Source organism: Pantherophis guttatus, chromosome 5, assembly GCF_059756535.1.
Source record: "Pantherophis guttatus breed Tessera chromosome 5, ASM5975653v1, whole genome shotgun sequence".
In the NCBI taxonomy this organism is placed as follows: Eukaryota; Metazoa; Chordata; class Lepidosauria; order Squamata; family Colubridae; genus Pantherophis; species Pantherophis guttatus.
In genome coordinates this window covers 77,568,870-77,691,778 of record NC_142067.1, presented here as the reverse complement: position 1 = coordinate 77,691,778, position 122,909 = coordinate 77,568,870, and the positions used below count along the sequence as shown (strand labels likewise).

At 40.1% G+C, this 122,909-nt stretch overlaps 1 protein-coding gene and 1 pseudogene across 3 annotated transcripts; both read right to left on the bottom strand.

The window, feature by feature from the left end:
• Positions 1-14,395: 14,395 nt before the first annotated feature.
• Positions 14,396-83,748, bottom strand: MBTPS2 (membrane bound transcription factor peptidase, site 2). 2 transcript variants are annotated; one of them, XM_034433882.3, is made up of 11 exons: positions 83,272-83,510; positions 80,899-81,044; positions 80,495-80,633; positions 79,219-79,322; positions 70,583-70,710; positions 68,236-68,354; positions 58,014-58,194; positions 50,267-50,361; positions 23,419-23,620; positions 17,754-17,829; positions 14,396-15,783 (listed from the first exon to the last, which is right to left on the bottom strand). In XM_034433882.3, exons 1-11 carry the CDS (start codon positions 83,344-83,346, stop codon positions 15,561-15,563), a joined length of 1,488 nt encoding a protein of 495 aa, XP_034289773.1. In that variant the 5' UTR covers positions 83,347-83,510; the 3' UTR covers positions 14,396-15,560. The 2 variants fall into 2 exon arrangements, with proteins under 2 accessions (XP_034289773.1, XP_034289795.1); XM_034433904.2 differs by lacking the exon at positions 80,899-81,044 and having other exon boundaries at positions 83,272-83,748.
• Positions 44,717-48,838, bottom strand: LOC148113474 (E3 SUMO-protein ligase KIAA1586 pseudogene; annotated as a pseudogene). Its single transcript, XR_015728250.1, has 2 exons — positions 48,698-48,838; positions 44,717-46,753 (listed from the first exon to the last, which is right to left on the bottom strand). The product of XR_015728250.1 is annotated as an E3 SUMO-protein ligase KIAA1586 pseudogene (transcript).
• Positions 83,749-122,909: the final 39,161 nt, after the last annotated feature.

The following is a 122,909-nucleotide window of genomic DNA, read 5'->3' as shown; positions in this document are numbered from 1 at the left end:
AGTAGCACACATAAGCCTATGTTGGACCTAATGGAGACATGTGGTGGTATTAAGAAGTGACCTTCTGTTGAAATAAATAGTGGGCATAAGGAGAAATGCCACTAGTTAGTTAAGTGTCATTCTAGGGTCAAAGTGTATTTCTGATGGACATTGTTCTCCCTTCAGGAATCCTACAGGAATACCTGATTCCTGATGTCGCTTTACACACAAGGAGGGTGATCCTAGGATTTCCACACCAACGGCTATAGGGCCAACAAGGAAAACAGTTCATCCCCAGCCTTTTGAAGGCGTTATAAAAGTTTCCTTGCAATTTGGCTACTGCTATTTTGGTTCTCTATCTAATATCTTTCTCAAGGGCTATTGTGGCCCTGGTCCTGACCCAAAGATCTGGCTCAACTGGAACAGCATTGTAAGATGAAGGACCAGCAGACAAACACAACCAGCATTTTTGACCTAGGTTAGGGTCAGACTGATTAACTAGGCTTTGACTCAAATCCAATATTCTTAACATGTATGTTATGTATGTATCCATTTTGTGCGGGAGATTTGAATGGTAGAATGTTTGTGATTGGTTAATGGTTATTTCAGAACTGTATATAAGGAGGACTGTTGCCTGTGTTCTTCGCTGAAGTCTCACCCTGAATTAAAGAGCTATTGTCACTAGCTTGCTTGTGCCTCTCGTTATTCCCGCGCTACAACATTGGCGACAAAGGTGGGATTGAGGCCACAAGAAGCAAAGCAAAAAGACCTTTGAGTTTCAGCCAGGGTGACGAGTGAACTGCGGAGACATACTGCGATGTCTGCCTACGTTCCGCCAAAACCCTTTGACCAGACCCGAGAGAAATGGGGGTTGTATCTAACCAGGTTCGAGTCTTCCTTGGAAGCAAGTGAGATGCAAGGTCTCTCGGCAAATTGGAAAAGAGCTCTCTTCCTGAGCCACTGAGGGCCAGACGTTTTCGAGATGGCCGAATCTCTCTGCGAACCTACACCGGTTCAGACGGTCCCCTGGGACGTCCTGCAAAATCTGAGAGCCCACTACGTTCCCGTTCCTTCGAAGTTTGTACAAAGCTATGAGCTCCGGCAATGAGTACAAAAAGAAGGAGAACCGGTCAGCGCATACGTGGCTGCCCTTTGAAAAGCCGCAACGCATTGCGACTACCGGGATCTTGAAGACGCACTCCTTGAACAGTTGATTTGTGATGTTAGAGACACTCATTTACAGAGACGTCTACTCGCAAAGCCAGACTTGACATTAGCCAGCGCGCTTGATGAAGCAAGAGCGCACGAAGCGTCCACCAAGGCTTCTGAAGTGCTACAAGGTCCACAGGCGGGTAAAGATGGCCCAAAGTCAACACCTGTTAATTGAGAGGAGACGCGGACCAGTACGGAAGAAGAGTCAGACGAGGACGTTTTCCACACTGACAAAAAGAAAGGCGAGCAAAATCGTCGCCGAGAAAACTGCTCGACTTGCGGTGGAGCTCACGAGAGACAGTCCTGTAAATATCGAGACGCCGTTTGCAGGTGATGTGAAAAAAAAGGCCATTTGGCTAGGGTCTGTAGAGCTCAATTTCCTAGAAATAACAAGTCACGTGACCACAACGACCAATTGGAAACACCACGTTCAAATCAGCCAACCAAAGATGGCAGTGCGAGAAAACAGCACGAGAATCAAAAGCGAGACACCCAGAGCACGAGAATCGGCCAAGCCAGCACGTCTGTAGAGGAAAAGGTCTACACTAGAGTAGAGATTGAAGGGAGACCATGCGACATGGAGATCGATACTGGGTCTGGCCTGTCAATCATGTCCTGGGCAACACTTAAATCACTTCTACCGAAGTTCCAGAGAAACCAGCTTTCACGGCAACGAGTTCGCCTCCTCGATTACCAAGGGAACCGAGTTCCTGTGGAAGGCGTGGGCATTTTCCAGGTCACCTACGGCGATTTCCAAAAGGAGCTTCCCCTGACGATCATCAGCAAGTCGCTACCAAGCCTCCTGGGCCTAGGTTGGTTTCAGGCCCTTGGCATGGGTTTTACGGGTGTCCACAGCCTCGGCGGACCGTCTCTAAAGGACAGCCTCCTGCACGAGTTCCAGGACGTTTTTGAAGAGACGCTAGGCAAGTACGTGGGGACCCCTATTTCTTTTAACCTAGACCTTAACGTAGCCCAGATTAGGTTAAAGGCAAGATGAGTACCATTTGCCTTAAAACCAAAAATAGATGCAGAGCTTGACAAACTGATTAAGCAAGGGGTGCTGGTCCCTGTAGATCACACTAAGTGGGAAACCCAAAAGTCACACCAGTCAAGTCAGACAGATCGATCAGAATCTGCGCTGATTATAAATGCACGATCAATAAGGCGCTCCAACAGAGCGCGTACCCAGTCCCGATTGTCCATCATTTGCTTCATTCCCTGGGCCCTGGCAAGATATTCGCTAAGTTAGACCTTGCGCAGGCATACCAGCAGCTGCCGGTAGATGACGCTACGGCAGAATCGCAGACTATAGTAACACACAGCGGTGCTTTAAATGCACTAGACTACAGTTTGGGGTTAGCATTGCCCCAGGGCTTTTTCAAAGCACCATGGAGTGCCTACTTAAAGGACTTCCGGGGGTTGTACCCTATTTTGACGATGTCCTCATTAGTGCCCAGAATGAGGTGCAGCTTGGAGAGAGAGTTAGGCAAGTGCTCACCAGATTTAGAGAAGCGGGACTAAAACTCAAAAAGACTAAATGTAAAATTGCAGTACCGTGTGTAGAATTTCTGGGCTACCGAATTGATGGAATGGGCATACACCCCACTAAGAGCAAAGTAAGGGCCATCCAAAATGCACCCACACCGAAGTCGAAGGCCGAATTACAGGCATTTCTGGGACTTCTGAACTTTTATACTATGTTCCTTAAGGGTAAGGCGACCATTGCGGAACTGTTACACAGATTGTTAGGAAAAAACATTCCTTGGGTTTGGGGCAAGACAGAAGCGGCCGCGTTTAAGGCTGTCAAAAAACTTTTGTCAGAAGACAGTTTTCTAATTCAATACAATTCAGAATTGCCGCTTGTTCTTGTATGTGATGCGTCCCCTTTTGGAGTGGGCGCTGTATTGAGCCATAGACTACCGAATGGGTTAGAGGCGCCCATTGCATATTACTCTCGCACCCTGTCCAGTGCAGAACGAAATTACAGCCAGCTGGACAGGGAAGCCTTAGCGGCTGTGGCGGGGGTCAAAAAAATTCACGAATATTTGTTTGGCCGGACTTTTGAACTAGTAAAGGACCATCAGCCATTGTTGGGACTTTTGGCTGGTGACAAACCAACCCCGACCGCTCTTTCCCCCCCCCGGATGACCAGGTGGTCTATTTTCCTGGCTGCTTATTCGTATCAACTAATCCACCGACCGGGCCGGACTCTGGGCTATGCTGATGCCCTCAGCCGATGCCCCTTGCCTGATTTGTTGGAAAACCCAATGCCGGAAGCCCCTGTCTTGTTGCTCGATGTTGTATCCCTGGGGCCTATCTCGTCTGGCGAGGTGGCAAGGGCACCAAAGACACTGTTATTCGGACTGTTATGGGCTGGGTCATGAGAGGGTGGCCAACTAAAGTGGACAGTGGGGAATTTCAAGTGTTTTTTGCCAAAAAGAACGAATTGTCTATGCTGGGCGGCTGTTTATTGTGGGGCAATAGGATGGTCATTCCCTCATGGTTAAGGCATCGGGTTTTAGAACTGCTACATGAGGGGCACCCTGGTATAGTCAAAATGAAGGGTCTGGCTTGGAGTTATGTGTGGTGGCCACAATTTGATCAGGACGTCACAGAATGGGTTGGGAAATGCAGGCCTTGCCAGGAGTCCCGACCGGATCCCCCGGTAGTTCCCGTTAGAGAGTGGGAGAAGCCTAAGGGACCATGGAGGAGGATTCATATTGATTTGGCAGGGCCATTCCATGGGCAGAATTTTCTAATAATTGTTGACGCCTTTTCCAAAGGGTTGGAAATAGCCCTAATGCCGTCAACCACTTCTGAGGCAGTAATCAAGGTTCTCAGGAAGCTGTTTGCAACCCACGGGTTACCAGACACCCTGGTATCAGATAACAGGCCCCAATTCACGGTGACACAATTTGAAAGCTATCTGGCCAAGTTAGGAATAAGACACGCATTGTCAGCCCCATTTCATCCGGCTTCTAATGGCCTTGCAGAGAGATTCATAAGAACAACCAAAGAAGCTCTCTCCCGACTCGATGCGGGGGACTGACAAGGTCGAATCGATCAATTCTTAACCATACAACATGCCACCCCATGCCCCGCCACAGGGCGCAGTCCAGCAGAACTTTTAATAGGTCGGAAACTTAGATGTACTCTCGACTGTCTACATCCCAACTATTCCCAAGATAACTTCAAGGAGGAAGAAATTGGATTAAGGCAATTTCAAATAGGGACCCCAGTATTCGCAAGGAATTATGCTAGCGGTCCACTATGGATAGGGGGAACCATTGTAGGAATCACCGGCCCAAAATCATACACGGTAGACGTTGGGCAAGGTAAAATTTGGAGAAGGCACATAGATCAATTGCGTAAACGTTTAAATTGTGAAGCCTTTGCAAATCCAAATACTGTTGAACCTGACTTCCAAAGTTTCCCCAAAACAGCTATCTCAAGCCCGAGTAAACCAGATTACTTATTGGGTAAGCCTGGGCTCCAGCACCGCCCCGACGAGTCGACACTCACAGCTGGGGATGACCACGCCTCTGGAGAAATCCAGGGGGTTCTATTGGTGGAGCCAGGAGAGACGGGAGGTCTTTCTGACTGGCTTGACGCCTCACCAACAACTGAACTGCGCAGGTCAACCAGAGTGAAGTCATGCCTTGGTCACCTGCGTGATTTTGTATGTAAATATGTAAATAGATAAAATAAGTGTCTTCTGGGAATGGAGGGGTGTTATGTATGTATCCATTTTGTGCAGGAGATTTATATGGTAGAATGTTTGTGACTGGTTAACGGTTATTTCAGAACTGTATATAAGGGGGGCTGTTGCCTGTGTTCTTCGCTGAAGTCTCACCCTGAATTAAAGAGCTGTTGTCACTAGCTTGCTTGTGCCTCTCGTTATTCCCGCGCTACAACAATGTAGTTCCCTTTTCTCAATTGTTATAGGCGCCCGTTCTCCCTTTGTTCTATCCCATTCTGTTCTGGGATTGTCAGATGCTTGTCTTTAGGTTTTGGGGTTGGCTTAGGTTCAGGGTACCGACCCCACCTATTGATGATACGTTGTTGGGTGGGAGTGGACCTGTTCCAAGTGTTCACACCTTGTGACCCGTTCTTGCCTTGTTCTTTGGGGTTTTTCAACTTCCCCAGATCCTTCCTTAAGGGCAAGGGGGGTCACTCGGGCATTCTCACAACACTGGGAACTACTGTTCAGGGTGTTATTACTCATTAGGCCCTTTGCCATTAATAGCCAAAGCAACAGAAAATTCATAATTGTCCTCTACACAGAACCTATCCAATCACAATTCCCTTAATCTACAAAGTCATCACGTCAGGAAGAAGGTTAAGGTTATATGTGACTTGGGAAAGGGCAATATCAGTCTTAGGTATCTCAGAGAACCACCCCTTATTTGTTAAATACAATATCCACATTTCCAGAGCTAGAGCACCCCACAGAAAGCCCACTCCCTGACTTCTTCAACATAAATATCTACAGGAGTTTCGTACTGCTCTCTGTCGCAGTCAATGATTTTAGGTTCAGCACCTGTCTTTTTGGGGAATACTATATACGGCAAATCACATTAAGGGCAAGTACGCTCACTAAAGCAAGAGATAGTTTAGCTATGGCTATATATGTTTGACTTCCCATTCCAAATCTTCAGCCATACGTGGAGGGTCAGCTTCCGGTGTGACACCAGTAAGGCCTCTTCTGCCCCATATGTTGCCTGCCTGTTGCCGGTAGGACAGTTATAGGGGGCGCTTTATTTTTTATTATTATTTTAAAAGTTTTACAAATACATTTTCCCCTCGGTTTCCCCCCCCAAACCCTCCCTAACCCTCCCCTCCCCCCATGAGTTCCTCAAGATGAAATCCAAATCAAGATCACATTTTATAATACTATAACCCCTAACTATTCCACCCCGTGTACTATTCCTTTCTTCATATATAACATTCAATTATTCTATCCCTATATAATACATTCAGCTAAAAGCTATCTGATATTTCCTAGTTTGATATTTATTCTGTACATATCTATCCACTTCTTCCACTCCCATACATAAGTCTCTTGAGTCCGATCTTTTAGATATGCTGAAATCTTCGCCATCTCTGCAAAACTGGCCATCTTCAAAGTCCATTCTTCAACAGTGGGCGTAGCATCATTTTTCCAATATTGACCTATCAATAATGTAGTTGCTGTCACCATATACAATATCAGCTTTGTTTCACCCAGTGTAAAACCCTTAACTATACCCAATAAGAACAATTGTGGAGAGAATTGGAGTTTTTTCTTCAGAACATTTTGCATAACCCACCAAATTTTTATCCAAAAAGCCTTCACTTTCTTGCAAGTCCACCATATATGATAATACGTAGCATCTAAACAATCACATCTCCAACATTTTGGTTGAACATTAGGATACATGCACGACAATTTCTTAGGATCTAAATGCCACCTATAAAACATTTTATAAAAATTTTCCCTCAAATTCTGCGACTCTGTAAATTTAACATTCTGGACCCATATTTTTTCCCATGTTTCCAACATAACTGGTTCTGCAAAATTTTGCGCCCACTTTATCATACAATCTTTAACCAATTCATTCCGAATCTCTTTCTAACAAAACATTATAAACCCTCTTAATATGCATTGGGCCTTTCTCTTTTATATGTCTAACCAATTCTTCTTCATGCATCATTATACCAGTTTTTTGATCTTCTTTCCATCTCAATTGAAGTTGATTATACTGTAACCAAGTTAAATTAATCCCTTCTTCCAACAGTGTATTTAATGTCTTTAGTTGCCATCTGCCCCCATCCATAAAAAGAACTTCTTTATATAACGCCCCCCCCCCGAGTGACATTATATTTATATTCCACATGATATGACCAAGATCCAACCACAACGGTATTTTGTAATCCCATTTGAATCGGTGCTTCTTCCATACTCTCATCAAGGAATTCCTAAGTATGTGGCTATTAAATACTTTATCCACTTTGTTTTCATAAAATAAGTATGCATGCCAACCAAATTTGAGGTCATAACTTTCTATATTCAATATTCCAGTCTTTGTCCTTCCAAACCAATCACTTGCTTGCATCAAAGCTGCTGCTTCATAATACAATTGTAGGTTTGGAAGTTTAAGGCCACCCCTTTCTGGAACATCTTGCATAATCAGTACTCCTCTCATATATGCCTTACTCGCATCCCAAACAGTTTCAATAGGGGTACCCTTATTTAAATTCATTTCAAAAAATTCTTTTTTTGAGTCTGAGCTTGTTTCTCCCCATCCAGATCCGCACGGCCTCCAGGCAACGGGACATCACAGCAAGGGCATCATTGGGGTGGTCTGGGGTGGAGATGTATAGCTGTGTGTCATCAGCATACTGATGAACACTCACCCCGAAACCACGGATGATCTCGCCTAGCGGTTTTACATAAATGTTGAACAGAAGGGGTGAGAGGACTGACTCGTGCGGCACTCCACAAACAAGGTGCCTCGAGGTCGACCTCTGCCCCCCTACCAACACAAACTGCGAACGGTCAGAGAGGAAGGAGGAGAACCACCGAAGCATGGTGCCCCCTATTCCTAACCCCTCCAGCCGGTGCAGTAAGATACCATGGTCAATGGTATCAAAAGCCGCTGAGAGATCTAATAGGATCAGGATAGAGGAGCAACCTCTGTCCCGAGCCCTCCAGAGATCATCCACCAACGCGACCAATGCTGTTTCAGTGCTGTATTGTGACCTGAAGCCCGACTGGAACGGATCCAGATAGACAACTTCATTCAGGTATCGGGGTAGTTGTCGTGCCACCACACTCTCAACAACCTTCGCAACAAAGCGAAGATTGGAGACTGGACGATAATTTGATAATATAGCCGGGTCCAGGGAAGGCTTCTTGAAGAGGAGCTTCACAACCGCCTCTTTTAAGGCAGCGGGAAAGACACCCTCACTCAGAGAAGCGTTTATAATCCCCTGGAGCCAGCCTCGTGTAACCTCCCGGGAGGCCAGTACCAACCAGGAGGGACACGGGTCCAATAAACATGTGGCAGCGTTAAGCTTGCCCAGAATCCTGTCCACATCCTCAGGAGTCACAGAGTCAAACTCTTCCCAGATAACGCTCTCAAGACCTGCCCCTGTCTCCTCCCCTGGATCTACCCAATCGGAGTTCAGGCCTTCCCGAATCTGAGCGACTTTATCATGCAGGAATTGTACAAAATCCTCAGCTCGACCCTTTAAGGGATCTTCCCGTACCCCTACCTGAAGTAGGGAGCGGGTCACCCTAAACAGCGCAGCTGGGCGGTTCTCTGCAGATGCAATAAGAGCGGAGAAGTAGCTAGACTTCGCCGCTTTTATCGCCACTAGGTAGGTCTTAATATAAGATCTCACCTGTGTTCGGTCAGATTCAGATCGGCTTGTCCTCCAATCGCTCTCCAGGCGTCTTTTCTGACGTTTCATCTCTCTCAGCTCCTCGGAAAACCAAGGAGCTAGATGAGATCGGCATCGGGTCAGAGGCCGCAAAGGCACGACGCGATCCAAGGCCGCAGTAGCCGCCCTGTCCCAGGCGACCACCAGGTCCTCAATCGAGTCGTGAGCCAGAGTCTCAGGAAATGGCCCAAGCTCCATCAGGAACCTTTCGGGGTCCATCAGGCACCTAGGACGGAACCATTTGGTTGGTTCCGTCTCCCTGCGGTGGGTAGAAGTGACTTGAAAGTCCATGTGAAGGAGAGAATGATCAGACCATGACAAGGGCTTGATGTCTATATCCCCTATTCTTAGATCATTCAGCCACTGATCAGAGACAAAAATCAAGTCCAGAGTGTGATTCCCCAAGTGGGTGGGGCCTTGAACTACCTGTGTCAGGTCCATGGCCGTCATGGAAGCCATGAACTCCCGAGCCATCTCCGACATCTCACCAGCGGATGGCAGGTTAAAATCCCCCATAACAATAAGTCTGGGGGTTTCCACCGCCACCCCGGCTATAATGTCGAGCAGCTCAGGTAGGACCACTGTTACGTGGCAGGGAGCCAGGTACGCAATCAGTAGGCCCATCTGAATCCCCTGACCCCACTTCACAAGGAGGGACTCACATCCAGCTATCTGAGGAACAGTGGCCTCCCTCGGGCAAAGACTTTCTCTAATGATTGCTGCCACTCCCCCACCCCTTCCCTGAGTCCTTGGCTGATGGAATGCACGGAAACCTGGCGGGCACATTTCCACAAGGGGAACTCCTCCCTCCTGGCCTAACCAGGTCTCCGTAATCCCTGCCAGGTCAGCACCCCCCTCTGAAATAAGATCATGAATGAGGGGGGCTTTATTTACCACTGATCTGGCATTACATAACATCAGCCGTAGACCCAGGGTCTGAGACTCTGAACAACCCGGGAAATGAGCAGTGCTCGTCGGAGCAACCCAGGGGTCAGAGTGGGCAATCGCTTGTAAACAACGAGTGCGGACTCCCGAAACATAATATGGCCCCCTGCAGCTGTCATATCTGCCCCTCCCACTTACTATACTAATGCCCATCGCTTCATCCCCCTGCATCCTTGTCAGATTTCTGTCCCCATCCTCCCCACCATGATCATCAGACCCATTACCCCTTTCAGTGGATTTATGGATCCCCCCCAGATCCATTCCCATAATCCCTCCCAGAACCCCTTAAAATAGAACTTAAAGATTTATCTAAAAAACCCCAAAGCCGTCGGTTTTTTGCAAACCACCTCTCGGGGTTCCAAAACCCGTCCTCAAGGGCGGCCCTTGATAACTGAGAGGGCCAGACATGCGAGAGGGGGGAATCTCGCAGTGCAAGGAGCTCCGCAGTTGAATACATCAAAGATAGGAGCGAGTTGAAGGAGATGAAGGATCATTTTCTTCTAAGAGTGTTAGAGATGGTTAAGACAGGTAATTTAAAATAAGGGAGGAAATAGATGTTAAAGGAAGACCAGTATGTTACAAATGTCAATACATCGGAACATCATCGCCCTCTCATGACGATGGGAAGTCTTGTGGTTGTAGTAAGTCCATCCAAAGGAGGTGGGGGTAGAGGTCTCAAAGGGTCGTCCTCTCACAGCGACCAAACCATTTGAAACAAACAAAGAGAAGGTGGTCTATCACCCCATAATCCAAGACTCTCGATGTCTGTATCTCCTCCAGTCCTGATACCAGCGATGGCCGAGGATTAGATCAAAAAAGTAAGGCAGAGCCACTGGACAAAGTATTTAGGGTTAAATAATCAGGGTAATCTTGGGGAATAGGTGGTAAATAAAGCTGCAGATCAATCTAAGATTGCAAGTTAACGCTGAGTGGTCGTAATAGACCTAGATCTGATAAAGGGACAGAGAGGGACAGTTGAGGGGGAGAGTAAGTCATCATCTCCAGTTTGTAATCCTCAGTCCCTATCCATCACCTTGCTCAGGTTACTTAGTTCAATTAGTTTAATAAGTCCTCAGAGTTTCAAGAAAGAGGAATGCAACAGATCCCTAGAGGTTGAAGGGATCCAAACATTTATAGCCTTTGCAGCATTGCCCTCTCCTCTATTAACAACGAGGGCTTCCTTGCAGCCTCCTGGTGTTGCCGTCACTGCCATGAGTATATGAGTATAAATTTAATGAGTATATCATATCAGCACAGCGTCAATGGAAAACCAAATCTAAATCTTTCCTGCAGTTTCAGTATAATTAAACTAGGAAATAACCACATCCCCAAGTGTCACAGGTCACATTGGCCAATTGGGTTAATTGGCTGGCTCTTCAGGCACTCCTTCAACCTTATCTGTTGCCACTAGAGACAACCTTGGTTCTCAGGAGAAAGCTCTTTGTTGTGTTTAGTAATGCATTTCAACCTCCTTCTCCCCTTCCCCCTTTGTGTGGCAACTGAGGAACAGAAAGATGGCTGTGACCATGTTCAGTTCAAAGTTGACTGTTGGCTCTCCCCCCCTCCAGTTTGTGAGAAGTATCTAAAAAAACACCAAATTCAGACAGGTTAATTTTGTCTTAGGCACTCCTGCCACCACCCAGCTATCCTTTTGGCTTCTGAGGATTTTTTTCATGGAATTTTCTGACCAATCTGTCTGCTCTTACGTTCTGAAAGAGGGTAGCCTTTCTATTGTACTAAATACTGTAACCTTCCCTTGTACAGTCTAGAATCCAGAATTCTTTTTACTTTGTAATGGCTCTCTACCTGCACTGCGATGGGACCTGGGGCTTCCCGTGCTACTGGCCTTAGCTCCAAGCCTATTGCTGGCTTCAATAGACTGCTATGGAAAACCAGGTGTATTTTCCCCAATAGGCTTGGGAGTTTCAGTTCTACCATGACTGGATTGATGATTTTTATGATGGGAAAAGGTCCTATAAACTTAGAACCCAGTTTTCTACATAGCAGCTTTAGTTTCAAGTATTTGGTGGAGAGGTAAACTTTCTCTACTATGTGAAACGGCTTCTGGGGGGAATCACCTTTTGTCTGCCTGCTCTTTCTGCATCTCTGTAGCTTTGGCGAGTGCTGCTTTACATTCCCCCAAGCCTCCTGCAGGAAGTCTACCCATTCAGTGAGGCTTACTGAGGAAGGGGGCTCCTAAGGGAACTCAGGCATTGGGACAAAGTCCACCCCTGTGGTCACCTTGAAAAGCGGGAAGCCCGTGCTGCTATGTATGGCATTGTTGTATGCCACCTCAGCGAAAGGTAGCAGATCAGCTCAGTTGGTTTGTTGTTAGTTTACCTAGTACCTCAGGTACTGCTTTATCATTGTGTTTGCGTGTTCCGCCATCCCATTAGTACTCGGATGAAAAGCTTAGCTAAGCACCTGGGAAGACCCAATTGACTTTACAAACTTCCTCCAGAATTTGGCTGTAAACTGAATTGGGGGATCAGATATGATCCTCTTTGGGACTCCATGCAGTTGGTAAATGTACTTCAGGAACAGCTTAGCCAGTTTATGTGCTGAAGGGAGGCCGGAGCAGGTGATGAAATGAGCCTGTTTGGAAAAAGGTAATTCACTTTCCAAATTATGGTGTTTTCTCCACTTACTGGGAGTTCCACAATAAAGTCCATTGCTATTTCCTCTCAGGGTTGTGACAGTTCAGCTACTTGTAACAATCCTGGGGATTTCCCAGGTTTTTTTTCATTACCATGCATGTCGCACAGCTTTTTACATAGCTTTCAATGTCCTTTTTCATTGCTGGCCATCAAAATTGTCTTCCCACCAGATGCCATGATTTTAGGAATCCAAAGTGGCCAGCTTGCTTGGAGTCATGGTTTCTTTGCAGGACTTGGACATAGACCCAGAGGGTGCTTGGGACATACAATTTTGGAACTTTCCATCCCAATTTGTCTCAGGGGGATAGAAATTGTTGGTTGTCCCTGAACCAGGGGTCAGTTTGCAGCTTGGCTCTGAGCTTTCGAGTTAGCTCTTCCCCCAGTTCACGAAATCACCTCCGAATCTGTTGCCTCGTGGTGACTTGTGTTGCCTTCTGGGGGATGAGAATGATGGCATTGACCACCTCTTCATGCTTACACTTATACTAGGGCATTCGGGACAAGGCGTCCACTAGGAAGTTTTTCCCTCCTGGGATATATTTCAGCATGAAGTCAAATTGCTTAAAATACTGCACCCACTGAACCTGTTTGGAAGAGAGCTTCCAAGGAGTCCTATGGGCTTCCAGATTTTTGTGATTAGTCCATACTTCAAACGGCACTTGGCTCCCTTCTAGGAAGTGCCGCCAAGTTAATAGTGCCCAACAAACTACGAAAGCCTCTTTCTCCCACACTGCTCACCTTTGTTCAGTGTCAGTGAGTTTTCTGAGGTGTAGGCGCATGGTTGAAGGTTCCCCTCCTTGTTCTTCTGGAGGACTGCCCCTACGGTTACATTGCTGGTGTCTGCCTGAATGACGAATGGTTCCTCAGGGTTTGCGTGCTTTAGGATTGGTTCCTCCACGAATAGCCTTTGAATTTTTTTTAAAAAATATATTTTTATTCAACATTTTTAACATTTAAAATCACAATTACACTTTTACAGCTTTCAGATATCAGAACTTTTTCTTAATTTCAATTTATCCATGGGCCTGTTGTTTTATACATATATTATTTCCTCATTGCTTGTTAGTATAATATATACAATATTTACATACTGTATCTACTATACTCTAAATATGTATTTTTTTCCGTTTTATTATCTTTCCTATATAATCACTATACATTAATTTTACACTTCTTTTCGAGCCAATTATACCACCTGTTCCATGTCTCATAATATACTGTTTCCTCTCTGTCTCTTAATTCCATCGTTAATTTGTCCATTTCTGCGTATTCTAGCACCTCATTTATGATCATTGCGTTTGATCGAGTGTTTTCTTGCTTCCAATTTTGGGCAAATATAATTCTGGTTGTGGTGATTATATGGATCATGAGGTATTGAATTTCTTTACTAATATTTCCTTTTATTATACCCAGAAGAAATAGCTCTGGCTTCATATTAATTTTCTGTCCAACAATTTCCTTCAGCCATTTTTTGATTTTTGTCCAATATTCCCTAGCTCTGGGACATGTCCACCACATGTGGTAGTATGTCCCTTGTTGGTGGTTACATTTCCAGCAATTTGATGGTCTATTGGGAAACATTTTGGCCAATCTCGCCGGGGGTAAGTGCTATCTATAAAACATTTTGTAAATATTTTCCTTGTATGCGGCCGACATTTTGTAATTTCCCCCCCACAATTTTTCCCAATGCCCCAATTCGATGTTGTATCCAAAATTTTTAGCCTAAATTACCATTGTTTCTTTTACAGTTTCCTCTTCCATTTTGAATTTAAGAAGGCAGTTGTATGTTTTGGTGATCATTTTTTCATCGGTCCCTGTTAATATTTTGTCCAGTTCTTGTTGCTTATTTTGAAACCCATATTGTTCTGTATCTTTTTAATATCTTGTTTGATTTAATCCCAGAATCAATGCCTCTGTCATCTTCGGGACTATTACAAACCGGATGATCTCCCAATGTTGACCTATCTCCAGCCAAAGCAGCTCAGTGACATGCGTTGCAGGGGACCCTCCTATCAATGATCCATCAACTTGCTCAAACCTCATGGCTCAGGGCAGTCTCCTCGCTCTGATCCCTAGCTTCAGCACTTTTAGAATATGTTATTTGTCTAACCACAAAATGGTCAATAGCTAAAGTAACAGTTCTGCAAACAAGCAAATAAGCTTTGGAGAAACATAGCTTTAAATAAATAAAAACTGTATTTTATAATCTAGTACAGGAGATATACATACAGTTACAAAAATCATAATTAGATTCTTCAGTAGAAATAAATATGTCATAACTACACAAACCCAGAGGCTTCACAAAAAGTCATTATTATAATTGTGCAGCACAATCGTATGTCAAGGCTCCGACTAACTAACCCAAGCAAATCAGAACTCTGAGACTTGGCTCTTTCTCAATGGGTTTCTTTAATGAGTACATCATACCAGCACAGTTTCAATGGAAAAACAAATCTAAATCTTTCCTGTGGTTTCAGTATAATTAAACTAGGAAAAAAACGCCTCCCCTAGAGTCAGAGGTCCCGTTGGCCAATTGGGTTAATTGGCAGGCTCTTTGGGCACTCCTTCTCCAATCTTATCTGTTACCAGTAGAGATGACCTTGGTTCCCATTGCTTTACCCAATCAAGAATAACATTCTATGTATGATTCACTGAATCTAGCGAACAAATCAGAATGTTTAAGACCAGCTGCCTGCAATTACTGCAGGTTCGAATCTCGCCAGGCTCAAGGTTGACTCAGCCTTCCATCCTTTCTAAGGTAGGTAAATTGAAGACCCAGTTGTGGGGGCAATAAGCTGACTTTGTAGAAAATATACAAAAGGATGAAGGCTATTGCTTAGCACACTGTAAGCCGCCCTGAGTCTCCGGAGAAGGGCGGCATATAAATCAAATAAAAAAAAAATGTTTAAGACTAAAGCCACTTTTCTAATGACTCTTCGAATTATAAAGGTGCAGCCTGGCTTTCACCGTTTCTATCTTTGCAAATGTGATTTGATCAGAGAAAGTCTTATTGGGGGGAGGGGAGGCTGGATTTCATCTATTTCTCAGTGTGGGAACAACGTTTAGATGATTTAGGGAGACTAATGCCAAACCAAAACTAGGGATATGTCACACATAAGCCATAGGGGCCTCTATAAATAAATGCTGAGTATGGTCAAGTGGCAGGGTCAGAGGACTTCAAAGATATGTTTGAAGGAATCCAAGGACACATTCTTAAAAGAGTAAAGCTATTTTTCTTTCCAGTTAGGTGTTCAAATGACACCTAATTGTCATTTTGGAAAGTGATATATTTCAATGTTTTCTGTACCAGCATAATAAATGATATCAAAATGTGCTATTGTGTTATCGTGCTGTCACAACCCATAATCCTAGAGCCACATTAGCAGCCAAGAGTGCACTGCCAGCAAGTAAAATTAAGAAGCCAAGAAGCTCCCTGTTTTGCTTTTCAACAATAAATTTGCTAGCAGTAGCTTCTAAGAAAGAATTCAATATCCATTGGCCATCCAAAGCAAAACAGGGAATTGCATTAACAACAGCCAGTGCTCCAGAGAGTGAAATCAGATATCTGTTTAAGCTTGTTAAGGTGCATGATCATAGTCATTTTTTAAAAACACATATAAATGTTATGGTTTCAGCACTTTGGGAACATAGCAATTTAACTGAACTAATATTATTTTTATTCATTCTTTATAATTCTTTATTGATAGCAAAAACTAAAATAAGTAAGATCCTAGTTGTAAAATGTATTTTTATACAAGATAAGGGGAGAGACTTTACATAAGGAAAAAAACATGTTGAGAAAGGATATAAAGTGGTCATAAAAAACTAGTTTGCTTTTATACCAGACCTGTTGGCAGTCTACATATTTAATAAATAAATAATTTTTAAAAATGCCTGCATATTCTAATATTTAAAAAAGAAATAAAGATATTCCAGCTTGGAAATGGATAATCTAAAACACTATATTCATTTTTATAATTCTCAGTAATAGCTACATGCTATTGCAACATATTAGAATATACAGTATATTATTCACATTATCATACAAATGATGAAACATATTGCTCAACAGTCATGAAATGAGGCAGTCATTAAACAACTACCTGTATTTGTAATGACCATGTTCCTATAGGCCTGTGATGGCTAATCTTTTTGCCATCGCGTGCCGAAAGTGGAGGGAGCGTGGGGGGTCGCGGGTACAGGTGCCCACATCCATAATTCGATGTGCCCCATCCTCATGCACATGCGCACATGACCCCCCCACACTTCCCCCCGCTTTTGGCACGTGATGGCATGGTGGGTCCGGTAGGCCCGTTCCCCCCCCAGGCTCCAGAGGCTTTCTAGGAGCCTGGGGAGGGCAAAAACAGCCTTCCCCTTCCCCCACGGAGGCCTTCTGGAGGCCGTAAGCAGCCAGTTTCCTGACTTCCGGTGAGACCAGAAGGCCTGAAAATCAGTTGATTGGTGCCCGCATGCACGCTGGAGCTGAGCTAGGGCAACACTCACGTGCCCACCAATATGGCTCCGCGTGCCATCTGTGGCACCCGTGCCATAGGTTCACCATCACGGCTATAGTCTTACAGCCAGTTTTACAGTTATAGTCTTACAAGATGTGAAAATTCTAATATTATAAGAAGCCAAACAGAATGGGGCAAGGAGTCCTTTATGAGTCCCAACTTGTTCTGGTACTTGATGCAGGAGTAGTGCAGATCTAATTACCCAGGTTATAATCTACATGGTTTCGATCTCCTTTCCAGATTTTTACTGAAAGAAATGTATCTTGTTTTAAATGACTGAAGTGAAGATCATGCTTCCATAGCTATATTGACTATCCCACTACCAATGGAATCCTTGATTCAATGGACTCAAGCGGTCCTGGACACGCTATAAGAAACTCCAAAGTGCTTGGTATGTGGAGATCTCAACACTCAACTTGACAAGTGCAGCTCATTTCCATATTTTTATCCAGAATGTTTTGAAATCTAGTCATGAGACGAGCCATATACTTAATCTGTTTCTTGTCATAAAAGGAAGTCAGCAAATTGTTTTTTCCAACAGAAAATAATTAGGCTGCTTTGCCCACTTCCCATGGACAAGGCCATCAAGAGTTGTTATCAAGTTAGCAGCCTTATAAATTTAATAAATAAACAAATTCATTTAGTCAGGCTTTTCAAAAAAAAATTCTAACATTTTAATTTGTAACTATTTGTTTATGCTTTTACTGATGTTTCTACTGTATCTTTGTAAACCATTAAGAAAATGGACAGTGTATACTATTAAATATATACATAAAATATGTAAACAGAAAATGTTAGGTATATTTTTAATTTTACCATTTTCTGCAACTGGTTTATTTAAATCAAAATCTTACATCATAGCCAATAGCTTCCACCCCCTTAAATAGGCAAAATACGCAAAATAAGTTAGAAGAGGCTGTTCAAAAGGTAAAAATCAAATGGCTGTGGTCCTTGGATATTTTATATGCATGATACTAGCAGTGTCTTCTCTCAAAAAGCCCATACAAATATGAAAGGATACTTACAAAATGTTTCCATTATTAAAGGAAGGTCCAAAGTTAGAAAGGTGTATCGAGGTACAAAGCTGCTGAGGCTCACTTAAACAAAGAAAAATTTTTCTAAGTCTGTTACAAAATCAAGGAGCATTTCAACACAAATCATATCTAACTCTCTGTTCACAACAAATACAACTTTTTGTTTCACTCCCCATGATGTATGGTATCATCACTTCTATAACTATGTTATATTCATATTTGATCTATATTTTGTGAAAACAGCAGGTCTAACACATAATACACTTACTGTTGTTTTATAATCAAGTGTCTATAGAAGGATGATAGACATGCAACTGATCTTTGCATCTGAACATCACATATGTATTTTAATAGAAGAAAGGCAAAGACAAAAACAGGAAATACATTCCATATCAACAACCTATAGCATTAAGGTCCCTAGGTATGTGGTGCTTACATAAAGTATAGGTAGTCCTCGATTTACAATAGTTCATTTAGTGACCATTCAAAGTTACAACAGCACTTTAAAAAGTGACTTATGACCATTTTTCACACTTATGACCATTGCAGGATCCCAGGGTCATATGATTTACATTCGGATGCTTGACAACAGGTTCATAGTTATGACGATTGCAGTGTCCTGGGGTCATAAGATCACCTTTTGTGTCCTTCTGACAAGCAAAGTCAATGGGAAAGCCAGATTCACTTAATAATGGTGTTACTAATTTAACAACTGCAGTGATTCACTTAACAAATATGGCAAGAAAAGTCATAAAATGGGGCAAAACTCACTTAACAAATTTCTCATTTAGCAACATAAATTTTGGGCTCAGCTGTAGTTGTAAGTAGAGGACTACCTTTAGTGAACATATACAGGTAGTTTTTGAGTTATGACTGTATTGGAGCCTTCCCATCATGACTGTAAGTCATGATGGTCATAAAATGGAACATCGCTTGACTGGACCCATTGTATGATCTTTTTTGTGGCAGTCATTAAGTGAACTTCATGGTCATTAAGCAAAACAATAGTTCATTTAAAGGGCATTTTTGCCAAAAACCAGAAGTAAATGCCAGGTTTGGCAAAAATGTTGTAAAACACAGTCACGTCACTGCAGGACACTTGAAATGGTCATAAATGCAGGCACTGGAAATGCAGTCATGTAAATGTGGGCATAGGGGCTGGCCATTGGAACCAGATCGTAAGTACCCCATGGAGGTGCATCATAATTTCAAATAGTTGCTAAGCAACCAGATGTAAATCAAGGATTATCTATAAAAAGAGTCCATTCTATTTATGGCTAAATATTGAAAAGTATTATCTATGTTGAGATTTGTTTTTAATGTCAGTGGTTTAAAGCTGAAAATATAAACTTTATGAAGTTCAAGAAAGTCTATATACATGCAGATTAAGAAACCAATGATCAACATACATACACCTGTATAAAATAGATTATTTTTTAGAGTTTATGAAATGTATGCCTACAGAATAAGCTCCTGTCTCAGTGTGAGTGGGGTACCTTGCCTGCCGGAGAGGAGGGGGGCCACTGAGGTGGGGAGGGGATCTCTGGGGTATTAGAGAGCCGGAACATTGCGGTTATGACTGGGAGAGGTAGATATGGCGGGAGCCGAGGGGTAGGCCGCTCTCGGGAAACTAGGACTCGCTGTCTCAAAGCGATTACTTGTTCCGGCCCCTCTGGTTCTGGTTCACCGGGCTCGCCTCGTATACCTGGTGACTTGGGATGTCAGGACCCTGGCCTCAGGCTGCTGCTGTTTAATACCAGGTCAGTTGTCAACAAGGCCCCCCTCGTTCGGGACTTAATCCTGGAGGAGGGGGCTGACCTGGCATGCATAACTGAGACCTGGCTGGGCCAGGAGGGGGGTTGCCCCTCTCAGAGATGTGCCCAGACGGGTTCCAGATATTGCATCAGCCGTGACTCCAAGGAAGGGGTGGAGGAGTGGCAGCTATTGTCCGGAAGAGTCTTTGCCCTCGCAGGATCCCTGCCCCTGAGATTGTTGGGTGTGAGTCTCTCCTCTTGAGGTTGGACTCAGGGGTTCAGTTGGGCTTGTTGCTGACGTACCTGCCTCCCAGCTGTGTTACAACAGCCCCGCCTGTGTTGCTAGAGGCGGTAGCTGGGCTGGCGGTGGAGTTCCCCAGGCTTATGGTACTGGGGGACTTTAATTTGCCGTCACTTGGCGAATCCTCAGATGTGGCTCAGGAGTTCATGGCTTCCATGACAACCATGGACCTGACCCAAGTAGTTCAGGGTCCGACTCATGGGGGGGGGCACACACTTGACCTGGTGTTTCTCTCGGGGCAGTGGAGATATGATTTGGAATTAAGGGGTATAGATGTTTCTCCCTTGTCGTGGTCAGATCATTTCCTGCTGAGGGTAGACTTCAGGACGCTACTCCTCCATCGCAGGGAGGCAGAGCCGATTAAGTGGTTCTGCCCCAGGCGCCTAATGGACCCTGAAGGGTTCCAGAAGGAGCTTGGGAAGATATCTGACTCCCTTGTCCACAGTCCGGCTAAGTCCCTGGCAGCTGCCTGGAATAGGGCGGCATCTGGGGCACTGGACCGGATTGCGCCTTTGCAATCTCTCCATGGCGGTGGATCCAGGAAAGCTCCCTGGTTTACCGAGGAGCTCCAGGAGATGAAGTGCCAGAAGAGACGTCTAGAGCGACGCTGGAGAACCAGTAACTCTGAATCTGACCGAACACTCTTAAGAGCCTTTATTAGGACTTATTTAGTGGTGATACGGGCGGCAAAATGTTCCATTTTTCCGCACTTATTGCATCTGCTGATTCGCGCCCAGCCACCCTATTTAGGGTGACTCACTCCCTCCTTAATGCAGGGGGAGTGGAGGAGCCCTTGCAGGGTAGAGCTGAGGAGTTTCTGCAGTTTCTGTTGGATAAAGTCGCTCAGATTCGGATGGACCTGGATTCTGATTGGGCAATTACGACCTAGATGACGGGGGCAGGTCTTAGTCCTATTGTGTGGGATGAATTTGAGCCTGTGACTCCTGAAGAAGTGGACAAGGCTGTAGGAGCGATGAATTCCTCCACTTGTTTGTTGGACCCGTGCCCCTCCTGGCTGGTTTTGGCCAGCAGGGAGGTGACACGAGGCTGGCTCCAGGCTTTAGTTAATGCGTCCTTGAGGTAAGGGGCCTTCCCACAACTATTAAAGGAAGCGGTTGTAAGGCCCCTCCTCAAAAAGCCTTCCCTGGATCCAGCAGAATTAAAGAACTTTTGTCCAGACTCCAACCTACCCTTTGTGGGAAAGGTTGTAAAGAAAGTGGTGGCACTTCAGCTCCTACGGTCATTGGAGGAAACGGATTATCTAGACCCTTTTCAGTCTGGCTTCAGGCCTGGCTACAGCACGGAAACTGCCTTGGTCATGCTGATGGATGATCTCTGGCGAACTCGAGATGGGGGTCATTCCTCCATCTTGGTGCTACTTGACCTCTCAGCAGCTTTCGATACCATTGACCATGGTATCCTTCTGGGATGACTAAGGGAGTTGGGAGTGGGAGGAACCGTGTTACGGTGGTTCTCCTCCTATCTCTCTGGTCGGTCACAGTCGGTGTTGGTAGGAGGACAGAGGTCGACCCCTAGGCCCCTCGTTTGCGGGGTGTCTCAGGGCTCGGTCCTCTCTCCTCTCCTATTTAACATCTACATGAAGCCACTGGGTGAGATCATCCAACGATATGGGGTGAGGTATCAGCAATACGCTGATGATACTCAGCTGTATATCTCTACCCCGTGTCAATTCAGTGAGGCAGGGGATGTGATGTGCCGGTGCCTGGAGGCCGTGAGGGTCTGGATGGGAGTCAACAGACTCAGACTTAACCCAGACAAGACCGAGTGGCTGTGGGTATTGCCTCCTAAAGACTATGTTGATTGTCCATCCTTGGTTTTGAGGGGGGGAGAAATTGTCCCACTCAGAATGGGCTCGCAATTTGGGTGTCCTCCTAGACTCACAGCTAAGATTAGAGCAACATCTGTCAGATGTGGCTAGGGGGACCTTTTGCCTGGTGTACCAATTGTGACCCTACTTGGATCAGGAAGCTCTCCTCACAGTCACTTATGCCCTTGTCACCTCACATTTAGATTATTGCAACGTGCTCTACATGGGGCTACCCTTGAAAAGTGTTCGGAGACTACAGTTGGTCCAGAACACAGCTGCGAGAGCTGTCGTAGGTGCACCTAGGTACACCCACATTACACCAATTCTCTGCGAGCTGCACTGGCTCCCTATTGGTCTCTGGTCACAATTCAAGGTGTTGGTTATTACCTTAAAGCCCTACATGGCTTTAAGGGCCAGGTTATCTTCAAGACCGCCTTCTGCCGCATAGCTCCCAACAACCGGTAAGATCCCACAGAGTTGGTCTCCTCCGGGTCCCGTCAGCTAAACAATGTCAGCTGGCGGGCCCGCGGGAGAGGGCCTTCTCTGTGGCTGCACCAGCTCTCTGGAACCAGTTACCTCCTGAGGTCCGGACCATCCCCACCCTATTGGCCTTCCGAAAAGCGGTAAAGACCTGGCTTTTCTGGCAGGCCTGGGGCCATTGATCTCGCTCTTGTGATCTGTCGAGATCCGGCCATGAATGGTGTGAATGAATTTTTAATGTTTTTTAATTTTTCAATGTCTTTTTATAATGATTTTTTAAATGTATTGTGAGCCGCCCTGAGTCTTCGGAGAGGGGCGGCATATAAATTGAATTAATTAAATTAAATTAAATTAAATTAGAAGGCCAGATCCTTGAAGATGAAACTCAAATACTTTGGCCACCTAATGAAAAGGAAGGACTCACTGGAGAAGTGCCTACTGCTGGGAAAGATTGAGGGCAAAAGAAGAAGGGGATGACAGAGAACAAGGTGGCTAGATGGAGTCACTGAAGGCATGAGCTTTAATGGACTCCAGAGGATGGTAGAGAACAGGAAAGCCTGGAGGAACGTTGTCCATGGAGGCACGATGGGTCGGACACAACTTCGCAACTAACAACTACAGATGTGTTTTGAAATTAATGCTGTCCTTATATGTTCTGACAGTGTTGTGAGGAAAGCCAAGCCAAACTCTCCAAATTCATCAGCTTAGATTCTGCTCCAGAGCAAACATTGAAAAACTGTTAAAGCGCTTCCTCTGGAGTTACAGGAAGAGTTGCTGCCTCTTGGTGAAAACTACTTCAACCCACTGTTCCTTTGGGATTCAGGCCTGGGGCTGTTGATCTTGCCGTTGCGATCTGGTGAGATCCGGCCATGAATAGTGTGAATGGGTTTTAATTGTTTTTAATGTTTTAATGTTTAATGTTTTTATATATGGTTTTTAAATACATTGTAAGCCGCCTTGAGTCTTCGGAGAAAGGCGGCATACAAGTTGAACAAATAAATAAATAAATATTATGCAGGTAAGCTTTTCTGCAACTGAAGTACATATATTTATTTTGCATACATGACCAAATACATATACATATAATCTAAATGAAAATATATAAATTTGATTACTGTGGAAACAGGGTAATATCATTAACACTCAGTAAAAAAACTGTGTAATGTCTGATAAACCTTAACATTGAAAGAAAGAAATGCAGTTAAAGAAAAAAATCAACCAATTGTAATCTGTATATTATGTATTTACCTGCTCAAATTCTGTTAGCATCCTCACCAAATCATACATACCTGTATATTGGAGATGCAGTGGGTGACCAACGAACAACATATCAATTTGAGGAGGATGCTTCACCGTTATGAGCCTGGTATAATTTTCCAAGGAAGGCGTCACACACGTATTTGGGATAAAATCTTTTGGGCAATCTTTGTTTGTTTGGCAGAGCAGACTAGCCTCAATAGTTTTCCGTGCTGGCAAACAAGCATACAGGGTCTGAAATTTAAATAAGTATTAAGTATATGCTATTGAGAAACATTCACTATATGTAAGCCTTGGCAAGCTAGATGGAAAAAAGGAAAATTACATTTTAGTTATTTTACATATTCATTATCACTTGCTCAGAATGAGACTTCTACAAGCTCTACAAAATTGAAACTTCCACGATTTCCAGGCAGTATCTCAAAAGTATTATGGCTGCAAATGCAACAATATGCTATAAACATAAGGTTATATTCCAAGTGGCATAAATGACAAAATAAATTATCTGAGGGAACATTGAGGAGAGATGAGAGAAAAATCCAATTACAAGAGATTTGGAAAATATAGAATCATTGGCCCAGAAGACTCGCAACTCTTTTTGGTACTGGACAGGTAAAAAGTGTTGGGCTCTTTGGTTTGCTGAGCTTGGCTGTTTTCTTGCAGGCATTTCCTTACCAGGGAACATAATCAAATGAATGGGAGAGTGGAATTAACTGGCTATTAGTTTTTCTTCCTTCATTGTTTATTATGGTTTTGTTTCTTCTTGGACTGTTTGTGTGGTACTGTACACTTTTTACTAGGATGTTGATTGCTGACAAGGATGTCTTCTGAGCTGTTTGCTTCTTCTTTGACTAGGCTATATCCTTTACATGGTATAGATCAGTGATGGCTAACCTTTTCGGCACCAAGTGCCCAAACTGGAACGCGCGTGCATGTGTGCGCGCTGGAGCGCCAGAAATCCGAAGACCAGGTGGCCGGTGCACATGTGCACGCCGGCCAGCTGGTCTTTGGGTTTTTGGCGCATGTACACTGGCCATCTGGTCTTCATGTGTGCCGGAGCACCGGAAACCCGAAGACCAGCTGGCCAGCGCACGCATACCTGGTTTTTGGCTGTTTTGGGGCATTCTTTGGGCTGTTTTCAGGCCGTTTTGGGAGCCATTTTCCAGCACCCCGGCACCCGTGAAAACCAACTGGCTGGCACACATGTACATGCTGGAAACCAGAAAAGTAGCTGGCGACGGCACACGTGCCCCTAGAGAGGGCTCTGTGTGCCACCTCTGGCACATGTACCATAGGTTCGCCATCACGGGTATAGATTGACTTTATGGGTCAATTGATAGCTGATACGTCTAAATACTAGGAATTCTCCAGCATTTTTGGATTTAGTTTGATGTACGGCAGGGGTGTCAAACTCAAGGCCCGGGGGCCGGATGCAGCCTGCAGGGTACTTAGATCTGGCCCATGGAAACAGCGAAGGACCGGCCTGCAGTGCTTCTGCTAGCGAAAACAGACACGGCCCTCCCAAGTTACTTACTACTTTTAAAAATAGGTTGTTATGGTTTTGTTATGTAGATTATATAGCCAAGCACAAGTTGTGAGGGTGTCTGTTGTGTTAAAAGATATTGTACATATAATATATTTTGTCTTTTTGAGGTTCCAGATACTGTAATGCATTTGCTCATTTCCCTCTTGAGGACAATGTTGCTTGTGGACACTATGGATTGCTTTTCAATAATCTGGATTTGTGGTTTTTAATTGCTTCATCTATTGAGGAGAATAGTAATTTGTTGTTCTTCTGCAATAAATTTTATTCCTTTACAGATGTTGTTGTCTCATGTGTCTTCTATAACTGTTCCTTTTTAATTATAATAAAAGTGTCATCTACAGAATGGATCTATATTTGGGTTCTCCATGTAGGAGTGCTATTGTTTCTAAGCATCATAGACTCATGAATCCTGAGAGGGGAGATTCCATGGGTGTTACTTCTGACTTTTCTGTATATAGTTGAACTGGAAGAGATGAAGCAAAGGTGAAGTTCCATTAACCTGATTATTTCAATTACTCTGTTCTCTGTAGAGTTTGGTATGTTATGTACGGGTTTTGCAATAGATTCCTTTGTTATTCTGATCTATTGTGAAGAGTGCTGAACATCAAATGAAACTATAATTTCCTCTTTTTAATAGTTAAGTCCTGGAGGCACTGAAATGGAGAACTGATATTCATTACCATTATTAGGTGTCCAACATTTTTGTGAGTTCTTTGGTAAATTGTGTGTTGGGTTCTTTGGTAGTTATAGTGAATCCTGCAGTGTGCAGGAGGGTGGATTTGATGAACTCTTAAGTCACTTCCAATTGCATAATTCTATCTTTGGCCACCTGGTTGTAAAATATATTTTAAAAGATACTATGCTGCGCAAATTTGGCTTGGTGTGCTTTCAGATATTTGAAGATAGCTATGAAGTTGCTTTTGGTAAGATGGGTGACTACATAAATCAGATGCTATTAAAAACCTCTTTTAACTTTTATTATCTGCAACTTTGGTAAGCACTCCCTCCTCTTTATCATTGATAAACATGTTGATGTAACACCCCACTTAAGATGTTTCTCCAGATACATTTGACAGTATTTATATATTCCTTGAGGAAACTGTGGAATTGTCAAACCTATATTTAAGCATTTTCTTAATAAGGATGCCATGAAAGATTTTGACAAAAGCTTTGCTAAAGTGAAGATATAATATATCCACATTTTCCCAATCAATTAGGCTAAAAATATATATTAGTTACAAGGTGATTATTATATGTGGGTAATCTGCAGTTATCACCAATTTAAATGGAATGGAATAGAATGGAATACTTTAATGGCCAAGTGTGATTAGACACACAAGGAATTTGTCTCTGGTGCAGAAGCTTTCAGCAATAAAAATGAATATCCTGCCCAAAATCGTATTCCTCTTCCAGGTTATACCGATAAAAATAGAAAAAAGTTTTTTTGATTTCTAAACAGATTGACCTCAAAATTTATATGGCAAGGAAGAAAACCTAGAATTAGATTAAAAACATTACAAGGCACCAGGGACAGAGGGGGAGTGGCATTACCGGATTGGGAGATTTATTACCAAGCAGCATGCCTAACATGGTTAAAGGAATGGATGGAGTTGGAAAATAAAAGAATTCTAATAATAGAAGGACACAATTTACAGGCAGGGTGGCATGCTTTTTTATGGGGTGAAAAACATAAAACCCATGGATACTTTAGAAGGCATATAATTAGAAATTAATTATTAGTAATTTGGAATAAAATCAAAAAGCAACACTACACAAAAATACCATTTTGGATTTCTCCCAATGAAACAATTACGCACCCAAATTTAATAAATTGGATCAAAATAATTAGATACAGGGACATATTAAATGATTTGGGAAAATTAAAAACAAAATAAGAACTGGAACAAGATTTGAATAGCGAAGTTGAATGGTGGATGTACTTACAATAAGTTCAAAATTTATAGAAGATACAAAGACAGATCAGGTACAATTAGAGCAAAATGAATGGGATAAAATTCTATATAGGAGGGAACAAAAATTAATTAGCATAATATATAATTTTTTATTATGGTATAAAATGGAAGAGGAAATAGTGAAAGATACTATGATTAAATGGGCAAGGAATTTCAATCATGTAATAGAATTAGAGAAGTGGGAAAAGATGTGGAGAACAAATATGAAATTGACAATATCAATGGCATACAAGGAAAACCAGATGAAAATGTTTCATAGATGGCACTTTCCACCAGCTAGAAGAGTGAAGATGTTCCCTAGTAATTCACCGAAATGCTGGAAATGTAAGAATAACTATGGAACATATTATCATCTCTGGTGGACCTGCCCAATGGCAAAGAAATTCTGGGTGAAAGTTAAAAAGTGGATAGAGGAAATAACTCAGAATTCAATAAAGGGAGAACCTGAGCAATTTCTACTAGGGATTTCTATAGAAAATTATACCAAGGAAATATATTATTTGATACTACATATATTGGAAGAAGGAAAATCCACCATCAGAAGAAGATTTAATTAGGAAAATTTTAGAATGTGCAGAGATGGACAAATTAACAAAAGAACTCAAGGAGAAAGAGGAAACAGTATATTACAAAGTGTGGTGTAGATGGTATGAATGGTTGAAAAATAAGAAAAATGAGAAAGAGGAATAAAGGGGAGAGGGAAAAAGAAGTGTTGAAGATCAACGTATAGGGTAGACGAAATAAAGATGGTTGATGGTTGAGTTGAGGAACACGAGCTCTGCGATCCTGCTCCGAGCTCTCCCTGTCAGAGGGCTCCAACTGAGCCATAGCCAACCTGGAGGGGTGGTGAAGTAAAGGGGGACGGCCTTGCAGGTCAAAGAGAGCCACATCTCTCCACCCTGACTCAGAAAGCCCTCTCATCCGAAGATGAGGTGCAGTGGCAGCAAGAATAGCTGCCATGAAGCAGGGGCCAGCCAGAATACCCAAGACAGTGCAGGAGCAAAGAGAGCAGTGAACAGAGACTGTGTTGCTGGGTGAGGTGATTCTTTTTTCTTTAAAGTTACCCCAGGGATAAGAAAAAACCCTAGAGAAGAAACTCTAAAAATAACTTTGAAAATGGTGGAAAATATTTTTTTTAGAGATTTATGTTGAAAAGTAAATTGAGAGCGCCATCTACTGACGGAAGGGAAAATGACTCCTAGACTCCTGGAAACTTACAGGGATCCAGGGAACCTAGAATAAAAGACTAAAAATACAGAGTAGACTTAAAGAACTTGGAAAATATTTTGATTTTTTTTAAATTTTTATTTCTTGTACACACAATGTAAATGTACATTCTCTTATACATAATTGATCATACATATACATATTTTTCTTAAAGAAAGCATAAAAATAAGGCATTTTAATTACATGCGGGGTTTTTTCCAGTTTTGTCCCTATACTATACTGGCAGCTGTTATAATGTGTAAGATCAAATATTTTATTTCCTTGGTATATTTTTCCGTAAATATCCCTAATAAGAATGTCTCTGGTTTTCCGCTTATAGGTTGTTTTATTATTTTTTCTAGCCATTCTTTAATTTTAGCCCAGAACTTCTTTGCAGCTGGACATGTCCACCAAAGGTGGTAGTGTGTTCCATAGCTCGTTACATTTCCAACACACTGGAGATTTACTCGGACACATCTTTGCAAGTCTAGCCAGGGGTAGATGCCATCTCTGAAACATCTTCAACTGGTTTTCCTTATTTGCCACATTTTTTCCCATTTCTCCAATTCTATTGTGTGGTTAAAGGTTTTTGCTCATTTAATCATTGTATCCTTAACTATTTCTTCTTCCATTTTATATCGCAGCAAAAATTTGTATATTCTACTGATTAATTTCTCCTCCATCCCTTGTATAATTTTGTCCAACTCATTTTGTTCAGTGTGTATCGCATTTAATTTTTTTTCTTTATATTTCGACCGAATTTGCATATATGTCCAATCGACTTCTCTATTTAGATCTTGTTCCAATTCGTTTTGTTTTCAGATTTCCTTGTTCTTTTAATATATCTCTATATCTTATTATCTTGTCCCACTCAGTTAAATTTGGATGTTTTAATATTTCTGTAGGTGAAATCCAAATGGGTATTTTTGTGTAATGTTTTTTTAATCTTGATCCAAATTTGTAGCAATGCATTCCTTAGTATGTGTCTTCTAAAGTAGCCATGTATTTTATATTTTTCGTCCCAAAGGAATGCATGCCATCCCACTTGCAAATCGTGCCCTTCAATCACTAATGTTCTTTTGTCCCTTAACTCCATCCATTCTTTCAGCCAGGTTATACAAGATGCTTGATAATATATTTCCCAATCTGGGAGTGCTACTCTTCCTCTATCTTTTGTGTCTTGCAATGTTTTTAATCTAATTCTCAGTCTTTTTCCTTGCCATATACTTTTGGTAATTGTTCTATTTAATGTTTCATAGAAAGTCTTCTCTAATTTTACTGGTATAACTTGGAATAGTATTTTGGGCAAAATATTCATTTTGATCATAATGATCCTTCCTATAAATGAAATTTGTAAATTTTTCCAATTGTCTAAATCTTTTTTAATTTGCAGTAGTAATTTGTCATAATTGTCTTCCTTAATTGAGGAGCATCTTGCAGTAAGGCAAATCCCTTTACGTAAGGCAAATTTTATTTTCTTGGTTATTTGAATTTTTGTACTGCATTCTAATTCCTTCTCTTGTATCTTTGTAAGATTTTTAGTTAATAATTTAGATTTATTTTTATTAATTTTAAGTCCCGCTGCTTTGCCAAATTCTTCTATTTTTTAAATAAATTTTGGGCCTGTTCTAATGGTTCCTCCACTATAAACACCAAATCATCGGCAAAAGCCTGAAGCTTATATTCTTCTGTCTTTATCTTTAACCCTTTTATTTCTTGATCTTCTCTAATTCTCTTCAAAAGTGTTTCTAAAGTTAATATAAATAGAAGTGGAAAAAGTGGGCATCCTTGTCTCGCCCCCTTTGTTATATGGAATTTCCCTGTCATATCTTCATTCATGATTACCCTCGCCGTTTGTTTTGTGTAAATCTTTCCAATCATATTTTCAAATTTAGTCCCAAATTCCATAAATTTCAATTGATTTAACATAAATTTCCAGTTCAAATTATCAAATGCCTTTTGGGCATCAAGGAAAACCAGTGAAGCTTGTTTTTCCAGATTTGCTTCACAAAACTCTAGGGTATTTATTATTGTTCTCATATTGTTTTTAATTTGTCGACCTGGCAGGAAACCATTTTGATCTGAATGTATGTTTGTTGAAGATTTTTTTTGTTCTTTCAGCTATGATTGACATAAATATCTTGTAATCAGTATTTAACAATGATATTGGTCTGTAGTTCTGTATTTGTTGATGATCTGTATCCTCTTTGGGAATAAGGGTGATTATTGCTTCTGTCCATGTTTTAGGTGTATTTGCCTAAAATACACCTAAAACATCCACCTAAAACACCTTCAATATTCAAATTGAATATTTCCAACATCATTCCCCCCCCCACCCCAGCATTTCTTGAGTATTTTTATATAACTCTACTGGGAGTCCGTCCGGGTCCGGTGTTTTGTTTATTTTCTCATTGCCATATCAAATTCTGTTTCAGTTATCGGTCTATTTAGTATTTCTTGTTGTTCCTCCGTAATTTTACACAAGTTTGTTCCCTCTATATAGTCTTTAACTTTTTCTTCTGCTATCTCTTCCTGGCAGTATAGATTTGAGAAAAACTTTTGTATAATTTCCTTTTTGTCCTCCCTTTTGTTTTGGGTTATTCCATTTTCATCTTTCAATTGATATATCATTCTTTTATCTTTTTTTAATTTATAGGCCAATCATCTACCCGTTTTATTCACATGTTCAAATTTTTTTTGTTTTGACATCTTTATTTTCTGCACTATTTCCATTTGGATTGTTAAATTTATTTTATGTCTATATTCCATTCCTCTTTTATTTTTTTATTTTGGGAATCTTCCTGTAATTTTCTTTCTAACTTTTAAAGTTCTTTCTGTAGTTTTTCTTGTTGACATTTCCTTTCCTTCTTCTTCCTTGCGTTATAAGCCATTGTCCGTCCACGGATGTATGCCTTTAGCGTGTCCCAAAGGTTTTGTATTGATGTATCTTCTTTTTTATTCACACTAAAGAATATCTTCAACTCAGCTTCCGGTTTGACTTCCGTTGCCATCAGACGGTCCTTTGAGACCCCCAGCCCCGTCGCTCGTAAAGAGCCGCCTTTACATCTGAAAGGCGGCTCGAAAAACTCCATTTCCATAAGGAAATGTGAGATAGAGCAGGTGAGGGCAGGTAGAGCCCTCTGCGAAGTCCCCAGAGTTTTTCTTTTACTCTTGGGGACGAAGCAGGATGAGGCTCCCTATTTCCTTCGCTGCTGCTCCGGGCTTCGGGAGACCTCTGCCTCTTGCAGAGCCAGGCGACGAGATCAAACCTTTCAACGAAAACAACAGATTGCTTAATTAAAGAGGATGAGATCTGGACTTGGGACCCTAAATTGCAAGTATTTTTAATGATTTTATAAGCGTTTCTAAGTGAAGGAAAAAAAAAAGCTTAAAATGGCGACCGCTGAGGCTTGAGAAGTAGCCGAAAGTGAAAGCCCTTCCGTAACAAGTTACAAAGTAGCGGAGCAAACAGTGCTAGCTAGAATAGAGAAAAGAAAAATTTCTATTCTAAGTTTCTTTTTTTTTCTTGGAGATCTGATATTGATCTTGTTGGTGAGAAGTCCTCTTTCTTCAAAAAGAGTTTGTCTGTGTGGCAGGATGGCATTAAAATTAACAAAGCCAGACAAACAAGCAGCGGGGGGGGGGTTTCCCCCATTTACAATTATGTGAACAAGTTTCGAGTTTACAGACTCAGAAGAATGGTTTTAATTTAAAAGAATTTGTTTTGAAAGAAATGGCAAGACATGACGAGATTGTGAACCAGAATTTTGAAAAATTTAAGCAGGAAATTAAAGAATTCATACAATTAAAGTATGATAACTTACAAAGAAAGATTGTAACAGTGACTAATGCTTTTTCAGAAATAGTTATAAAGATGGATACAAATATCAAGTTATTAGAGTCTAAAATGGAGGAAGTTGATGATAAGATTTATAATTTGAACAATAAAATACAAAGAATGGAAAATGATTTGATAAATATTCAAGACAATAGCTCTGAAGTAAAGTCTAAAAAGGAAGCTGATCATGACACTTACAATGCAGAAAATATAAAACAAGGAATTGAAAAAGAAGTTACAATGATGCAATACAGGCTCACAGAATTTGCGGTTAGAATGAGAGGCTTACAGGAAAATAATAGAGATGATTTAAGAAAAATATCTGCTGAAGTTCTGGCTGGGATTTTAAAGATTCATCCAGAGGAGGTATCTTGTAAGATCGACAAGGCCTATAGAGTAAATTCTTGGATTGCAAAGCAAAGGCAATTGCCTAGAGATGTGGTGATTTATTTTACAGATAAAGAAATAAGAAATGATATTGTGCAAAAATCTTTTAATTCCACTCTACAATTGTATGGAAGAAAGATCTGGATATATAAGGAGTTGCCGCCCAAGATACTAAAAGATAGAAAGAAATTCGGATTTTTGGTGACTGAGCTAAACAAACAAAACATCTCATTCAGGTGGGATGTCCCAGTTGGCATAATATTGAGATATCAAGGAGAAAGATACCAACTAAATTCTGTTGAAAAAGCGGAAGAATTTTACTATAAGGTTCTTAAAATGGGTTCAACATCTTCAGGTATAATACATGAGTGGAATAAAGAAAAGCAAAATCAACAAGAGATAGAAATTCAGGATAAGCAGAAAGAGATGGAAGTAATGGAAAAACAACAAGCTACAGAGGACTTTGTAGATGAGCAGCTTCTGGATTCTCCTTCAGAGGTTACAGCTGGACTATTTATAAATACAAGAGAGGCGGCTTTGGATTCTAATGTGATGATTCATCAAGTTACAGACCAGCATAGAAATCAATCAGTTGACATACAACTCAAAGAAAAGAAACCAGAATGGAGACTTAAGCCACAAAAGCAAAATCAACAAGATCAAGTTATAGATCAGCATGAAAACCAAATAGTTGATACACAATTTATAGAAAGGAAATCAGGATGGAGATCTAACCCACAAAAAGTCAAGAAAAGAAGAAGCAGGTCTTACAAAAATAAAAACTTTTAAACTAAACAACAGTGCAATGCCAGTTATCTAAGAGATGACTGAATATATGAAAAGATAGCTGAGGCAAAGTATTGATTTATATTATCCTGAGGAGAGTGACAGACCTCTGCAGTGCTCTACTTTTGGGATGTGAAAAGGGCCTTAAATTGAATGGATTGGAATTATCTATTTTGGATTTTTTGATAAATGTATTACGTTTATGTTGAGCTACAAGGCAAGAGAGTTATGGGATTGGGGCACGCAGAACATCTAGTTGTTACCCTATTACGGTGGTTGGAATTAATAATTTAGATGAAAGACACTACTATAGACACTATATGGAATACAAATATAAAGTCACTCGGGTGGTTGTTTTTTATATATCAAGACATCTATTGTTGATGGGGGCAGATGGTAATTGAAGATTCTGAACATACTGTTGGAATTAGGATGTGATGTTACCCTAATATGGGTGATGGAGTTAACAATCCAGCTGAAAGACACTACAGAAGATATTATATGGATTACAAGCTTAAAGTCATTTGAGGATTTTATTTATATAAGGGAATACTTTTTAGTGGTGTGGGCAGAAGAATAAAGATATCAAGAACTATTATGTATGGTAGTTCGGTAGGAAAGTGGGTGGAGATAGGTTAGCTTATTGATTGCTTAGTTGAAGAAAAGGGATATTATGTTTAGATATGAATATATGTAAAAGATTTGAGTTAAGAGATATATCTATGGGGGTGGAGGAAATGGGCAGACTATGAGTTGAATAAATGTTAAATTAGGATTTATTATATAGTTTTATAGTGGAAGGTTGCTTTGAAATGTCATATTAATATACAAAAAAGATTTGATTTAAGAGACATATGTATGGGGGAGGAGTAAAAGAGTAGATCATGAGTAGAAATTGTTAAATTGGGGGATATAATAATATCACTATGCTAAATTAGGAGTTATTATATAATGTTATAGTAGAATGTTATTTTGAAATGTATAGTATAAGGGGGATATAATAATATTAGAAAGAAAGGGTCAGCATATGGGGGATGGAGTAAGGGGATGGTAAAGTATTATATAATCTGTTATGAATTTGGGTTGTACCTTGAAGAAGCCACAGGGGGAAGGGAGGGCGAGGGGGGGTTAGGGAGGAGTGGGGGGAAAAGGGGGAAAAATTTGTATTTGAAAAACTTTTTCAATAAAAAAAAAAGAATATCTTCAACTCCTTTTCCAACATCTGTTTGTATTCTTTGTCTTTGCATATATTTTGATTCAATGTCCATCTTTTAAATCTTTTTTGTCCTTTCCATTTTATAGTTATTGGGTTATGATCTGCCCACTCATTTACTATTTCTACTGTTTCCACTGCTGTCCGTATTTCCACTGTCATCCAAGTCATATCAATCCTGCACCAGGATTGATGTGGGTGTGAATAAAATGTATATTGGCTCTCTTCACTATTCATTTCTCTCCATACATCTCACAATTTCAGTTCTGTTGTCATATTAAAGAATTCTTTTGGTAATATATCTTTCTTTTTTTAAAAATTTTTTATTACTCTTGTAATCTTTTTTGATATCTGCTATTGCATTATAGTCCCCAATTAAACAAATATTATCATATCCTAGTTCTATTATTTTATTGTGCATTTAAAAAAATTCATGTTGATTTTTATCGAGAGCATATATTACTATTAATAACAGTTGTTTTTGTTCGATTTCTAATTCTATCATTAACATTCTACCTTCTTCGTCCGAATGAATTAACTTTGATTTTATTCTTTCTTTTACATATATAACAATTCCTCTTTTTTTCTTTTGTATTAATGATGTATATAGTCTTCCTAATTTTGGGTTCTCTAATAGTTTCTGGTATCCTTTTTTAATGTGTACCTCTTGAAGGCATTTCACGTCCGTTTCAAGTTTTTTTAATTTAGTAAAAATTTGTGTTCTTTTTTTTGGTGCATTCAAACCATTTATGTTCACAGAGAAGAGATTTATTGCCTCTACTATTTTTTACTGAAGTTGTTTTTGGGTGTTTCTTGTCTCTCTTTTTACTCTCCCTCTTGCTCCTTCTTTTTCTTCTCGTCCTTTTTCCTGTATTTTTCTTATTTCTCTTTCTCTTTCCATTTCTTTTATTTGATCTTCCTCCTGGCTTTTGCTCTCTGATTCTTCCTTGCTTTCTTGTTCTTCTTCCTGTGAAAGATAATGTTTATAAAATTCTTGTGCTTTCTCTACTGTGTCCACTCTATATTTTCTGTCTTGCCATGTAAGAAGTATGCCATCTGCTATTAACCATCTAAACATCACTTTATATCTGGTCAGTTGAGTTGTCAAAAATTGGTATTGTTGTCGTTGATTCTGGATTCTTCGTGGTATCTGCTTCAAAATTATAATTTCTTTGCCTTTGTATGTTAATGTTTCTTCTCTTGATTTCTTATAAATTTCATCTCTCACTGCTTTTTTGATAAATCTTATGTGTAATTCCCTTGCCAGCCTGTGTCTTCGTATATAGTTGGTGTGCACACAGTAAATTTCGTCAATCTGTCCCCTTATTTCCACCTTGTTTCTTTGTATTAATTCTGCCAAAATTTCTGCCATTTTTTCGCCCAAATCCTCCTCTTTCTCTTCCGCGATACTTTGGAACTGTAGGAAATATGAAGCTTTCTCCATTTCTAAAAACGCAATCTGACAGCTCCTTATTTAGTTGTAATGACTTCTGTTCCACCGTTTCTATTTTGACATCTATTTGGTCCATTTTTGTTTCCATTTTTTTTATTCTTTGGTCGTTCTCCAACATTGCTTGTTGTATGGTCTCTATTTTATTGTTCATATTTTTAATATCTTCTTTTACCTCTCCTATTTCATTCTTAATTTTTTTATGATGTATTTTCGCCTCTTCATGATTATCAGCAATTTTCTCTTGTGTTTTCATTAATATTTCCTGTATCATCTGCAACATACTCTGTATATTGTTTACTGTCAAATCAGTTTTTTCTTTTTCTTTCCCCAACATATTTTCTATTGTTCTTTGGTTTGATGGGGAGGCAGCTATTCGAGTGGGAATTGTAGTTGGTTTTTTCTGTTTTAACTACAGTTGCCGTGTTTGACATTTTTAAGCCTCGGGTAAAATTTTTCCACAATATCATATAACCATATAACCAATACTCTCTAATTATGTTTATATACGTAACTCTGTAATTCTTATTTACTATATCCACAGTCTTCCAAGACAGTCTCTCTTAGTATCTTTATCTCTTACAACAGTAATTTATGTTTCCCCCCCATCCACTTACTATATACTTATATATTGCACAATACAATTATTGAAATTCTATATATATGTTTTGTCTTACTTAAACTTTATCAATAATTATCTTTTGATTACTTTCGATTTATCTTATACAAGTTATACAAGATTATAAATGACTTTAGTTCATTCAAACAAGTCAATTAAATTTTTCATTGCTTCATTAATCATTTACCATCTTTTACCTTTCCCCCCTTTTCAATAACAGTAAAAAGCTCTATTATTTTTCCTTACTTTCAGTCTATAATTATTTTATTTTCAGTTGTTTCCTTTTATTACTTAGCCTCTTGTTGCAAATGTCTGTAGTAATATTACATCAATGTTGCATCAGACTCCTTCAATCCTATCCCCAAGTCCTTCTATTATTCTATTATCTTGTCTTCCTTTTTTCTTGTTCTTTAAGTATTTTTGTATTTATATTTCCGTTATTATAATTGCAGTTTTTATATTTATATTGTCATTCACTTATCAGTTATTAATCCTTAAATGTTTTTTCCAATATTGTAAGTACCTTAAAATATTTTCCAATATATTTTCTTCGCTGTTTCCCCTCTCTTCTTTTCTTCTGGCACCCTCTCTGCTTCTTTTTATTTTTAAGTTCTTATCTCCATTCCAGTTATCCTCTCAGTCTATTTAAATCCACCTTATGGGATCTTCCTTCTTTCGCACTAACGTCTTCTCCAATTCTTCTCTCCATTCTGTGCTCTGTTTCCTTTTAGTCGTTGCCTTTCCTTCTCCTCCATGTCTTTCTCCTCTCGTGCCTCCAATCAGCAAACTTTCATCTCTCCTTCTTCCAGATTCTCCTCGGTCACCATCCGAAACTGTTTTCACTTTCCGCTTCCTCGCTATGCGGCCGCCATCGCTCTTGGTCTGCCCTGGAGGTCAACTCTTTCTCCACTGGATTAAGAGGTTTGTCTTTGTCCTCTCGGTTGATTGCTATTTGCCCCGGGGTCTTCAGACCTTCCCCTTTTGTTTTCCAATCTCTCCAGGATCGGAGCTGCTCATAAAGAGCTCCTAGCAGAGAATATTTGGGATTTCGGGGACGACACTTTGTTCCGTCTCCCACTTTGCAATGATGTCACCGCCGGAAGTCTACTCCTCTCTCCTTTCTTTCTCCTTTGTTGTGGAATATTTTCCTTGTTTGGTATCCGAGCAACTCCAATATTCTAATAATATATACTTTCTTTTCGGTTTCTTTTCAATTTTACTCAATCTGTCACTTTTATCATCATAATTGTTCATTTACCCTTATAATCTTTTTTCTTTCCCCCCCCCATCCCCCTTTTCCATTTACTCTGGTGTCCTCTGGGTTTCTATTTCTTTTTTATCCTCTCCCTCATTTAACTTTCTATTTATCTAAATCATTTATCTATTATCTTTGATTCATATTTCTTTTCTAAACATACATATATACTCTAACCATACATAAAATCTTCATGTTTTGAAATACACCAATTCCTCTTTATCTTTTAGCATTAATCTATTCATTTCCGCACAGTCTAAAATCTTTTTTATTACTTCACCTTCTGATGGGATTTTTTCTGTCTTCCAATTTTGCACAAATACAATTCTTGCTGCTGTTATTATATGTATAATTAAATACACATCTTCTTTACGGTATCTCTCTGGCAGAATACCAAATTAAAAAAAAAAACCTCTTGTTTTAATTCTATAGGTTTATGTAACATTTCCTCCAACCATGTCTCAGACACCATGTCTGTATTCTAGACCAATAATTTTTTGCTTCTATATATGACCACCACATATGATAATATGATCCCGGAAAATGCGAACATTTCCAACACTTGGCTGATTTATCCTTGAACATTTTTGCTAATCTTTCTGGTGGCATATGCCATCTGTAAAACATTTTATATAAATTTTCTTTATATGCAGTTTCCATTGACAATTTATAATTTCTTTCCCATAGTAGTTGCCATTTCTCTAATTCTATCGTCCATGTTATCATTGTCTCTTTTACTTCTTCATCTTCTAGTCTAATTTGCAACAAATAATTATACAATCTTTTAATCATTTTTTCATCCTTTCCAGTCATTATCTGATCCAACTCTGATCTCCCCAAATTAAAACCATATTGTTTCAAATCTTTATCATATCTTGATTGTTTCTGCAGCCGGGTATATCAATCAGTCTCAATCCTTTGTTTTTCTAAATCTTGTTTCTGTTTTAGTTCTCCCTTTTCTGTTAAAATGTCCTTGTATCTTACAATCTTGTCCATATTAATTATATTTGGATGTGTCAACATTTCTATTGTTGAAAGCCACATTGGTATTTCCATATAATGTTTTTCTTTTATTCTCTCCCATACCACTAATGAGCCATTCCTTACACAATATGTCTGGAAGTATCCATGTATCCTATTTGTTCCATCCCATAAGAAAGCACGCCAACCTAGTTGTAAATCATGTCCTTCCAAAGTCAATAGTCTTGTATTTCTCAATAAAATCCATTCTTTAATCCAAGTTAACATCACCGCTTGGTGAGACAATTCCCAATTTGGTAGACCAAATCCTCCTCTAGTTCTAGAATCTTGAAGCAGTTTAAGATTAATTCTTGCTTTTTTCCCTTGCCATATATATTTCCACATCATTTTATTCAGACTCTCAAAGTATTTTTTCTTCAACTTTATCGGAATTGTTTGAAAGAAAAACAAGAGTCTTGGCAATACATTCATTTTGATTAATATTCTTCCCATTAAAGATAATTGTAATTTTTTCCATTTTTCCAAATCTGTTTCAATTTGATTTCTTAGTTTATAATTATCTTCCTTCACTGTAATACATCTTGAAGTTAATTGGATGCCCAAATATTTCACTTTCTTCACTATTTGAATATCTAACTTCTCCGTTAGTTGCTTCTTTTGTTTTTCTCTCATATTTTAACTATAATTTTTGTCTTTATTTATTTTCAATCCAGCTACTTCTTCATATTCCTCTATTTGCTCAATTAGCTTTAGGCCCATTTCTATTGGTTCTTCCATAATGAATACTAAATCATCCGTAAATGCGTGTAGCTTATATTCTTCTTTTTTAATTCTCATCCCTTTTATTTCTCTATCTTGTCTTATTTTTCTGTTTAAAATTTCTAGAGTCAAAATAAATAATAGTGGAGATAGCGGACATCCTTGTCTAGTTCCTTTTCTTATATCTACTTTCTCTGTCATTTCACCATTTATTATTACCTTTGCTGATTGGTCTTTAAATATAGTCTTAACCATATTAATGAATCTATCCCCAAATCCATCTTTTGTAATTGTAAAGTCATAAATTGCCAATTCACATTATCAAATGCTTTCTGCGTGTCTAAAAATAACAATGCCATTTGTTTCTCTGGATGTGCCTCGTAATATTCCAATGTATCCAGTATAATTCTTATATTGACTCTAATTCATCTGTTAGGCAGAAAACCATTTTGATCTGAATGTATAAATACATTTAACAACCTCTTCAATCTTTCCACCATAATTGATGCAAATATTTTATAATCTGCATTTAATAATGAAATTGGTCTATAATTCTTTATTTGTTGTAAATCTGTTTATTCTTTTGGTATAAGAGTTATATATTCCTCCATCCATGAATTCCGAACCTTGAGTTCTATTAGTAAATCATTAAATACTTGTAACAGTGTATTGCTTAGTACAACTTGCAACTTTTTATATAATTCTGCTGGTAATCCATCTGCTCCCGGGTTTTTTCCATTCTTCTGCTTTTTAATTCCCTCCATCAATTCCATCATTGATATTCTTTCTTCTAATGCTTTTTAAAATTGTTCTGGTATTTTAGGAGTCATTACTTTTTCCAAATATTGTTCTATTTTTCCTTCTGATATCTGCTCTTGTTGATATAATTTCTTATAATATTCCTCAATTATTATTTTCTTTTCCTCATTTTAGTAGCATATCTTTCCCTCTTGATCTAATAATTGGGTTATCAATTTCCTTTCTTTTTCCTTCTTCATCTTATATACTAGCCATCTTCCTGGTTTATTTGCATTTTCAAAAAAAATTGTTTTGATGATTTTATTTTCCTTGCTAGGTCTTCATTTTCTATTAAGTTCAATTTATGTTTTTTCAAGTCCATTAGGTTTTTGATTTTTTTTTGTTTTGTTGATTTTTTTTCAATTCTTCCTCTAATTTCTTATATTCCTTCTCCAATTTCTTTTGAGCTTGTCTGTTCTGTTTGTTTCTTTTTCCTGTATAGGTCATTGCCAAACCCCTTATATATGCTTTACTAGTGTCCCACACATTTTGCAATGATGTATCTTCTTTTCTATTTTCTTTAAAGAAAAAAGTCAATTCTTTTTCCATATATTGTATACAGTCTTTCTCATTTAATAAACTTTGATTTAATGTCCATCTCATTCTTTTTCTTTGTCCTTTCCATATCATCATTGGATTGTGATCTGCCCATATATTTACTTCTATATCAATCTTGTCTATCTTGGATATTAAATCTATGGACATCCACATCATATCTATTCTTGACCATAACATAAACCTGTTTGAATAAAATGTGTATTGTTTTTCCTTTAGGTTTCTTTTTCTCCAAGCATCCTATGAGCTTAGTTTGTCTACTATTGTGTGAAATGTTTTCGGAAGTGTCTTTCTTGGTTTTTCATTCACTTTTGTAGATTTATAGTCTATCTCATTATGAACAAACACATTAAAGTCTCCTATTATGCAATTTTCTACATTTATATTCTAGTATTTTCCTGTGTAATTTTGCATAAAATTCTTCTTGATTTTCATTTGAAGCATATATACCCACAAGTAATATTTTTTTGTAATTCATTACAATTTCTAATATTTATACTCTTCCTTCCTCATCCTCAAATATTTATTTGGATTGAATTGTCTGTTTGATATAAAATACTACTCCTCTTTTACTTTGACAAGCCAATGTTGTATACAATGTCCCCAATTTTATTCGCTCCAAAAGTTTTTTATGTTGCTTTCTAATATGAACTTCTTGTAAGCATATAATTTCTAATTTTAGCTTTATTAAATATTTTCCCTCTTTTTATTGCTGAGTTCAGTCCATTGATATTCAAAGATATTATTTTAATTTCTTCTTCCATTTCTTATTTATTTACTTGTTTTGTCAATCTAGTCGTTCTTATTTCCCTTTGTTCTTTAACTTCTTTTGCTCTTGCTCCTTCTCTTAACACTCTCTTCTTGTTCTCTTGTTGTCTCTCTTGGCTGTTCTTTCTTTTCCTCCTGTCGTCCATCCCCATGTTCATCTCTCAATCTTTCTTCCTCTTGAACATTTATATGTTGTTTGTAAAATAACTGCTTTCTCTATTGAGTCTAATGTGTATCTTTGTTCTTGCCAGTTCACCAATATTCCTTCTGGAATCAACCATCTAAAATTTGTTCCTCTCTTTATCAAACATTTCATGAGATTTTAATATTTTCTCAGGTCTCTCACTCTTCTTGGAATTTGTTTCAGTGCCACTACTTCTCTCCCTTTGTGCTTTATCGTCGTGTTTCTCATCAATTGCAATATCTCTGTTCTCAATGTTTTCTTAGTAAATCTGACATGAATTTCTCTAGGCAGATTATTTATCGCATATCTTGTGTGCACTCTATATATCTTGTCGATCCCATTTAATATCTCTTCCTTACTTTCTTCCATTGCTTCTGCTAGTATCTCTGCAATTTTCTCTGCTAAATTTTACTAATTAGTCTTTATTAATGGCTTCCGCTTCTTCACTGCTATTCTGGAGGTGGGGAGGTAGCCTTATTCCGCTCCCTTCCTCTACTCTTTGCCAGTTCTCTTTAATTTAAATAGTTCTTAAAAGTTCATGAGAAAAATATTAAAAGGAATCTTGTTTCCAAGACCTCACTCTCTCACCCAGATGATCACCTCGCTCTTCTTCCTTTTCTTGCTTGTGGCTGCCCCAGCTTTTGACAGCTCTAATGGCTGCCTTCCCTCGCTGCTGGGTCAGAGGCTGATCGCCGGCACTTCAGGGAACTTGCGATTTCCCTGTCTGTGCCAGCCTGTGCCTCCATTCTTCGCTGTCCCTACAAGTCAGCTATGTTCCCTGGGGATCCCCAAAGGCGGCTGGGATATCGGTGTTCTCCCATAGCCCCGGAATCCACACTGTACCACCGCGATGCAGTGTATTTTATATGGAAAATATTTTGGACTTACAGAGTACTAAGTAAAGGCTGGGACTGACCCATCTAGATAACTGATTTTGTTTTGAAAGAAATGGAGATTGAGTGAAATAAATATCTGCTGGAAAGAAGGCAGTGTGGGAATTTGAGGGAAGAGTCTTATTTATCAAAGCATACTCCCAGGATCTTGGACTCTCTGGATGCTGGATTCGATTGAGGCATGATTGTTCACCCTACATTTATTGTCATTATGGCTGGAGTTGAAGGAACAGCTCTGGAAACAACAGAATTTCTTAATGTGATGGCCTTGGTATTCCAAAATATTTTGAACTTAATTGATGGTATGGATCAGAAAACAGAGCGTATTTTGCAAAGAATGAGAAACAAAGACCAAAATGTACATGAACTGGTGGAAGCAACAGAAAGATTGGATGAAATGGACCAGCAAATACAACACCAACAGGGAAAAAATATGGATCAGAAAAATCAGCAAATAAAGCAACAGTTTGATGAAGAGGAAAACCAGATAAAGGACAAGCAAAAGGAGTGGAAAGAACAGAAGGATTGGCCACATCAACAACTAAACCAAGGACTGGAGCAAAAAAGGGGACTGACAAATCAGCAGACAAAGGATGAAATACTGAAGAAAACAAAACAGATAAATCAACAATTGGAGAGGCAGGAAGATACTTTTGATAAAGAGATTAGGATATGGGCAGATAATTGGGAGAATTGGCAGTACAAAATTCTACTGGGAGAAATGTTTAGAGTGAACAAAAAAGAGATAAATGAAGATAGAGATAAAAATGAGTGTGGGAGTTGAATTAAAAAATGGATAAGAATTGAAGCACTAAAAAAAGGGAAGAGATGAGGGGTAAAAAAATTGCCCTTTAAATATTAAAGTAGCCTATTATAAGCTAGAGAGGCAAAAATAAAATTAGGGGAAATATTAAAACACATTTTTTTAATAGAACAAATAAAAATAATAGATTAGAAGTTTAGAGATGTTAGGTATTTTTTAAAATGTATATTTAAACAATGTAACGGGATTATATAAATCTGATTAATGTGATAGAGATAATAAAGTTAATGTGAATTGGATCAACATGAATTATATCTAGTTAAATTTGTTCATACTGCTATTGTGAATTGGATTAATATGAAAAAATTGATAAGAATTGAAGTACTAAAGAGGAGATGTATAAATAATGAGGATTATATAAATTTCATAAATGTTAAGATTAATGTTAGCATGAATTGGATCAATATAAATGAAAGAGTTAAATTTGTTCATATATAATAGAGAAATGTTTAGATAGAACAAGAAAGATGTAGATGAAGGTAGAGATAAAGATGAGGAGTTAGGCATTTTTTTAATATGTATGTTTGAATAATATAATGAGGATTACTTAAATTTGAGAAATGTGATAGGGATTACTAATATTGTTATTATGAATTGGATTAACATGAATGATACCCAGAACCAACTCTGTTCACACACAATATATATCAGTGGTAAAATCTAAAAAATTTCACTACCGGTTCTGTGGGTGTGGATTGGTAGTCATGTGACTGGGTGGGCATGGGCATGGCTTGGTGGCCATGTGACCAGGTGGGCGTGGCTTGGTGGCTATGTGACCAAGTGGGCGTGGCTTGGTGGTCATGTGACCAAGTGGGCATGGCCAAGTTGACGTCACTTCTTTGCCCTTATGACCTACAAAAAGAAGATATACCAATTATTTCGTGCATTTAATATTTAAATAATAAATGAAGTACAGAAAACAATAAAAGAGGTACACAAATACTTACGTAAGAGCAATAAAAGTGTTGTCTTTGATGTCACTTCTTTGCACCAATGATAATAATGACCTACAAAAAGAAGATATACCATGATATCCAAATTTAACCATTTAATACTTAAATAAGAATAAAAGAAGTACACGAGACAATAAAAGAGGTACACAAATACTTACATAAAAGTGTTACTCTTTAATTTTAAGATGTTTCCACATCGTTTTTTCATTGGCACTCACTTCTACTTTTCTTGAGCTTGATTCTCGGATCATCGGCTGAGCGATGGTGTTCTCTTAACCACTTTTTCACTGCAGGAATAGGGTCCCATTTTGGAAGAGGTAGTCCAGTAATATTGATAGTCATGAGGTTGGTTAAATTAGAAACGGTTAGGTGACTTCTACTCTCTGAACATATGATGTTCATTTTCAAAAAAACCCTTTTCGCTTCTGAAGAACTTATAGCAATTGTTCTGACAATATCTTTAGCTTTTTAATACTGTCAGGAATTGCATAGTTCTTCGAATCTTTTAACATATTCTCCACAAAATCTCTATAGTCGTTGATGTTAATGTTGTAATTGAAAATGTCACCAAATGTGCGCAGTTGTTCTTCAGCTGCTGTCCCTGAAACTACTACTTCTGCAAAATCCCAGTACTCTGGCACCAAAAAAATGTAGAAACTGTAATTTATTCATGGTGTCCTGCAATTGGCTACCTGTTTTTAAATGTTCATAGTCCATTAGTCTTTTCTGCAAATTTGTTATGATGCTTCCTAAAAGTCTTTCCCAATGAAGTCCAACAAATCGATGATTTTCTACAAAGTTTATATTTTTGAAGGTTTCTGAAGTAATTAGTCCATCAACTTTTCTTTCATATGGACCCTTTCCCTTTGTAAGCAGTTCAAATGCTTTCATTGATCTTCTCACCAGTTTTTCAGCCTTTATTATGTCCGTATTACTTGCTTGCAGTGCAGTTGAAAGAAGTGAGATTTCTTCCAGAATATAGATCATCAATGCCAAATCATTTAGAAAATATTTATTTTCCAGACGGGCAGCCATACCCGAGTATTTTGCATTCGCATGAAAATACTGATGTAGCGCTGGATAAGCACGCCAATACAGCTAGGGTTGCCCATAAGTTACAGGCAGCCCATCTTGCCCCAAAAACTCTACCAATCTTTACGATGTTAATGTCAAGTTCTTCAGATATTTTGTCAAGTTCAATTCGGTTTTTATTGGATTGCTGAAAAATAGAACATATCTTATCTATAAATATTTTAAAATGATTTACTTGCTTTATTTCCTTTATGGTGTCATCTAAAACAAGTAGGAGGCGATGGTTCAAGCCATATGATGATGTTTGGAAACTCTTTTGCTTTCTAGTGCTCACTCCAGATTTTCTCCCAAGCATAACGCTGGCACCATGAGAGCAAAACGCTATTAAATTTTTTTGTAGGTAGTTCTGGGTAAACCCAACTTTGCGTAAACTTTCCAGAACTGCAGAACATATTGTCTCTGCATCTTGTTTCTTCAATTCAACAAGCTCAACAAAAATTGTTGGTGGGTTCTCTGAGTCCTCAACTTTTACGAAAACTATCAAAACTGGTTTGCAGGATACTGTTGATGCTTTGTCAATGATCAAACATATTTTCAGATTCTGTGCAATGATGCTGGTAAACATTTCGGTTTTAATTTCATTTGCAATGCACTCAACTATTTTCACAACTGTTGGCCTTGAATGCAATCCTATTCCCAAATCTACTCCATTTTCAGTTTGAAATTCTATCAATTCTTCTATGCTTGAAATTGGTCTACATGCTTTTGCCAGGCTGTAAACAGTTTTGAACATTTTACAAGTGGTGCCTAAACACTTTTCAGATATCTTGCCCATAGCTTTTGTTATGGCATCCTGCTCCCCTTGTTTTACGTTGTCTCTACAAATGGTGTGCGATTTCCATGTGAAATGTTCTCTCATTTTCTTCCTTAGAGACGCATGCTGCACTTCCTTATTTTTCCCAGATGCCTCAATCTTGAAATGCTTCCATTCTTTGGACACATGAACACTGCTCTCTATTGTGAACTCATGTGTCACACAGTACTTGCAACCTAGTTTCTTGTTTGAAACTTCCAATCCCTCATACTTCTCTTGGAAGTTGCTGTACTGTTGCAATGTCCAGCAGTCAGGAAGAATTATTTCAATTTTGGGCTCGGGTGACTCAATACTTGACTTGCTGCTTTCTCCGAGTCCAAGTTCAAGTGGTGGAAATGGTGGTGCTTGTGGTGCTTGTGATAGTTTTGGATCATCCAAGGCCAATTCTGATGGTTGTTGTGCCAGTTTTGGTTTCTTGGCCAAGAAACCGACCAAAGTCTGTTGCCTTTTCATCCTTCCTGTTAAAGGTTGCTACTGCAAAAGGAAAAAAAGGAGCTTTGTTAGCTGAGGACTAGTGAAGTGGGAGTCCCTCACAATATAAAAGCATACAAAAAGCAGGAACCTCACAGAGCCACAAAGAGCTCAAAAATCAACTTTCACATTCAACACAAAAGCAACACAACTGGGTCACACACAATGCAAAAGCAGCTGGACTTCACACAAAATGGCCCCTGCAACAAGCAGGAACCTCATAATATCATGAAGGGGAGGAAAAAATAAAGAAAAATATTAGTGGAAGTTTAGAATGGAAGGGTGTAAAGCAATGTATCACAAAGTCAAATAAGTTAGGAAAAGAAATATGAAAAATAGACACAAAGAATGAAAATAGTGGTAAGTTTGAAATGTGAGGATGTAAGAAACTGATACTTAGATGGGATGTTGTTTGATTAATGAAGTGAAGTTAGTATTAAAAGAATAATATTGCAATTGCATATATATATGTGATTAGAATGATTGTATAAAATTAACATGAATATTAATTAATACTATGATAGTATAATTATGATGATGATATTATTAACAATATATGTTTAAGTGATTAAGTTTATTTCTTTGATTTTTGAAGGCAATTTAAAGAAACTGTATGGTTATAGTTGAAAGACATTTTAATTGGAAAATACACCATGTTTTATAGGTATTGGCAATATTATATGCAACAACGAAAAGAGAGGGAAATGGAGGGGAGTGGAAAGGAGAAGGAGAGGAGGGGAGAAAGAGTAAGGGTAGAGAGGGCAAAGGAGAGAGAGAAGTGGGGGAGGGGAAGAGTAGAAAGGGAAGGAGATAGAAGTGGAGAAGAGGGAGGGGAAATAGAGAGGGGACAGGAGAAGGAGAAAGGGAAGGAGAGGGAAAGGGGAGTAGAGAAGAGAGGGAGGAGAAAGAAGAGGAAAGAAGAGGGATTGTTGTAAAAATGGGTGAAATATGGTGTACAGAAGAAAAGAAAACAGGCAATTTCATATATTTTTTTTGAGGGTTATACTATTGAAATTATAATGGAAAATAATACGGATGCTAAAGCACATTGGTTTAGTTGTTATTGCATACTTGTTAATATTTATATGAAAATTAAAACTTTGTGTAAAAGGTAGGAGTAAATAATATGGAATAAGGAAAATGGAATGTAATAATTAGGAATATGTTTGTATGTATTGAAATGTATGATACTCAAACATCGCGCAATTCACCTAATGATATGTATAAATTTAAAAAAAATAATAAAAACTTGATTAAAAAAAACCCAAGCAGGAACCTCAGGGAGCCACAAAGAGCTCAAAAATCAACTTTTACACTTTACACACAAGCAACACAAAAGCAACACAACTGGCTCACACACAATGCAAAAACAGCTGGACTTCACACTAAATGGCCCCTGCAATAAGCAGGAACCTCAAAGAGCCACAAAGAGCTCACAAACCAACTATCACACTTTACACACAAAACACACTTTACACACAAAACAAAGTTGTGCAGCTTTGTGTTGTTTTGTGTGTAAAGTGTGTTTTGTGTGTAAAGCGTGATAGTTGGTTTTTGAGCTCTTTGTGGCTCTCTGAGGTTCCTGCTTGTTGCAGGGACCATTTTGTATGCTTTTACATACAGTGAGTCAGTTGATGTAAAAGCTCACAAAATGTCCCCTGCAACAACAAGCAGGAACCTCACAATCACAGAGAACTCAAAAAACCAACTATCACACTTTACACACAAAATTTCACATACAGCTTTGTGAGATTTTGTGTTTGTGGAGTTGAGTGTGAAACACTACAGAAACACACAAAATCTCAGAAAGCTGCACAAATCTAAAAATATAAAAGCAGCTAAAACCATTTTAAATGGCTATTTCCTAAAAAAAAAATTCCTAAAAAACCCCCCAATTAACTATTTTTTTTAAAGCAAAAAAAAACAAAACAAAAACCACTTACTTACCCAATTGAAGGCAGAAGGCAGGCAGGCAGGCAGATTCAGTTGCTTGCCAATGAGATGGATTGCAGCAGGCGAAGCAAGGCAGGTGTTCTGCGACCAGCGGCTCGAGATTCAGTCCGAAAAGCAAAGGTAAGAAGCTGGAGGCTGGGGGGAAGATTGGTAGTTAACTAGGTGGTTTAGGCAGGCAAGCCCGGGGACCTGGTGTGTGTGTGTGTGTGGCGCGCTATGTCGCAACCGATCCCTGGCGGCTATGCAAACTATGCAGCCCGGGAATTGCGGGGGGCATGCCAAACCGCAACCGGCAATGCTTACCTCTTTGAGTGAGTGGCCGTTGACAAGGCATCTGAGTGAGGCATCCGAGTGAGTAGGCGTCGGTGAAGCGAGTAGCTGGGCCGCATGGCAAAGGGGAACTTATATAGGTTGGGGGTCGGGTAGGTGGGCAGAAGCAGTGAGCGACCCAGAAGTGGTGAGCGGGCGACGGAGCGACCAGGGCCGGGGCCATGAGGGATGATTGCTACCAGTTCAGCAAACCGATGCCAATCATCCCTACCAGTTTGCCCGAACAGGTCCAAACCCATAGGATTTCACCCCTGATATAAATGTATTATATATATATATAATGTATTATATGTATATAATGTATTATATGTATGTATATATATGTATTTTATATATATATATATATATATAAACAAAATAAATAAATAAATAAATGAAAAGTTCATGTCCAGGACGTGAGGGGTCTTTAGATATTTTCTTATCCCTCTTTCTGACCCATACAGTACCCAGATCTTCAATGGAAAGCAGACTGGTTGCAATTGTTTTTTCTTCATCCTAACTATCCAACTACAGTGATTCACTTAACAACTGTGGCAAGAAATGAGGCAAAATTCACTTAACAAATGTTTCACTTAGCAACAGCAATTTTGTGCTCAACTGTGGTTGTAAATTGAGGACTATCTATAAATAAATAGATACCAAATTGGTGGGAAGGTAACAGTACTCCATGACTTCATGCTGGCCACATGACCACAGAAATGTCTTCAGACAGTGCTGGTTCAATGGCCTTGAAATGGAGATGAGCATCTCCCCCTAGCAATGACTAGTGGAGTAAAATCCACAGGGACTCCTTTTTACCTAGCTTGGCAAAGAAATATCTACATGAAAACAACCAAGCTCAGCACACAACTAGAACCTTCAATCCTGAAGAATATATGTTCTCTTAATATTAAAAGTAAAAACGGCATTTTAAAAAAATATTAACACGCCATTTCAGCACAAAAATGTGGTTATTTGCATTAAGACTAAAGTTTAGTCTTGCTCTATATCCACTATCAAACCTTATTTACTGCGACATCCTGTTATTTATGCCAAACCTAACATTTGAGAAAAGTTAGTTAGAGCAATCAAGTGTGACAGTATTTTTAAACAAAAAATATGCACATCCCTTTTTCATAAATTCATTTTATTAATTTTAATTTCTGATACAATAATTCTAACGTAAGACTAGTTTGTATGCTATTGAATTCAGAAAAAAATGTACTTTTCTCATCTATTTACATAAAAACTTACCATGTGGCTGTTCAGATTATTACTGTATGAAAAGCAGATATCTGAGAGGCTATTGTTGTTACAACATTCAACAGTGCCATCAAGTCTTTTAAAACCTAAGGACAAAGGCAAAGGCAACTTATTATGTTTTCAGATATTATAGATACACTAGTCTATAGTGTACTAAGAACTCAACCATCACCACTTCCTGCAGGGTTTTTATCTATGTGTGGGTGGGGGTTTGTGCATATACAGCCACAGTTCCAGTGATAGTCAGGAACAGCTAAAAGTATCCATCAGTATCCATTTCCAGTGACTATTTCCCATTCATCTTTATAAAAATACTTTGATATAAAACAATAATGTGTAGGACAATACTAACATCTATTGTGGGGGTGGACTACTGAGGAAGTTGCAAAAGACTAATTCAAAAAAATGCACTGACACTCTGCTTTCAAGTCTCTATGACAAGTAATAGATGTGTTCTGAAATTTATGCTGTCCTTATATGTCCTCACAGTGCTGTGAGGAAAGCCAAACCAAACTCCTTCATGGATTATTGTCTTGTTGTGGCAAAGGGGCTTGCATAGTTCAATGAAGCTATGAGCTATGCCATGCAGGCAGTGGTGAAATCCAAATTTTTGGATTTCTGTGGTTCTGTGGGTGTGGCTTGGTGGGCATGGTGTGGCTTGGTGGGCGTGGCAGAGGAAGGATAATGCAAAATCTCCATTCCCACCCCACTCCAGAGAAAGGATACTGCAAAATCCCCATTCCCTCCCCACTCCTGGGGAACGATACTGCAAAATCTCTATTCCCACCCCGCTCTGGGGCCAGCCAGAGTTGGCATTTGCCGGTTCTGCAAACTACTCAAAATTTTTGCTGCTGGCTCTCCAAACTGCTCAAAATTTCTGCTAACAGTTCTCCAGAACTTGTCAGAACCTGCTGAAATCCACCTCTTGTGCAGGGCCACCCAAGACAGACAGCTCATAGCAGAGAGCTCTGACAAAACGTGATCCACTGGAGAAGGAAATGGCAATCCACTCCAGTATCTTTGCCATGAAAACCCCATGGACAGTATCAAAAGGCAAAAAGATATGATACTGGAAGATGAGCCCCTCAGGTCAGAAGGTGTCCAATATGCTACTGGAGAAGAGCAGACGGCTAGTACTAGTAGCGCCAGAAAGAGTGAAGCAACTGGACCAAAGCTGAAAGGACGCTCATCTGTGGATGCATCTGGTGATGAAAGGAAAGTCCAATGCTGTAAAGATCTATTCTCCATAGGAACCTGGAATGTAAGATCCATGAATCAAGGCAAGCTGGACGTGGTCAAACAAGAGATGACAAGACTGAATATTGACATCTTAGGAATCAGCAAACTAAAATGGACAGGAATGGGTGAATTTAATTCAGATGACCATCAGGTATACTACTGTGGGCAAGAATCCCTCAGAAGAAATGGAGTAGCCTTCATAGTCAATAAAAGAGTAGGAAAAGCAATACTGGGATACAATCCCCAAAATGACAGAATGATCTCAGTTCAAATCAAACCATTCAATATCACAGTAGTCCAAGTCTATGCCCCAACCACTGGTACTGAAGAGGATGAAATTGACCGGTTCTAAGAAGCCCTTCAGCACCTTATAGAATTAACACCAAAAAATGAGGTCCTTATCATCATGGGGAATTGAAATGCTAAAGTAGGAAGCCAAAAGATAACCGGAATAACAGGCAAGTTTGGCCTTGGAGTACAAAATGAAGCAGGGCACAGGCTGATAGAATTTTGTCAAGAGAATATGATGGTCATAGCAAACATTCTTTTCCAACAACGCAAGAGACGACTCTACACATGGACATCACCAGACAGTCAACACAGAAATCAGATTGACTATGCGCTCTGTAGCCAAAGATGGAGAAGCTCTATAGAGTCAATAAAAACAAGACCAGGAGCTGACTGTGGCTCAGATCATGAGCTTCTCGTTCCAAAATTTAGCCTTAAATTGGAGAAAGTAGGGAAAAGCACTAGGCCACTCGGGTATGAATTAAATCATATCCCTGATGAATATACAGTAGAGGTGACAAATAGATTTAAGGAATTAGATCTGATAGACAGAGTGCCTGAAGAACTATGGATGGAGGTTCGCAACATTGTACAAGAGGTAGCAACTAAAACCATCCCCAAGAAAAAGTAATACAAGAAAGCAAAATGGCTGTTTGAGGAAGCTTTGCAAATAGCTGAGGAAAGAAGGGAAGCGAAAGGCAAGGGAGAAAGAGAAAGATACACCCATCTGAATGAAGAATTCCAGAGACTAGCTAGAAGAAATAAGAATGCCTTCTTAAATGAACAGTGCAAAGAAATAGGGGAAAAAAAATGAATAGGAAGGACCAGATATCTGTTCAAGAAAATTGGAGATATGAAGGGAACGTTTCATGCAAAGTTGGGCATGATAAAGGACCAAAATGACAGGGACGTAACAGAGGCAGAAGAGATTAAGAAGAGGTGGCAAAATTACACAGAAGAACTATACAAGAATGAGATTAACATCCCTGATAACCACGATGGGATGGTCACTGACCTCGAGCGAGACATCCTAGAATGTGAAGTCAAATGGACCTTAGGAAATCTGAGCAACAACAAAGCTAGTGGAGGTGACGGTATTCCAGCTGAGCTATTCAAAATCTTAAAAGACGATGCAGTAAAAGTGCTACACTCAATTTGCCACCAAATTTGGAAAACTCAACAGTGGCCACAGGATTGGAAAAGGTCAGTTTATATTCCAATTCCAAAGAAAGGCAATGCCAAAGAATGTTCAAACTATTGCACCATTGCACTCATTTCACATGCTAGTAAGGTTATGCTTAAAATCCTACAAACTAGGCTCCAGTAGTATGTGGATCGAGAACTACCAGAAGTACAGGCAGGATTTCGAAGAGGCAGAGGAACTAGAGATCAAATTGCCAACATATACTGGATCATGGAGAAAGCTAGGAAGTTCCAGAAAAACATTTACTTCTGCTTCATTGACTATGCTAAAGCCTTTTGATTGTGTGGATCACAACAAATTGTGGCAAGTTCTTAAAGAGTTGGGAGTACCAGGCCATCTTATTTGTCTCTTGAGAAACCTATATGCGGGTCAAGAAGCATCAGTGAGAACTGGACACGGAACCACTGATTGCTTCAAAATTGGGAAAGGAGTCCGGCAAGGCTGTATACTGTCACCCTGCCTATTTAACTTGTACGCAGAGCACATCATGAGAAAGGCGGGACTATATGAATCAAAAGTTGGAATTAAGATTGCTGGGAGAAATATCAACAACTTCAGATATGCAGATGATACCACTCTAATGGCAGAAAGCGAAGAGGAACTAAAGAGCCTCTTGATGCGGATGAAGAAAGAGAGTGCAAAAGTTGGCTTGAAATGCAACATTAAGAAAACTAAGATCATGGCATCTGGCCCTCTTAATTCCTGGCAAATAAATGGGGAAGAAATGGAGGTAGTGACAGATTTTATTTTCCTGGGCTCCAAGATCACCGCTGATGGGGACTGCAGCCAAGAAATTAAAAGATGCTTGCTCTTGGGGAGGAAAGCTATGGCAAATCTAGATAGCATACTGTAAAGCAGAGACATCACCCTGCCAACAAAAGTGCGTATCGTCAAGGCTATGGTTTTCCCAGCTGCAATGTATGGCTGTGAAAGTTGGACCATAAGAAAGGCGGAGCGCCAAAGAATTAAGGCCTTTGAACTATGGTGCTGGAGAAGACTCCTGCAAGTCCTTTGGACTGCAAGGCAATCAAACCAGTCAGTCCTAAAGGAGATCAGACCTGACTGCTCTTTAGAATGGGAGTGGGAGGCACCGTGTTACAGTGATTCTCCTCCTATCTCTCTGGTCGGTCATAGTCGGTGTTGGTAGGACAGAGGTCGACCCCTAGGCCCCTCGTTTGCGGGGTGCCTCAGGGCTCGGTCCTCTCTCCCCTCCTATTTAACATCTACATGAAGCCGCTGGGTGAGATCATCCGACAACACGGGGTGAGATATCAACAATACACGGATGATACCCAGCTGTATATCTCTATCCCATGTCAATTCAGTGATGCAGTGGATGTGATGTGCCGGTGCCTGGAGGCTGTGAGGGTCTGGATGGAGTCAACAGGCTCAGACTTAACCCAGACAAGACCGAGTGGTCTTGCCTCCTAAAGACTATGTTGATTGCCCATCCTTGGTTCGGTGGGGGGAGAAATTGTCCCCCTCAGAACGGGCTCGCAATTTGGGTGTCCTCCTAGACTCACAGGTAAGATTAGAGCAACATCTGACTGCTGTGGCTAGGGGGACCTTTGCATAGGTTCGCCTGGTGCACCAATTGCGACCCTACTTGGATCAGGAGGCTCTCCTCACAGTCACTCATGCCCTTGTCACCTCATGGTTAGATTATTGCAACGCGCTCTACATGGGGCTACCCTTGAAAAGTGTTCGGAGACTACAGTTGGTCCAGAACACAGCTGCGAGAGCTGTCGTGGGCGCACCTAGGTACACCCACATTACACCAATTCTCTGCGAGCTGCACTGCTCCCTATTGCTCTCCGGTCACAATTCAAGGTGTTGGGTTATTACCTTAAAGCCCTACATGGCTCAGGGCCAGTTATCTTCAAGACCGCCTTCTGCCGCATAGCTCCCAGCAACCGGTAAGATCCCACAGAGTTGGTCTCCTCCAGGTCCCGTCAGCTAAACAATGTCGGCTGGCGGGCCCGCGGGGGAGAGCCTTCTCTGTGGCTGCCCCAGCTCTCTGGATCCAGGTACCTCCTGAGGTCCGGACCATCCCCACCCTTTTGGCCTTCCGAAAAGTGGTGAAGACCTGGCTTTTCCGGCAGGCCTGGGGCTGTTGATCTCGCTCTTATGATCTGGCGAAATCCGGCCATGAATGGTGTGAATAAGTTTTTAATGTTTTTAATATTTTTTAATTTTTCAATGTCTTTTTATAATGATTTTTAAAATGTATTGTGAGCCGCCCTGAGTCTTCAGAGAGGGACGGCATATAAATTGAATTAATTAAATTAAATTAAATTAGAAGGCCAGATCCTTGAAGATGAAACTCAAATACTTTGGCCACCTAATGAAAAGGAAGGTCTCACTGGAGAAGTGCCTACTGCTGGGAAAGATTGAGGGCAAAAGAAGAAGGGGATGACAGAGAACAAGGTGGCTAGATGGAGTCACTGAAGCAGTAGGCATGAGCTTTAATGGACTCCAGAGGATGGTAGAGAACAGGAAAGCCTGGAGGAACGTTGTCCATGGGGGCGTGATAAGTCGGACACAACTTCGCAACTAACAACTGCAGATGTGTTTTGAAATTAATGCTGTCCTTATATGTTCTGACAGTGCTGTGAGGAAAGCCAAGCCAAACTCTCCAAATTCATCAGCTTAGATTCTGCTCCAGAGCAAACATTGAAAAACTGTTAAAGGGCTTCCTCTGGAGTTACAGGAAGAGTTGCTGCCCCTTGGTGAAAACTACTTCAACCCACTGTTCCTTTGGGATTCTTCTTTCTCTATGGACCGATGACCAATTGGTGCCCTGGCTTATTCTTTCCCCATGCAATGTTCCCTTACTAAAACATTGGCTAACTTGTTTTTCTTTCTCTCTATCTTTCCACAAATATGAGTTTTGGGAGGTAAATAGCAGAGAAAGGGAGTCATGGCTGATTTACATTTTTGCAATCTCCTATTGGCTAGCTCAAAGGAATGCTGGCCAACTCAAGCAAATACTCAACACTCGGCAGCTGCCATGTGTTTGAATGATGAAGCCAAAAACATAGATTAATTTGCTACCTGGGAGACCAGAATATAGGAAGAGCCCAACAAATTCACAATATTATTTTGTACTAGCAGGCTCTAGGTCAGGAGTGTCAAACTCAATTTCATTGAGGGCCACATCAGGGTTGTGTTTGACCTCGGAGGGCCGGTGGGGGCTGGTGCCGGGATGGGCAGGCGTGGCCATGGTGGGTATGGCCATGGTGGTCATGGTCACAGGACCTGTGGTGGCCAAGTGCTAATACAGGACTTCCCTAAGACCCTCCCTCACTCTCATTATACAGGTAATCGAGTTACGAATGCAATACAGCAGTGATGGCTAACCTTTTCCAGACCGAGTGCCCAAAGTGCGCATGCCCAAACCCCCAAAATGCAATGCGCACTTGACCCCCACGCATTTACACACACCCACTGCATGCATCCCAACCCCCCTGCATGCACGTGCAGCCTCCCCACATGCGCCCCGCCCCCATGCATGTGCAGCAGAAGCCCGAAGACCAGCTGGCCGGTGGGAGGCACGCGCGCATGCACGGTGGAACTGAACTGAGGTGATGGCTCGTGTGCCCACAGAGAGGGTGCTGCATACCATCTCTGGCATATGTGCCGTAGGTTCGTATTACGGCAATAGAGCCTGGCAATTACATTGGTAAGCTGAGGATACATTACGGCAATAGAGCCTGGCAATTACATTGGTAAGCTGAGGATACATTTGATTGAATCACATGAAATGAACATGATCACTCCCTGCTTTCCTTAATGCATTTGTTGATCGAATGCGCAGGTCATTAAATGCACATGAGGTATCTCAGAATGGGAAAGAGCATGTGGGGCCTAGTCCTGGAGCAGGCCATCCAAGGTCTCCCCCAATCCAATGAGATACCTCATTCTCCCCTGGGGTCCCCACAATTGCTTCTCCCCCCCATCCTGCCCTGCTGGGTCTCCACAGACTGGGCCTGTTTTGCTAGCGTCCAGTATTCCACTTATTCTTCCCCACCCCATTTCCCATGGATTACTTATTTTTTGAAGATCTCAAGAGCTCTAGAAGAGATGACCCACTGGCAGAGAAGCCAAAGTGTTTTATTCAGATGAAGTAGTAAGAATGTGAAATCTAAGGAAAACATTTTCGCCAGCTTCTAATAAAACATTTCGGCTTGGGGCCATGTGGCCAGCAGGCCTCAGTAGTAGAAAAGGCCTGGGGAGGACCACAGCAGCCTCCCACTTCAGGACAGTTTCAGGGATTAAGGCTTTAGCAGCAGCCAATCAACAAGAAGCTTGCTTCCTTTATCTCATTGGGCTGAACTGCAAGCCCCTTGTTGATTGGCTGGCACACCCCAATCCCTGAAGCTGCTCTTTTGAACTAGCCTGTCAGTAGCAAGCAGGAGACTGCTCGTTGCTGGCCAGTCTGGGTGTCAGGGTTCCAAGTTAATACCCTCAACAGATTCAAAAATCCAAGGTAGGCATCTTCCTCAGGGTATAGATTTATTAGAGATGTCATATTGGCACATTTGGGGAAAACCCGAATCTGAAAGCCCCGTGTTTTCCCCACCCAAAGTAAAATCAAAGTTCCTTTCCCTCAGTCCACATGTGTACCATGTGGTCCAATCCTGTTACTGTCCCAACTCCAGTTGACAGCTGTTCACTCCTCGGGTGCTGGCAAGACGTCCTTGATTCCCAGGGGAAAGAATGTTGTTATGGTTCCAACTCCCACACTATCTCCATCGCCTCCCTCCTGTTCCCACAGCTTGCCCAGCCACCGCTGTGCCAGCCCTGAAGACTCCCATTTAAAGATGGCTCCAGGGCTGACACTGGGCCCAAACTAAGACTGCAGGCCCTCGTGGCAGAGAAGCCAGTCTTTTATTCAGATGCGGAAAGCTGTTTTCCTTACATCTCCAGATGATTCTTCAGTTATATAAGAACAATCTACAATGTATCATAAAAGTACAATTAGATGCAATCTAGAAACAATTGTACCTCTAGTTGAGAAGCTTAGCTGCTGTAGTATTGATGATTTTATGCAATAGCCATTTTGTGGCTTCTGATAGATCTTTCCCAGGCAGGCATTCCAGTCTTCCACACTATAAACTGAGCAATCTTGCAGACTGGTGACAAGGTCACCAACAAAAAGACCTCTAAGACCATTAGCAGGAGAATCCTAAAAAAGAAAAAAAGTTCATAAATCCTGGACCACCTAGTTTTGTTTTGTTGGCACGGTAGTTTAACCACGATCTGAAGAGGAATGAGTGAAACAAACTTCTCTTTTAACCAAACCAATCAGTGGAGTATGAAAAAAATGTGTTTTCTCTTCTGATTATTCTGGCCATCCAGATTGATAAACAGTGATTAGCACTAAGTAAAACAATATGAATAGCCACTTCAATATCAGTAACATACTCCTGATGCAAATGTGATTTTTCTCAGTATCAAATCTTTCCCATTTTAATAGAATGCGTTTACACTTAAACCTGATTTATTAAATTCATATGTAGACCTGTTTATATTTCATTATATCACATAGGATTAGATTTATTTCATATACTTCACTATTAACACCACACATATCAGAGAGGCCTGGCCAATGCTGCAGCGACATGACGGACTCTTTGGGAGCTCCCAGAAGATCTGCCGATATCTCCGCTGTCCAGTGTCCTGAGTGACCTGTCATCCTGTAGGGATGACGAACAAGAGGAGCATGGTCCGACTGGCACAGGCATTTATGACCGCCAGCCCTGCGTCTCCATTAAAGCCGCTTTGACAGCGCAAATCAGCTGTCAAACGGCTGAAAAAACTCTCCTTCGGGAAAAGAAGGAGAGGAGAGCTGGTGGGTGAGAGTAGAGCCCCCCGAAAGTCCTCTGGATCATTTCCAGAGGCTTGGAGGGTGAGAGCTCCTCAGGCAGCCCGCCAAGAAGCTCCGGAGCCAGGACGACCCTCCAAAAGCAGGGCGAGAAGCCGCGATCCGATCCTGCTTTTAAAAAGTGAGTTTGACTGATTTCAAGTGCAGGCAGAGCGGAAAACAAGAGAACAAGCCTTAAAAATACAGAGCTTAACTCCAAAGTTACTTTGTTTCAATCTGAATCTTGAGTGGGAGGCGGAAGATGGCGTCTTTGTTAGGGCTTTGAAAGTGAAAGCCTGAAACGAAAGTGCTTGAGAACTCTGCGCTGGGAGAGTGGATTAGCTGCCTATTAACTGCTGGGAACTGAGAGTGCGGAGGGAAGAGAATAAAGGAAAAAAACTACCTTGTTTGGCAATTTAGAGACTATAATTTAACATCTTTAAAGACTTTGTTGCTTTTAAAGAAAAAGTGGGGGGGAGAAAAAAAAGGCTTCTAGACAAGTGAAACCAGGAGTTGCTAAAGGAGGGGGAGGCTCCCGAGTTGTGTCACTGGTGACACAGAAAGCACAACTTCCGGCTGATTCACAGAGCCAGACCCAGAGTCAAGACGCAGCACTGAATGATTTTAAGGAAGCTATGAAAGAAGCCATGAATAATCAAGCAACAGCAATGAGAGAAGCAATGAACAATTTAACATTACTTGTTGAAGGGAAGTTTAAGAAAATAGAGGAAGACATAAGTTCGATCAAGGGAGCAGTTGCAAAGGAGCATGATAAAATAAAAGATGATATTGTTTTTGCTGTATCAGGACTATCAAATCTTGTTATCCAGCTTGATGGGAAAGTTGAAGAAATTAATGAAGCCAATTTAAATCTGGAGAGTAAAATGGGTGATGTCATGACCAGAACAGAGAAAGTGAATGATGAATTGGTAATGTTACAATACAGATCTATGGAGTTTGCTTTGAGACTGAGAGGCCTGAAGGAAAATAGTAAAGAAAATTTAAAAGACATTTGTGCTGATGCTATGGCTGAGATAATTAAAGAAAGACCAGAACATGTGGCAATCCAAATTGATAAAATTTACAGGGTTAATTCCTGGTTGGCAAAACAAAGACAGCTGCCACGAGATGTGGTGATTTACTTTACAACTAGGAGGATCAGAAATGAAATTTTACAAGCTTCTTACAAGAATAAAGTTCAGGTGGCTGGGCAAGAGGTGGTGGTTTTGAAAGAGATTCCTCCAAAGATGTTGAGAAGCAGGAAAGACTTTGGTTTTCTGGTAAACGAGTTGAGAAATCAACAGGTGGCATATAGATGGGACGTTCCAATTGGTTTAATAGTGACTTATAAAGGAGAAAGATACCGGTTAAACACAGTTTGGAAGGCAAAAGATTTTTATGTAAATATGTTACAGGCTGGATACCCTCCCTCACCGGGGGGGGGGGAGAAAGAAAATGGAGATGTTACAACAAGAAAAAGATACAAACCTACGCTGAAGTTGCAGCTGGAGGAATTATTATGGAAGAAGATTTGGATCTTGGGGGTTTACCCCCAACTTTGGAACCACCTAAGAAGGGAGAGCCGAAAGCACAATGACTGACCCGATCAACTTATAAATTGCAACAACAACAACCAAAAGGGCAGCAATTTCAAGATTCATCTCAAGAAGTACAAAAAACAGAAGCAGTGGGGGGAGCTAGGCCGAAGAGTAAGGTGGAGGAGGAGCTTCAACTGATGCTTACAAGGTTTCGAAAGGCTAAAGATGGCAACTAAATTCCTATCTTGGAATGTTAATGGCCTAAACTCACCACAAAAAAGAAAGTATTTCACTACCTGAAACAATTTAACAACGATGTTATTTGCTTACAAGAAACACATATTAGATTATCAGACCAAAAATATTTGATAAATTCAAGATTAGGTACAAATTTTGTGGCATCAGCGCCAGAGAAGAAAAATGGACTAGTTATATATGTAAGGAAAGGACTATCAGCTAATCTAATTGAGGCAGATGATCAAGGAAGATATATTGCAATTGAATTACTGACACAGTCTGGAAAAATGCTTTTTATTGGAATATATGCCCCTAATCAGCAACAAGACAAGTTTTATAAATTTTTACATACTAAAATAATACAGTGGGACTATAAATCTTTTATACTAATGGGTGATTGGAATGTAGTAATTGATACGCAGAAAGATAAAAAAAGCTTATCAAAGACTTCAGCACATGCAAAACTACCTAAATCTTTTTTTGACATGATGGAAGATATAGAATTGAGAGATATTTGGAGAGAACGTAACCTGGAGGAAAAAGATTTTACTTTTTTTTCTGATAGACATCAATCCTTCTCCAGGATTGATTTTATACTAATCACAAATGATTTTATTTCCAGGGTGAAGAAGACGAAGATATGTCCAAGATCTTTAACTGATCATAGTCTGGTCTGGATTGAACTTGAACAGGAGAGGGGAGAAAGGAGGTCTTGGAGGGTGAATGAAAATTTATTTAGATATGAAGAAAATGTAAAGGAGCTTAAAAAACAAATGAGAGAATTTTTTGTTATTAACATGAATAAGGGTACTCCTATGGAAATGGTCTGGGATGCTAGTAAGGCTTATATGAGGGGTATCTTAATACATATGAATAATAAATACAGACTAAAACAACAGAAGAAGCGTAAAGAGATAGAGGAAAAAATAAAAAAGAAAGAACAATTACTGATATCTAATCCAGGTGATAAGAAAGTAAAAGAAACAATAAACATACTACGAGGGCAATTCAATATGTTAATGGCTGATCAGGTGGCAACTAGTTTACAATATGCTAAACATAATACATTTTGTAATTCCAATAAACCAGGTAGGTGGTTGGCCTACATGTTGAGGAAAAAACAGAAAGCACGAGTCATTAGTAAGATAGAATATAGAGGTAAGGAAGTTTACCAACAGAATTTGATTAAAAAGGCTTTTTTGGAATTTTATACAAAGCTATATGCTAGTGACTCAATACAAGGTATAGATATAGACAGATATCTAAAGGAAGGGAATATTTTGGAACTAACGTTGGAACAGAGGGAAGGATTGAATCAACCAATAACTTCGGAGGAGATTGTTGCGGCAATTAAGCAGTTAAAAATAGGGAAAGCTCCAGGAACAGATGGACTAACAGCTGTTTATTATAAGAACTTACAGCTTGAAATGGTAGAGCCGCTTAAAACTCTATTTTGTAAAATTCAATCAGGGGGAGGAGTCCCACCCTCTTGGAGAACAGCCTTTGTTTCATTGATTCCGAAGGAAGATCAAAACTGTATCAAACCTGAAAATTTTAGGCCAATTTCACTTTTGAACACGGATTACAAAATTTTTGCTAAGATACTATCGAATAGACTAATGCCAGTTGTGCAACAAATTATTCACAATGATCAATCAGGTTTTATAAAAGGGAGACAGATGAAATATAATGTTAGGCAAATTATAAACTTATTGGAATATTTGGAGAAAAATAATCAGGTCCCTGCAGCGTTTATATTCATGGATGCAGAGAAAGCATTTGATCGACTGAACTGGCAATTTTTGTTTAAAATAGTAGAAAAAATGCACTTTGGGGAGTATTTCATACACTCAATTAGAGCAATATATCAGGAACAAACAGCACAAATAATAATTAATGGAGGTTTAACAGATGTGTTTAAAATTGAGAAAGGTACGAGGCAGGGTTGTCCATTGTCGCCATTGCTGTTTATTTTAACTTTAGAAGTCTTGTTGAATAAGCTACGTGATTCTGACAAAATAAAAGGAATTGTAATTAGACAGCAGGATTATAGATTAAGAGCGTTTGCAGACAACCTGGTTCTTACTTTATCCCAACCTATAGAAGTGGCTCCCTATATGTTGGATATAGTAGCTGAATATGGTAAAGTATCTGGATTCAAAGTAAATCTACACAAGACAAAGATGATAACTAAAAATTTATCTAAACTCAAAGAGAAGAGTTAGGGAGGATAGCGGGGTTTGAAGTAGTTAAAAAGGTTAAGTATCTAGGAGTATATACTGCAGCCTCAAATACAAAATTGTATAAAAATAACTATGAAATTCTTTGGCAAAAAGTACAGAAAGAAATGGAAAAATGGAAAAAGTTACAACTATCACTACTGGGAAGGATAGCAGCAATAAAAATGAATGTATTACCTAGGTTTTTATTTTTGTTTCAAATGATACCAGTGCTTTAAAAAGATGGAAATCTTTTGGAATGGCAGAAAGGGGTTAATATTTTTATTTGGGCTGGGAAGAAACCAAGAGTGAAACTGAAAATTATACAGGATATACGTGAGAGAGGAGGTCTTAAAATGTCTAACTTAAGATTGTATTATGAAGCAGCAGCTATATCACAAATTAGTGACTGGTTTAACTTAACTGAAGAAAGAATGTTAAACATAGAAGGTTATGATTTGTTATATGGATGGCATCCTTATTTGTTGTATGAAAAAAAAGTGGATAAAGTGTTTAAGGGTTATATACTTAGAAATGCATTGTTGAGGGTTTGGAAAAAGTATCAATATAAGCTGAACTATAAGATACCTATATGGGCAAACCCCAGACATGTAATAGAAAATATAAGTACAGAGCAAAAAATAGAGGTGATTACTTATAAAGAGCTTCTTCTTTTGGAAAGGGGCAAGTTGCAATTGAAATCTCTAGATGAATTAAAAGAAGAAGGGATAATTTATACTTGGTTTCAGTATGGTCAGCTTCAAGCTAGATGGAGGGAGGATCAAAAAATTGGGATTATGCAAAATGAGGAAAATTTGGTGAAACAGATTAGAGATCCAAGTCAGATGCATATTAAAAGGTTGTATAATGCATTATTGGAAATAGACTCAGAAACTGAATTGGTTAAGGATTGTATGATTAAATGGGCACAAAACTTTCAGGAACCAGTGATGATGGAAACGTGGGAAAAGATTTTGGTCAGAAATGTTAAATTTACGCAAGCACAAAATTTGAGAGAGAATTTTTATAAAATGTTTTATAGATGGCACTTAGATCCTAAAAAATTATCATGTATGTACTCGAATTTGCAAGCAAAATGTTGGAGATGTGAATGTATTGATGCAACCTATTATCATATATGGTGGACTTGTAAGAAAATCAAGGCATTTTGGATAAAAATTTGGTGGGTGATGCAGAACATTTTGAAAAGGTTGAAATTTACTCCTCAATTGTTTCTATTGGGTATAACTACGGACTGTACAGTTTCAGAGACTAAATTGATTTTGAACTTAATATCAGCAGCTAGGCTGCTGGTAGCTCAATATTGGAAGAAGGACTCTTTGCCTACTATTGAAGAGTGGATATTGAAAGTAACAAACCTAGCAGAAATGGCGAAAATCTCGGCGTACTTGAAGGACCACATGCAAAAAAGATAAGTATCGGAATGGAGAAGATGGATTGATTATATTCAAAATAAGTATCAGACAAGAAAACATCGAATAGCTTATGAATGAATGTTAGCATTAGAAGTATTTGGTTATCTGTTGTGGAGTTAAGGTTTCAGTGGGGGAGGTAGTACTTTGAGGATAAGTAGATAAATCTAGTTTATGTTTGATTAAATGAAATACCTTGTATTTTGCTCTGGGAAGTCGGGGGGAGGGGGGGATGAAGGGGGAAAGGGTGGGGGGAACAGGGGGAAAAATTTTTTTGTATTTTTTTTTGTAAAACTTTTCAATTAAAAAAAAAGAAAAAGAAAAATTTGGACTGCGCAGAGATGAATAGATCAACTTTATTGATTAAAGAGAAAGAGGATACGGAATATTTTAAGATATGGGGGAAATTTTATGATTGGATAGAAAAGAGATATAGATAAAGAATTTGATAAGCAAACAGGAGAAAGTTACTTTAAATATATGTATTTTGGGGGAAATATTGAAATAGAGAAATGGGATTTATTAAGGAAGAAATAAGAAGAGGAGGAGTAACAAAGAGAAGTTATCGAAGAAACACCGAGATGACACATGGAAAAACTGATGTATTATATATTTTTTGTCTTAAAAAGAAATAAAAAACTTTTTATAAAAAAAAATACCACACATATCTTAGCAAAGAAAAGTAGTAGTAATAAAGTGAATTATTGTGAAACAGAGCTTTAGTTTCTTTATTTTATATCCTATCTTTCCACTTCAAAGAGTATTCAATGTAGAAAAAAACAAAGTTTTAATTGAAGATATACAGTCAGGTCCAGAAATATTGGGACATCGACACAATTCTAACATCTTTGGCTCTATACACCACCACAGTGGAGTTGGAATGAAACAAACACAATGTGCGTTAACTGCAGACTGTCAGCTTTAATTTGAGGGTATGTACATCCAACTCAGGTGAACGGTGTAGGACTTACAGCAGTTTGTATATGTGCCTCCCACTTGTTAAGGGACCAAAAGTAATGGGACAATTGGCTTCTCAGCTGTTCCATGGCCAGGTGTATGATATTCCCTTGTTACCCCAATTACAATGTGCAGATAAAAGGCCCAGAGTTCATTTCAAGTGTGCTATTTGCATTTGGAATCTGTTGCTGTCAACTCTCAAGATGAGATCCAAAGAGCTGTCACTATCAGTGAAGCAAGCCATCATTAGGCTGAAGAAACAAAACAAACGCATCAGAGAGATAGCAAGAACATTAGGCATGGCCAAAACAACTGTTTGAAACATTCTCAAAAAGAAGGAATGCACCGGTGAGCTCAGCAACACCAAAAGACCCGGGAGACCACGGAAAACAAGTGTGGTGGATGACCGAAGAATTCTTTCCCTGGTGAAGAAAACACCCTTCACAACAGTTGACCAGATCAAGAACACTCTCCAGGAGGTAGGTGTATGTGTGTCGAAGTCAACAATCAAGAGAAGACTTCACCAGAGTGAATACAGAGGGTTCACCACAAGATGTAAACCATTGGTGAGCCTCAAAAACAGGAAGGCCAGATTAGAGTTTGCCAAACAACATCTAACAAAGCCTTCACAGTTCTGGAACAAGATCCTATGGACAGATGAGACCAAGATCAACTTGAACTAGAGTGATGGGAAGAGAAAAGTATGGAGAAGGAAAGGAACTGCTCATGATCCTAAGCATACCACCTCATCAGTGAAGCATGGTGGTGGTAGTGTCATGGCGTGGGCATGTATGGCTGCCAATGGAACTGGTTCTCTTGTATTTATTGATGATGTGACTGCTGACAAAAGCAGCAGGATGAATTCTGAAGTGTTTCGGGCAATATTATCAGCTCACATTCAGCCAAATGCTGCAGAACTCATTGGACAGCGCTTCACAGTGCAGATGGACAATGACCCAAAGCATACTGCAAAAGCAACCAAAGACTTTTTGAACGGACAGAAGTGAAATGTTATGCAATGGCCAAGTCAATCACCTGACCTGAATCCCATTGAGCATGCATTTCACTTGCTGAAGACAAAACCGAAGGGAAAATGCCCCCAAAACAAGCAGGAACTGATGACAGTTGCAGTAGAGGCCTGGCAGAGCATCACCAGGGATGAAACCCAGCGTCTGGTGATGTCTATGCGTTCCAGATTTCAGGCTGTGATTGACTGCAAAGAATTTGCAACCAAGTATTAAGAACGGAAAGTTTGATTTATGATTATTATTCTGTCCCATTACTTTTGGCCCCTTAACAAGTGGGAGGCACATATGCAAACTGCTGTAAGTCCTATACCGTTCACCTGAGTTGGATATACATACCCTCAAATTAAAGCTGAAGGTCTGCAGTTAACGCACATTGTGTCTGTTTCATTCCAACTCCATTGTGGTGGTGTATAGAGCCAAAGATGTTAGAATTGTGTCGATGTCCCAATATTTCTGGACCTGACTGTACATATCTACAGATACATACATAGATACATAGACACACACACACACACACACAATGTTTCCTCAAAAATAAGAGCCTTGTATCTTTTTGAACCCGAAATAAGTGCTTGGCCTTATTTTCGAGGCCATGGAGCAAGACAGGGCTTCTCTTGCCATCTTACTATTTTGGGGCACATGGAGCAAGACAGGGCTTCTCTTGCCATCTTACCTGATTTCCAGCTCTTGTCTCCCTAACCAGAGGAAATGATGGGGACCGCCTGCGCATGCATTTAAATAATTTTGGGGAGGGCCTATTTTCGGGGAGAGGTTATTTTAGCACATGCGCTCAAAAGCCCAATTGGGCTTATTATCCAGGGAGGTCTTATTTGCAGGGAAACGGGATATATATTTTATATATACACACACAGAGAGAGATATATACTAGCTGGATACCCGTGCTCCGCTATGAAACTATGTGATCAGGCTTGATAAATTGACACTTACAGCTTGAAAATTAATGAATAGTTATGATCGGCCTCTCCTCTCCCCTCCTGTCCCTCAGACTTGCCCCACAGAAGCCTCTCCTCTCCTATCCCCCTTCTCTGGGCTGGCCACAATGATCCTCTCCTCTCCCCTCCTCTCCCTCAGGCTTGCCCCACAGAAGCCTCTCCTATCTTATCCCCTTCTCTCCCTCAGGCTAGCCCCATTGGTCCTCTCCTAGTCCCTTCTCTCCCTCATGCTTGCCCCACAGAGGCCTCTCCTATCTTTTCCCCTTCTCTCCCTTTCAGGTGGGGAGTAGAATATCTAAACTCCCAGCCTGCAGGCCAGATGAGTTACACACTGGCCATGCCCACGTGACAGAGTTCTTTTTAGGTGGGGAGGCGGAGTAGAACGTCTAATTGCTTAGCATCTGAGTGTGTTAATAATAATATAAGAAATACTAATGATCGGATGGTCATTTCGAAAAATCCTTTCTTAGCGAGCACCTAGAAGCCAAGCGGAACATACGTGCCAAATTTCAAGTTTGTAGGCTTTACAGTTCTGGAGATAGGCAAATATTACTTCAATTACATAATGTGGAAAACCAACTAAATTAATACCATGACATAAAAACAGAATTTCACTGAGCATCAGGAGTTCTATGGCCATAATTTCCAAATAACGAATCTCCTGGTACAGTGTTGGCGAACCTTTTCGGCACCGAGTGCTGAAACAGGAGCGCGCACGTGCATGAGCACCAGATACCGGAAGAGCAGGTACATGCGTGCGCGAAGACCAGCTGGCCGGCGCAGATGAGGGCACCAGAATCTGGACAAACAACGGGCGACGGCTGGCGTGCCCGGAGAGATGGTTCTGTGTGCCACTTCCAGCACGCGTGCCATAGGTTCGCCATCACGGTCCTAGTTCATGTCACCAGCACTTTTAGAAAAAAGAAAAAGCACCACTATGTTTGATTGTAAATTTGACAAAGTTTTCTTCTAAAGAGGTGAATTTATAATGCTGTTACCTGAGTGACTTCAGTAACAAGTGCTCCTGCACCAGTGTAATAAAATGGATAAAGAATAGCAGGTAGAAAGAAGAGAAATACAAGACCCACAACACCAAGCACAAAGTTATGCCAGACACCTGCAAAACCAGAAAAAGAAAGCATTTAATGTCTACCCATGCAAGAATAAACTAAACAGAATTTTAACATGTAGAACTATTTTTTATTTTACTACAATAGCAACTTAATCTTACTCATAAATTCTGCTTCAGAAGTAAAGATAATATTAAGATTTTGAAAATGAAGTATTTAAATGTAACTGAACTGTACCAGTGAATGCTCCAAGATAATGGTTAACATAAGTCTTGATTTAAAAAATGCATAGGATAGTCATATAAACATGACTGGGGACCACTCTGACCTTCAGCACAAAGGACAAGCACAGCTATGGCAATAAAAATGAATATCCTGAGAGGTTTTCCGAATGAATATGAAATAGAACAATCAGAGTAGCCCATGGCAGTTGTGTACCATTATAGCCAAGAATATGAACTGGAAAAGTCAGTTCACAGCTGGAACTACTCGTTTTATATTAGAACACAAATGGAATTTGAAAATAAAATAAAGCTAGTCAAAGATTGCTATTAAGTTAAATAAGTATTTTAAGTATACAAAATGCTCTCAGCATTCAAAACTTGCTAAATTTAAAGAGAAACATAATAGAAAAATTATTCATTACACATGGTTGTCATTTTGGTCAAGAAAAAAAAAAAAAACTCCTGCCAAGCAAGTATGACTCCCATGGTCTTCGTATACACATCTATGTGGACAGTATAGAATTGGTTGACTGTTGCCTTCTTATAGGAAGTTTCTTGACTTCCTAGTTTAACTTACAGCCCTGGGATAGCCTACTAGTCTCCCATCCAAATACCAATCAGTACTGACTCCTGAACCCTTGTCAAGGTATACGGGTTTTTTTAGCTCTTTTTCAATCTTTTTTGCTATGTAGTTTATGTAGTTTTACTATTTTTTACATTGTTCACAATGTACACAATATACACAATGTTCACAAATCCCATTTCTTGGAATTTTCCCAAATCTCTCAGTTGTTATGAAGAATATAGAACAAGCTACTTGTTTATAATTATGCAACTAAGAATATATTTACTTTTTATTACTGGCTTACTTTTTAATGAAAATCTTACTCACAGAGCACTTTAATCGCATCTGTCTTAAACTAAACTGGTGCATAATTTCAACCAGAATACTAATTCTCTTCATTCAGAAATATTTATAATGGCTAAATTAAATGACTATCTGAAGTGTTTTATTTCCCATTTGAAGTCATCCCAACGTTACTAAAAGTCAACCTCAATTAGCAGATTGAGATTGTGATCTACAATGGTTCCTTTTTTTTTCTAACCAATTTCTGCTAATCTCTTCTACTGCCAAGACATGAACAAATGCCAAGAAACAATGACCTAAACACTATTCATATATATAACAAATTGCCAGTAATATATGAAAATTGTACAATTCCATAACTGACTGTTAATATTTAATATTATATCAAAAGTATTATTAAAAATCATTAGAAGCACAGGAAAGAAGACATAGCCCAATCCAAGACATACGTATCCAAGAAACTCGAGGATTTCTTTCTTAATATCCTCAACAGAAAATTGGAAGGAAATTAGGGACACCTGGGCTCTTTCCATTTTCTCATTTTGAACAATATATATATAGATTTATATTACAGCAGCAAAATATGGTATATATAAATCCTGCAATCTGTAATAGGAATCAATCACAGGTTGAATATGAAGAGAACAAAACAGCTGTCATGGTAATCAAATGCATGATATATATTTGGGGCTTAATCAGAAATAAATTAAAATTCTATTTTAATTTCATGAGAACTTGACACCTTGAAACAAGTAAATAATATATCATTAAAAAAAAGAAATTACCAAGAGAAACTAATTTATCCAAAATATCTGAATAACAGTAATATACACAGCTCAAGCATTTTTTATGTTTCTGTTTGGCCTTAGCAGACTCAATACTTCAATAGCTTTGAACGTATTGGAGAATGTTTTTACAGAGGCTAGACTATTCAATGTTATCAACAAATTTTAAAAATTACAAAAATAAATTTGAATATACAAAAAATGGAAAATGAAGAATTGGAATATACCATATTGCAAAATCATCTCTCAAGTTCTAAGAAATGTTAAGTATATTTAATATGATGCAAAAACCTGGCTAGCCCTATAGAATTTGCAGGATATGCTCAGTATGTCTAGCAATACCCATGCTTTCAGATACAATATAAAATATACTGCACTAGTAATCCCAATTAACTTACCTGCACAAAATATTCTTAGCTGCTGAATGGGAGATATTAGTTGTAAGTGAGTAGTGAATAGGTCAACAAATGCTCCAGGATAGACAATAAATATAAAAATTCCAAAGCCATTAAACCGAACTTGTTCTCTAAAAAGCAATAGAAAATATTTTTTTAAGATTGAATCAAATATATGTAACCAAACAGATCAACATGCTTCACTGTATCTGCATGGAATTTTATTTTCTATGTCTACTACTATAGTGATACAGATGAATTGCCATTAACCTAAGAAGAATGTTATTTCAGAATAAAATAATAATCATAATCATATTCTGAATAGCAGTTAATGTAATTTTATTCTATGTATTGTGTGCTTTACTTCAATTATCTGACTATAATCTTTAGCACAATCTGCAGGCAGAACTATTACCCTCCAAAAAGGGGTACAGTATATAACCAACTATGGTTTGTTTAAGGATCAAAGGAGCTAGGAAAGGGGTTTTTTGATCTGTTATTCAATGTCTAACCAGCACAATATAACAGATCTGTTCAATGAAAGAAAAAGAAGTAGTCTAAAGCTATGGTAGCAAACATAAAGATAATTGAAAGACAATAGTTTATAGTGAAATAGAAATTAGAAAAAAAATTCAGGTTAACTCCTTCCTTATCAGTCACTCTGTGTCAGGGGTCATCAACCTTTTGGACCTCAGGGACCACTAAATTTATAATTTTAAATCCTGTGGACCACTAATATGATCTACCTAATGACCGGTGGGTGGGCGTGGCTAGGTGGTCATGTGACTGGGTGAGCGTGGCCAACTTTATGTCACTCATGTCGAGGGGCACCTCGCCAGCCTCTACTTGCCTCTGCCCTCCCAGCCACTCCTCACCTGCCGGCCTGGGCTCCTTAGGGCCCCAACAGGAAGCAGTTGTTGGAGCTAAGCAGCCACCATGAGAAACAGTTGGCAAAACAGCTGGCTCAGTTCAAACTGGATCTGACTGAGAAGGAGGCACAGAAGCACCCCATTGAGGACTACGAGCATAGGCTTTCCAAACAGAGAGAAGACCTGCGTGAGTGCAAGGCTAGGAACCAGCACCTGGAGGCTCAGTGAGCTAAGATAGTCAGCCAGTTCCAGGCCATGATACAATCCCACTGGAACAAGGCCCTCTGGCTCTTCGCCACCAGCGGCACTTCTCCCCAGCCTTCGCCCAAAGCCCCGTATCAGGAGGCTGAAGCAGACCCCAAGTCAGAATTTCTGCCCCCCTCCGACCCACACAAAAAGACCCCGAAGGGGGAGACTCTCTGCAGTAACAAAAGCATTCATTGCATGTATCTGGCCCAGGGGCTGTAGTTTGAGGATCCCTGATTTAGTGAAATATAAAAAATGCAAATAATTTTTCTGCCTACAACCAAAATTTTCTCGCGTACCACCAGTGGTCCATGCACCACCAGTTAGTGACTACTGCTCTGTGTTATCATGGAATCAAGTGAAACTGGTTTGTACTGTGGGCCCAGAAGGTAATTCTTCATCAAATATGGTCTCTAAAGCAGTCGTGTTTGCTTTCCCACAAAAGAACCGGTTTTCATTCCAATGTATCTCCTAAGAGATAAAATTTTACAACATACCAGAACACTACTAACTGAACTGCTGCTACAGCATTTCACAGATACTATATATTATGAAATGGGGCACCCTCCGACATTTGATCAAAACTAGCATTTGCACTAAGAACATAAGAACAGCCATCATTTTTAACACAAGAGTACAAACAGCAGTAGTTCAGTATGATGAATTTTGAAAGTGATCTATTAGATATACTAGAAACACAAAAGTACTAATTGACGAAGTAAGTGATACAATAATAGGTAATATGAGCAACAAGTAACTGTGAGCATAACTCTGAGAGATGGACAGTACCTAAATTTGACAAATAAAATAAATGAATAGACTATAGAAATCAGAATCAGACAAGCCCTGTGGTGGCGCAGTGGTTAGAATGCTGCAGGCTACCTCTGCTGACTGCCAGCTGCCAGCAGTTCGATTCTCACGACTGACTCAGCCTTTCATCCTTCCAAGGTCAGTAAAATGAGGACGCAGATTGTTGGGGGTAATATGCTGACTCGGTAAGCCTCTTAGAGAGGGCTGTAAAGCCCTGTGAAGCAGTATATTTATTTATTTTATTTTATTTTATTTGTATACCGCCCTTCTCCAACAGGACTCAGGGCGGTGAACAGCCATGGTAAAACACAACATATAAAATTTAAAAGCAATTTAAAAGACATTAAATAATTTTGGCCATCAATTTAAAACAACCCAGTTAAAACCAGTTACAAATTAAAACCGCAAGGATGGGATCAAGCCAGCCCGGCTAGATGAAATAGATGTGTTTTCAGGGCCCGACGAAAAGTCCGGAGGTCTGGTATCATGCGTATCTCTGGGGGTAGATCTTCCAGAGGACAGGTGCCGCCACAGAGAAGGCTCTCCCCCTGGGGGTCGCCAGCCGACATTGTCTGGCCGACGGCACCCTGAGGAGGCCCTCTCTGTGCGAGCGAACTGGCCAGTGGGAGGCTATTGGTGGCAGAAGGCGGTCTCGTAGATACCCCGGTCCTAAGCCATGGAGCGCTTTAAAGGTGATCACCAACACCTTGAAGCGCACCTGGAAGACCACAGGAAGCCAGTGCAGCTCGCGCAGGAGAGGTGTCACATGGGAGCGCCCCGTCGCTCCCATAATCCCCCGCGCGGCCGCATTCTGGACCAACTGGAGCCCCATGTAGAGAGCATTGCAGTAGTCCAGGCGGGAAGTGACGAGTGCCTGAGTGACCGTGCATAAGGAGTCCCGATCTAGACTGGCGTATCAGGCGGACCTGATATAAGCCTAAGTGCTATTGTTATTTAGTTTTTTCTTTCAAGAAATATTTGACTTGTGGCCAAGAAAAAGAAAGGGAAAAAAAGAAAGAAAAAGACAAAAAAGAAAAAGTACAAAGTTATCATCCTGGCCCCAAAACCTCTCAAGCAGTAAAAGGAAATAGTGTAGAGCAGTGATGGCTAACCTTTTTGCCATCACATGCTGGAGGGGGGGGGGGTCATGCACGTGCATGCCCACACCCATAATTCTATGTGCCCTGCCCCCGGCACATGCCCATATGACCCCCCGCTCCCCCCACTCCTGGCACACGATGGCCTGGTAGGTCCATTTTTCTTTCTCACCTGGCTCCAGGGTCTCTCTAGGAGTCTGGGGAGGGTGAAAATGGCCTTCCCCACCCCCCCAGAGGTCCTCCGGAGACCGAAAATGGCTCATTTAACAACTTCCAATGGGACTGGAAGTTGTTAAATGGGCCGTTTTCAGCCTCCGGGGGACCTCTGGGGGTTGGGGAAGGCAGTTTTTGCCCTCCCCAGTCTCCTAGAGAGGCCCTGGAGGCTGGGGACAGCAAAACATGCAGACACCTAGAAAAGAAGCATCACCAAATGTCCCTAACAATGTAGCATCATCAAGTGCTTGTGACAGGTAGAAAAGTACCCCAAGTCTCCCTAGGAAAAAAAAAGGTGACTGTTGATGATAGGAGATTCAATTCTCAAGAGAACAGAACCAGCTGTCTGTAGACCAGACAGTCAATCAATCAAGAAACGTATGTTGTCTTCTTGGAGTAAAAATCAACGATGTAGCTGAGAACCTAACCAAAATAATTAAACCCGCAGATTACTACCCTTTTCTATTACTACACATAGGGATGAATGACACTAAAAGCACTATTGATTACGAGCAGTTAGGCAAGAAAATTAAGGAGTTAGGTGCACAAGTAGTTTTTTCATCTGTAGTGCCAACAAAAGGTCAACATCCAGTAAGAGGACAAGGATTCTAGAAGCGAACCACTAGCTAAAGGGTTGGTGTCGCCAAGAGAACCTTGGATTCCTGGACCATGGTGTGCACTACCTCCGCGATGGGCTTTGGCAAGGGGCTCCACTTCACAAAAACTGGAAAGAATGTTTTCAGAAAATGACTGGCTCAACTTATCAGGAGGGCTTTAAACTAAAATTGAGGGGGGATGACCAATCTTTAGAATCTCCAGGACCTAATTACAAGCAAAAACCCCTAGAAGATAAATCAAATAATGAGGTAATGAGGAATCGGAAGGAAGACAAACTCAAACACCAAATAGGAGACATAGGGAACATACCCAGAGTATGTTAAAGATAAACATAAAGATCTCATATATATACAAATGCACAAAGTTTGCAGAACAAACAGGGTGAACTTGAATTACCCTGAACATGAAGGTAGATACGATAGAGTTGGAATTACAGAAACTTGGTGGGATGAAACCCATGACTGGAACATACTGATAGGATGTAAACTGTTAAAAAAACCCAGGTCCCCTAAAAGAGGAGGTGGATTTGCACTATATGTAAAAGACGACTGTATTGCTACAGAACTGCACAAAACCAAAGACGAAAACCTCCTAGAATGCTTATGGGTCAATATAAAAGAAAAAAAGGATGACATTGCCATAGATGTATATACTACAGGCCACCCAACCAAGCAGAAAAAATAGATGCACTTTTTGCTAACCAATTAACAAATATATGTGCTGTGTTTTCCCAAAAATAAGACCCAGTCTTATTTTTGCGACCCAATCTTATTTTTTTTCAGCCTCAAAATAAGCACCACGTCTTATTTTTGGGGCATGTCTTATCCGCTTATCTTAGGATCACCACAGGCATGACTCCCATGCCCTGACCCCTGTTGTGCTGCTGCCCAACTTCTGCAGCTGCTCGTGGCCAGATGCCGCATAGCTCGTTACACCAGTGCTGCCGCTCACGACAGGATGTGTGTCGCTTGTCATGTCAATGCCACAACTCACGGCAGGAGGTTGCATGGTGTGTTGCGACATTGCGCACGTGAGTGTCAGGACCGGCATGACAAGCCTTGTAGCATTCTGCCGCAAGCGGCAGCACCGGCATGACCCACGTGGCGTGCTGCCATGAGCGGCTGCAGCTGTGTCATCAGTCACATTCCCCTGCTCTTGAGTTGCCAGCACCAGTGCAATGCAGCATGTGGCGTCTAGCTGTGAGCAGCCACAAGTAGTTGCAAAAGAACTCGGGCAGTGATGTGACAGGTGTCGGGTGTGGGAGGTCTGGCTGTGGCAGTCCTAAGGTAAACAAATGCAGGGTGCATGGGGCAGCTTCATCCTCCCTCCGCCCTAGCTTGATTTTTACACGTTCGCCTAGCCCCACCTCGTGCAACCAGATGATGGGTGGGGCTTAACTAAGGGCTTATTTTGGGGTAGGGCTTATATTAGGGACAAGGGTGAAAATCAGGCTTTTCAGAGTAGGTTGTATTTTTGGGGAAACACAGTAGGAAACACACTAGAAGAGTAATGGAGGACTTCAATTACCCTGACATCAACTGGAAGACTAATTCTGCACCAAGTGAGACATTGATTAAGTTCCTGACCAATCTTGCTGGCAATTTTGTTGTCCAAAAGGTAGAAGAAGGAACTAGAAGTAAAGCTATACTGGACCTAATTCTTACTAATAAATGATAGAGGCAGTTGAAACCGCAGGAATCTTGGGTGAAAGTGACCACATCATACTGGAATTCAACATAATGCAAACACAAGCATTAGAACACAATGATACCAGAGTCTTAGATTTTAAAAGAGCTGATTTTAACAAACTCAGAGAGAACTTGGGAAAGATTCCTTGGAGAAAATCATAAAGGGGAAAACAACTCAAGAAGCTTGGGAAACTCTGAAAAATATGATCATAAAAGCCCAGTCAAGCACAATTCCACTGAAAAAGAAAAACAAGAAATCCAGGAAGAAACCAGGATGGCTGCACAAAGATCTCTCTGATAAACTGAAAGGCAAAAAGGACAAGTACAAAAAATGGAAAGAGGGACATATAAATAAGGCAAAATATCAGCAGATAGCCAGAATCTGCAAAGACGAAGTCAGGAAAGCAAAGACTCAGAATGAACAAAGACTTGCAACAAAAGACAAAGATAATTTTAAAAAGTTTCTTTCAACATATTAATAACAAGAAAAAAGTCAAGGAAACAGTTAGTCCACTAAAGAGGGAAGATTGCAAGGAAGTAACAGGCAGCAGAGAGAAAGCAGAACTGCTTAACTCATTCTTTGCATCAGTCTTCATGCAAAAAGAAACTATAGCCCAATCTACCAAAAACATAACTGTAAAAGACAGTTATGAAATAAAAGTTAAAATAAGCAAAAAAAATGGTAAGAGAACACCTGTCTGATCTTGATGAATACAAATCACCGGGATGTGACACATTATATCCCAGAGTTCTAAAGGAGCTGGCAAATGTCATCTCAGAACCACTGCATCACATCTTTCAAAAATCCTAGAGCACCGGGGAACTACTAGAAAACTGGAAAAGAGCTGATGTGGTTCCCATCTTTAAAAAAGGGAAAAAAAAATAGACCCAGAAAACTACAGACCAATCAGCCTAACATCAATACCCGGGAAGATACTGGAAAATGTCAAGGCTCTGACTAATGAACCCAAGCAAATCAGAACTCTGAGACTAGGATCCTTCTCAAGCATCTTCTCTATTGAGTATATCATATTGGCACAGCTTCAAAGGAAAATCAAGTTTAAATCTTTCCCGCAGTTTCACTATAATTAAACTAGGACATAATCCCAACCCCAAGTGTCACAGGTCACATTGGCCAATTGGGTTAATTGGCTGGCTCTTCAGGCACTCCTTCAACCTTATCTGTTGCCACTAGAGACAACCTTGGTTCTCATGAGAAAGCTCTTTGTTGTGTCTAGTAATGCATTCCAACCTCCTTCCTCCCTTCCCCCTCTGTGTGGCAACTGAGAAATAGAAAGATGGCTGCTGCCAGTTTCAGTTGGAAGTTGACAGTTGGCTTTCTCCCCTAGTGCATGAGAAGTATATGTAAATGGGCTTATACTTAGGAGCATTCTAACAAATCATGCTAGGGCTTATTTTCTGCTTGGGTCTTATTTTCAGGGAAACATGGTAGCAGATGATGATCTTAAGGTTAGGTATCCTATGTACTCATAAAGGGTAGCCTAGTTCCTTTTGAGTGGAAAATCATTGCAAGATTCTCGATCATTTTATCTCCTTTCTGTTTTGTTTGTTTTTGAGAATTTATTTTCTTGCTTGTTCTTTGGAAGCCCATATATTCTCATACAGATAATCCGAGTTATGACAGTTCACTTAGCACTGTTCAAAGTTACAACCTACCCTCCCCCCAAGAACTTACAACCGTCCCGAAGTTACAAATGTCGCAGCACTACAGTTATCATTCACACTTATGAACAATGACAGAGGTGCAACATTTCCCCTACCTATTCCCCACCCCCTGGATCTCCACAGCCATTCGGCCTATGGAGACTCATTTACCTTACAACGATCTAGTGAGCTGTCAATTCCACTGCCTGCTTCAGTGCATTTGCAGAAAACAGAGGCCTAAAGTAGTGAGAGATCACCCGAGATCAGTAGCACAAAATCAGGCGCTACTGATCTCGCACTACAGTATGTTAGGATTCAGAGAACAGAGGCCTAACATACTAAAGTGCGAGACCAGTAACACAAGATTTTGTGCTACTGATCTCGTGTGATCTCTCACTACTTTAGGCCTCTATTTTCTGCAAATGTTCACAAAGAACAGAGGCCTGCACAAAATCCAGGGCAAAAGGCTTTGCAAACAGATGGAAGGCCTCTTTGTTTGCACAACCTTTTGCCCCAGATCTCATGCAGGTCTTAGTTTGCAGAAAAGAGGCCTAACTTATGTAGTGCAAGATCACATGAGATCAGTAGCGTGAGATCTTGCACTACTGATCTCACATGATCTTGCACTACAGTAGTTTAGGCCTCTGTTCTTTGCGAACTGAGGCCTGTACCAAATCTGGCTGAAGAGGGCGTGTAAGCCAACAAGAGTTTGAGGCAATGAAATTGCCTTGCTTGAAGCCTCCATCGGCTTGCAAATGCCTTTCATACCATTCCAATCTCGGCACAAAGAGCATTTACAAGCCGATGGAAGATTTCAAGCAAGGCGATTTCACTGCCCCAAAGTCTCATTGTCTTGCAAATGCTCTTCGTCCCAAGACTAGAATGGTGCAAAAGGCATTTGCAAGCCAATCAGAGACTTGAAGCAAACAATTTCTCTGCCCCAAAATCTTGTCAGCTTGCAAACACTCTTCACGCCGAGACTGCAAAGAAACCATGGGAAAGAGACTGGAGAGGAGACAGATCTTCACAAGGTAAGTGACCTGCGGCAGGACGGGGGGGAGCAATTGTGGGGACCCCATAGGAAGGAGCATGAAGTAACCCAATGAGTCAGGGGAGGCCTTGAGTGGTTTGAAGCAGGTGGCCTGTTCCATCGCTAGGCCCCCATGACCTTCCCCACCCTGAGATACCTCATGTGCACTTAACAACCTGCACATTCAATTAGCTAATACTTGGGCAGGGAGTGATCACAGTCAAGTTACGCGATTCACTCCTACGAATCCGCAGGTTACAAATGTAATTGGCAGGCTCCATTACATTCGTAGTTTGAGGACTACCTGTATATGTAAACATGAGAAATTAAGAAATCATAGAAATTAAGGCTTCTAGCAAATGATACTTTTCTGGTTACAAAGTCAAAATGTGGATTGCATTACCTAATAGCTGCCACTCCATGACCAACTTCATGTATAATACCACTGATGAGGATTGCTGTGAAGAAATAGGACAGCTGGCTGATGGGAAGGTTTACACCAGGTACCTGTTTTCAAAGACATAACAAGATACAAGGCAGCAAGAGATGCAGTGATAGGTCTTCCTGCATTCTGTTAACACAGCTGCCCTAAAAACTACTACAGATTTTCCAGTGCTCTTATAAAGAACTCATTTTCATGAAAAGGCAGAAGAGAGGAAAATTATAACCAGATATAATCTGGTCATATTTACATACTATCCTGGTTGAAGAACCCCTAATTCCAAATCACAAGGACTAGTGAAGAAAGGCAGTAGCATACTTTATTTTATTGTCCCAAGGGTGCTTTTTCAAAAGACAACTGGACTTTTCTTCATTTTTTCTTTGAAAACATTTCACTTCTCATCCTGAAGAACTGATGAAGCTTCTTGGATGAGAGTGAAACATTTTCAAGGAAAAAAACAACAGTCTAATTGCCTTTTGAAAAAGACAACCAGGACCTGGGTGATTGAGAGTCTCCATAGACACTTACCTCTTTTTATGTTCTTAAAACAGAAAATAAATTAGACTTTTCCAACTGTTGTCCCTCCACAAATTTTCAACTTTAGTTCAGCCAATCTTCATATATGGCCAGCCAGAACACACAGAGGGCACCAGATTGGTAAAGTCTATTTAAGATACGTTAACATGCTTCATCCTGGAGAAAAGCTATATGGCTGCGAACAGTCAACACTGACTTGATGGTATAAATCAATTTTAAAAAGCGCTATTCAAAATCCACTGCATTCAATAGTTTTGGATAGCTATCTACAGATAGAATGAATTTGTACATAGATCAAATGAATGCAAAACATGTTAAAAGGCATATATTTTGATTTTAATGTGCTAATACTATTTTATCTTGATATTATTTGATTGCTTATTGCAAATAAAATATTAAGAACATATTAATAAAACTACAACATAGGGAGGGGAAGAGTTATCTCACCTCCCCATAAATATTATCTGATTATGTGTTTACATGCCATACTTAATTTTCCTGAACATTTTTTTTCTGCCTACATGTATCATAGGTACTTTAGGTTACCTTGGGTTCTGGAAAAGTAGCCCCAGAAATCTTCCAATATAAAAATAAATATTAAGACATATCGCCATAGCTAAAGTCTGAATGATTTCTTGTAAGATACTGATTTTAAGTTTTCTTTCACTGGTTAGATTATAAATATAGAAATAAAACTCACCACAACCTGCAGCATTTGATCACTTTGACTAGCAGGGTTTTCAGTTAACATCTGTGACAGAGTCTGTGTCAATGTCTTCCCAAGCAGAACCACAGAACCAAACATAGCTGCTATGCCAAAAACCATCCCTATGTTAAACCTAAAGCAAGCATGTAAATATTGTTATAAATTAGTATCATCTCCAACTTGGTAAGCACACATGGCAAATTCAAATACTTAAGTTTCCAATTTCCTACACATGCATTCATTGTACAAAAAAGAACTCTAAAATAAAATGGCATCCTATTTAGCTGTCATATAAGCAATCAGTTTCAGAACAGTAACCATTCTGATAGGAAGAATTGGAAGGAAGAATTTCCAGTAATTGTCTCATAGACGCCTGAATGGTATTTCTGAAACAATACCAGAGATAAAGAAATCTTGGCTTCCATCTTCCCCAGGTGTAGAAAAGGCGGTTGAAAAAAGCTGTCTGCCATCGCACATGGAATGGAGAGACTGACAGTCCATAGGATACAAGCCATTCCTCATAAGGCTCTTTCAGAGAAGATGACTGTAAGAGAAGGTGAATACAGTAAAACAAAAAAGGAACTCAAGAACTTTGCAAATTAGAAGTATGATTGCACAAATATCTCATGTTTTCTTTTACTTCTGGAAAATGAGTCCGTAACTAATGAGGGCTGGCAAGCCAACATCTGGTATGTTGAGAACATGATGGACATTCCAGCAAAATGGTTATTAAGAGCAAATGGTTCATTCACAAAATAGCTGCCCTATCTATATACAAGACACCAATATAGCAGAACATTATTTGCCTCTTTCTCTTGTATTATATTTATCTTGTTCTTTATATGCTTATATTTATCCTGTTCTTGAAAGGCAGTGGTGGGTTTCTACTGGTTCGCCCCAGTTCGGGCGAACCAGTAGTGGTGGCGGTGGGAGGCTCTGCGCACGTTCCCGATTCCAAACCAGTAGTGAAGGTAAGTGGAACATGCTACTGCTGAAAGATATGTATTCTTCTGAAATAAGTACTGAGCCAAGCCATCCACCATTTTTATTTCCTTAAAAAATATATGGATCCATATGGAGTTCACAGACATGAAATGAAGATGATGCTGAAAGCTGGTTTTCTCTCTTATGTTTCAATATAAAATGTCAGGAGAGGCAAGAACTTGCCAAGTATCAACAGAACTGCTGTAAGCATAATGGCAATCAAGAGTCCACACCGGAGAGGCAGAATTTGGACTATGTCTTATTCAATCTCTGCTATATTTTTTGACTATTTTCAGCTGTTCTTTGGATTGGATGTAAAGCAGGGGAGGCTGGGGAATTCTGGAAATTAAAGTCCACAAGTCTTAAGGTTGCCAAGGTTGGATATCTTAATGTAAAGCATCAACAGTGCGTTATTTATCAATATTTTTTCTGGAATGCACATCAAACCTCTGGAAAAGGTTTGCTATTTTGAAAGAAATTGCAGCAGTAGATTCCTGTAATAGCAATGAAACCAATGAAACTAATATACTTACTGAGATGAATGAATATCTGAAGTAAAACTGCACATTCTTAATTTCATTTTAAAACAAAATCAAAGAGAAAATGAAATGAGAAGAACCAGAATTTGACAACAGAAGTTGAAGAGATTTGCAAGGCTTGGGGAATGTTACTGTGACTGCAGTGTATGCACTTCCAAACTGAAAACATGTGCCTAATTCATTCTGAATACACTTATGACCACAATTGAGCCCACGATTTCCATTCCTAAATAAAGCAGCTAAGTAGATTTTGCCCCATTTTATGACTTTTTCTGCCACAGCTAAGTAAATCACTGCAGTTGTTAAGTGAATCATGTAGTCATTAAATGGATTAGGCTTCCCCTGTTGACTTTGCTTGTCCAATGCCAGATCTCTGGGAAGGTTACAGTGATCACGTAAAAAAGTATAGGTAGTCCTCGACTTATAATAGTTTGTTTAGTGACTGTTCGAAATTACAATGGCACTGCAAAAATGGACTTGTGACCATTTTTCACACTTACAACTTACAACCTTTGCATCATCCCCAAGGTCACATGATCAAACTTCAAATGCTTGACAACTGACTCATTTATAACAAGGGCAGTACGCCGGGGTTATATGATCGCCTTTTGCAACCTTCTGACAAGCAAAGTCTATATTCACTTAACAACCATGTTATGAACCTAATTACTGCACTGATTCACTTAATAATGGTGGCAAGAAAAGTCATAAAAAGGGGCAAAATTCACTTAACAAATGTCTCACTTAGCAACAGAAATTGTGGGCTCAATTGTGGTTGTAAGTCCAGGATTACCAGTACAAAAAGTGGCTCCCACACTCACAAAGCCGCATACAAAAAAGGTTGGATCCTTTTTCCTTGGGCGGCTGAGGCAGCCTAACCAGCCTTATTTCTGGCCCATCCCCGCGCCTATAAAGCACCTAAGAGAGACAAGTGGTCAGCAGAGGAACCAATCACGTTTCGGTCTTACTCTGCACGTCTTAAAATAAAACTTAGAGAGGTTGGAGGTGAAGGGTGTGAGCAACTTTTGGATAAATGAAGCGTGTAATTTTCCCTCGAAAACCGCTAACAGATCAGGCCTTGCAAACGAGGCAAGGTGGGCAAAGCCCGAGCGAGAGTTGTGCAGAACATGGAAAAGGCTCGTGGCCGCTATGAGCTGCTCTTCTTCCTCCTCTGAAGACTTGAGGAACCTATCGCCCGCAAAGATTTCCCATACAAGGGCCTAAGAAAGGGAAAGGCTCCCGTCTTACCTTCAGTACCGTGTCGGTTATGTATATGGTGCACCAACCCCCCAGCACGCAGACCACCACAGGCAGGGGAATCATAGTGACGGCAGCAAAGCAAAACAAAAGTGGCCACGGCGACCAAGCCGCGATTCACAGTTTACGGCCCGGAACAAAATGTCCCTCGGAACTAGGGTGAGGCAACCGCATTTCCTGAGAAAGAGACTTCCGGAAAAAAGCACCGGGAGAAACCTAGTGTGTTGAGTGTTTGATTCTTGGCGTTAACTTCAGGTTCTACTTTGCACTTGATAGACGGCTTCCTTTAAATGGAAATACTGGGGAATTAACATATTGCGTGAAGAACAGCGGAAGTCTTTGTTGTTTTTACGTTTTATTCAAATCATAATTATTTAAAAAGTCCGAACGCACATCTTTTCCACCTACTTGCACCCCTGGATTTTCATTTTTCTCGAGAAAGCTTTTTAACGCTCGCTAACGTTTCACTATGCGTTTGTGGAGATTCTCAGTTAACCAGGTCATGGTTGTCCCCAAGGTGCTTTTTCAAAAGGCAACTGGACTTTCCTTGAAGACGTTTCGCTTCTCATCCAAGAAGTTTCTTCAGTGAAAGTCCAGTTGCCTTTTGAAAAGCACCTTTGCGTTTCACTAACTGGGAAATGGCCGGGTTCGGAAGAAAAATCTCACTGCGTAATTTCTCACTATGTATTTAATATCATGAAAATGTAGAAGGGAGACAGGCAGCTAGAAGGCTTGAAGTCCCCTCCTCGCGACAGCGTATAGTATAGGTAGGGTCTAGGAGGGGAAACTGTCAAGTTTATTGTACTGGAAGTAAAGACACTCGTGGCACATGGAAAGCAAATTTATTAGCGTAGATTACAAGAGTAGGGAACTATGGCCCTTTAAAGACTTGTGGACTTCAACTCCCAGAATTCCCATGATTCAACTCAATTTCCGAGGAACCAGCGGACGTTCCAGCGGAAACCCAAAATCCGCCCCTCGGAATGTTTGTGTGCGTGCTTCTGTATGCGCTTGTGTCTCAATTGCAGGAACGCTTGCTCTGAAAAATTCCTTCGAGCCATTCCGATGCTTAGCAAGGTTCTTGGAACGATCAACTGAAGACCAGTTGACGCTATAGCCTTTTATGTTATACTTAGGAGTCCACAATGTTTTTTCCTTATTCCACACACTCCACAGCTGCCATAGCTTACTTAAAAATAAATGTACAGTACTGATCTGGTACTTATAAACTAAACATTTATCTTTACTTGTGGAATGTATGCCTAGCGTGAATTTAAGGCGAGGGAAGTTTGGGATTCCAAATTCACTCGTTTGATTTCCTGGATCCGTAAACTGCAAAAGGGCATCTGTAACACAGCATTCGTTCTGTGGTAAGAATGCATCCCACCCCAATCCTTCTGAGTATGTGCCAAAATCGCTAGAATAAAACTAAAAAGAAAGGAAAAGAAATACAGAAGCTGCTAAAAGTAAACGAACACCATCTCCATTTTTTTTTCTTCCTCTAATAGAAAATAGTTGCAGGCAAACAAACCTGAGCTCAAGCTGTGAAAGAGAAACAGTGTTGCAATCATAAACTTGAGTACCCCAGTCGTTGAGAAACAATGACTCAAGCGTGCCGATCCATTAAGAAAAGCATGCTAGAGGCAATAGACAGATCAAGGATAACAGGATAAAATCAATTACACATGCGGGACAGGATTAGGACCAAGGGAAGCTGATAATTAAGACCCATAATGAGCCTTTGTTAAACAAGTAAAACCAATCAAATAATAAAAGCACACCTCAAAATTACAAAATATTGTTAACTGTATAAAAATCCGTGCACTCACCAAGCTAATTTGTCAGCCACCCCAGAAACATGCTTCTGTTACTAAAGTTACTGGCAACTAAATAAACAGAGAACTTCGTTCCTTCCAGCCTGTCTCCATTTTATTTCCAGCATCTTTCTCCCGGATTGGAACCAGACCAGATTTTTCTTCCAACGATTCCTATATGCTCTGCCCCTAGAATAACTCCGGGGGGGGGGGAGGCTACACTTCTGATGGGACCGCATATGTACATGTGAAATCCAAGGCAGTTTGGCCTTGTTTCCCTAAAACATGTCAATCCCATAAACCAGTGAGGGCGAACCTTTTTCTTGTTGCATGCCAAAAGTGTGTGTGTGCGCGCATGCCAGCACCCATAATGCAGTGCAAACCCACCTACATGTGCATGCGTGGACAACCCCCCATGCTCCTCCTGTGAATTTGTCCCACATTGCACATGCGCAGGCCCCCCACTCATGCACGCCCCCACACATGCACTTCATACTCCCCCACCCTGTTAATCTGGGAATTTCTGTGAGCAAATCCTAATTTACTGGAATTGCATTTTTAGCTTAATTATATATATTCAATTAAATTTGAAGCCTTTTGGACTTCCAGTGGTGACATCATGGTGGCACGGAGTGAATGAAATGGGGCTCCATTTCTTTTGCCCAATTTTTCACATTTGGAGGCCCTTAGGGGCGAAGCTGGATCCTGGAGGGACCAGCAATATAGAGGGGAAGCTCGGGGGGTAACAGGGAGAAGAGTGATCTCCCATTACAGTAAGAGAAACCTCTTGAATCTGGCATGAAAGAGATCGGCTGTTAAGGTGGATCCAGAGGTGTGACAGCCTGTTTGAATGCAGTAGGAAGAGAAGAGAGGGAAGTAGCGTGAAATATCGGAGGAGATTGACGAACTCAAATCAGATACCTGATTGATCCTGATTGACCCTCTGAGATCTTGAGACCTACGAACTATATCCGCTGATAAGTGAGTCTCCAAGGTGGAAAAAAAGTGGTGATTTAGCGGTGGGAGCAGAGGCTTGAGAAGACAGATACTGATATTGACAGATCAAGAGGAAGGAGTGATTGAAGGTCTGAGTTGGTACTTCCTGGAAATCTTAAGGATAGACTAAGCATTTGGACTGGGATTATGACGAATCTTTGCAGTTTGGAAAGAGAATTCCTATAAGAAGTTTTGGATAGAGATGGTGAAGTGGAGAAGAGATGGTGACTGTGCTAAATAGGAGGAGGGTGACATTTTAGAAAGAAAGAGACAAAGAACAGCTGATGCAATAGCAATACAAATAGACAAAGAATTTGTCAGTTATCTCCAAATATTGGTGGACCTTATTGACTATAATTAGTGACCCTAAAGGAGATTTCTCCATGACACTTGGACAATGGACCATACCTATTAACAGTAAAAAAATATAAACCAGATATAACTTTATAGCTATTTTGTATATATGCTACTCTTATATCTATATACATATTGTTCTGCCCCAGCTACGGATCCCAAGAAGTGTAGCACACACACACAGCTCCAAAAACTCCATTTAATACAAACAGACCCCTTTCAAAATGCTACCTAGCTGCAGATGAAGAACAAGATAGAAGAGAAGATACAGAAAACATAAGCCAAGAAGAACAGCAATTAGAAGAAAAAGAGTCAGACCAAAATGTAAGAGAATGGAAGGAAATGGAACACCAGGAAAGAGAAGGTGCGAGGACAAGAGCGCAAAGAGAGACAAGAGCAAAGAGAGAACTGAGACTTACACATAAACAATAAACAATGTTGCAAAACCTATGGGACACAACTAAAACATATATCCGGGGCTTCACAATATCTTATGTGGCATGAAGGAATAAGGAAAAGAAGAAACAACAAATGGTATTGCAGGAAAAACTTAAAGAATTGGAACTTGCATTGCAAAAAGAACCCCAAAATGACAAAATTAAAGGAGAAAGGGACTTAGTAAAACATAAAATAAATCTAATGACACAAGAAATGGCAAAAAACCTTAGAATGGCAAAACAAAACTTCTTCAAACATGTGAACAAAACAGGGAGGTGGCTGTTGCACAAATTGAAGAAAGAGAAAGAGAAAAAACTAATAAAACAATTGCAAGACGAGAATGGGAACCTTCACTATCAGACAGAAGAAAAAAAAACATTACCCAAAATATTTTTTAAAAATTATATAGCCAAGAGGATATATCAGAAGAAAATATTAAGCAATACTTAATTGAGAGGGATCTGCCTACAATTCCGGATATAGCAACAGAAATGCTGAACAATAAAATCACCATGATGGAGATGAAAGAGGCAATTAAAAAACAAAAAAATAATAAAACACCAGGGCCAGACAGAATCCCTACATAACTATACAAAAAAATTCAAAAGCCACTTGGGACACCAATGCTGGACCTATATAATGAAGCATTAGAACAAGCCAGATTACCAAACTCATGGATAGAGGCATACATTACGCTAATGTTAAAAGAGGGTACAGATAGTCAACAGATCAAAAACTGTAGGCCAATCTCGCTACTAAATGCCAACTACGAAATATTTGTCACAATAATTGTGGAAAGAATTAAAAAAATATTAAATGAAATTATTAACCCTGATCAAAATGTGTTTTTACTAAAAAGGGAATTGAGAAATAATACAAGAATGATAATGAATGTGTGAATAGAATAGAATATAATAGAATAGAATAGAATAGAATAGAATAGAATAGAATAGAATAGAATAGAATAGAATAGAATAGAATAGAATAGAATAGAATAGAATAACAGAGTTGAAAGGGACCTTGGAGGTCTTCGAGTCTAACCCCCTGCCCGGGCAGGAAACTCTACACAACTTCAGACAAATGGTTATCCAACATCATCTTAAAAATTTCCAGTGTTGGGGCATTCAACACTTCAATACTATGAAGCCCATCCCGAGAAGCAAATAGCACTGATATTTGTGGATGCGCAAAAAGCTTTTGATAACTTAAATTGGCAGTTCCTCATTAATCAATTAAATATTATGAACTTTGGAGAAAAATTTATAGGGATGATCAGGGCGATATATTCCACTCAAACAGCAAAAATAATACTAAACGGGGAAATAACGCACAAATTTAACATAACCAAAGGGGTAAGACAGGGATGACCATTATCTCCCCTTTTATTTATCATTAGAAATTCTACTGACACATTAGGCAAAAGCAAGAAATAATAGGATTAAGAATAAAAAAGGAAGAGTATAAAATACAAGCCTTTGCCAACGATTTGGTTTTTATTATAGAAGACCCACTAGAGACAGGAACAACATTAATACAAGAAATAGAAGAATTTGGCAAAGTAGCAGGGCTTAAAATATATGAAGAGAAGACAAAGATAATACTGTGTTTCCCCAAAAATAAGACATGTCCCCATAATAAGCCCAATTGTGCTTTTGAGCGCACACGCTATAATAAGCCCCCCAGAAAATAAGCCCCCCCAAAAAACTTATACGCATGTGCAGCTGCTGTGCAAACAGCATGAGGTGAGGAGGCGAGGTGGGGGGGGCGAATAGTGGAGGAACATGCCCCATGCGCACCTGCCATCCACCCAGAACAGCCTTGCAGAGGCTGCTCCCACAAATCGTAGCTTGCGCGCCCCTTCTCTTAGTAGCGGCCGCAAAGAGTGGCCGCAAACAAACTCTTGCCAGCCCTAGAGGGAGGAAAGGGGAGCAGGAGAAGAAGCCCCAGCCCCCCACCCCACGGTGTGTAACTTGAGAACCAGCACCTTGGATTCTCTCTTTTAAACTCTTCCCAGCCATCCTTTTTTTCTCTGCTTTGGCTCCAGGGGGGAGGAAAGGGGAGCGGAAGAAGAAGCGCTGGCTTGGATTGCAAAAGTTTGATCACCTTCCTCTTGAAGAGCCTGCACGGCAAACAGGAGATCTGGGGTTTGGGTGAGCGGCAGAATTCTCGCTTCTCTGCTTCCACACCCCTCCCCAACTGCCACTCCCCCTAATGGGCTGAGATCACCAAGCCTGATTCGGGGAGCTGAACATGCTATTGCCGCTCAGGAGGAGAAGAACATCAGAAATGGGCTCTCTCGCAGCGCCTTCTCTCTCTCTTCTCCTTAGTGGCAGCGATGTGTTGGGCTCACCGAATCTGGCCTGCTGATCTCATGTGGCAGCGGCAGTGGCTCTGACCTGATCCTCACTGGCAACTCTGCAGGCAAGAACTGGCCACGCAGATCCTACTTCATGGCTGTGCAGACAGCTGACACCGTCCACTGCTCGGAGCTCTGGTGCCAGTACCCCTCCCCCCAAGTCGACAGGGCTAGGGCAGGCAATAGTTTGTTTGTGGCTGCTCTTTTGGCTGCCACTAAGAGAAGGGGCGCGCAAGCTACAATTTGCGGGTGGATGGCAGGTGCGCGGGGGGCATGTTCCCCCACCGTTCGCCCCCCTGCCCGCCTCACCTCACCTCACCTCACCTCACCTCATGCTGTTTGCATGGGAAGCAAATTAAAAGCTGCCACAATTGCTAGAGACAGTGGCCTGAGCGGAACCAGCAAAGCAGCTGGTTGGCGCTCCGGCACCAGTCTCCCTGCAGTGGGCCTATGTTTAGGGGCCTCCTGCACCTGAAAAATAATAAGAAACCCCCCCCCCAATAATAAGGCCAAGGCCACATTTCGGGGATCAAAAGAAAATAAGACCCTGTCTTATTTTTGGGGAAACACGGTAGCTAAGAACCTTACCCATAGTCAGAAAGAGGAATTGGAAGAGAAATTGGGAATTCAGATAATTAAGAAAATGAAATATCTTGGAATTTGGCTGACAGCAAAATGTTCATCTATAAAAAAGGACAACTATAATAAATTATTACAATAAATACAAAAAGATTTTGATAACTGGGAGAAATTACAACTATCACTAATGGGAAGAATTGCTACAATGAAAATGAACATATTACCTAAAATTTTATTCCTCTTCCAAACTGTATCAATAAAATTAGGAAGGAAATTTTTTGAAGAGTTAAACAAAGTAATAATAAAATTTATTTGGCTAGGGAAGAAATCCCGAATAAAATTAAAACTTCTTCAGGATAGTAGAAATAAGGGAGGCTTTGGACTCCCAGATTGGTAACTCTATTATCATGCAGCAGCCGTGACATGGCTAAAAGATTGGATAAATTAAAAAAAAAACAAAAGAATACTGACAATAGAGGGCCATGATCTGCAACTTGGCTGGCACGCATTTATCTGGGAAGGGAGAAACAAATCACACTCATATTTCCAGAGACACCAAGTGAGAGATGCCCTGCTATATATTTGGGAGAAAATCAAGAAAAACCATTATATTAAAATTCCAATCTGGTTGTCAACTATGGAGGCAATGATTTATCCCAATGTATTAGATCTAAATAAGATAGTAAGTGTTGCAATATTTTCAGGATCAGACTCAATAAGATTAGTAAGAGTTAAAGGTTTAAATATATTTCCTTTTATTTACAATAGGCATTCTATATTCACTGAATATTCACAGATAGAAGCAAGGAAAAGGGTGCATGTAGCTCCTTATATATACAATGGGTGGAGCTATATGTGGGAGTGGTGAATTATGAATACATTAACAAGTGAAGAATAAGTTAACCCCTGATACCCCGTTCATATACTATTTACACATTAGAGAATAAGGCATTTACATCTGACAAATCCCCCTCTAAATGCCGATTCGTTATGCAACACCAATTACATTCAGATTCAGGACAATACAAAACATACAACTTAGAAGTTAAATATTTATGTTGCTTAGAAGGTAAAGGCTTTGTCAATATGTCAGCTAATTGTTCTGAAGTATCACAATGCACTGCTTTGATAAATCCATCCTGAGATAGTTGTCTCACATGTTTAAATTTTATATCTATGTGTCTGGACCTTTGTCCAATAGCATCAGATCTAGATATTTCAATGGCTGCTTTATTGTCTTCATGCATAACAAAAGGCAAAGCAGGTTTTTTCCAAACATCTGAAATTAAATCATTAAACCATACAAGGTTATTTGCAGCTTTGGATAAACAAACATATTCCGCTTCTGTCGTTGAAGTGGCCACTAGTTCCTGTTTACCAGTGTACCGGTAAACTGGACAGTCATTTAATAGGAATATATAACCAAATGTACTTTTTCTACATGAGGTGTCTCCAGCCCAGTCCGCATCTGCGTAACATGTAAGCTTTGGTTCTTTATTGTCATTAGGTTCTAACATTAAACAAAAGTCTAGTGTACTTTTCAGATATCTTAGAATTCTTTTAACAGCTTCCCAGTGATACATTGTTGGTTTGCTGACATGTCTGGATAATAAATTGAGTGGTAAGGCGATATCTGGTCTTGTCCAATTAGATATATAAAGAAGTGAACCTATGATTGATCTATAAAATGTGTTATCCTTGAATTCGGGGGAAGATTCATCAGTATTTCTTAGAAAATCAGTTTGCATAGGAGTATCACAAGGTTTGGCATTGTTTAAATTGCATTTATTTAAAAGTTCTATGATCTTATCTCTCTGAGTAAGTTTGAATCCCCTTCTAGTCTTATTAATTTGAACACCAAGATATTTGTTTACTTTGCCTAGGGATTTTAACGAGAAATGTTCATTTTTTTTTTTTTTTTTAATTAGATTTATATGCCGCCCTTCTCCGGAGACTCAGGGCGGCTTACAGTGCGTTAAGCAATATTTAGCTTAGTTACAAAAGTTTCTCTTCTCTCTTTATGTTTTCCTATGTATAAAATGTCATCCACATAAATCAATACAAATTCAATGTAATCATCACCCTTTTTGACAAAGAAACAGTTATCAGCAGTGGTAGCGTTGAAGTCCATGGTTTTAAGTACTTTTACTAAACAATCATACCATCGTTTACCAGATTGTTTTAACCCGTATAAACTCTTGTTTAACAACCAAATCTCATTTTTGTTTGTGTATTGACTGTGAGGTGCTCTTACGTATATTTCCTTATCTAGTTTTACGTGTAGATACGCAGTCTGTATGTCATATTGAAATACATCAAGATTGAGTGCTGATGCTACCACTAGAGCTGTTTTGACACTTTCTGTTCTTACAGTGGGGGAATACGTGTCAGTATAGTCCTCCGGATATTTCTGTGCATAACCTTGTGCAACTAGTCTAGCTTTATATAGAGTATTGCCTCCCTCTAAGTTCTTAATTTTATATATCCACCTGGTACCAATAATTGTTTTATCTTTAGGTGCAATTGCAGGTGTAAATACATTTAATCCTTGTAAACTTTCCATCTCCTTTTTCATCGCTAATTCCCATTTTTCTTTTTCTTCACGAGGGAGTTTTAACACTTCCTCATATGTATTAGGTGTTGTTGGCTCACCATCCATGTGCATTATATAATCCTTGTATTTATTTGGCATTTGATTTCTGGTGTTTCTAATAGTTTTTTCAGGTTTACTATCGTTATCATGCAAATATCTTGCTTCCTTTTTTGTTAGTGTGTCTGTCTTTATTTTGTGTTGGCTATTTGTCCAAGTTTTGGTTTTGTTTTTATATCTGTTGATATTTTGCTTTTCTATGGTCCCTTTCTCATGGGATTTTGTATCTTTGTATTTATTTGGAAATATTTCATTAAGATGTAATTTAGACCAGTTGGCCTGTTCATGGAACACAGCTGTTCTGGAGACTATAAATTTGTTATTATTATCAATGAATCTGTACCCTTTAGTGCCAGTCTCATATCCCATAAATCTGAGCCTTCTGGATACGTTTTCTCCCTTTCTTCTTAATTGCTTAGGTATGTGTACGTCTGCAGTGACTCCGAATATGTGCATGTGTGCTAATTTTGGTTTCCTATTATACATCACTTCATATGGTGTCTTATTTACAATGCTGGACCAGGTTCTATTTTGTGTGTAATTTGAATAATGTAAGGCTTCTGACCAGAATTGTTTGCTTAAGCCAGCATCTTCCAATGTGCATCTAATCATGGTTTGTAATGTTGAATTCTTCCTCTCTGCAATCCCGTTCTGGAACGCAGAAAATGGACTAGATGTGTAATGTAACATTCCTTTGTCTTTTAACCATTGGGAGAATTCTTTAGACATGAATTCACATCCCCTATCTGTCATGATTTGTTTTATTTTGATATTGTGTTGTGTTTCTATGCGTTTGTAAAATTCTTTAAATTTTTGAAAGGTTTCATCTTTGTGTTTTAATGTATAAACAAATCCATAGCGGCTATAATCGTCTACTATTGTCAAGAAGTAACGTTTTCTATAAGTGATTGATGGAGTTAATGGACCAACTAAGTCCATGTGTACTAAATCAAAAATTTTGTTAGTTGATCTAGTAGATTTTCTTGGCCTGGGACTAGTTTTTAGTTTTGTAGATTTACATACTGAGCATTCCAAATAGTTTTCACAATTTTTTATTTTAACACCTTCTGCGTGTTCAGTCATTTTTTGTACTACAGGAAAACTGGCATGTCCTAACTTCCTATGTAAGATGTGAGCACACTCATCATGAATTGGCTTACCTATTTTTGGTTTTTTTTCATTGTGTGCATCTATGTGATCATGAGATATTTTACATTCATCATTATCACTGTTGCTAATATTTTCATCATCTACTTCAATACAATCTCCCATATTTGAATCAATGTTATGCAGCCATTTTTCCTTTGTTATCAGATAAGGTAGGCCTCCTTTAATCATCACAGTGCCTATATTTATTTTATTCTTCTCTAAAGTCGCTTTTCCTTTTGAAAAAACAATGTTAATGTCAGAATCTCTACTTAGTTTTATGGCACTTAGTATGTTATGAGGTATTTCAGGTATTAGCAATACCCCCTCTATTTTTCCTAGACCAGGCAGGGTTACATTCCCTCTACCTAATACTTGAACCTTTTCTTGGTTAGCTACCTTTATTACAAATTTATCTTCTGTAAATGAAGACAATATATTTTTGTTATTAGTGGTGTGATTGGTTGCTCCAGAATCAATAAGCCAATTATTGTTCTCATTTTGCTGTATGTTAGTGTTGTCTTGTTTATTTAACCCATTCAGTGAACCAGATTTTCTATCCTTTGAATTATCTCTGCCCCCTCTATTCTCTTTGTAATTTGGTGGGCTTCTATATCTATGTCTATCTATGGAAGACTGTCTATAATTGTATTTGTCTCTATATTCTGACCTATGTCTTTCCTTTGAAATTTTGGGGCAATCTCTTCTATTGTGTTCCCTGGATCCACAATTGTGACATTTAAATGTTTCATTATATTTTTCTTGGAAAGCTACTTTCCTATATGGTTTGTGTTCTGTGTGATTGTTAGAACGATTTCTCCTTGAATTGTCTTCTGCTATCAATTTATTGGATAGACTTTCTATGGATAAGTATCCTAGATTGATTGTGTCTAAATGTGACATAAAATTGTCCCATGATGGATCAAGTGAGTTGATAATAACACTTTTCATTGTTTGGTCTGAAATCACCTCCCCCCTCAAATGCAGCTCAGCTCTTATTTTGTTTAAAGATATTAAATGCTCACTTATGGAAACCCCTGGTTTTATCCTAGATGAAAAGAAATCTTTAGACATCCTTGTGGTGGTAGCTACACTATCACTGTGAAACAAATTAAACATGCATTGAATAATTTCTGAAACAGTCAGATTTGGCTTAATGCTGTGATACATTGCAGGAGACACACTAGATATTATTAAGAAAAATGCTCTATGGTGTAAACAATCTATTTTTATAGTCCAAGGTCTTTTTGGGGGACTAGTGATAAAAAATAGTAAGCTTTCCTTCATAAAGACAACCTGGAGCTGTTGATACCATTCTTGCAAGTTAATGCCATCAACCCTTAGCTTCGGGAAGTCACTGGGTAAATTTCCGACATTATTGGGTCCATTACTTACAACCTGAGGTAGTCCGTGGTCTCGTAAATGCAGAAAATTGCAAAACGGGGTGGGGATGCTCGCAACGAATCTGCGCGGTCTTCTCGTCAGTTCATGTCTTCCCGGGCCGTCTGCGTAGTCTTGCGCATGCGCGTTGTCCATTTCTTCTTTGGAGTCGTCGTGGAAGGTTCTCCCCATTGCGGCTCGCTCGTTCTGCTCCTCCTCGGACGAATCGGTCTCTGGTTCGATTTTGGGAGTCCTGACGACGGCGGCTGTTCTTCCTCTTCTTTTGAGGGCGTTGGTGCTTGCTTCGGTCTGTGGCGTAGGGCGGTATCGGCAGGGCTCTCTGGGTTCGGGCGTCAGCGCTCTCGTAGTCAGGATGGGAGCGGGCAGGTCTTGAGGCATTGGCTTGCTCGCTCGCTTCTTCGTTAGCTTTTTAGTAATTTTTAGTTTTGGCCCAAATGCGGCAAAAAGTGTTTTCATTGCTGATTTTATTTGGTAGTTTGTTGAATCACCTTCACTTTCTGATTCTGATTCTTCTGAGGTGTTTGAATCTTCTTTTTCATTTTCGTTGTCTGGTAATGTTTTTCGCGCCAGAAATTTTGAATTGAGCTTTTTGATTGGCTCTGCTTCGCTCATCTTGGAGGCCTGTTGAAACCAAGATGGCTGCCATTCAAAATTTCGCGCGGGATCACCGTTTTTCTTCTTCGCAATGATTTTCTCTGCAGTCATATCACTCACTATTTTTGGGTCTTTAGACTTTTCATTAGTGATGTTTTTCTCTCTCGCTGCTCCGCTGTTCTTCAGCATATCTTGGAGGTTCGCGATGAGGCTTTCATCATTCTTCTGGCTCTTTAATAATTTTAATATCTCTGACCTGAGTTCGTTATTCTCTGTCTCGATTTCCTCCTGGTCATCATTTTCATCTATTATTTCTTCGTCTTCAGTGGTGTATTCTTCGGATTCTCTCGAAATTGCGTTTGTGGATTCGTTGATTATTTCTTGTTCTGTTTCCATTTCTTTGCTGTAGGCCCTGGTGTTGGGCCTATCTTTCTTAGACATTTTTAAGTTTTTATTGAGTCAATTAACCATCCTCTGCTACCAGCTTGTTGCAATATTTTCAGGATCAGACTCAATAAGATTAGTAAGAGTTAAAGGTTTAAATATATTTCCTTTTATTTACAATAGGCATTCTATATTCACTGAATATTCACAGATAGAAGCAAGGAAAAGGGTGCATGTAGCTCCTTATATATACAATGGGTGGAGCTATATGTGGGAGTGGTGAATTATGAATACATTAACAAGTGAAGAATAAGTTAACCCCTGATACCCCGTTCATATACTATTTACACATTAGAGAATAAGGCATTTACATCTGACAGTAAGATATAAAGAGATATTGGATGAGCAGGGGAATTAAAGTCTAACCAAGAGATGCCAAGGAATAGAGATAGATTGGTGACTATATCTACAAATTCGGACAAGATACAAAAAAGACCTAGAACAATATGGCTTCTACAAGATAAAATATTACAGGGGACGGAGGAAAAAATGATATCAAAAACATATAATTATTTTTTAAGATTTAAAATGGACTTCCTGTTTGCTGCTGGCCGCCGCCAGACGTTCCTTTGGGATCGTCAGCTTCCACTGCCTGTTAGAGCCGCCTTCACAACGGAACGGCGGCTCGAAAAAACTCCGTTCCCATGAGGAAACGGAGATAGAGCCGGCAGGGGTGGGTAGAACTCTCTGCAGAGTCCCAAAAGTTTTTCTTTTACTTTTGGGATGGAGCGGATGAGATGCCCCATATCCCCAGCCGCTGCTCCGGGCTTTGGGAGACCTCTGCTAATGCAGAGCCAGGCGTCAAAAGCAAGCTTGCGAATTTGACAGATTACTCAAAGAAAATGTGAGCTGGACCTGTAATACTGAAGCGCAAGTATTTTACTTATCTTTTAAAAATTACTTAAGAGAATAGAGGAAGAGAAAGAGGAAAAAAGTTTCTTTTTAAAATGGCGTCTGCCGTGGCTGGAGAAGAGTTTGAGAGGGAAAGTTCTTCCGTTTTTTATTATTACAATGTAGCGGAATAAATACCACTGGCTACATTTGTAGACAAAACTCCGCTCCTGTTTTTGTTTTTCTCTTTTTTCCCTGGAGGCTTGAGTGTTGCTGGCTGGAAGTCTTTTGTCTTGTTTTTTTTTTTCTTCTTCTAACAAAGCCTGCTTAGGCGGAAACATGGCACTGAGGCTTGTGAAGTCAGACAAACAAATAGGTGGGGGGGATTCCCCCACTAAGAATTTAAAGCAACATGTTTTAACTCTTCAGTCCCAGAAACCTGATTTTAATACAATAGAATTTTTCTTAGAGGAGATTGAAAGAAGGGATGAGATTGTGAATCAGCAACTTGAAAAATTTAAGCAGGAAATTAAGGAATTGGTGAAATCCAAGTTTGACTTTTTGCAGCAAAAAATTTTAAAATTGCCAGAATTCATGATTCGGTTGGATACAAATACTAATTTACTAGAGTCAAAAATGGATGAAACTCAAGATAAATTGGACAATAGAATTCAAAAAATTGAAAATGATTTGTTAAATATTCAGGATTATAGTTCAGAAGAAAAATTTAAAATGGATGCTGACCAAAAGTCTGGTAATGTAGAATATCTGGAACAGAGGATTCAAAAAGAGGTTCTAAAGATACAATATAATTTCACAGAATATGCAATAAGACTTAGAGGTTTGCAGGAAAATAACAGAGATGACTTAAGGAAAATATCTTCTGAATTTCTAGCTGGGATTTTAAAGATTCAACCTGAGGAAGTGTTTTGTAGGATTGACAGAGCTTATCGAATAAACTCTTGGACTGCCAAGCAAAGGCAATTGCCTAGAGATGTGGTAATCTATTTTTCAGATAAAGAAATTAGGAATAAAATTGTGCAAAATTCCTTCAATTCTAATTTGCAATTGTATGGAAGAAAGATTTGGATTTACAAGGAACTCCCACCTAAGATACTAATGGAAAGGAAGAAATTTGGCTTTCTGGTGTCTGAGTTAAAAAGGAGAAATATTCAATTCCGGTGGGACGTCCCAGTTGGTATTATATTGAGATATCAAGGAGAAAGATACCAGTTAAATACTGTTGAAAGGGCGGAAGAATTTTATCAAAATAGGTTGAAAATGAATTTAACGTCTTCAGATATAATACAGGATAAGCAGAAGGAGCTGGAACTAAAGACAGAGACTGTACCAGATAAATTGCCTTTGGATTTATCGGATACCCCAGCTGGATTATCTACAAATTTGAGAGAAGTGCCATCTGATTTTAATGTGATGACTTATCAAGGCAAGGACAAGCATGGAAACCAATTAGAGGATATACAAGGGATAAAAAAGAAATGCGAGACACAAAAAATTAGGATGGAAGTCAAACCCACAAAAAGAAAACAAAAAAAGAAATAGGTTGTACAAAAATAGAAATTTCTAACCCAAGCAACAGTGAAGCCAGTGATTTTAAAATATGAATGATTATGTGAAAACATAGAGGAGGCGACATATTGGTCAATATCATCCTGAGGATAGTGGCAGATCTCTGCATTGCCGTAATTTTGGGACATGGAAAGAGCCTCAAATTGATGGTTTTGAATTATCTACTTTGAAACTTCTTTTTGTGTTGATAAATATATTATAATTATCTTGAATTATAAGGCAAGAGAATCACATTGGGACATGCAGAAGATCGGGTTGTTACCCAATACGATGATGGAAATTAATAATCCTGATGAAACCCACAATTATTATTATACGGAATACAATTATAATGTCACTCGGGTGGTTGTTTTTACTTTTATATATATAAGAAGATGTTTACTACTGATGGGGGCAGATATGATTGGAGATCTTGAATAAACTGTTGCATCCGCAAGCTATGTCACCCTATTATGGATGTTGGTTTTAACAATCCAGTGGAAAGACTTCAAGAAGATATTATATGGACTATAAATTTAAAGTTATTGTCTTTTCTTTTTTTATTTAGATATAATGGAATATATATATATATATATTTTTAAGTAGTGTGGGCAGTGAATTAAAGATATCAAGAATTGTTGTGTATGGTAAATTTGTAAGACAGTGGGTGAATAAGCTAGCTACAGACTGATTAGTTTAAGAAAAGGGATTTTTAAGTGATACATTTAGGGGAGTGGAGGAAATGGATAGAGTGGAATAAACGTTAAATTAGATTTTATGGGGAGCCCGCTTTGAAATGTTATTAAAGTAGGACTTATTGTATAGTTTTAAAGTGGAAGGTGGTTTTGAATTGTTGCAACAATGCATAGATATAAAACACTATTATGCTAAATTAGAGTTATTTTATAATAGTTATAGTATAATGTGTTTTTTTTTTTTTTTTTTTTTCTCTTCTTCTTTTCTGAAATGTATGGATAAAGGGGGATTTATAATACTTTTAGTAAGTAAAGGTCAGTATTTTGAGGAGGGAGTAAGTAATCTGTTATGAATTAGGGTTTTTTTTTGTTACGAAGAAGTCACAGGGGGGGAAGGGTGGGGAGGGGGGGCTAGGGAGGGGGGGGAGGGGGGGGAAAAAGGGGGAAAAATTTGTATTTGAAAACCTTTTCAATAAAAAAAAAAAAAAAAAAGATTTAAAATGGAGGAGAAAACAGTTAAAGAGACTATGATAATTTGGGCTAAAATTTTTGGTTATAACATTGAACTAGAACACTGGGAAAAAATTATGGGAGAAGAATTACAAATTAACACTGTCAGCATCCCACAAAGAAAACCTATACAAAATGTTCTATTGTTGGTGTTTACCTCCAGCAAGATTGGCTAAAATGTTTCCGAATAGATTGACGGAATGTTGGAGATGTAACTACAAACAAGGATCATTCTTCCATACGTGGTGGACTTGCCCAAAAGCAAGGAAGAACTGGGTCAAAATAAAGAATGGGATAGAAGAAATTACGGAACAGAAAATTGAGTTGAAACCAGAATTATTTTTATTGGGCATAATAAGAGAAAACATATGCAAAAAAATGCAATATATTATACTCCATATAGTAACCGCAGCTAGAATTACTTTTGCTCAAAATTGAAAACAAGACAACATTCCTTCTGACACAAAGATAATAAAAAAGGTGCTTGATTGTGCAGAGATGGACAAGTTAACCATGGAACTAAAAGATAGAGAAGAAACGGAATATTACAAGATTTGGAATATAGGGTACAATTGGCTAGAAAATAGATATAAAGTCCACATATAAAAATTATCTAAGAGTCTAATTAATATGGGAAAATATTGTATATATTTGTAAATATTGTTATAACTTTAAGTTTACAAAACACCTATTTCAAATAACATTTTTTTTATTAAAAAGTTTTATCAAGTATTACAACAATTTTTCCCATCCCTCCTCCCCCCCCATTCCTCCTCCACCCACCCCCATCCCTCATCCCCCCTCTCCCTCCAACCCCCCTCCCCCCACCCCCACCCCGGACTTCCCAGAGCAAATACAGGGTATAATATTTAACAAACATAAACTAAAATATGCTAACTTTCTATAATGTCCAAACTCCCTCTTGCTGTTTAACTCCTCTTTCTTCTAACAAAACATAATTCAAAAAGAAAATTTTGGTTTCATTCATAAGCTATTTGAAACTTTTTAGTCCGATATTTGTTTTGAATATAGTCAATCCATCTTCTCCATTCTGATATATATCTTTCATTTGAATGGTCCTTCAAGTATGCCGAAATTTTTGCCATCTCTGCTAAATTCACTACTTTTAATGTCCATTCTTCAATAGAAGGTAAGTCTTTCTTCTTCCTTTTTTTTTTTTAAATTTAATAAACTTTATTGTTTAAAAGAAAGAACATTTAAAAAAAAACACGTACAAGTTTCTCACAATTGAGAGACAAATTTACATATATAGTACATAAACGTCACCTATTAACTAATTTCCATTATTCTATATAAATATATATCTTATATGTACATATATATAAACATACAATAAAGTATTCCATCTTCTATACCTCTGACAGTGCTGTTTTTTGTTATATTGATTTCTTCTAAATTTCATCTCTAGCCATTTCCTTTCCTCTGGTTTATCCATTGGTACCATCTATTCCATGTTTCATAATATTTAGAGTCTTCCTTATCCTGTAACTCTAAGGTTAGTCTATCCATCTCTGCGCATGTATATATTTTTTGTATTAATTCCTGATCTGTTGGCAATCGATCGCTTTTCCAGAATTGTGCTAATACTAATCTTGCCGCTGTGATTATATGAAGTATTAAGTATTTTATGTCATTTCGGATGTTCTTTTTGATCATGCCCAATAGGAAAATCTCAGGTTCTAATTCAATTTCACAATCTGTAATTTCTCTTATCCATATCCTTACCTTGTTCCAGTATTTCTTAATGACGGGGCAAAGCCACCAAACATGGTAGAAGGTTCCCTGTGTTTTTCTGCATTTCCAACAGGTCGGATCTACATTTGGGTACATTTTCGCAAGTCTTGCGGGGGCCAAGTGCCATCGATACCACATCTTATAATGATTTTCTTTGTAGGCCACCGATTTTGTCATGCTGTAATTAGTTTCCCAAACTCTTTCCCAGTCTTCTAACTGTAGGCTGTGCCCGATGTTTCTCGCCCATGCTATCATCTGCCCTTTCACTAATTCTTCTGCCAAATCATATTCGAGTAAATATTTGTAGATTTTTGAAATTAATTTCCTTTCTTTAGATTCTAATAATTTATCCAACCTGTTTTGTTTCAAATCTATTCCCCCCTCCTCCTGATCCTTCCTATATCTTATCTTTATTTGTAAATAGGGCCACCAGTCTATTGCTGTTCCTTGTTCTTTTAATTCTTCCCTAGTTTTTAATTTGCCCTGTGTATCTAATATTTCTCTATATCGTAATATTTTTTGTTCTGATAGTGTATTTGGGTGGGTAATTGCTTCTATTGTTGACAACCAACCGGGGATTTTCATATAATGCTTACTTTGAATTTGTTGCCATGTACTAATTAAAGATTTCCTAATGGTATGATTGTTGAAATGTTTATATGATTTGTTTCCAGAGTTCCAAATAAAGGCATGCCATCCCTTCATTAGGTCATGTCCTTCGAGCTTTAACAATCTTTGATTCTCCAAAGTTATCCATTCCTTGATCCATAGTAAACTGGCAGCCCTGTAATATTTTTGCCACGCTGGAAAGCCGAAACCACCCCTAATTTTATCATCTTGTAATATGTTTAATTTTATTCTCGATTTTTTCCCCTCCCATACGAATTTTGAGGTTATTTTATCCAAATTATCAAAAAATTTCTTATCCAATTTTATTGGGATCGTTTGGAATAAATAAAGGAGTCTTGGAAGTATGTTAGATTTTACTACTGATATCCTCCCCAGAAGGGACAACTTTAGTTTCCCCCATTTATCTAAATCTTCTTTAATTTTCTGGACCAAGGGTTCGTAATTATCTTGTTTTATTGTTACAGTTCTAGCTGTCAAATGGATCCCCAAGTATTTCACCTTCTTAGTTGCCTGTAATTGTGAAACCTTTACTAGTTGCTCTACTTGTTTTGCTGTCATGTTTTTTGTTATCGTATTTGTTTTTTCTTTATTGATTTTTAGTCCTGCTACTCTTCCAAATTTTTCAATTTCTTTTATTAACTTGGGGGTCGTTTCTATTGGGTCTTCTGCAAAAAAAACAAGGTCGTCCGCAAAGGCTTGGACCTTGTACTCCTCTTTCTTAATCTTTAGCCCTTGTATCTCTTTATTTGCCCTAATTCTGATTAATAGATTTTCTAACGTTAAAATAAAAAGCAAAGGGGATAGCGGACATCCTTGCCTTACTCCTTTATTTATTCCAAAAAATCCCGTTGGATCCCCGTTTACTAATATACATGCTTTCTGATCCTGGTATATTGATGATATCATTTTTATAAATTTGTCGCCGAAATTCATACTTTTAATTTGATGTTTCATGAATAGCCAGTTTACTTGGTCAAACGCTTTTTGTGCATCCAGAAAGATCAGGGCTATCTGTCTCTCTGAATGCACTTCATAATACTCTAAGACATCCATTACCATCCTTAAATTATTTTTTATTTGTCTTGTGGGCAGAAAACCGTTTTGGTCTTGATGTATTTTGTTTTGTAATATTTTTTTCATTCTATTGGCAATTATATTCATTAGAATCTTATAATCTGTGTTCAGCAAAGAAATTGGCCTGTAATTTTTTATCAATGTGGCATCTGCCCCTTCTTTTAGTATTAGGGAGATATACGCTTCTTTCCATGTGTTTGGTAGTTTTGCCTCCGACAGGGCTTCATTATATACTTCTAATAATATTCCGTTTAATAATTCTCCGAATGTTTTGTAGAATTCTGTTGGTAAGCCATCAGTCCCCGGTGTTTTATTATTTTTCTGTCTCTTCAATGCTTCTTTTAATTCACCCATCGTGATCTCCCTGTTTAGTAATTCTTTTTCCTCCTCTGTTAATATTTGTACCCCCTCTCCTTTTAAGTACTGTTCAATTTCCTCTGTTGTTGCTGTGTCCTTCCCATACAACCTCTGATAGTATTGAAGTATTATTTCCTTCTTTTTCTCTATGCTTTGTTGGATCTTCCCCTCATCATCTTGTAGTTTCTGAATTATTCTTTTTTCCCTTTCCTTCCTTAACCTATACGCCAACCACCTCCCTGGTTTGTTTGCGTGCTCAAAGTGATTCTGCCTTATATATTTCAAATTTAGTGCGTATTTCCCTTGTTCTAATATATTGAGCTTATGTTTTGCCGCTATCCACTTCATCCTTATTTCTTCGTCACCTGGATTCCCTTGCAATTTATATTCCCAATTTTGAATTTCCTCCCGTATTTTATTATATTCTTTTTCTCTCTCCTTTCTCCTTTTTGCATTGTACGCTATTGTAAGGCCCCTTACATACGCCTTAGTGGTGTCCCATAAATTTTGTAGGGAGGTGTGTTGTTTTGTGTTTTCCTTATAGAACAATTCTAGTTCCTTTTCCATATATTTCTTATATTCTTTCTCTTTCATTACCTGTAAATTCATTGTCCATCTATTTTTCTTTCTTTGGTGCCCCCTCCAAATCATCATTAATGGGTTATGATCTGCCCAATCGTTTGATAAGATTTCTACAGTTTCTATCTCTCTCATTAACATACCAGATACCCATGCCATGTCTAACCTGGACCAGGACTTATGTGGATTCGAGAAGTATGTGAAATTCTTGATTTCGGGGTTATAAAACCTCCAGCTATCTATCATGTTTAACTCTTCCACCATTTCTGTAAAAGTTCTAGGTAATATATTTTTCCTACTTTTATTTTGCTGGTCAGATTTATAATCTTTTTTAACATCCGAAATGGCATTAAAATCTCCAATTAAACATACATTTTCCATTTTTTGCTCTATGATTTTCTCATGTACTTTTTTGTAAAATTCTAATTGTTTGCTATTTGGTGCATATATCGCTACCAGCAATATATTTTTGAAGTCAAGTTTTAACTCTACCATCACAATTCTACCTTCTGTATATCTTATATTACTATCTATCCCTTCCTTAATGTATACCACTACTCCTCTTTTTTTTTCTTCTGCCAGTGATGCATATGTTATTCCTAATTTCTTATATTGTATGTAATTTATATCTTGTTTTCTTATATGTACCTCCTGGAGACATACTATATCGGACTTTTGTTTCAGAATCTTTTTGAAAATTTGGTGTCGTTTAGATGGTGAGTTGAGGCCATTTATGTTTACTGATAGAATTTTTAAAGTTCTTTCCATGTCTTACTGACTTTCCTGTTGTTTCTTCTTTGCTTCTTCTAATTCCTTTTTTTTGCCTCTTGTTTGTACTCCTCCTTCCTCCTGAGTCTCTCCTTCCTCCTCTTTCCCTCCCTGTGGTGAGGTTCTTTCACGTTCCTGACTCTGATTTCCTTTAATGCTTCTTCCTCTCTCCTCTCTGCTGCCATTTGTTATCTCACTGGCCATCATTTGATCGTATAGTTCTTTTGCCTTACTCTGCGAATCCACCTTTATTTTCCTTCCCTGCCACGTTACCAACATTCCCTCAGGTATCGTCCATTTAAAAGGTATATATCTCCTGTTTAGCAACGTGGCCAGGAACCAGTAGTCTTTTCACAAGTCTCTTATTCTCTTAGGAATTTGTTTCAGAGTTACTATTTCTTTATTCTTGTAAAGCATAGGTTCATCCTTTGTTATTTTATAAACAATATCTCTCACCTTTCTTCTCACAAATCTTATGTGTACCTCCCGTGGAAGTTTGTGTTGTCGGGCGTAGTTTGTGTGTACGCGGTACACTTCATCTAATTCATTTATTATTTCTTCCCTTTCTCTTTGGAGAGCCTCAGCTATCATCTCCGCCATTATCATTGTCAAATCTTCTTCTCTTTCTTCGGCTACATTTTGAAAACGCAGAAAAAATGCCGCCTTTTCCATCTCCAGCTGAGCTACTGTGTTCTCAAGCTCTTTATTTAATCCCGTCATTTTTATGTCCAACGCTTCCAACTTTTCTTCTGTCAATTCAGTTTTTTGCTCTATTTCTTTTATTTTTTGATCATTTCTTTGGATAATTTCTTGGATCAAGTCCATTTTTTCATCAATTTTTTGGATGTCATTTTTAACTTCCTTCTTTACCTCATCCATATCTTTCCTAGATTGTTCATGGTTTCTGGTCATGCACTCTTGCATTTTGACCATTGTTTCTTGTATTGAGATTAAAGTGGCTTGCATTGTTGGCAAACTGGATATGCTGGATTGTTTCTCTGGTGCAAACATTCCCTCTAGAGTTTTCTGTGATACTGGTGAGGCCGATGGTCCAGCTAAAATTGATGTCGTTTTTTTCGCAGTCTTCAACGTTGTCGTGGTGGTGCTCATCATCTCTTTCAGAATTCTATATTGTTCCACCAGTATTTTATCAACTTTCTCCCAACTCACCATCCAACTTTTATGTAATTTCTTTCTTTCCCTTTCCTTTTCACTTATAGAGAATGCAATTCAATGGTCCCTCATTACTTTATCTATTTTCTTTAAGTAAGATTGCTTTAACTAATTAATTGTCTCTTATAAAATTCTTCATAAAAAATCCAGTAAAAATATATAATATAGGTATTACGATATGTTAATATAGGTTAGTCTAAATAGCTAATTATAGATATAAATAGATATAAATAGATATAAATATAAATATATGAAAGTAGATAATCATAGGTTTTACAAAACAATTAATTCAATTGGTTCCCACTATTTCCTTCTATAGCAGTACAATTATTATGAATCCTAATTTATTATATACTATATATTGCATGTACTATTATATACTATAGCAATTAATTCAATTAATTCCCACTATTTCCTTCTATAACACTATAAAAGAATTTAAATAGATATAAATATAAATATATAAAAGTAAATAATCACAGGCTTTACAAAACAATTAATTCAATTGGTTCCCACTATTTCCTTCTATAGCAGTACAATTATTATGAATCCTAATTTATTATATACTATATATTGCATGTACTATTATATACTATAGCAATTAATTCAATTGGTTCCCACTATTTCCTTCTATAGCAGTACAATTATTATGAATCCTAATTTATTATATACTATATATTGCATGTACTATTATATACTATATGCTAATTTATTTGTTAATAAATCCAAATACCACTATGATTCTTAATTCCGATAGATATCAATAACAAAGCAGTTATCTATATATTGTTGTTGTTGTTGTTGTTGTTTTAAAAGAGGGGAGGATTATATAAGAGTAATATATTTCAATGACTTTCTATGACTTTTATAAGTCTTTTTCGTCGTAATTCCAACAAAAGAGAGGTCTTTCCTGTTCCAATATGGCGATCTCCAATCTGCACAGTCACAGTCCACAATTTATTCTTTGCCAAAATACCTCTCTCCTTCCGTTAGAGCAGCCAAAAAAAAGGAGGATATAATAAATGTTCGTTCTCTCTAAGTCTTTAAATCTCTGTACTTCAAATCCACCTTTCCTCACCTTCGTCTTCACTATTTAAAGTCTTCTCCGCTTGTCTCTGTCTCGTCCTCTTCCTTTCTGCTCACCTCCTCAGTTGCCGCCCCCTTGTGCTCTGAGATCTTCTTCTCCGTGCTGCCCCTCCGGAACAATTTTTTCCTCCTCGGGTTTGCACCAAAGTATTTCAAAATACTCCAAAGTGACAATCCTCGCTTGCTCACCCTCGTCCGTTTTGCACTGTGCTCACTCCTCCGCTTCCCCCGCTGGTCTTAATCGGCTTGTCGGGCCTCCGGGCCAGCTGCGCTCGCAAGCTAGCTTCTTCCCGAGCCTGGATTGAGGGATCTTCTTGGTACGGCGGGAGATCGCACCTCTCCTCGCCGCCCCCGAAGTTTCCCCTCTCTATTCCCGATCTCTCCAAGATCGGTCTTCGCCGAATAAGGCACCAAAAGCTCAGGAAACTGGCAACAGAGAGAGAGCGCTTCTCTCCTGTGCCGCCACAGCCCTACGTCACCGCCGGAAGTTCACTACTTTTAAATTCACTACTTTTAATGTCCATTCTTCAATAGAAGGTAAGTCTTTCTTCTTCCAATACTGCGCCACCAGAAGTCTGGCTGCTGTTATTAAATTTAAAATCAATTTAGTCTCTATATCCGTACAATCTGTAATTATACCCAACAGAAAGAACTGTGGAGTAAATTTTATCTTCTTCTTGAGAATGTTTTGGATAATCCACCATATTTTTATCCAAAATGCCTTAATTTTTTTACATGTCCACCATATATGATAATACGTAGCATCATCACATTTGCATCTCCAACACTTAGGTTGCAAACTTGGATACATACAGGCTAGCTTTTTAGGATCTAGATGCCATCTATAAAACATTTTATAAAAATTCTCTCTTAAGTTTTGGGCTTGCATAAACTTTACATTTCTAACCTGATGTTTCCATCATTATTGGTTCTTCAATATTCTGTGCCCATTTTATCATACAGTCCTTAACTAGCTCTGTTTCTGAATCTATTTCTACTAATACATTATACAACCTTTTTATATGCATTTGACTTTGGTCTCTAATTTGTTTTACAGAGTTCTCCTCATTTTGCAAGATACCAACTTTTAGTTTAGCAATTAAATCTTTTTTTAGGTATATAACTATACCATTCTTCTTCTCAGGAGCAGATGCAACAAAATGTGTACCTAGCCTTGCATTTATTAAATATTTTTGATCTTTCCTTCTAATTTGAGTCTCTTGTAGACAGATTACTTCATTTTTAAACTGTTTCAGATAATGAAATATTTTTCTCCTCTTCTGTGGTGAATTTAAGCCATTAACATTCCAAGTCAGAAATCTAGTTGCCATTCTTGGCACCCTGAAGCTTGTGGAGCATTTGCTGGAAATCTCCATGCATTTTGCTTTTGGGCCTTGCTCCTCCCACTGCTTCTGTCTTTGTAGTTTCTTGAGTTGTCATCTGAAGTTGCTACACTCTTAATTCTTCTTGACGCTTGGCTGCCGCTCGAGTCTGTCTTTGATCCTTAGGTTCTTCTATTTTTTCAAATACCTCCAAAGCTTGAGCAGTAGTCGAAAATTGGATTAAATCTTCTTGAATAATCAAAGCTCCCCTTTAGGCCTGTACCAATGATTCTTCCTTCTCCCCCTTTCTTGCCCCCTCTATTTCCGTCTTCCTTCTGGCTTCTGGGGACTGTGGGCATCCAGCCTTTAGTACATTGGTGTAAAAATCTCTTGCCTTCCACACTAAATTAAGACGATATCTTTCTCCTGAATAATTCACCACTAGTCCAGCTGGAACCTCCCATCTGTACTGTATCTGATGGTTTCTCAGTTCTTCCACCAGGAAGGTATGATCCCTTCTGGCTCTTAACATTTTAGGGGGGATTTCTTTCAGTATTAAAACCTCCTGCCCCTGCACTTGAGGTTTATTTTTAAAGGTGGCTTGTAAAATTTCATTGTGTATTCTCCTTGTAGTAAAGTAAACTACAATGTCTCTTGGTAAATGTTTCTGTCTGGCGACCCGTGAATTGACTCGGTAAATTTTGTCAACTTGCCATTCAAGATTTGCTTTTTGTTCTCCCATTATCTGTGCAAATGCTTCTGAAAAAATCTCTCTCAGATTCTCTTGCTTGTTTTCCTTCAGGCCTCTTATTCTCAAAGCAAATTCCATGTCTCTATATTGTATCATTGTTACATCGGCCTCTGCTCTTTCCATCTTATTCTGAACCTCTTCCATTTTATTTTCCAAATTCACATTAAACTGCTTAATTTCTTCCACTCTTTCATCTAGTGTTTCAATATGGCTTGCCAGACCTTGGACTGCCATGACAATATCTTCTCTAATTTCCTGATTTTGATTTTGAATAAACTGTTTAATTCCAGCCATCTCATCAGCAACATCTCGCATTTTATCCTCAAATGCTGAAGTAATTTTTTTTTCTGTAACAGAGGCTTGTGTTTTAAGGGCTTCCTGCAACATTTCAAGTGTTAATATTGGTGGTTCCATTGGAGCAGTGAGGGATTGCAATTTGGACATTTGAGCTGGTGAGCTCCCAGCACTTTTAACAACAGTCTTTATTTGTTTTGAAGCCATTTTTAATTTCCAATTTAAATTTATTCAGCAACCAGAACAACAGATCCACCAAATCCAAAAGTTTGCAATCTTTAAATAATGTCAATCATTTTTTTTAAGAACACTACTATAGTCTTTTTGACCTTTAATCTTCTTTCTTTCAAAGCAGAGATCTCTAGTTTTAAACAGGGGCTACCAGCACTAAATGGAACTTTCCTTTTAACTTTCACTTTCACGCCCCATTAGAGCTCAATCGCCATCTTGGTTTCACTTTCTTCCCTTAATAGCTCAGAAGGAAGTAATACACATTTGGAGTTAAAGTTTAGTACTTGCAAATCTGATGTCTCCTGGCTTTGCTCAGCCTGCTTCCAAATCCACTGTTTAATTCAAAGCGTTGTTTGCAGGGGTGGTCACGGCGTCTTGTTCTGCTTAAAGCAGAATCGTCCTGGATCTGGAGCTCTGTCAGGCTTCCAGAGAGCTCTCACCCTTCGAGCCCCAGAATTGTTCCTGGGGCTTCTTGGGGAGCTCTACCTATGCCTGTCTGCTCTCTTCCTCCCCTTTTCCTGGGGAGAAAGTTTCCAAGCTGCTAGACAGCTGATATGCGCTGTTCTAGTGGCTTTATGTGATTGCGGGGCTGGCGCTCACAAAAGGAGCATCTTTGGCACCTACGGTGCCACCAGAAGTCAATAATATTTCTTGATTGTGTATTCTTACTTGCCTTCTTGTACTGTACCACTGCATTTTTGATTCAAGTGCAAATATATATATATATATATATATATATATTGGAGAGCACAGAGAAAGGAATACAGCATCTGTTTGCAATTCTTTAAGGTAGCTGCATTTCCCCCCCTGAGATTATGGAACTTCATATTTTATTTAAAGAATTGCAGACAAATGCATCCTTGTCCACCATAGCAATGCACAGTTCTATGCTTATAATTTTTCTGCTTTTTCAAGACAGGTGGACACACTTCTAAACAAAACACTGGCTGCACATTGCAGGAAAGTTCAGAAATGGCTCAGTGAGTTAACAACTGACTAGCTGATTTCAGGCCAATCATTCCGTCTCTCATCCCTGCCTACCTCACAGGACTGTGGTGGGGAAAATAGGAGGAGGGATATTTGGAATGTTTGCTGCTTTGAATTACTTATCAAAATAATGATGGAATATAAATAAAATAAATGGTTTTTCTGAAGGATGGTGTTTTGCTTTGTGGCAAATCAGCTTCCCATTTTTAAAAAAGTTTAAATATATTTTGAAGAATATATACATACAGGTGGAGTAGATAAATTGCCAAGCAACTAGCAAAGTATGTACAGGCATAGATTTGCCCTCTGGGTGGTACAAATGAGGACCCCAGGCCGCAGATAATTGGTAGTGTATATAGATCAGTCATTAAATCACCATTCTCTATCTTATTTTTTAATACTGCAAATCCACCCTTCTCAGAGGACCCTTTCTGCAAATTCAGAGAGCTTATTAAAATAGTCAACACGAACAGTTTGTAGGAAAAGTTATCACATGAGCTTATTTAAATAATTGGAAAATACAGTACCAAGTAACTGTGTGGAAACAGGGTCTAATATTTTTATTTTCATAAAGCATTGTCATCAAAAATAGTTGTTTTCAATTCTAAGGTACTTCTAATGTACTGCCATTAAATACCTTTTGTTCTCAGTCACCACAAGTGAATACTTCCAAAAGTTTCCAAGAGCTTAATTCCAACACTTAAAATCTATAGGGTCACTAGGAGTAGACATATAATCCATTCCAACACCACAAATGCACAGGGCCTTCTCCTCAAAAATCCCTCATATTATTTTCTAATCTATAAAAAAGAAATTAATCTTCCCTTGCAGCAGATAAAAGGCAGACAGAAATGTCAACTCAGGCACCTGTTTTCCAAGGCTGTGGCAGAAGCAAAACACCAAAAACAGCATGATGGAGACTGCAGTGCCTCTGAGCATATCTAAAATCTCATGCACTTTGGTGCTTTTCTCCTACCCTGAATGAAGGAAGTGGGGCTCGGTTACAAGGGAAAAGACACGATCTGTTTTGAGACGAGATGAAAAAAAATTATATGAATGCTCCCTCCTGTTGGAGGAGCCTGCGGGGAACTGGGGGGGGGCACCTCAAAGCAATGACACCCTGCTTCCTTGGACTCACCCACTCTCCGCGAGAGCTTCACTTCCCGATTCAGTCAATCACACAGAATGCCAGTCATAGCTGTGAGCGCCTGCAGTTCGATGCCCTTTCCCCATGTCCTGTCACCATGGCAACCAGCCCTTTCACACCAGCATAGCTAAAAAGATATGGTGGAGCGTGGCCCACCAAGCAGCACCAGGGAGGATGATGTGAGCTTAGCCCGGAGAGGTCCTGCTGAGAAGCTGGGGAATGCAGTTTGTGGGTGATAGCATGCACACTTTAGAAACTTCATTGTAGCACCCCATCCCACCCTCGGGGTTGTTTCAAATCACTTTAGGAAAGTTGATGGCAATTGTTGAATATTAATCAGGGAGAAGTCGTGTCGTACAACTTCCCTCTCATTGGTCCATGCTTCAAGATGGGAAAATGGACCGACATGAATGGATGAAATGCTGGACAGCTCCGGGGTTTAAAAGGAGCTGCCAGCGCATCTACCGCTTGCTTTTTAAACTACAGAAATAAACTATTTTACTGCACCATACCGCATCCTGCCTCCTCACTCTGACTCCACATCTAACACTGGCGATGAAGGTGGGATCCTAGAGGATAACAAAGGACAATCACTGCATGGCACAGACAACCATTTTTCCCCCTCCAACCAGATTGCCTTTTCTTCCCACACCGGCCGGCAGGATGACTACTTACACACACCCCGAACCTTTCAACTTGAACCAACACAACTGGCTCGCATATATGGGACAATTCAGGATATTCCTGGAAGCTAATGGCCTGCAAGGAACTGGGGACGAAAGGAATAGAGCCCTATTCCTCAGCTATTGTGGCAACCACCTGTACAAGACGGCTCAAACCCTAGCTGCTCCAAAGAACATTGAAACCATGGAATGGAAAGAACTACAAGAAATGCTGGAGGAACATTATGCCCCCACGGCATCACCATTTGCCCACCGACTCGAGTTTTACCATAGAGAGCAACAACCAGGTGAGACCATTAATGAATATGTTACCAAGTTGAGGGATATATCAGCTGGTTGCAAATTTGAAAAGGTAGATCAAATGCTACTAGGCAGACTCCTTGTGGGAATGAGCCCTGAGACTGCAGAGGAAAGTAGTAACTAAGAAAGTGCTCACTTTAAAAGAGGTGAGGACAGCTGAATTTTCTGATAAGCTGGTGACCGATAACCCCAAGACAGGAAGTGTCCATTCCTCCAGGGGGGCTGACTATAGATACATAGACAGGGGTGAAGAAGAGAGAAGCAAGGAAGAAGAAGATTATATCTATAGACTCAAAGCAGAGAGAAACCGAAGGCAAAATTAGGCACAGCAGAGAACCCCATGGTGTGCAGGGAATCACCCTAGGTCAGCGTGTAGGTTTAAGGATACCATATGCTGATGGTGTGAAAAGAGGGGGCACATTGCAGAAGCTTGCAGAGCGAGCCTGCCTGCATATCCCAATCAGAGACAGCCTCCCAACAGGCAACATGACCCATAACAAAGGGGATTCCAGAGGGCACCAAACTCAAACTACAGGCGGGAAGGAAACAGAACCAAAAGAGACAGGGACTATGAGCACACAATAATAGGGCATTCTGATGCCTACACAGGGAAAAAAATGCACATCACAGTACAAATTGGGAAAGAGCCGTGTAGTAGTATGGAGATATAGTGGATCCTATATCTCCATAGTATCCTGAGCAACTATAAAGAAGGCAGTCCCAGAAATAACCAGGCAACAACTGGAGCCACAACAAATCAAACTAAAGGATTATCAAGGAAACTAAATCCCAGTCCTGGGAACAGGATTTTTCTCTGTCAAATTCAAGGAATTCAAGGTCACCTGCCATTAACAACCTGCCCCGCCTGCTTGGGGTAGAATGGTTTAAAGACATTGACATAGAACTAATCATACATTCCCTACAAGGAGAGGACCCTAATGAATTGCAAGCAGAGTTGCAGTCGGAATTCAAGAACGTTTTCGATGGAAGCCTGGGCAACTATATGGGGACCCCTATATCTTTCAATGTAGACCCTAGCATTACCCTGTCAGACTGAAACCGAGGTGAATTCCTATTCCCTTTCAGGCCAAGGTGGATGAACAATTAGACAAATTAATTGCACAGGGAGTTTGGAGCCACCCACGCTAGGTGGGAGACACCTATAGTCACACCTGTGAAACCAGATGGGTGTCAGCACTTCAACCTGCATTTACTCTAGTGCTGACATAAGAAGAAGAAGAGGGGCCAGCTGGCAAGAGGCCATTTGACACTTCACCTACTTATTTTCATTGAAGATAATATCCCCTAGGAGATGAGAGGGAGGGGGGGTATTCCTGGGAGCTTAGGTAGTAGATATGGGGAGAGTGATTTGGAAGAAGGCCAATGAGATGCAGAGATTTGGGGAATGGAAAGGGAGGGTCTGGGGTCAGGGAACCAGAGCTGGTTATGCCACGATCGGGGCCAGATTGTCGTGCTTAATAAAATGAAAGATTTCTTCAAAGACTATCTGTTTGGAAATGCAATTTATTTTATTTGAAGACGATATCGAAACCTGACAGATAACCAGCTCTCCTTTCCAAGCCAAGCTGGCTGACCTCCAAACCTCCAGCTCCCTTCCAGATGTATAGAATGAATGGAGGCACAGCCCTGACGTCATGGCAGAAAGTAAGCTATCCGAAGACAGCCTAATCCAGGCAACTGGAAAAAAGCCAGTTCTGATCCCAGCCAGCTTGGATGCTACGGGGCTTCAAGATATTACAAGGCTTCAAACCACCCCCCACCCCCATCGAAGCTGCCAGACAGCCAAAATCAGACAATCGCTCCACAACCCAAGAAGAGAAAAGATAAGTATTCGGGGGTTTTGCCAAAAGCCGCAGAAGCTGAGTTTCCCCTCCCGAACATTCAGGGGAAGGGGAAATCCCTAAGTGAATTGGGGAGAGCAGACTGGCTATGGGACTGGCAGCAGGCCAGGCACCAAAAAGCTTCAGGAAAGCCACTCGAGAGCCCAATAGATGAATTGAAAGAGAAATTTGACTGTGCCATCCTTGGGGAGGAGGGGGCATCATGCAGGCCAAAAGAGAAGAGGGAATCCATCTGGACTGATGAACCAAGAGGCCGTAGGCTAAAGCACAGCCCTCCCCCCCCCCAGCAGAAGGAGAAGAAGCCCGAAGATGCATCCATGGGTTCCTCCCTTACACAGCAAGCAGAGCAGTCTGGATAGGACATCCCCTCCCCATCCTAGAATGAGAGATGAGGAAGAGGACCAGCAGCACCCAGGCCAGGCTTACAGAGCCCTGCGCTGGGAGGAGAGGGCAGCGAGGGAGGACCCACCCTGTTTCAGAGGGAAGTTCGATGGTGTTCCAGACCAGCTAGCCCAATTCCTCGATACAGCTGAGATCTACATTGAGTGCTATGGACACCTCTACCCATTTCCCAGAGCCCTAGTGAGAGCCATTTCAGAAAGGTTGGAGGGAGAAGCAAGGAGGTGGTCAGCAGCCCTCTACAAGAACAGGGCCCCCCAACTGCAAGACGCAGATGGGTTCTTACAACTACTACGAGCCCGGTTCGAGGAGGTAGAGGAGGACCCCTATGTGGAGGACGAGCTCAGGAACCTAATGTAGAAGGGGAGGCCCATCAGAGAGCATATCCGTGAATTCAGGAGAGTCATTGGGACCTTACCTCCCTTACCAGAGCGACTACTGGTGTATTTCTTTAGAACAAGCCTAGACAAGCAAATCGCCCAAGTGACCGGTTATCGGGACATCCCGAACCGGCTCTCCGAATGGTTCCAAGTAGCGATAAAAGTCGACAGAGGGTTGCGAGCCAACGACATGTCAAAGCAACCAGATAGCAAGCAGACGGGCCAACCGGACCAGGGACCACCCATTAGATGAGAAACCACAGCACCACACCCCACCCAGAGGCCTGTCGTCCCGCAGAGCCCATTGAGGTGCTACAGGTGTGGGGGAATTGGTGACATGGCCGCAGCATGTGGTACCCCGAGGCCAAGATCAGACCCACCGCCCAAGGCACAACCGGAACGAGGGCCCAAGCGCACCACCAACGCACCACGGAGAATCCCCCAGGGCTAGAGGTCTTTGCTCACCTAACCGAAACCAGGGGGATCCCAGATGATAGAAATCAATCAATGACAGCGAGGACGAGGGTGAAGACGACCCAATGGTGAATGGACCCATCCACCCTTTTCTTTTTCCTATATGCCTAACGGCCCCAAAAACAGGGACCCAAGGGACTTTCCAAGCCCTAATAGATTTGGGCTGCATGAGGTGCCTGATTAACCTACCCACAGTCCTAAAATTAGGGATCCGAGTCAAAAAGCTCAACCACCCAATTCGATTTGAACAAGTTGATGGGTCTCTAGTGGGGGGAACTTACACCACACACCTGACTGAACCAGTGAAGCTGGAGCTAGCGGATCACTGGGAAATCATCCGGTTCATAATAGCCCCCAAAATGACAGATCCAGTCATACTGGGACTCTCTTGGCTAGACAAATGGGGCCCCATCATCTGGTGGCAAGAGGGAACCCACAGACTGAGGATAGCAAAGGGCCCCCAACCCCTTCCGCTCCAACCAGGCGAGACGCCCCCCACGCAGGGGTCCCAATTCCTCCCGCCGCAACAAGGGTCCCCCCCCTAAGGGCACACCAGAGCACCTGGCAGCCGCATCCGACAGCTCCCATGAGACAGAACAAGTCCCAGAGGAGTACCAAGACCTTGCAGAAGTGTTTAGTGAGGCCGAGTGTGACGTTCTGCCCCCCCACCATGAGGCCAATTGTGCCATCGAGATCATCCCTGGGGCAAAACTACCTAAACCCAAACTGTATGCCATGACGCCCCGTGAAATGCAAGAAATGCGGAACTACATAGACAAGAACCTACAAAGGGGTTTCATTGAACCAGCGAAACCACGGGTCGCGGCACCGGTCCTCTTCAAAGAGAAGAAAGATGGCTCTATGTGCCTGGTGGTTGATTTTAGAGCTATCAATGCTGTCTCCGTACACAACTTATATCCCCTTCCCCTCATGAAAGACATGCTAGCTCACCTGGCCAAAGGGAAAGTTTTCACCAAACTAGACCTCCGCGAAGCCTACTACCGGGTACGCATCAGGGAAGGGGATGAGTGGAAAACAGCATTCAACTGCCCCCTAGGGAGTTTCCAATTTAAGGTGATGCCATTCGGACTGCAGGGAGCCCCAGTGGTGTTTATGCAATTAATAAATGAGGTTCATGAGCACCTCTATAAGGAGGTCCTCGTCTACCTAGATGACATCCTTATTTACACGGAAACCATAGACGAACACATACCCCTCGTCCGCCAAGTGTTGGAAAAACTGCTGGGGGCGAACCTATATGTCAAACTATCAAAATGCGAGTTCCACCAGTCATGACTAGACTACTTAGGCTACCGAGTGTCGAATGAGGGGATAGAAATGGACCCATCCAAAGTACAATCAGTTTTAAACTGGCAACCCCCCTCGCACCTGTAGACAATTGCAAAGCTTCCTGGGGTTCGCGAACTTTTACAGACAATTCATCCCCTCTTTTGCAAGAATTGCCAAACCTCTGACAGACCTCCTAAAAACAGGGAGTCTAGCAACAAAACCCCACCCAGGACAACCTCTACAGTGGGACCTAACCTGCCAACAGCATTCGAAACGCTAAAAGAAATGTTTGCAAAAGAACCGGTCCTAAAGCATCCTGACCCCGAACAACCCTTCATGATCCAAGCAGATGCCAGTGATGTAGCAGTGGGGGCTGTGCTACTCCAAAAGAACAGCCAAGGGAATCTACAACCTTGTGGCTACACATCCCGCAAACTCACCGACACAGAAAGACGATGGGCAGCGTGGGAAAAGAAAGCATTCGCAGTGAGATGGGCACTGTTGACCTGGCGACACCTGTTAGAAGGAGGCCAGAGGCCATTCAAAGTTTGGACTGACCATAAGAATCTAGAGGCCCTCAAGACCCCACGGAAGTTGTCGCCCAGGCAAGTCGGGTGGGCCCAATACTTCAATTGTTTCAACTTCGAGCTGAAACACATCCCAGGGGGGAAAAACTTTCTGGCCAATGCCCTCTCCCGAATGCCTCAATACAACAGCGAGTGGGAGCAGGTAGTGAATGCCATCATCCCCTCTGCCCAAGGAATAGGTCAAGTAACCACCAGACAGCAACGTCGTGACCAGCAAGGCCAACCTGCAAGTGACTTAACGACAAGACTCAAAACTGAAACATTGGCGGACCCCTGGTTCCGAGACAACCAACATCTCTTGACAAAAAGGGATGACCTAGCATGGAAGGGACAAAACTCTATGTCCCAGAGACTCTATGCACCCTGATCCTCAAGAGAAGTCACAACGTTAAACCAGCAGGACATTTTGGTTTCCTAAAGACTCTGCACTTAGTACGAAGACAGTTTTGGTGGCCCCACATGAGAAAAGATGTGGACAGTTATGTGAAAAGTTGTACCAGTTGTGCCACGATGAAAAAACAACCAGGAAGACCTCCCGGGCTGCTGCAGCCAGTAGCTGAACTGACAAGGCCATGGGAGGAGATTGCAATGGACTTTATAGTAGAACTACCGAGGAGTGGTGGAAACACAGTGATCTGGACTGTAATAGACTTATTCGCCAAACAGGCACATTTCATATCTTGCAGCTCTCCTTGGGCATGTTGCTCATGGTGTATGCAGGAGGGCAAAGTGTGTGGGTAAGAGGTCACTCCCTCTCCATGTGAGGAGACCTGACTTCGTAACCAAAGCATCCTCAGCAATAGGATGGGAGGTCAAGAGGAGGGGACAAGGGGATGGGAAAGGGCAGAAGGGCTGCTGGTGGCCAAGTGCTAAGGCAGGACATCCCTCAGAATCTGACTCCCTCTCATTATAATCTCCTTCCTTCCTCCCTCCCTCCCTCCCTCCCTCCCTCCCTTCCCTTTTTCCCTTTTCTACTTTTTGCTTTCTTCTTTGTTTTCCTTTATTTCTTCTTTCTTCCCCTTTCCTTGTTTTCCCTTCCTTGCTCTCTTCCCATCTTCCCTTCTTTTTCTTTGTCTTTTCTGTCCCTTCTTGGATGTTCAAATGCAAAAGGGAAAACATATTATTATGTTTTCATATTATTTGCCTTGTGATCAAATGCCACTTTTGCTAGTAGTTTTGTGGTGAAAGACTGAGAACAAACCAGGCTCAGTTTTTCCTCTGCTTGCATTTAGTGAGAGGGTCCACAGACAACAGCAAAATTGTCAAGATGATGGCTGTGATAGTTGATCAGAGCTCCTCTGTTTTTTATGTGCAACAGCTTTTGTGTTTAGGAACAGAGGTAAGTTAGTTGCTTTTCTATTAATACATAATCCCTAAAAGGGCTCTCCTGTAGGAAGCCTGCTATGGTCTAATTCAGACTGGAAATATAACAAAGGAAAATATTTTCCCCACTGTGCTTTGTCTTGTTTTCCCCACTGGAAATGACTGTTTGCAACACACAAGGAGGGGATACTTTCCTAAGAGCTCACAATTCAAGAATACCAATGTTAACTTGGATTGCTAACAAAGTTCTGTCTGTAACAAAACAGAACACAAAATTGCTTTCTCTTTTGAACTGGGGCATCTCCAGCCAAGTTGCCTCTCCTTCCTTCCTTCCTTCCTTCCTTCCTTCCTTCCTTCCTTCCTTCCTTCCTTCCTTCCTTCCTTCCTTCCTTCCTTCCTTTCTCTCTCCCTTTCCTTCTTTCTTTTTTAAGCTGCCAGAGGAGTACAGGGGGCACCCGCGGTGTTCATGCAATTGATTAATGAGGTACTACATGAACATTTTTACAAGGGGGTCCTAGTCTACCTAGATGACAGTCTTATTTACACTGAGACCATGGAAAAACACATGAAAATAGTGCGGTCAGTCCTGAAAAAACTCAGGGCTGCTGAGCTGTATGCTAAATTGTCAAAGTTAGAGTTTCACCAGAGTAAGATTGACTATCTGGGTTACTGCATATCGCATGAGGTTATTAAAATGGATCCAGAGAAAGTTTGGACAGTCTTGGAGTGGGTGCCTTCATACACCCACAAGCAGCTGCAAGGCTTCTTAGGCTTTGCAAACTTTTATCGACAATTCATTCCCTCATTTGCAAAAATTGCATTACCCATTACCAATCTCCTAAAAACAAAGGGAGAGGCTAAGCCAAAGCCTAGTAGCCCCATCGAGTGCACCATGGAGTGCCAGGCATCTTTTCAGAAACTGAAATGATTGTTTGCAGCCGAACCCATCCTTAAGCATCCTGACATGGAGGTCCCTTTTGTAGTCCAAGCCGACTCCAGCTACGTGGCTGTGGAGGTGGTGCTACTTCAAGCCAATGCAACTGGAACTTTACAACCCTGTGCCTACACCACCCGTAAATTAACTGAAACCAAAAGGAGATAGGCAATCTGGGAGAAGGAAGCTTTTGCTGTCCAATGGGCCCTATTAACCTGGAGGCATTTCCTCGAAGGGGCAAAATACCCTTTTGAGGTGTGGACAGACCATAAGAACCTAGAGTCCCTAAAAACACCATGGATGTTGTTGCCCAAAGAAGTCCTTTGGGCATAAAGTGTTGTGCCACTTTATGCCCAAAGGAAATTAAACATCAGTTTAATTTCTTTCTGCGCTACCTTCCTGAGGGAAATAATTTTATGGCAGATGCTCTCTCGAGATTGCCCCAATATAATAGCACATAGCCAGAAGTAATCTGCCCAGTTATTCCAGAGCCCAGGGAAAGGGGGACCTGAAGCTATCTACCGATTTAAGCGAGCAGTTAAAGCAGTGGTTCTCAACCTGTGGGTCGCGACCCCTTTGGGGGTTGAATGACCCTTTCACAGGGGTCACCTAAGACCATCAGAAAACAAGTATTTTCAACTGTTTTAGGAATAATTTTATGGTTGGGGGTCACCACCACATGAGGAACTGTATTAAAGGGTTGAGGCATTAGGAAGGTTGAGAACCACTGAGTTAAAGGAAGCACTAAAAACAGGTGACTGGTTCATATCCCACTCAAACGAGTGTATGTGATGGTCTCACATGGGTGGGTGCTAAATTTTATGTCCCCTCCAGCCTGAGGGGTGCAGTGCTACAACAAGCCCATGATGCGAAAGCTGCTGGACATTTTGGGTTCATAAAGACATTACACTTAATTAAATGACAGTTCTGGTGGCCCTCCCTAAAGACGTATAGAGGCATACGTCGCTAGCTGTCCTGTATGTGCTCCTGCTAAGAGGCCACCCGAGAAGCCGCCTGGGTTACTCCAGAATGTTGCCAGACCTGGAGCTCCTTGGAAGGAGATATCCATGGACTTTATTGTTCAACTACCTGAAAGTGATGGAAATACAGTCATTTGAGTGATTACGGACTTGTTCTCCAAGCAGGTGCACTTTGTACCATGCCCCAAGATTCCCTCAGCAAAGGTGTTGGCTAAACTGTTTATTCAACATATGTATAGGTTACACGGTGTTCCAGAATGAATAATTTTGGACAGAGGGGTCCAGTTCACCTCCCACTTCTGGAGGGAGTTCCAGAGGTTGTTAGGCTCCACCCAAGGGCTAAGCTCTTCCCACCATCCTCAGACAAATGGGGCTTGTGAAAGAACTAACTCAACTCAACTGTTCTAACTACTAGAACAATACCTCAGGTGTTATGTAAATTATCAGCAAGATAACGACAGACTTACTGCCATTTGCAGGAGTCGCTTATAATAACTCCATACATAGTAGCACTGGTTTTACCCCATTCAAGGTGATGTCTGGTCAGTATTTTGTGCCCATCCCAGAACTACTGCAGGAAAAACCTCAAATCCCTTCCTTGGTGGATTGGATTGAGCAGCTTCATTTTACTTGGCCCGTCACTTGTAAGGCATTAGATAAGGCTCACCGAGCTCATAAAAACAGGTGGACAAGAAAAGAGCTATGCCAAAGGACTACCAAAGGTTTTCCTCTCGACTAAGTACCCAAAGGTTGAAAAAACCTGGGCCTAAATATGTAGGCCCTTTCCCTATTGTACGAGTTGTAAACCCGGTCATAATACAGTTAGAACTACCCAAAACCCTCCAGAGGATCCACCCAGTATTTCATGTTAGTTTACTGAAACCTGAACATACCTCCTCAATTCGCCCAGACCATACCCCCCCTCCAGTTCCCCTCCTCATTGAAGAAGAGCAACATTTCAAGGTCAAAGAGATCCTTGATCCTAGAAAACATAGTGTTCTGCCACGGATCCCAGAGAATGCAGCAAACACAAACTATAAACCAAACTCAATTTACTTCCAAACGTAGTTTTTTTACAAATGCAGGCTGTTAACTAAAATGTCCTTAACAACCTGCCAGAAATTCCACAGAAAGACAAAGTCTTATGAGAGTTGGCAAAAAGCCCAGAAGCAAGGTTTGCAGAGAAAATCCAGATTCAATGATCATCGAGCGAACATGTGTTGTTTCCTGCAGCTTTTTAGAAGCTGTGTGCAAACTTAAATAGGCTAAGGGAGTGGCCAATTAGCCCCAAGCCTTACTCTCGAGGAGACCTCCTCCTGAGTAACCACTCCTGCCTTTTGGCAGCTCTGCGTGCTTGTGCATTGAGAAGAGGCTCCTCCACTTCATCCTCTTCCCTTAAAGGAGCCTCTGGAGGTTCTGAAGGCCCTGGCTGAATCCCTGCCTCTGGCACCACATCTTCTTCAGCCTCCTTGCTGTCCAACTCGAGCACCGGTTGCACAGGCTGCTGGCGCGACACCACACCAGCCTCATCGTCGGGATCAGCAACAATCCGCGCAGGCCGCTGATGGGCCACAACACATAGGGAGGAAGTACAGTATTTGGTGGCTTGGAAACATTTCCCTTCCTCTCAATCTGAATGGGTGAATGAGTGAGATGTCAGAGCTCTGAAACTTTTAGTTATTCCATTCCAAATACCCTGATAAACCTTGATTGTATTATTTTATGTTTTGATACTTTCAGGAGGTATCTACCCTGTCCATTTTATTTTGTGTTTTTCCTAGGACTAATGTGTCTTCTGCAGGAGGGCCAAATGTCAGCCTCTATGATACTTGTTTGCTATTGGCTGCCATAGTAACGGGGGGGGAGGTATAGGTATTTGGGTGGTA

What these genes read in the sequence shown, in the direction of transcription:
- MBTPS2 (XM_034433882.3), bottom strand. Translation starts at nt 83,346, where the DNA reads ATGATTCCCCTGCCTGTGGTGGTCTGCGTGCTGGGGGGTTGGTGCACC. An exon ending in ATCAAATGCTGCAGGTTGTG is followed by an intron (nt 79,323 to 80,494) that starts GTGAGTTTTATT and finishes CTTTGAAAACAG; the next exon opens with GTACCTGGTGTAAACCTTCC. An exon ending in TTGTTACTGAAGTCACTCAG is followed by an intron (nt 58,195 to 68,235) that starts GTAACAGCATTA and finishes TTTCTTTTTTAG; the next exon opens with GATTCTCCTGCTAATGGTCT.